Here is a 144179-nt window from a genome sequence, read left to right on the forward strand (position 1 = left end):
ACCACAGGCATTGTTTTAGACACCAGTACATCATGTCAGCCACAGTAAGTAAAAACCCAAGAAATTTTGATTTGCCTGTACAAAAAAATAGAATAATCTGTATTTAAAAATTGTATGAAGCTTAACTCTTCAGTAATAAGAATAAAATGACCCCTATTCATGATACTGCTTCATATTATGCAGGGTTCTGAGCACTCATTCACCATCTGCTGAACATTGCCTGATTAAATAAAACTGATTTTTTTTTAATTTTTATTTTTTTTGCATTCTAGCTAAATCATGTTACTCCCTCTTGTGTGCTCTTTGGCTATTTCTGTGTCTTCCTAAATTACTATCTTGTGGTTTTAACCCTTCCTAGTGGTCCCCCCCCCACCCTTTTAATGAAAGGAGAAACTGGAATCCTGAAGTCATTTGATTACTGTAGTCAAAATATTTATTCACAAAGTGCCTCTGAATCTGTTCCAGATGAGGAAAAGCTCCCTGAGTCCCCTTCTTCATTTGGATCCAAATGAAAATGCTTCACAGGTTAATCACAGGCTGTGACATCAGTAAGGCATTCCATGCTGGAATTTCTGGTCTACATGAAATTATTTCTAATCATAAATAACACAGCAAATTAAACTTGCTGATAACACAAATCCCGCTGGGTGTGTTGCATTACACAAGGCCAGCTCATCAACTGAAAGCATGAGACATATGTCAGAGGCCTGATTTATATATTATTAAGGCCGTAAGGAAAACCCTTCCCATGTAAGAATTCCATGCATACCCTGTCACACTTAAATGCATTTACCATGCATACATGACCCAAACTGGTGTACCTGGAATGGTTTTTGTCATATAATGCAAATCCCTGTCCTTAGCGGGGTTCCAGTGTTCACATGCTTTCTCTCTGGAGTAGAAATACTCTAAAAGCCACATCCATCTGTCCGTGCTCTGTGTAGATGGTTTTAAAAAGTACTAAATACCACTGTATATGGGGGTTCAGGATAAAGCTCACTGCCCTGTTCCAGCTCCTGACCTCCATGCACTGGAGAATCCATTTCCATAGGGGGCTTATGCATATATATTCCCACCAATATTAGGGTTGTGCGTTTTGTATTTTTTTTCTGTTTTGTTTTTGGCCCGAATCCAAAACACCCCCATTTTGTTCTTTATTCGAAATCAGCCAGTCCGAAACACCCCAATTTTGTTCTTTGTTCGAAATTGCAAAATCCGAATCCGAAACGTTTTGGATTTTAAAAAATGGCCTCGGGGGGGAACTAGTGGGTAGGGGTGGTAGTGCCCAATGGGTGGAAACTACCACCCAAGTTTCAGAGGAATTGGGCAAAGCACTGATTTTTGGTGAATTTTTGAAGTATACGATTTTTCCCATAGGGAAGAATGGAGGTTTCAGCAAAAGTATAGCTTTGTGTTGGGGGGAAAGGTTTCGTTTTGCATCCGAAACAGGGACATTTTGTTTTGGCTACAAAATTTTCTGTTTTGAGCATTTGGGTGTTTGGTTTTGGCCACAAAACAGCCGAAATGGCCTGTTTTGTGCACAAAATGTTTTGTATCCGAAACGAAATGCACATCCCTAACCAATATGTGCGGGCTATGGACACGTTATGGATAATTCGGGAGAATACTGGGTGGAGAGTGTGGGAAATAGACTTGGTGGGTGCAGAGGTTATGCTCACTGGGAGCACATGATCTTGCATCCTGACATCCCCGAGCCATCTTATTTGTTATTTCTCTTTGTAAACCGCCCTGAGCCATTTTTGGAAGGGCGGTATAGAAATCAAATTATTATTATTATTATTATTATTATTATTATTATTATTATTATTATTATTTCCGCCACTTCCAGAGCATCTGGCAGTCATGTGAACCCTCCCCAAATGTCCATCTGTTCTGTATCCTATCCTCATGCTTCTGGAATGCCCAGAAGCAAGACATGTAGCCTTCTCCCACAGTTGTTTCTCTGCATCTGGTATTGAATCTGCACCTGGAGGTAGTATACGAGCTTTAATGACTAGTGGCCATTGATAGACTTGTCCTCCATAAATTTTTCTAATCCCATTTTAAAGCCATCTACGCCAGTGGCAGCAGATTTCATGCATTCATTGTGGGGTTCACAGCACTTTCTTCAGCTAATGGTCTCTCACCATTCTCTTCAAGTAATGCTTAGAAGCAAATTTTTAACAAAACATATATTGTATAAGTGTGTATATGCATATATTTCTATATAGAATCCAAATCATAGTAGGGAAGATGAAATCTCAGTAGAAGCCTATTTTAGCAATAGTCCTCTCCTTTCAGTCCTGGACAATATTCTCTCCAGCAAGGGGCTCAAACCTGGGGAGGAGAGGGAAAAGATGTTTTCTTCTGTGAGCGGGGGGGGGGGGGGGGGATACAGAGGGAAGTGTTTGTAGGTTAAAAATAATTTCTCTGCAGAAATGATGGGATATTCATTCCCAAAAAAGCCCTGGCACTCAATGCTGGAAACGCTTCTGCTCGCCAGTGCTTGTCTTGGGTGCAGTGGATTTGCCCCACCCAGGCTTTGAATGGAGCATGAGGCTGGTGGGATTTTTCTATTGGTTAAAAGGCCTGGTGGGGTTTTTCTATTGGTTACAGAGCCTGGTTGGGTGAATCAAGACAATAATTTGGGAGCATGCCCATACCTTGGCATTTGAGCAGCATCCCTCCCTTCTGTCCTGGATCATTGTACAGGCTTCGTTGGTCATCCTTTTAGGGGTTGCATAGGATATTTTTGACCCACCATGAAATTGGTCTGATGAGGGCAGTGGTTGGTCTTTTTTGCTTACCTCATACTGTTCTCTGAAGTTAGTTAGGTTTTCCTGGCCACAAAGGCAGATACAGTGCAGGTATACCTAACTTAGATTGGTGAGCACCCTAAGGCACACATTTGGTGTGATAAGTAGTCATATCCTAGAGGCTATATGGCTCAGGGATTCATGGCTGGGGCTTATTTTATCGAGGTGAGGGAGCTTAGCCAACCTTGAAGTCTGCATGGCTTGGGGGTGATGCTTTCTGCTGATACCTTGACTTTATGGGTCAGCTAAGATGAGAAGTGATCAGAGTTTGGTCTTTGATGTTGCTCTGAGCTGGAGTAGAATCACCCATAAAAAGCAGGCTGGGGGCTTGTAGCAGGGTCTTCCAGTTATGTGTAGATCCTGCACTGTAGTGGGGGGTGGTGGAGAATGCCAGTACTAGGGCTGTCATATGGAAAAGAGGGGTGGTCTTCTGTACGTAGAGGAGATGGACAGAAGAGGGAATTTTTTCAGCAGGTGCAACTTGTCATGTAGGGGGCGGAATGTTGCTGAAATTCCCTTTTCTGTACATCTCTTCAAGCTACAGGAGATCTCTCCTCTTTTCCACATAGCAGCCCTATACCCTTCATCTCAACTAATTTTGAAGTAATAAAGTTGCAGTCCATGCAGGGGCATAGCTAGGGGAGAGGGGGCCCGTGTTCATCCCTCTCTCTGGTGGCCCCCCAGAGTGTGGGAGACAATGAAGAAAATAGAGAGGGATGGAGCTGGAGGGCCCTCAGGATGTGGGGGCCCGTGTTCTTTGAACCCTTTTGCTCAATTATAGCTACGCCCCTGAGTCCATCTTATCCAATGCATTGCCTCATGTCTTCATTACTGTGCATCCGGTGAGGTGGTGAAAGCAGTAACAAGGGCCCTCTGCTGACTACCCCACACTGTGAAAGGAATTTTCCCTAGGACAGCGTTTGTGGCATCTTTGGACCTCCTTCCACTGAAAAGTCCTTTTTGTGTTTGCAGGGGAGAAACAATGCCACAATTAAATGCAATCAGACACCCCAGAGCCTAGATGGGTTTCTTGTCCCTATCCCATTTTCCAGAGCATAAGGAATTAGAACTTCATTTAATGTACCAAACTCCAGTCTTCAAGCCCACAATTTCTTCCATCGCTGCCTATTTTTAAATTTCATTAGACTGTTGAGACTAATAGCTAATGACAGGTATAAAGTACAAAAAGATTAACAGATAATCATTTAGGAGTTAGTGCCCTTCACTTTGTTTTGGGATTATGAGAGACTAGATCATAAATTTCATGAGACAATGCAGTCCTGTAAACCTCAGAGATTAATACGGAGATTTACAGTGAAAGGCCTCAAAAGTATTAAAATGGCATTTATGCTGGTTAAAGAACAGATGTATTCTAGGGGAGAAAGGCATAGTGCTGTTCTTGCTATTATGCAGTATAAATGCAAAACTAAGACTGTGTTTTAGTGATTAGAACAGAGATAGTTTTTAATGCTTTTTCCTGGTTCAGAATCCAAAGTGCAGAAAAGAAATGTTGCATTCATCGAAAAGTATGGCAATCACACAGAATGCCATGTGCAGCTGCCAACATGCATGCCGGTGGAATGACCCCAACTACCATCCATATGCACACGTGAAAGCAGCTTAAATTAAAAGTAAAAGATACAGAATAAAAGTAAGTCATTAGATTACTTCATGAAAGATTTAAGTCCTGGCTGTCTAAATCAGGGCATCTTAACTTCTTTCCTTTTTTTTGCACCAACAGAGCCTTCACCCCCCCACCCCCAGCAAGATCCTCAAATATTACCCATGGATGCCCAGCCAATTGATATATTTTTAAACAGAGCCACACAAAAGATTCTTAAGTATTACCTATGGAACCCCCTGCCCATTCACAGATCTATTATATATTTTGAAGACCATGGTGTATGCATGTTCAGAGGCCAATGAGTTTTGGAGCTGCCCTGCTGTGCGGGTTGCTGGGTAGTGCACCGCTGCTTGCCACACCTTGCAGGTGCAGCAGTAACATCAGTAAGCACTATCTAGTTTAGTTTTAAAGGTACCTCCTGCTGCCCCCCACCCCCGGCACCCTCACCAGCCGTCCTGAATATAACTGTGGCCACATTTGAAGTAAATGAAAAAGTGAAACTGGAGGTTGCCAGACCCATGGTTAATTTTTCTAACCGTGAATTGCATCACAGATGTTTGTCCAACCGCGATCTGGCAACTTCTGATTTCAAGGCAGGGCAGCCCCTCCCTCTTCCTGGTCCACCAAGGCCGCATCTGAGCAAGCTACGTAGCATTCGCATTGCCAGATTGTGGGCAAGGCGTCAGCACACAAAAAAGAAAACAAAACCCTATTAGGATTCAACAAGACGTCAATGCATCAAGAGAGAATCCAAATATTGTGCACTAATATTTTAATATATTAGTCATAAAACCATGCGTCAGCACGTCACTAGAGTGGCAGCCATTGGCCACAATTTCCAAGGGGGCGTGCCAAGTGCGATTGTGCCTTTTTGGAATGGTCCACCCAACCTCGGCAGGAAAAGGACATTTAAATTCCTTTAAACTGCCCAGGGACATTTTGTATAGGGCAGAATATAACTGCACTAAATACACACACACACACACACACACACACACACACACACGGGCATAACTATAATAGGGCATGGGGAGACAGATGTCTGGGGGCCAACTGCCTTGGGGGGTGCACCAGAGGCAAGTCACATGACTGACTTCCCCAGCTGTGCACCCACCCGGGCTTCCTTCAATTGTATTCATCCTCCAAAATTGATGTGAGTGTTAAGACCTGGAGCTACCAGAACAGCATGTCTTTCTCTAGTACCATTAAATGACTTGCATCGTCCACAATTTACAAAATCGTTTTGCTACACCCTATACATACATGCATATCATGCTGTGCCAGCTCTTCTGCCAGTGATTGCACCACTGCCCTCCTAAGAGCCCCCAAACAAAACTGTCTTGCACAAGCACAATTTCTGGGGGGAGGTGTCTTGGAGGGCACCATTTCCCTTACTCAATAAAGGGAACGGAACATGATGACTTCCTAGGAGGGCTGGTCTTGTGGTAGCAAGAATGAATTGCCCCACTTGCTAAGCAGGGCCCACCCTGGTTTGCATTTGAATGAGAGGCTACATGTGAGCACTGCAAGGTATTCCCCTTAGGGGATGGGGCCACTCTGGGAAGAGCACCTGCTTGCTTACATGCAAAAGGTTCCAGGTTCCCTCCTGGCACCTCCATGATAGGGCCAAGAGAGACTCCTGCCCACAACCTTGGAGAAGCCACTGCCAGTCTTTGTAGACAATACTGATCTAGATAGACCAATAGACTGACTCAGTATAAGGCAGCTTACTATGTTCCTATGATTTGTATACAAGGGAGGGCAAAGGATCCTGGGGTCTGGCCCACAGAGACGAAGGATGCTCTTTTGAGGGCTCACCCAGGCAAAGTAGTCCATGCAGACCAAACCACATTCCTGCCCCCACGGTAGCTTGCCGCCAGTGGACTAGCACTCTCATGAAAGGGCCGCTCTACTTGAGAGGACATTAGGCTCAAAAACCTTTGGTCTCCCATCAGCCTGCACACTCATGTGTTGCGCTAACCCAACAAAGGGGGTCCAGCTTGTGTGGGACCCTCACTCTCTCTTGTTAACGATAGCACTTTTGCACAGAGCTTTTGCCACTTCTCCCTTGGAAGTCTTCCACGCACCCAAAGGAGATTTTGACACTCCATGTGTCAGAGCACAGCCATGTGTGCAGACGGGGGAAACACCAGGTGTGGGGATGGACCTTTTCTCTCATTCAAATTTCCTGGGTTCAGATCAGGGTTGCACCATATGCAGATATACTGCCACGGGGAATAGCTGAAAAGGGGAGTCTGGTTTCCAGAGACCCCAGGACAGCAGGGTCACCATTCTGGGCACAAGGTGGACATGTTCAATTGGGTGGACAGGCTGGCAGAGCGCATGCTTTGACACCTTCTTGGTGGCAGTCACCAAGACAGGAAGAGCTGTTGGGGGGTACCCGTCCCTGTGGCTTTCTTATATAGAGCAACCTGGCTGGGCGGCATCTGCCATCCAGCCCCCATGGCCTGACTCTCTCATGAGAGAACAATCCATGGGAGAAGGGGGGTTGTCATCACATATTATCAGCGGTTCTACTCCAAACCCTGTCTCCACAGATGGTTCTTCTCATGAGTTGTGAAGGGGTATCCCCATGGCCTTACGCTCTCATGAGTGAGCAGTCCACTCGGGATCAGCATCCATCCTCATCACATATGACGAATTACTTCTTTCATTGGGGCAATGCTGATCCTCCTGCCTGGCTCTTCTCATAAGTAATCCTAGGCACCACACAGGGCTCAAAAGAGAAGGAGCTGCCCCTCTTTCTCCAACATCATTGTACCAAAAAATAGACTTCAGCCATTCAAGAATCCCTGGTTGGAGATACCTTTTAAACCCCATGCTGGGTATTGCTGCCCTGTCCAGGGGTATAGCTAGGGGAGAGGGGGCCTGTGTTTGCCCCTCTCTCCGGTAGCCCCTCGGAGTGAGGGAGATAATGAAGAAAATAGGGAAGGGTGGAGCTGGGGGCCCCTCAGGAGCTGGGAGCTCTGGGTTCTTTGAACCCATTCGCTCAATTATAGCTTATCCCCAGGCACAACCATATGTTTCCATCCAGGCGCTCTAATGGGGTTGACCTGCCTGTTTTGCCTTCTTGAATAGGTGTGCTTGTGAACATACATCATTGTTGCTTCGTTTCTGGGGAGCAAAACACTTAGTGCCCATCTTGTCACTACTGCTTGCAAGGAGGGGGGAGCAAGGGTCATAGCGGGGAGAGGGAATGCCCCTTTGTGACTTTGCCATTTGACAGGTTGACAAGCTTGGGAAGGGATGTGGTTCTGTCTCTGTTGCTAGACAACTACTTTGTTGGATTGGAGAAGGGGTGGGGGCAGCAAGGAGTGCCACAGGTATGGAGCATGTGCAATCCCATGTAGGTCTTTGCCATTGTCTCTAGTATTGTAGCTCCAGAAAGTGAACAAAACCATAGTTATGGCACCATCCTCATTCAGATGTAACGCCACCACTGCCAAACCTCAGGCTGGGGTGGAAAAAACTTACTACAAACTGAAGGTTCAAACTGGAGTTTGGTGAGGCAGACCTCAGGTTGCTTTTGACACGAAACTGCAGTTGTATGTATCTAGATGTTACAGAGTTCCAACCTCTGCCCCATTTAACTGTGGTTTTGTGTTACGTGCAAATGTGGCCATTGTATATAATCCTCAATATGTGGGTATGGGTGGTGGGGTGGTGGTGGTCCTGCCCTCCATGCATTGATCTGAGCCTCTGCACAAAGGTTAGATATAGATAAGCTGCACACATGTAGGCTTTGTGCACATGATCGGTACCCTAGAAAAATGCAAGGTACAGATTGCATGGAAAGAGCCTATGTATTTACAGCTTATAGGCTTGGATCAATGTAAGATTTGGATCAATGCAAGGAGGTTGGGAGTAATAGCAGCACTGTCGATCCTGCTCCCTGCCATCCACACATTGATTCTACACAGATATGTCATCTGCAGAGGGTAGACAGCAGAGGAAAGTGAAGAAGATGGTGGGTTAATGACTACAAAACTATTTAATTTGGAATATGTATATACTGCTTTTTAGCAAACCAAGTTTTCCAAGCAGTTTACATAGCAAAAGGGGAAAAGGTGGGGGGTTCCCTGTCCGCAATGGGCTCAAAAAATTCACAAGGGAGATAACAGCAGCAGACAGCACTGGAAAAGACACTATGCTGGGATAAATAGAGATAATTGCTATATTCCTGCTAAATACAAAAAAAGATAACCTCTTTAAAAGATGCCATTTTGTCCAGTTAGCAGGGGGAACATTTGGCTGTATATGTCTGTAAAAATATGTCTGTAACTAACTTTGAATGCCTTTACCTGAGTGCGGTCCAAGGAACAGGAAGTTGAAGGAACTCAGGCTTCAAATCCCATCTCTGCTGTGATTGTGCAGGCATCATTAAGTCACAATTTCCCTGTCCTAGTAGTGAAGTGCAATGCTCCCTAAGCGTGTGGGACTTACTTTTTGAGTCAGTGTGCATGGGACTGCAGCCTTAGCGACCTGCTTCACAGGTTTGACTGGGGAGCACAAGCTCAAGAAAAGTATCGAAGCACTTTGCAAAGCAGGAACATTATAGGTGTAATTAGTGGGTCAGTTTCTTATCCTCAGACATTTTCCAGGCAGGGCTAGGCTCAGTATACGAGGGGAGGGGCCATGATAGGTGAGACTTCCAGCTGTCATCTCTAATCACAGGATCCCCCTTCCAAGAGCATCGCAGGAAGCACTACACCTTCTGACATTTACAAAATAGCGACTGAGACCCTGCAGATAAAATAGCATCTCTGCTTCCATGTGTAGTCATCAGAGTGACTACAGAGCTCGAAGGTGGGACTCTTGCTTCTTAACAGGCAATCTTCATAACTTGCTAATTAAACAATAAGTATAATGAAAAACTGTTAATTGCTTAGTTGCATTTTTAATGATCTAATGGAAGTTTTTGATTATAAAGCACTGTTGTGATACGGAGCCTGTAATGACAAGAGGGAAATGAGCCTGATTTACTGCTGCTCTGCTGCAATGTCTTTATTGCCTTCCAAATAAAACAGCCCATCTCCTTACTTTACAACATGCTGTTTACACCATCACTGCCACCACCCACTCTGCTCCAATGTACTGGTGTTGACAGTGCAGGGCAGAGTCTTGAAAGCATGAAGAAGGGGGGCTGATGTGAACTGAATAAATTAACCATCAGGTAAAATGACAGACAATGTACTCTCAATTTACCTCTGTAACTTACGGAAGTTAGTTTTCTGCTTTATTTAAAGTGATAGGAGGACTTTGTTAGTCTCAAACACTGTGTGAAAGTCTGTTTTTCTTTACACATTTCCCTCTAGTCCTTTCCCCAGGCACATTTAGCCAGCATGTGGTACAGTGGATTAAGAGTTGGACTAAAATGGGAGGAGTATAGGGAGGAATGAGTCAGACCACTGGTCCATCTAGCTAGCTTGGATTGTCTATACCAGGGGTTCTCAACGTTGGGTCCCCAGATGTTTTTGGACTTCAACTCCCATAATCCCCAGCCCCAGTGGCCTTTGGTTGGGGATTATGGGAGTTGAAGTCCAATAACATTTGGGGAACCAACGTTGAGAATCCCTGGTCTATACTGACTGTGAGTGGCTCTCCAAGGTTTCAGGCAAGAGTCTTTCCCAGCCCTGCAGCTACTTTAGAATGTTCTCCCCACCAAGATATGGGGCTTGACTTCCTTGTCTGCCTTCAGGAGAAGAGCTGCCTCCTGTTGATTCCCAGTCTCCAGTTGGGAATCAACAGGGGGAGTGTGATCCTGTTGGTCCTCTTCGATCTCCCAGCGGCTTTTGATACCATCAACCATGGTATCCTTCTGGACTGCCTGAGGGGGCAGGGGGTGGGAGGCTATTATATGGTCCCATGGGGCTCCGTTCTATCTCCAGTACCTTTTAATATCTACACAAAACTGCTGCAAGAGATCATCAGAAGATTTGGTGCAGGGTGCTATCAATATGCTGATGACACCCAGATCTATTCCAGAAGATGGCTTAACCTCTTTAAATGCTTGCTTTGAATCAGGAATCAGTAATGGGCTGGATGAGGGAGAACAAACTGAAGCTGAATCCAAACAAGATGAAGGTGCTCATGGGAGGCCAGAACTTAGGAAGTGGTTTAGATCTGTCTGTTCTGAGTGGGGTTATTGTCTGTTCTGAGTGGGATTAGCTGGGCTAAAAGATCAGGTACATAGCTTGGGAGTATTTCTGGACCCAAACCTCTCCCTGATATTGCAGGCTGAGGCAGTGGACAGGAGTCCTTTTTATCAGCTTTGGTTGGTACGCCAGTTACATCCATTTTTCAAGAAAATTTTTATCTTAAAATAGTGGTACATATGCTGCTAACATCCAGGCTTGACTACTGCAAAAAACTCTATGTTGGGCTGCCTTTGTATGTAGTTCAGAAACTGCCTGGTAGCCAGGTTGGTCTCCAGGATCACCCGTAGAGATCACAGTAGTCCTATTTTAAATGAACTGCACTGGCTGCCAATTAGTTTCTGGGCAAAATACAAAGTGCTGTTTATTACCTATAAAGACCAGAATGGCTTGGGTCCAGGGTATTTAAGAGAGCGCCTTCTTCTTCATGAAACCCGCTGCCTTTTAAGATTGTGGGAGGTCCAGTTGTGGCTGCCACCAGCTTGCTTGGTGGCGACCCAAAACTGGGCCTTCTCTAGGGTTATCCCAAGGCTCTGGGACACACTCCCAAATGAAATCAGAATCTTCCCATCTCTGGTTGTTTTTAAACAACTTTTGAAAACACACCTGTTTCCTCAGGCTTTTTGTTTATGATGTTTTAAAGTTTTAAAGTTTTATTTATAGTAAATTTAATCTGTTTTATATCATTTTTAGGTTTTAGCTACTGTTTGTTTACATTGTAAACTGCCCTGAGATTTTATGTGCGGTGGTATATACATGTGTTAAATAAATTAAAATAAAATAAAATGACCACTACTAAACCATTGAGTGGTTGAGAATGGGATGAGGGGTGAGTAGCTCTCTCTTGATTATCACTGATTAGTGACTAGACAGAAGAGGGGTGGACAGTGTCTCCTGCCTCATAAGCTTTCTCTTTCATTGCCAAAAGCTCTTGAGGAGGTAGAGCTGTGGGCTTCTGGACTCTTGTTTTTCTGCTTGGCCTAACAACTCTCCCAAATGCTGAATTAGTGGTCTTCTCCTATCCCACCTGGCAGATGACCCAAAGTAATAGTCGAAAAAGCAATAACCTCAGTTTTTGTCTTTGGTGGGCTCTACCAGAGTATACATGGTTACAGTGGCTGACATACCATGCAGAGAACCATAGATGGATGACAGAGGTGCACATGCTGCTAAAAGCACTCAAAAGCATGCCCACATTGCTGCAGAGGCAAGGCTTTATTCATGCCTACTAAATATTGCACAACAGCAGTTGCAGTTGCACCCACACGATCTGTGCTGCTACCAGCAGTGTGGAGTTCTGGAGGCTGGGAAAATGCAGCCTGGCCTCCAGATATTCCTAAAAGCACTGTGTGAGGAGTGTGGTGCATTGAGGGATTTCCTCTCAAGCCAGGTGCTCTAGGCGCTCGGTTCTGTGTCTGTTCGGGCTGCTTGTAGCCCGAGTAGACACATGACTGGTAGGGGTCCATACACACCAGGGAGGTGGGAGTCGCTTTAAGGTGCGGGGAGGGTGTCCTTATCTCCCCTGCTGTGCTTCCCCCTCTGGCACTGCTTCAAAAACCGCTGGCGCAGGGCAGCTGTATACTCTTGCTGTCCCGATCAGTGTAAAATTGAAAGTGGTGGACGCTCATGCCACTTTTGTCACTGTGGTGGACACCCTCCCCGTGCCTTAAAGCAACCCCCCCCCCATTCGAACCAGTTCGGATGTGGGGCTTCTGAACTGGTTCAGCATACTAGGAACAGAACGCCAAACCTGTTTGTGCACATCCCTAATGACTGGGGACTTGAGTAAAAGGGTGTGCTTGCACTCTTTAAGCCAGGTAAAAGTCTGGGTAAAAATCTTGGGTTATTTGGGGAAGCAGCGCTAGGAACTGCTTTGATGCCAGCGCTTCACATGAGTAGCCCTATCCAGGTAGGGCTCACTGTGTCTCGCAGCAATATGTGTGCCCCTTTCCTTGATCTATGGTTCCCTTTGTGGCATGTCTGTCAGTGCCAACAGGCTGGTGAGCCTTGCCCCCATACTGGCATGCTTCTTAACCGCACACTCCTGCTCTCCACATGCATAGCAACTGTCAGACAAATATTGTACTCTGGAAAGATCCCCCCTGTGTTTGAAAATGCTGAGCACCTAACGTTTTGTATCACAGGGGAGGTCTCTCCCTGAGTACAATATTTTTCTCTTCAAACAATGTATGGCCATGTTCAGATGTAATGCGGAACTGCGGGTCCAATGGGCCTGCGGTTCCGCTCCCTGCTCCCCCCACTCTCTCATCCACCTTTGGATGACAGGGAGAGCTGCCTCTCTGCAGTCAGTGCTATACTGCATATATATCCATACTTGTAAGAATAATTAGCAATTCAAGATAAAACAAATTTACCAGAAAAATAGCAAAGAAAAGATGAAAAAGTCAACAAACAACTAGGGATGTGCATGAAGCGATTTCTGCACATCTGGCGGGGGGGCTTTAAAAGGAGAAAGTCAGGTTTTACCTGCCCCTGCGTCACTCCTCCACCCCACCCCACCCCACCCCACTACCCCACCACAGTACTATTGGTACTAGAGAGCCGCCCTGTCTGTTCTGAGCAGCCACACTGCATGCGGCTGCTTCCTGCTTGGGTGCAGGAAGTTCCCTATTCCCAGCAGTGTACGGGTGTCATCGGCACGTAAATGGCATCTGAGCCAGCGCGGAACACACAGTGTGGTTGTTTAGTACCGATAGTATCGTGGTGGGGCGGTGGAGGAGTGATGGGGTGGTAAGTAAGACCTGCCTTCCTCCTTTGAAGGCACCTGCTCGCCCCCTGCTAAAACTATTAGGCTGGGGTAGCTTGAAGCATCTCAGCGCCTTGACTTAGAGGCACTGAAACGCTTCGTGCACATCCCTACAAACAACCACTGAGCAGCAGATCAATTAAAACAAGCTTGCTAGAAAAGTAGTAATGAAAATGATAGTGGAACACTGACAGAGATGGAGGCAAATAAACATCCCAAGGCAGGGAGTTACAAACTAGAACCTGATTTTTCTGTATGAGGATTCATGATTAAGTCATGTTAAGGTTGGAGAATATACATATCCCAAAGTAAGTCTCTTTTAATGCCATAGTCATCATTGCATGGAAAGTGTTCAGTACCATCATTAACAAAGCAAACTGATGTTCACAAAGCAGGAAATTTACTGGGTGACCCTGAAGATCGCCTTAATACTCCTGTTCTTCCTAAAATTTGCTAATTAATACACCTAAAGTTTGCAGTTCCATCCCTTTTCCCATTCATTTTCTGAGGAAGTTAGTGCTGAACAGAAAGCCCCAAATTCAATCAATTCAGCTTTAAACCATTTGATCAAAGGACATGGAACCAACAATTGAATGGCATATCTTTGAGTGTGTTGGGATCTTTCTTCCTCACACAAGATTCACGGCTGGGTCTCACAATCCTGTCTCCATTTCCATCTTTGATTAGAATTACTCTTGGTTCCATATTTTCAGACCTTGACATGCTGTGGCTAGTTGAGGTGAGATGAAGATATCTGTCAATTTGAAAACGTCTCTGGCTGTGTTTCAACAATAGCAATTTAAAATTATGCATTAAGCTCAACATCTGAATTTGTCACTCCTCTCATTATAGCCTGTTGGCTATGTAAGCCAAAATAGCCCTTGCCCCCTTTCTGCTCCTGATCGTGAGCATGGCATTCTATTAGCTGGCAAATATAGTTACCACTTGTGGTCTGCCATGAAATATTCATTGGCTGCTCTGTACAAAAAAATATTGGCTGTTAACTAGTTGAGAATATATGAGAAAACAGCCAAAGGAATTACAATTGATTTTCTAGTCTTATCGGTGAAAGCATGTACTGTATTATTAATATAACACACTTGGTGCAGTTATATCAAGTGGGGATTCAAACAGTGATAAACACTGAAGTTTCTGCATTTATTCCCAGCTTCACATTTTCTGAACATTTCCCCCCACTATGTTAAATATAAGGTAAATTAAGTTTTAGAAACTGAACGTAAGAACAGCCCTGCTATCTAGTCCAGCATACTGTTTCACACAGTGGACCACCAGATGCCTCTGAGAGGCCCACAGGTAAAAGATGAGGGCACTGGAGTTCCCTGGGGTGCAAATACTAACAATGATTTTTAGTGACAGGCAGTTCTTCCATCCCTGGTCTTCACTGAAGTGTGTGTTGCTACAAAGCCTCTTCCAGAAGCTCCATAATGTAATCTAGGCCTCAGATTTGGCCTAGTGTGGATTGGCACACCAAGCCTTCCCCAGAGCCTGCAATGTTTTAAGGCATTTTACACCTTGGGTAAGCCTTGCCCTGTGCAATCAACCAATAGTTTGTTTGTTTCATGTATATCCCACTCTTCCTCTACAAGGCCTAGAGCCATATGCATGGTTATTCTTATCCTTACAACAACCCTGTGAGGTCACTTAGCTTGAGAGATAAGTGACTGGCCCAGAGTTTCATAGCTGAATGGGGATTTGAACTTGGGTCTCCCCAATCCTAGTCCAAGACTCTAACCACTACACCATGCTGGCTCCCCTGAATCACAGAGAGTATTAGAGTTTTCCTGTTTGAGGCAGGCCTTTCCTCAGTATCAGGGTCTCCTTGTGTGGTTATTTATTGGTCTCGCTACTCAGCTTCTTTGTCCTCTGGTGTTTTCCTAGACTTCTGGCTAGTGGTTCACCCTATCTGATTTCTGACTGTCTGCTTGGCTTGACCTGTGGTATGTTCTTGACTCTGGCTATTGGCTCATCCCCTGATTCCCTGTGGGTTGCCTGGCTCTCCTTGTCCCAACTTTGAGCCTTGTGCTAACTAGCTAGCACTGCTGCCGCCCCTTAGAGACATATTTTTATTTTGCACAGAGGACTTCTGGGAGAAGAAGGAGAGATGGTAAAAACAACTGCCACCTCTGCTCTTCAGAAGTCGGGTGCTTCTTTTGTTTGCACGCACACAGCTTTAGTCAGGATATAGTCCTCTGGATTCAGACAAAAAGCTGAATCCAGAGGAATGTAATTTCAGGTTAGATAATGCACAGAGAGTACAACCCCTTCCCAGTCCCTGTGACGTTAACAGTTGGCTTTTGTCCTAAGACATTTTGCCTACGATTTGTTTTTAACATTTTCGTATTATAGCTCTCTCTCATTAGCCATGATATATCCGCAAGCTGGCTGCCAAAGGTTAACTGTGACATGCAAGAGTCTCTTAGCATTACAAACCCCTCTGCTGCACCCATTTGTATTCATTTCAGTGGCTATTGCAGGCTCCATGAGCTGGTTTAACAAGTCTCTGAAGATCTCTTTTACTTACAGAGCACAAGTAAAATGTGCAAAAGGAGCAATTACAGCTCCTTCCTCCTTCCCTCTCTCCCTGTGCATCTGATTCAGACACCAGCATGGCTGGGCCTGCAAGATCAATTGTCTGAAAAGGGCTCTTGCTATTTGTGCATTCAGCTGTGCTTTCTTAGTCGGTTGTCTCACTGCACAGCTGCCTCCTTGCATGCCAGATAACCTAATAATAGACTATAGGAGCCTGAGGATCATAACTCTTTGAGTTTATTTTTAGAGATAATCTTGCCCCAGGGTGTGCTATTTGGACATGGCCTCTACCTGAACACCGACACCTTTGAATCTGCAGCTGTTCTCCGTTCTGGCATCATGACACCCATCCCAACCCATCCCCGGCCTCTAGTTTACTTGCTTTCATGCCTATCCCCTGCTAACTGAGCAAAGAGGCACCTTTTTAAAGTGGTGATTCTCTTGTATTTAGTGGGCGTGGGGGTGGGGAGCAAGTGGCCCTATCCATCCCCAGCACAGCATCCCTCCCATGGCTGCTGCTGTTGTCTATCTTATGTTTCTTTTTAAAGATTGTGAGCCCTTTGAGGACAGGGAAACATCTTATTTATTCTTTATTTTTCTATGTAAACTGCTTTGGGAACTTTGGTTGAAAAGCTGTATATAATTATATTATATAAATATCTGTCATGTCTCTATTCATATACCCTACAGTTATTGGGGGGAAGAAAGCAACAAAGAGGGAGTGCAGGAGGGGCCAAGCGTGCAGCCATGCCACAAAGAGGCGGGGGTTGGATGGGCCCAAATGGTAAGGACAAGAATTATGTCCCGTCATCACAGTGCTGTTAAAATTACCTCTGTGTGTCTCTGGAATACAAGATGGCAGCTCTGTTCAAGGAACATGTCAGTGCTCCATCTCAGTATTGACCTATCTCCAGGAAATGAATTGCAGAGGAGCAGTGGCAAGGGTGCAGCCATCCTTTCAATCAAGTTCAGCCTGGCTGGGTGTGATATTAGAAGCAGCAGGGAATATAGCAGGACTATATAGACTAGAATATAGTAGGGATGGAGAAGACTGGAAGGTCGGCTGGAGGGAATTGGAATGCCTGCGTGTGTGGGATTTCTGACTGGGGTGTGCACGGAACCGGCTGGCCCAGTTCAATTCGATTTTGGCCACCGCCGCACGTGCGTAAATGGCCTCCGCAAGACCTGGCATAGCCCACGGCCTCTCAGAGGCCATTTGCGCATGCATGGAGGCCATTTTGCTTTTTCCAAAAATGGCTGCCACGCGCAGTTACAGAGGCCCAAACGGGCCGAAAATAGTCCCTTTACCAGGCCGTGGCAGTGATTTCAGAGGCTAGCAGGGGAAGGGGGAAACCTTCGTGGGGACACCCACCCACCCACGGCCTACAGGAAGCCCCCCGATGGGGCTACAGGTTTTTTTTTTTTTAATTACATTTTTAAAAAAAGATTACATTTTAAAAAAATAAAATAAAATTCACGGACTTGCCCAGACGGAACTGGTGGTGGTGGTGGTGGGTTCGGTTTGATCCCAAACCCTCGAACCTCTGGACCGAACCCCCTAACCTCTGGACCGGTCCGCACATCTCTATTTCTGACTATTGCCCATCCTAGCTTAGTTCATACCATGCACCAAGTTGGCTTCTTGGAGCTGCAGCCACCTGGTGATAGTGGAGATTTCTGCTCCTCTCCTCACCAACAGAAGGGGAGGAGTGGCACGTGGCTGGCAGCAAAGGAAGAGGAGTTGCTGCTGCCAGCCACCTGTTCACCTGCCCTCTCCCAGAGGAAGAGGCCAAGCAAGTATCTGTAACTGTGCATTTCTTCAAGGCTTGTGTACCTGGCGAACAGTGCCATTTGCTGCTGAAGAACTCTAAAATCAATCAATCAAGAATTTATTATGATTTTAGATCCAGTACAAATATCAATACAAAGTAAGAGGAGAACTCTAAAATAAACAAAATAAATGAACCTGCCACTAGCAATCCAGTAACCAGTGCTGGACTATGAAGAAGAGTAAAAATAAATAAATATTTATATTTATAAATGTATATACCACTTTTTACCCAAGAAAGACTTTCAAAGCAGTATCAAATAAAATGAAACTAAAAACAGCAATAAAACAATTGACTTAAGTCCAATTCAAAAACCCAAATCAACAGGAAACAGCAACGGCATATGAACTAGCAACCAAAAGCACACTGAAACAAAATTGTCTTAGCTTGCTTATAGAACAGCTGAAGGGATGGAGCCAAATGCACCCTCCATTAAAGGATATCCCATAGTTCCAGAACATCAGCTTAGAAGGTCCTGGTTTTATGGAGGAGGGCAATCTGACTTCTGAGTATGATAGAACCTCCTCAGAGGTTCAAACTACAGGGAGGCTCCTATAGGAGTTGGCACTTTCTGAGTTACCCAAAGCCTAGACTGTTTGGGGCAGAGGTGTCCAATGGTGGGTCTCCAGCTGTTTTAGGCCTACATCTCCCATCATTCCTAGCTACTGACCACTGTGACTGGGGGTGATGGGAGTTTTAGACCAAAACAACTGGAGGGTTGTCATGGGATACCGCTCCTGGTTTTGGACTTTGTAGATCAAGCTAGCACCTTGAATTGGTCCCATCCAGAAAAGCACTGGTAACAAATGTAAAGTATTTTACCACAGGTGTAAGTATGCCAGTTCACACATGACACTGATTGGGTGCTGACATTCTGTGCCAGTTGTAATTTTGGAACCAGCTTCATAAGCAGTCCATGCAGAGCATGTTAGGAACATAGGAACATAGGAAGCTGCCATATACTGAGTCAGACCATTGGTCTATCTAGCTCAATATTGCCTTCACAGACTGGCAACGGCTTCTCCAAGGTTACAGGCAGGAATCTCTCTCAGCCCTATCTTGGAGAAGCCAGGGAGGGAACTTGAAACCTTCTGCTCTTCCAAGCGTGGCTCCATCCCCTGAGGGGAATCTCTTACAGTGCTCACACATCAAGTCTCCCATTCATATGCAACCAGGGCAGACCCTGCTTAGCTATGGGGACAAGTCATGCTTGCTACCACAAGACCAGCTCTCCTCTCCTGTTTAGATTAGATTAGAAATATCTAATCTAGGATCACTAAGACATGAATGACAGTGGCCAGGTCTTTACCCTCCAGCAGAGAATATGCCAGCTGAACCTGATAAACAACATGATGGGCCATAGCTGTCACCTGAGAATCAGGAGTAAAGGCAGTCCAGAGACATGACCAAGGTCTGCACCTCATCTTTCAGGCAGACTTATCTAAAACAGGTCTTTTGTCTTCCAACCAGTATTACTACTAATTACAGGGTGCAATCATTTGCACATTTACCTAGAAGAAAGCCCCATTGAATGCATAGTGGGACTGACCCCTACTAAGTGGGCAAAGAGGTTCCTTTTAAAGTGGTGGCTCTTTTATACCGAGCAGAGGAAAAGCAACGGTCCCTATTCAGTGCAACATAACATCTTTCCCAGTTATTGTTGCTGGTGTCTCCCTTGTTTCTTTTCTTTTTAGGTTGTCAGCCTCTTCCCATTCCTTTTTGCTAAGTACTTCAACTTTTAAAATGTAAGTATAATAATAATAATAATAATAATAATAATAATAATAATAATAATAATAAAAAATGATAAATATATCTTTCAACAGGGGCGTAACTACCATTAGGCAAGGGGAGGCGGCTGCCTGGGGGCCCCCACACCTTGAGGGGCCCCCTAGAGGCAAGTCACATGTGAAGTGAGTGTGTATGTATCAGCGAGAGGCCCATTTTAAAATTTTGTCTCTGGGCCCACTCCAGCCTCGTTATGCCCCTGTCTTTCAAAATCATATTATACATGGATCAACACATGGTTTTCACTGTGCACCCTCCTTCCATGCTCCAGCTTCCTGTATACTGTCTGATATGTTGAATTATATAGAATTGAGAGAAGGATATAGTATTACAGTCACCTCACATCTGTAATTCAGGATCATAATGTGTATGAAAATTACATTTTCCAACATGAACCAGAACTGAAGCCATCAAATAATTTGGGTGTGCTGAACTGGTTACCAAATCATTATTATTTTGAACAGGAACAACATCAGTGAGAGCTAAATTATGTTGGGAAAGGAAAGATTGTGCCGTCAAGTCAGTGTCAACTCCTGGCAACCACAGAGCCATGTGGTTTTCTTGGTAGAATACAGGAGGGGTTTACCATTGCCATCTTCCGTGCAGCATGAGATGATGCCTTTCAGCACCTTCCTATATTGCTGCTGCCCAAATTAAGAGTTTCCTATATTCTGGGAAACACACCAGCGGGGATTTGAACCAACAGCCTCCTGCTCTCTAGGCAGGATGTTCCCCACTGTGCCATTAGGTGGCTCAACTTATGTTAGACCAATGCCAAATTAGACATGTCAAATTAAACACACAGAGAATAGTTTGACCCTTTTCTGCTCTCATGACTTCCATGGCCTTTATAACATTTAATTGCCTGCTCCCAGGTTAGGTGAACAAGCAGTGAACCTCGGATTCCCCAGAAACTAATTTTGTGAAACCATAGTCCTCACTTTAGTTTGTGGATTTGGTGCTGTTAAGTATGAGGAGCTATTAAGGTTGTTCATGCAAGCAGCCCTGCCAGGCTTGCACAGCACTACCCAGGTAGGGCTGCTCATGTAGGGCACCAGGATCAGTCCCGATCATGGTGCTCTTCAACCAGGTAGCCCAGGTTTTTTACTCAGATAAAACTGAGGTAGAAGGGCAGGTGCGCTTCTACCTATGGATGCTTTAGCCTGCAGCCCGGGTGTAAAGAGTACCTGACAGTGGGGGAATCCCCCAATGCATTGCGCTCATTGTGGGATGCATTGTGGGATGCTGGAGAACTTCCTCCTCCAGATCCCTGCCCTGTTGCTTGCTGCCCTGGCACTCATGTGGGTACGTGAGTGGCAGAGGGACAGGGACCAGCAAGATTGTCTGCCAGGAGGCAGGTAGGAGCCTGTCTGCCCACCAACCCTCCTCAGGAGCAAGTATAATGGTTGTGTAAAGGTAAAGTGTGCCGTCAAGTCGGTACATGAGCTTATTATGTAGGCTGTAAGGAAATGCCACCATATCAAGCAAGGGGTACTATGTCACTGAGATATGGGTTCTAGGGCCAGTTTAGCCTAGTGGCTCCTTTGCATTGCAATTTTCTATAATCAGCTTGCTAAACACAGCTTGCTCACCAGGTAGCAAGTAGTGTGAAGTGGCAGGAGTGTCTTCGCAGCAACTTCCTCCAATCTCAAGAAAATTCAAGGTTGAGACACGAAATTTATCAGTAAGAAGAAAGACTAGACAGCTTCTGTCAGAGACAAGACCTGAGGGGATTAAGAGCTTGAGTCCAGGAATCCCCAGAGCATGGAACATTCATTAGTGAGATTTGGGATAAGACTCCCTGCCTCCCTCTCTGTTACTATAACATTTAGGTGGACAATTGTAAGATCTTTCAGGGACTGGTGAATCAGTTGGTGATGCTCTCTGTATTATCAAGAGGGAAACGTGTGAGAGAGTTAGATAAGGCCCCCAAGCAGGGAGCACCTTCCCATTTTTCATTGCCTCCTCAATTACTCTGCTCGCTGCAGCGTGGCCCTCTGGGCATCTCCTGTTCCTCTGGCTACTGTACTGTAGATGTGCAAGGGGTTAATGAAGCTTTTGATCTGACCAGCAAGCAAAACATTAGTTGAAGGCTCACTGAAGCATCACTACTTTGTCTCAGCCAAAGAGCACAAGGATTATTTCTCTTCTCCGTGCAGAGCAGGAGCTTTGCTGGGCTTTCAGTGCTGCATTTTGCAGTCCTGACTTTGAGTCTTAAAGAGTTTGTTTGTAGCTGTGATGAAAAACAAGAGGGAAGGAATGATACACAGCACTCACAAACAATATTTCCTCTCTATCTTCAGTTTTTCTGAAGAATGTGCAGCATTTTGGTCAGACCTTTTATACATGTATTTGCTCCTGCCAGCCCTTCCACCACCAAAAAAATTTCAGGTTGTTTTGTTGTTCATTATGAAGAATAGTGAACTGCCAAGACCACATAATGTCCTGAGAGGAGAGATGCCTAGCAACATTCAGCACTTGATTTATGGATGCAGCTTAACTTACTTCAACTCGTGTCAGAACAGGCCAAAGAGATAAGCATCCATCTATCTATAGAAGTTAAAGGATAATTATATGAAAGTGTTACATTTTAAGAGAAACAAAGACAGACCTGCGGGAAGCACATTTTAACAGCGTGATTTAGCAAAGCCCAATCAACCCCCTTGTGGGAGGACAATTAACAGAATTAAAAGTTGGAATTTTAATTATCATACAAATTAGGGGGAAATTAATCATCTCATATTTTATGACCACTGTGCTCTCAGCCTTGCCAGTTGAGGTTTTATGGCAAATCTTTGATTAATTGAGATGCAGCATGAAAGCATAAAATCCTAACCCGGGTAGCATTTTAATGCTTAACCCTCTCTTTCATTCGCATTGCCAAGGTTAGCAGTAGAAAGAAGGAAAAAGTGGAAGCTCTTTCTTCAGGTTACATCCCCACCCAATGCTTCCTTTGTAGCCTTAAATGTTATCTAGCAATCACACTTCCTTTTAAAACCAAAACAACAACCTGGCTCCACATGCAGAGCTTTCATTTACAACAGCTTACGGAATCAGCACTGAGCTAGGCAAAGAGGGCAACTGATGGAGCTTCATCAGCAGATTGTCAGCATTGCTGAATGAAATAAATTGTGGGTACCAATATGAGTAGAATAGGTGGCTGTGTATCACTTGAAGCCTTGCCCAGGGCAGTGCACTGCCATGGAGAAGATGAAGGAAAGATGGAGTGCCGCCATTGTCTACTGTATAAGACCAAAGAAAATAATGTCTTGGATGCCAGTGTTGAGGACTGCTCAAAATGTAAACTTGCTAATTATGTAAACCTGCTAATGATTGACAGGGAAGCTCTTCTCATGATCAGTGAGAAGAGCTTCTGGCTTTGCCTGCTCTCCCTGCTAGACGAGCAACATCCAAACCCTGGGCAGCTGGATTGGCCACACACACAACTGCCGGCTCCGTCATGGCGCCGGTGGAGGCTGGGGATCAGGGGCCAGGAAGTTCCAGGATGCTCCGCACGAGTGCGTGGGGCATTCTGGAGAGACACCCGAGGTCGGAGGCTGGCTGAAGCCTCCCGGTTGGGGGTCTGCTTGTGTGTCTCTGTGCACTGTGGTGGCACACGAGCAAAAAAAAAAAATGAGGTTAACGGAGCTCTCGCTCATTTAAGGGCAAGGGGCATTAGGTGGGCTAACTGCCTTGGAGCCACCAGGCTCACCCGCGAACCCTGTGGTTTCGATGATCAGTAGAAAGTGAGCTGGGTTCTCTTAGCCAACTTTCTACTGATCATGCAAATAGCTTCAGGCAGTTACCAGCCTACTTCCAACTTCAACTTTATTTGAGGAAAGTTGTTGATTTAGCGTGCCTTTGCCTACTGATCTATAGAATCAATGGCACTCTTTTTATGCAAATTGACTTTTTGATACAACATTAATCATACCATGTTGGAAACACATCTGTGAGAGATTCATGGAACTGCTTGTGAATAGCTCTGTTCTGTCTTCTCAGGGAGGGGTGTGCATGAACCCCAAAACGTGGTTCAGTTCAAAATCAAATTTAATTCAAACCAAACCGTGTTCCCCAAACTGTTTCAATCCAACTGACAGGCCAGTCCGGTCCATTCAATTGAACTTGGTTCAGGCAACAATCTGGTGAGGATACCCCTTCACAAGTAAAGGGGTGGGGGAGTGGTGAGAAAGGTTGTTTAAGGCTCTTACCTGGCTCACTGCTGCTCTCCACTCACTGCCACTCGCTGCCCCATCCCCAGCCAAATTGCTGGCCAGATCACTGTTTAAACACAGGCCTCCTGTGTGGTGGCGACATGGTTCCAGCCTCCGCAGATGTGTGGAGTAGGGATGTGTGTTTCGTTTCGGATACAAAACGTTTTGTGCACAAAACAAAACACCCAATGCTCAAAACAGAAAATTTTGTAGCCAAAACAAAACATCCCTGTTTCGGATACAAAACGTTTTGTTGTTTCGGCTGTTTTGGAACTCCATTATGCAATCACAGAAAGTCTTTCTCCTTCAGTCTCCATTTTGAGTTTTGACATCTGTTTGAATTTCCAGCCCTTCCAGCCCGCAGATTGGCCAGCGAAAGCATGGGCTGATCTGCTAGCAATTGCCTCCTTATTCCTTTTAAGCAAATTTAAGGGTAAATTTTATCCTCATTGGCCAGTGGGGCAGTGTGCATTTCATTGTTGTTGTTTCACACTGTTGTGTGTAGATCAATTGCATTTTGGGCGGGGCGGGGGATGTGGATGTGCATGACCTTTGGAAATTTGCCTGATTTTTTCCAAAGCTCTACTGTTGTTGAAGCGTGATGTTGATGTTATTTGGGGTGGATTGGGGGCAGAAAGGGGGCTTTAGGGGCAGAAGAGTGGTTCAGGTGGTAGTGCCTGCTGCCACCCAGATTCCAAAGGAATTGGGGAAAGGGCTGATTTTTAAAGAATTTCTGAAGTTGAAATGTCTTTGGTACAGATTCAGGGCAGAAAGGGGGCCTGAGGGGCAAAACAGTGGTTGGGTGGCAGTGCCCCAAGGGGTGCCTGCCACAACCCAGATTCCAAAGGAATAGGGCAAAGGGCTGATTTCTTAGGAATTGTTGAAAGTTTACGCTTCTTTAAGGTCCCCCACCCAAGGGAATAATGGAGGTTTCAGCAGACCCATAACTCCACCTGGGGGGCACTGGGGTGGCTGGGAGTAAGTTGCGGTGTAGTGTACATAGGGTGCCAACCACCCCCATGGGTTGCTAACCCATGGGGTGCTGGGTTCTGTTGTTTCTGAGGTGTTCTGAGTGTAGATTCTCTGGTAGCATATGAGATTTTCAATGACAAACCATGAATCCACTCTCATATGCTACCAGAGAATCTGAATCTACACTCAAAACATCATTCCCTATGGGGAAGAACTTTACTGACATGCAAACTCCATTACATCTTTAAAAATCAGCCTTCTGCCCAATTCCTTTGAAATAATTCTGGCAACTTCCTTGCACCCACTGGGCACTACCACCCACCCTACTCTGCTCTGGGCCACTCCTTCCCCCCCAACATGAAGATATACTTTAGCTAAAACCTCAATTCTTCCCTACAGGAAAAATCCTATACTTCAAAAATTAACCAAAAACCAGCCCTTTGCCGAATTCCTCTGAAATTTGGGTGGTAGTTTCCACCCATTGGGCACTACCACCCCCACCCACTAGTTTTTCCCTGGGGCCATTTTTTAAAATCCAAAACGTTTCGGATTCGGATTTTGCAATTTCAAACAAAGAACAAAATAGGGGTGTTTCGGATTCGGGCCAAAAACAAAACAGGGGGGCGGGAAATGCACAACCCTAGTGTGGAGGCCATTTGCGTGGTTTCCATGCATGCATGGAATCCAGAACCACACTGCCACCATGTGGGTGGCCTGTGTTTAAACAGCAATTTGGCTGGCAATTCGTCTGGGGATGGAGGAGGCGAGGGGTGGGGAATGGAGAGAGGTGGGAAGCCAGGTAAAAGCCCTAAACAACCTTTCTCACTGCTCCCCTGCCACCAGCCTGCTCGCCATTAGATATAGAATCGGTTCACATCAAACTGGGCTTGCTCTAGTTCGATCATGGACTTAACCAGCCCCAGTTTAGTTCGCGATTGAACTGCTGAACTGTCCCGGTTTGATGTGAACCGGTTCTACTTCGAACGGTTAATGCACACCCATACTCTCAGGAAAATCCCAGGGGACAGTCATTGATAATTGCTTATTATCTCTCTAGGACCTCCCTTTTGTGATCCTGTAGAACTCCATCTTGTCCTCACACATGTTCAATGTGTATATGAAGCTGCTGGTTGAAATTGCATGGAGGTGTAACATTAGGTGTCTTCAATATGTTGATAAAAGAGATACATCTGTATTTCATTTTCAGTTTTCATTTGACCCGTATCCCGCTGTCATGGAGGTTTTCCAGTGTCTAGCCATGGCTAGAGATTGAATGAATGAGATCTGATTGAAGCTGAAGTCAGACAGAATTGAGGTAATGATGGTTGAGAGGTCTTGTGACTTGCAGGGGAGATCGTGATGTAGAGTTATTCCTATATGTTTGTATCCAGAGGGAAAGACTGAATAAAAGTTTTAGTCTCAGAGAGACTTCTGTCCAAGTATGATAAACAGCGATAAGAGAGAATATCTTGTTTATAATAAATCCTGACTGGAATGTTTGTTCAATTCTTACCTATTTAAGATGCAGAGTAGATTTTGCTGCAGGAGGCAACAGTATGTTGATATGTGATATGTTAGGAAAGCATCTAAGGAAGACAGTTAAAATTTAATCTCCTATTTGAAGCATCAACAAAGATGTTTTACATGTTGCCTTGTTGAAGATTCTTATCCTGTAGGGTTATAATTTATGAAAAGGCACATTAGAAATCATCAGAAAAAATATTACAGCTTATAGTCAATAGCTAGAGATTCATGTTCAGTTTGACTAATTCTATTTCTTTCAGAAATGCTCTGTTAGCACATGCTGTGGTCTGAATATTTTGGAAACCATCTTCTGGGATATCTTTATTTTCTAGTCCAACTCGGTTTGCATCCATGATCAGTACTGTGCATTTGGCTGGAAACAGCATGCTGTGATGACTCTGCTTGTCAGTGTTTGCTTCAGCCAATCTAGCGCTGCAAATTATCCTTCCTTCCGACTAAAGCATGACTACTCCCTGAATATCTCCATGGTCGGGGGTGGGGGTGGGGGTAGATGGTAAGAAAATAAGAATCTTGCATAATAACTCCTGCTTAGTGCAAAATGTAGTCATTAACCTGTCAAATGCCTTCAGAAGCAAGTTACTTTCCTGACATAGAGTCTGCATGGTAAAGGGATGGAAAATGTACATATATACAGCAAAAAGAACAACTGCCCAAATGTACATGGGCAGTTCATTTGGAAATACCTGGAGCCATCACCCATGCCCATCAGCACTGAGCCACATAGTTGCCACATAGAGACAACTGCATACAAATTGCCCCAGAGGGCCCCCACGTTGAACCAATTTTCTGCTAGTTAGTCATGTGTAAAAGTGGCCTTTAACAGGAAACAGTTTTTCATCTGTGTGATGCAACTTCAAAGCCTCTGATTTTGCTCGTGCCTCCAAATGGTCAGGGCATTCTACAGCCAGATGGTGTGGAATTAAGGATTACTCTGCAGGGCTGACTAGTGACATGGAAGTGATTATTTTAATTAGCCCAAGATCAGATTCTGGATGACAAATGAGCTTAGATCTACTGTCTCAGAACATACGCAATTTATGGTTCAAACAGAGTCTCCTGACCTCAGCAAGAGTTATGCTAAACATAAGGAAAAAATTAGGGCTGTGCTTTGATAAAAACAAAATCAAAGTGGAATGCAGTTTAAACTGGACTATTTAGGTTTCAAATCTGTAATCCAAAAGGTACACTACTAAATTATGAACACCGGGTATATGTTTATATAATACTTACAGTATAATGGGAAGTGGTTAACAGGTTTGTCCCCCAAAGTTTTTTCTTTCAATGTGACTCCAAGAGGGAACGACACCTTGGACATTTTATGTATTTTCAAAAACCTTGTCCATGTTTAGGGAGGAGGAATTCCCCAATTAACCTTCACGCCCTCTCACACTAAGTTACAGGCACGGGCATTGCCTCAGAGGTGGGGAGAAGGGAAGTATATTCACTCCACTCCTTCACTTATCAGTGAGGATAAAGATCTGTGCTCCTTCCTGGGAGCCCACCAGTCCAACAACCCCAGTCTCTGCTGATCGTCTCATCTTCGGCAGCCCATCTTAAATAAAGTCCTACATTTAGGACACTCCTCCCCCACTTCAAGCTTGCTCCTTCTCTCTTGGCCAGGCAAGTGGATCAGCCACCCAGTCTCTGGCCTCCCAAGGGGCCTTTTCCTCCAACTCCACCCCATCGCTAGCATTTCCACACAGGGCTGCAGCTGTGGGGCAGACGTCATCATTGTTCCATCTCCAATGCTCTGCTGCCTCTCGGGCTGCACCAGCCCATCCCCCAGCAGCTGTTGCCCGCCTCTCCGAGCCCTTCCTATCTTCTTGGAGGGAATTGCTGGGGTTGTCCTGGCAACTGGAGCCACCTGCCTCTCTCAGCACATCACCATTTGAACGGGTAAACAACCCTGTTTCACGGAAGAGGGTGGGGAAGCCTGACAAACCTACAAAGGGGCATTCGGACAGTGGTTTTTCCCGTGACATTCTATGGATGTGAAAGCTAGACTTTAAAGAAGCAAGATAGAAAGAGCATTGACACTTTTGAACTTTGGTGCTGGAGGAGACTTTTGAGGATACCATGGACAGCCAGGAAAACAAACAAATGGATCACAGAACAAATCAATCCAGAATTTTCACTCGAGGCACAAATGACCAGGCTCAAACTATCATACTTTGGACACATTGTGAGAAAACCCAGCTCTCTTGAGAAGTCCATAATGCTGGGGAAATTGAAAGAAAGAGAAGAGGATAGTCAGCAGCAAGGTGGATAGACTCGATCACGACAACAATGAATACACCACTGAGAGACTCTAAAGGCCAAGCTGAAGACAGATCATCCTGGAGAGAATCTATCTATGTGGTCGCTAAGAGTCGACACCGACTTGATGCCACTTAATCAATCAATCAATCAATCACTAAGTGATCTCACTATTAGCTCCAATTCAGTACAGAAAGTACCTCTTGCAATAATACTAGGCGGTATATAAAAGTCAACAAACAAACAAACAAACAAACAAACTGAGACCTGCCATGTCTTCATCAGTTCGGCAAAGTAAACTTAAGTTTATTTTTACTCTTCTCCAGTTTGACAAGAGATCTGACCTCATAAAACTAGTCTCAAGAAAGGAAACTAGAGCTTCCAGCAAAAGGAGTACTTGGACGGCATGCTTAGGTTAGTATTTATTTATTTATTTATTTATTTGATTTTTAGACCACTCTTACAAAATAGCTCAGGGTGGTTCACAAACATCAAAGACCCTTTAAAACAATTTAAGAGCACTGGAAGGCCAGGCCAAACAGGTAGGTCTTTAGAGTGGGACAAATGCCTTTGGCCACATCCGCATGTAATGTGAAACCGGAGGTTGCCAGACCTGTGTTTAATTTTTCTAACTGTGAATCACATCACAGACATTCATCCAACCACATTCCAGCAACCTCCATTTTCAAGACGGGGAGCCCCTCCCTCTTCCTGGTGCGCCAGGGTCACATCTCAGCAAGCTTCATATTGCCTGTGTCACCAGACTGTGGGCAAGGCATGACCCTGGTCATGCAGATGGCCAGTGCGCATGTGCAGAGGCCTCCAAAATGGCCACTGCCAGCATGAAGAGGCCCAGAATGGGCTGAAAATGGGTTGAAAACCACTCAAACTGGGCCAATTTGAGACTGGGAGGAGGCCGGCAGAGGAGGGGGAACTTCCATGGCAGTGCCCCTGGAGGCAGTGAGTTCTTTAAAACAAATCTCCCCTTCCATTAGAACCCTAAGCCAGACCAGGAGGTCTGTTCAGGGGGCAAAACCAAACATGCCCAGTTCCGTTGAAGTCCGGTTTGGACTCAAACCAAACCAGGCATACTGGTTTCATGCACAACCCTAGTTCCTACCACCATGTTTTTTCTTGTCCACCCCAGGAGAATCTGCTCTTCTCTGGAAACAATGGAGGTCCTATTTCTTAAATTACCTCCTCACCATACAGAGCCTTGATTTTGCTCCAGCAAACCAGAAGGCTATATTGCTTCACTGCCTAGGCCCAGAAGGCCAAATAATATTTATTTATTATTTAGTACATTTGTATACCACTCCATACAAAAAAGTCCCTGAGTGGTTCAAGTATAAAAACCATTAAAAATTAACATAATTAAAAGCAGCATTAATATAATATAACTGATTGATTCATCAGAATGGGTCTCTCCCATTCTTCTTGTGAGGAAATCAAACAGTACACTCCAAATGTGTGTCGATTCAAGAGATGTGAACTCCAACATGGTAGTGGATTGTCATCCATTACCCAGTATCAATGAAGTGCTGCTTACTTTGAAAGAGGCCTCAGTGTTCACAACTTTGATCTTGTCTTTGGCCTATAATAAAATTCCTGTGTTCAAATGTTCTCGCAAATACACAGCCTTCATTACCCCAGCGGTCTTTTTCAATACAAAAGACTGCCCTTTGGATTAGCCTCTACAGCATCAGTATTTCAATGAATGATGCATGCAATTTTTGGACTACGGGTGGCATCACTTACTTTCAGGACAACATTTTAGTGTATGGCAAAACCATTGAAGAGCATGATGCTAAACCGAGAGAAGTCTTAAAAAAACCTCTGACAACACGGATTTACATTCTCTGCAGAGTAATGTCAGTTTTGCATACACTCAGTGACATACTTGGGACACACAATATCTCAGAGTGGCATACATCCCAAAACAGACTTGGTGAAAGCTATTCAGGAAGTACCAGAGCCATACAATAAGGATGCACTTCACTAATTTTTAGGACTCTGTGAGTATTATTCCTATTTTTAAAGACAATTTGCCTCCAAAGTTGCTCCACTGTGTTGTTTTCTTTAAAATAATGTAGCATTTAACTGGGATGCATCCTGCAAGGCTAGTTTTCAGATAATCAAATTGGCCATTGCTGAAAGCCCTGCTCTCACTTCTTTTGACACCAACAGGCACACTCTTGTAACCACTGATGCTTCTGAATATGGTTTAGGTGCTGTCCTGACCTGGCAAAAAGGGGACAGGGAAGTTCCTGTTGCCTTTGCTTCCAGAGTGCTTATTGCATCAGAGAAAATTTATTCTGTCATTGAAAAAGAAGCTCTAGCATGTTTATGGGCAGTGAGGCACTTCAGGACTTATTTGTGGGGCAGAAAATTCACCTTAGAGTCAGACTATAAACCCTTATCTGCTTTATTTCCTACTCAGGAATCAAGTCAAACAACATTAAGAATAGCCAAATGGATAACCACTTATGAATTTTGATTTCCTGGTGGAATATCTCCTAGGTCTTTGGAAGACAACTGCAGATTGTTTATCTCAACTTCAATATCCATGCCAAGAGGAGATCCCAGAAGACAAACACGAAGGAGTCTTAATTGTGAAATAGCTTCATCCATTCATGGAATGATCATGTTTTCTGAATGGAAAGCGGCCCTCAGTGCTTATCAAGTACTTACTGAACTAAACTGTACATAACTAATGGATGGCCATGCAAAAACAAGATACCTGAACATTTTCAACTATACATGCACATAGCAAGTGAGTTGTCTTTTTTCAATGAGTTGGCTCTGAGAACTGATCGTTTGGTGGTGCCAACCTCTTTACAAGCAAAAGTGATCAAAATTGCCCACTAAGGTCACCTGGGCATGAGCTTGATTAAAAGGCAAATCAGATAACGTTCTTAGTGGCCAGATATGCACAAACACAATGAAGATATGACCGAGGACTGTATGGCTTGTGCTGTATCTGACAATCAGAAGACTTTTGCCACCCCCTTGACTCCAGAAGAGTATCCCAAGGGTCTCTGGGAAAAACATGCTCTGGATATAATGGGGCCTTTTGAGAACCAACCCACAAAACAAAGATTTTTTATAGTGTTGCTAGATTACTATTCCAGGTATCCAGATGTTTCATTTGCTGACAACATTGCTACAAACAAGGTGATTCAATTCTGGCTGCGGTTTTTGTGAGAGAAGGTCTTCCTAAAGAACTAGTGACTGACAATGGGACACAGCTTACTCATTTGAAATGAAGCAATATTTTCATCACCACGGGATAAATCACAAGACTCTTTCCTTGTACCATCCTCGAGGGAATGGCTTAGTGGAAAGAATGAACAGATTAGTGAAAGAAAATTTACAACTGGCTACTACATAATAACAAGCCTGGAAAGAGGCAATCCGTGAAACTCTGCTTATCGAACTACTTATTCTGCTGCAGGAAAATCACCTTTTAAACTGCTGAGAGGATGCAAAGCTACCACCAAATTTACCCAATGGCAACTTATAGTGCTTTCTGTGCCATCTCACTCTGAAGATGCAGAGATTCATGATCTGGAAAGGGAGAGGCAACAAAAATACAAATCGTATGTGGATCAGAAATGGGGTGTGAAACAGCGAACAGTTCAGATGGGGAACTTTGTTTGAGTATGACTGCCTTATAAAGTGAGAAAGGGACATTCCCAATATCCTGGACCAAAATAATCAAAATCCGAGGAGATTCTGTCATATTGGTTGATGGAAAGAAATGAAACAGTTTGAGACTTTCCAGCATGCATACTTTGAGAAAAGAGGGAAGGGAATCTGATCTCCAGAGAGAGCAACACACAACTATGCTTCAGAGTGCTTCTGGGGGAAGGGGAAATCATTGGAAATTGCTGTCCTGTGCTCAAGAACATGCACTTCAGAAGCAGGCATGTAGTTTTTAGTCTCTGTGTGCACAGTATTATTCCACAGGTTGGCCAGTATATATGGTTATGGGGCCAATTGACTTTGAAGGCACAAAGAAACCCTATAACCATTAGTGTCTTCCATGCACTATAGAACAAGCTATGAGAGTGACTCATACTTCATTCTTTATACATGTTCATGCTCTTGCCTATTACAAATAATAATTGCCCCGAGGCTTTGGAATGCACTCCCTTCTGAAATAAGAGCCTCCCCATCTCTTACAATTTTTAAAAAGGCAGTCAAGACACATTTGTTCTCCCAGGCTTTTAATTAGATACTGTTTTAATAGTTTGATTATTTTTAATAGTTTTAATGTTGTTTTAAATTTTAAATTGTTGTAATGTTTTAACCTTTTTACTTGTTTTTATTGTTTTGTTGTAAACAACCCAGAGACTTGTGTTTTGGGCAGTATAAAAATATGTTACACGAACAAACAAATATATGAATGAATGAATGAATAGTAAATAAGTTAATGGAGAAGGTATATCACAGTGAAGACCAAAATTCCAATCTTTAGCATTATAAACCAAACTAGCTTAACACATGCAGAGCATCTGTACGCCAGTACTTGATTGCTCCCCTCACCTCCTGCCACAGAGATCTCTCCGCCCTTACCTGAGCCGCACTTCTACTCCTAGTCCTCCATCTGGTTGCTTCCATTCCCCTCACCCCTCTTGGTCACTCCTCCATCCCTCTACTCCATCCCCTTCACACCTCTTAGTCGCGGTTGCAGCATTGCTGGCAGAGACCTCCCCACCCTCACCCGAGTCCCACTACTGCTCCTCCCCACAGGAGCAGCAGCAGCAGCAGCAGTTGACTGGGCCCTTTCTCACTGCCACCACTGCCATGGCCGCTTGTTCCCCTCAGGCTGCTGACAGGCCTGGGATCGTCCCTTTCCTGCCTTACTCCCTCTTCCAATGGCCTCAGTAGCCCCAAACAGCAGCAGTGGTTGTCTGGGCCCTTCCTTGCTGCCAATAGATGCCTCTATGGCTGCTCACTCCCCTCAGGCTGCTGACAGGCTCAGGCCCATCCCTCACCCTTCCTTCTTTCTCTCTCCCCCTCCCATCATTTTCTCTCTTTCTCTCTCCTCCACTCCCTCTTCCCCTCTGTCTCCCCCTTCATTTTTTCTTTCTTTCTCTCTTTCTTTCTCTCACCCTTCCTGAGTTAACAGATCATGTTCATCTCCTCATCTAATTCATATAATGGCAGCATCCTTCTCCTGATGGGGCTCTTTCCTCTCTCACAACCCCTCTCTTCGCAGATCCCTGCCCACATAGATAGATAGATAGATAGATAGATAGATAGATAGATAGACAGATAGATAATTCTCCTCTACAATCAAGAACATCTTGCAACCAGTAACAGTTGCATTCCAACTGACCTTAACCACAGGCTCCTCCCCCCTATCTGCATATGGAATCCCCACTGCCCAATCACCAAAGTGCTTCTGTTCATGAACTCTCGTGAGAGCTGCCATGCATGAGATCAGCCACAGGTATGCCTTAGAGAATTATATAGATACTAGTGGGCCCGGGCACAGAGCATCTGTGCCTCTAGTGCGGCCGGGCCCACCACCGCCTGCGCTGCGGCCGGGCCCGCCGCCTTACCTCCGCGGCCGGGCCCGAGAGTGCCGCCGCCGCTGCTGGACCCGAGAGTGCTGCTGCGGCCGGGCCCGGCCAGGCCCGCCGCCTCGCCTCCGCGGCCGGGCCCGCCTGGTTCCCCGGCCATGGCCGCCACTGCCGTTCTCCTGGGTGTGCTGCCAGCCAATCAGGCGCCCCCTGCAGCCCAGCCAATCAGCTGGGCTGCCGGGACGCATTTCTCCTGGGCACACCCAGGAGAATTAGATAGATAGATGCTTAGTTGTACTATTAATCATCTCACCTTGCTATAGCATTGACCCACTCTTGCTTACTAACTTATTGATGAAAGATATAGTTTTTTTAAAAAAATTTAATTACTCTAGTGCAGGCTTCCCCAAACTGCGGCCCTCCAGATGTTGCTGAACTACAACTCCCAGCATCCCTAGACACAATTTTATGTAGCTGGGTATGCTGGGAGTTGTAGTTCAGCAACATCTGGAGGGCCGCAGTTTGAGGAAGCCTGCTCTAGTGGCTGTATTGAAATATGCCAGTTACTTCAGAAGAATGGTGTTTTATCTTTCATGCCCTCAACTCCTTTCTGTAGGCTTCCAGTGGCATCTGGTAGGTCACTGTGTGAAATAGGATGCTGGACTAGATGGGCCTTGGGCCTGATCCAGCAGGGTTGTTCTTATGTTGCAGCTTTAGAAATAGAAATTATACAGGTAGAGGTGTGTGTGTGTTCTTTGCTAACAAACTATTTCTACTGTAGAAGAGCAACACCTGCATTACAAATATGAGTGTATCATATTGATAATGTTGACAATTTCAAGATATTACCATATGAGAAAAATGTCTTTCATACATGGCAGGAAAGTATCTGTTCCTTTAGTGTATACCACATGTATTTTTTTTTAAAATCAGGATTACCATATTTACTGAATAGAAGATGACTGTGAATTTAAGAAGAGCCTCTTGAAAAATAGAGATTAAATACTGGCTATACTTGTATTTACCCAAAAGGAATAAGACTTTAAATTTGATGACACCCCTGCTGCATTCCTAACGTCAGAGAACTTGGAAAAAACCCAGTCTTGGATTCAAGTAAATACAGAAAGTCAGTGTGACAACATCCTAGTTTCCTTTAACCGCCCCCCCCCACAAACACCTCACCTTTGTAACCACTGCCCGCCCCTTATGCAATCCAGACTATATAATTATGATTGGTGAGACATCATTCTTGGAGCTAAAGAGATTTTTTTAAACACACTAACAAACAATCAAGACCACTAAAAAGTTCCAGATGACAAGGTGCAAGAAAACTCTTTCCAGATGTAATGTCTGGCTTCTTGACAAGCTCTTCAAGTTGGTGCTTTCCTAGGGTCTTACATGAGATCAAACGACTAAACGACAGCTGGACTTTAGTGGCTGACTTTAGATCTGATCATCTGTACTCTCTCTCTCTCTCTCTCTCTCTCTATCTATCTATCTATCTATATATATATGAGCTTGTCAACCACCCGGAGACACAAGTTTCGGCCGGTATAAATATGTCAAATAAATAAATAAATAAATAAATAAATCTGTCAGGATCCAGCCTGATGAGAACCCTGAAGAAGCCTCCTTGAGGGAGGAAAAGCTAAAACCTGCAGGTGCCCCTGGCTTTGAGCATAATTATATTAATTAAATTATTAATTATGAACATAATTATATAGTCAGAGCTGGCCCCACAGTACAAGCCTAAGATCTTGAAGGATCCAATGCTTCTGAGTCTTCTGCTCCAGCTTGCCTTCCATTCCTGACTCAAGCCTTCCTCCAGACTAGTTCCATTCTCTTACTCAGTTTGTTTGTTGCTCCACTCTGCCTTGCCTGCCTCTTGTTCTAGCCTAGGCACTAATTCTAGTACCTCATGCAGCCTTTCTCATCCAAGTTGTAGGCATTAACAGAAAACATACATTTTAAGCCATTGGGCAGGTTCAGACACCACATGGAACTAGGGATGTGCAGAACCGGTTCTATTCGAACCTGGTTTGAATAGAACAAGCCCAGTTCTACTGTTTCACATTTGAACTGAACTGGACCCCCAAAGGGTTGCCGGTCTGAGTTCGAGTTGAACCAGCCCTGTTTTTAATGGAACCAGTTCAGAACCAGTTCGCTGGTTGGAGGAACATAGGAACATAGGAAACTGCCATATACTGAGTCAGACCATTGGTCTATCTAGCTCAGTATTGTCTTCACAGACTGGCAGTGGCTTCTCCAAGGTTGCAGGCAGGAATCTCTCTCAGCCCTATCTTGGAGAAGCCAGAGAGGGAACTTGAAACCTTCTGCTCTTCCCAGAGCGGCTCCATCTCCTGAGGGGAATATCTTGCAGTGCTCACACATCAAGTCTCCCATTCAGATGCAACCAGGGCAGACTCTGTTTAGCTATGGGGACAAGTCATGCTTGCTACCACAAGACCAGCTCTCCTCTCCTCTTACATTCTTGTAACAGGGAATCAGGTGAAGATTTCCCTTAACAAGCAAAGCGGGTAATCCTGCCTGTCTGACAAAAAAATCTGAATGGTGGTGAGAGTGCACCTCATAGTCAGAGGTGGTGGTGTAGTACAGACCGCCAGCAGCAGCATGGCTCCTCCAAACTCTCCAGACTGGGCCATGCTGGAGTGCCAGGCCAGGTCTGGAGAGCTTGGAGAAGCCGTGCTGCCACTGCCACCTCCAACTACAAAGTGCCCTCATGTCCCCCATTAGGATTTTTTTAAAGGTAGGCAGGGTCCCCCCGCTTTCCTTGTAAAGGGGAATCCTCACTGGATTCCCCTTTACAAGCATGCCTCCTTGAGCCAAACTGAAATGTTTCTGAATCGATTTGGCCCAGTTCGGCCCTCAGACCAAACTGGGGGCTGGTTCAACTTGAACCATCTCGTGGGTGGTGGGCCAGTTCGAGTTTGGTTCAAACTTGGTTCAAACTTGAACCAAACTGCCAGAATCAGTTCTATGCTCACCCCTATGTGGAATCATGGTTTATTTCAGCTAACGTTTATTTAACAAACTTGGACTGGTGCCAAGACATTCACCAAATCTTGGTTTGTTTCACCATGCTGTGGTTTGTTTGGGTACTGCCTCTTCTTCTTGCCTCCCATGATCTAGGCTTGCCTCACTCTGTGCAAGAGACCTGCGAGGGTGGAGGAAGTACTACAACAAACCAGAATTAAACTGTGTTTGTGGGTTCAAGCATCACACAAGACCATGATTAGGACCAAGAAAACAACTTCAAACCTTGGGCTCAGATTGCGGCTTGACTGCCCAAAATAAATCATGGTTATTGCCTAGCAGAGGTTCAAATATACAAACTTAGCACAATGAGATGAAATAAAACATTGTCCTATAGGTGACTCATCACTTTTTCTATTTCTATCGATTTTAGCAGCCACTAACTAATTTCTCACTAGATCTTTTTTTTCTTAGCATTTCAAATTATAATTAGCACACTAACTCTCACTAACGCAATCTCCAAGCCTAATTCCTGTTACATCATATTAAAGTACATCACATTCAGTACTTCTTTCTAGTACCTCTTTTAATTTAGCCACAGTACTAAATATGCAGAACAAAAACCAAAAACCTGTATCTTTTTCTCCATTACCAACATTTCTTTCTGGTATTATCCATGCACCCATATTACCATGCACCTCTTCTAAAGGAAAGCTGGAAACCTTTAACAAAAATGCATGACCTTGCTACCACAAAAGTAAATTGGGAGTTTGCCTCTGACCTCTGTAAAATGATTGAGTTGTGAACTTTGACTGCCTTACTAAAGCAGTCACTTTGTCCATAGATCTAAGAAGGACTTGAACATTCTACTCAGGTTATATTTTCTGTCCAAGTTTCTTTCACAGCAAGGACATACTTATTTATATGATATGATATTTCACTTGTTGTCTAGAAAAGCCCACATCTTGAATTGAAATGTCTAAGGAATCTTTCCATTTCCAATTTCCATTAGATGTCCTTGTGCAATAGGAACAAAACAGAGAAAGGCAAAAAACTTGGACATTGATGGTTTTGTAAAGAACATTTTTTTGTGGAAAAATATATAGATGCTGATAAATACAACTTGCATCCTACAAACACAATACTGGCCACTATGAGCAATTTCCTCTCCCCACTTCTGAAACTTAAAACGTCTATGAAGGTGTTCTCTTTTCAGATAAATTCCTGAATAACTGTATTTGAACTTAACTTTTATTCAGAGAGATATCAAAAGCAAGATGTTTCCACAACAGATAGAGCCAGTTCACACAATAAAAACAACCTCTGGTAACAATTAAAAATCCCAGATTAGTGCAGCATGCACACACCCAATTTCTGGTGATGTAAATGTGGAAATTTTGGGTGATGTTGAGTTAGCACTGAGCCAACTCCACATTTACCAGGGATCATGAATTTTAGATCTGAACTCCTGTTGTCAGTTCTGGGTAAATATTGGGTCAGCGTGGTGCCAAACTGACATGGCTGAAAATTTTCAGGTTCACATCACCAGACATTGGGAGTACATATGCCACTGAAATCTGGGTTTAAACTGTCACCAGAGATTGTTTTGTGTTATTTATTATTTCTTTGTTACATTTTTATACTGCCTTTCTTGCCTTGACAAAGGCACCCAAAGCAGTTTACAATATTAAAACAAGCAAATTACATAAGATTAATAAAACGACTCAGGCTATTGGTCTTTTCAGGAGCTGAAAACAAGAGTTCACTCATTTTGGGTGCCTCCTTCCTTGCCTTCCTCTGCACACAGGTCTTTAAGTACTCCTGGGAAGGCAGGGGAGGGGATGCCTCAACAGTCCTCACAGGCCAGAGTTGGTCTCTATGAGAGCGGATGTTATGCTTGTTGGAGATGGAGTTCCAGTGCATTGACCTTTTGCACCAACTATCCTAATGACCACTATGGGCATTGGGAGTAGAGGTAGCTAGTGAGGATCTCCTTGCCTGTCCCTGCTTGCCTCTACTCTATGACCCCTGCCTTGACTCCTCAGGTGCTTCCTGTAGTGAGTCAGTCCTCTTTCCTTTCCTCCTAGAGAGGATGGAAACATCTCTTTCTCCCTACCTACCTATTCATTATGTGGCTGATAGATGATAGGATAGGTCTTTCCTATCCCCAACAGATAGATAGATAGATAGATAGATAGATAGATAGATAGATAGATAGATATTTTATTTACGACCCATGGTCAGCTTAGAAAACAATTTTAAAAGGTAGAATAAAGAAATCCTACAAATGTATTTCATCAATAATCTAGATAAGTAACATAGACTCTACAGTGATCACCATGTGTGTTCTTGAAACAGCTGCAACAACTAAACTCTGCACTCTGTAACTGGAGTGGTAGCTTCCTTGGCTCTTTGCTAAATAATCACAAACCCCAATAATGACCCTGACCTGGGCACCTCCTTTTTTGCCTTGCTCTCAGAGCACACACCGACCTAGAAAACTGGCATTTAGTGCATGTATAGTCCAAGTTATCCTAGTCAATAGAAAAGTCTGAGAAATGAACATTTTATTAACCCAAATATGGGTTGCTCTTTTGGTGGTTGTTTTTAGAAACTTGGGACAGTGTTTCATAAAGTTAAAATCAAATAAAATCAAATGCTACAGGAGTACTGGTCTGGAAGCATTCATAGTTGCTACAGAGTGTCTGACGGCATATACATTGCTTAGTGCAGGGTGTTCTCAACTTTGGCTGCCCAGATGTAGTTGGACTACAACTCCCATCATTCTCAATGGCAATAGCCGGCCAATGTGATTGGAGATGGTGGGATCTGTAGCCAACAACATATGGAGACCCAAGATTAAGAAGCCCTGGCTTAGTGTGCAGTGCAAGCCATGGAAGAAACAAGGCAGCTTAAAGGTCTAACTGCTTAGGGGACCACAGAATATACTCCAAATTTTTTGACTCCCTAAATAGAAAGAACATGGTGCTCTTCTTGCATTTTAAAAAAATATTCCTGGTTATAAAATAGACTAGACCACAGTTTGTAAATTATGAGGCTTTTCTCACGATCAGCTTAACCCTGCCTGGGCTGCTCGTTGTGAGAGGCTGCAGGATCTTTGCGGATCCATCCACTCCCCTCCTGCCTAACTCCCTTAATAAACCCGTCTTTTAGCCGAGAGTAAGAGTGCTCTTGCATCCTTAACCCAGCTACCGGGAATCACAGAGACGGGTGCATAGAGCACTCGTCAGAGGGGGGAAATCCCCAATGCAATGCATGTATCGCACATTTCATTGATGGATGCCTGGAGGCCGGAACAACAAGTTCCAACTTGAGATCCCTCCACCCTGCTCTGTGCTGCACGGAGCTGCCCGGAACAGGGCTGTCACTGTGGGCACGCAGGAGGCACACCGAAGCCGACCTGCTTAGTCATCTGGGAGGAAGGTAAGTGAAAAGCAGCTTTCCCCTTGCGCCCTCCCCGCCTGCCCAAGGCGATCGTGAGAATCACCTCTATATGTTCTGAAGGAGAAAACAACAGAATTATAATTAGAATGTGCACAAGAGGCCCATTCTATGGGCAAATATAGATAACCAAATTAAAGGTAAAGTGTAATGTCGAGTTGGTGTCGATTCCTGGTGACCACAGAGTTGTCTTTGGTAGAATATAGGAGGGGTTTACCATTGCCTCCTGCCACGCAGTATGATATGATGCCTTTCAGCAACTTCCTATATTGCTGCAGCCCAATATAGTACCAGCGGGGATTCGAACTGGCAACCACTGGCTTGCTAGTCATGTCAGGTAAATGTGGGAAAGCTTGCCCCTTTCTTATGTGTGTGCTAAAGTGCAGCATTAAGTGGTTGGCTTTGTAGTATTCTATAGTTATTGTTGCTCCACCCCTACTGGCTTGTTACTGACTCATTCTGTTGCTGTGAAGTGAAGACCCGCCTATTGCTCAATGTATTAGCCCTAGAGGTTGTTCATACAATCAAAAACTATGTTCTACCTGGATTTGGGGGTTGTGTGTGCTCCCAATTTTTGGTTGTGTAGAAGCAAGGTAAGAGGAAAACCTGGGTAGAAGTGATTGTGTGGATCAAGGTAAGAGAAAAAGCTGCACAGGTTTTCCTCCTACCTTGCTTCCACACAATCACTTCTACCCAGGTTTTCCTCCTACCTTGCTTCCACCCTGGTGGAACAAAGTTTTTGATTGTGTGAATGACCTCATTATGTACCCAGGTACATGGGGAACAACAGTGTGCTGTCAAACCTCACCCCTATACCAACATGCTATGTAGCCTTGCCCCTACACTAACTAGAGGTATAGTGTTTGCCTGAAGTGATAAGTACTATCGTATTTACCTGAATCCAAGACTAGCCTTTTCCCAAGTTCTTTGATGTTCGAAACTGGGGGGTAATTTTTAATTCAGAGTCCTCTACTTTTGGCGTCAATACAGGGATAACCTGTATTTAACCTATATTTTTAAAGGGGGTGGCTTTAAATTCAGAGTCATTTCCTATTCAGGTAAATACAGTATACTTGGGGAGAGATCTTGCCTATGACTAGGTGTGGGGTGGGACTTGCTGGCACACTTCCATGGTCGCTGTTTCTGGGTATAGCACCTGTGCTTTGCCTAAAACATGAAAAGAGATATCACTGAAGGGTTTTGTCACTACTTGTTGGTTCTTTGTTTAGGGAATTAAATGGTTAATACTGTTAAAAACACTCCCATTTCCCTGAGTGGTGGGAAGTTCCAGGGACAGCACTACCTGCATTTTCCTTCGTTGGAGAAGAGATCAGACTAATGGAGGCGGTTCCCACGATCAGTGGGAGTGGCCTGGGGATGGTGAGCAGAGAGAGTGGGCTTAGCTTGCTCTCCCCGCACACGAGCAGACAGTCTGCTCTGGGTGGCCGAACCAGCCGCCCACACGACTACCGGCTCCATTATGGAGCCCGTGGTGGCTGGGAGGATCGGGGGCTACGCAGCCACCGGAAGATCCAGCATGCCCTGTGCAAGCATGCAGGGCATGCTGGTGAGACCCCCAAGCCGGGAGGCTGCTTTTTCGCCTCCTGGTCGGGGGTCTACTCATGAGTTGCTGCAGGGCCGGACTGGGGGCACTGAGAGGGTGGTGGAATATATGTGGGGAGGGGGCAGGTTTTAAGCAGAATGGTTAATTAAGGGTGGGAGTTGGGGTGCAGGGGTGGGGCGGGGCACACCAGGTGGGGTGGGGTGCAGCAGGTGGGGTGGGGCAGGTGGGGCACACCGGGAATATGCCCTGTTGCCCTAAGGGCAGTCTAAGCCTACTTCTCACAACCAATCGGAAGGAGAGGAGGTGGGGCTCTCCGGACAGGGAGAGGGGGAAAGGGGAGCCGGGCAGCTGGCATGGGGAGAGCCCAGCGAGCGCAGGAGGGTGCACCAGGAAAATGCCTTGCTGCTCGGTGAGCCAGTCCGAGCCTGAGTTGCTGTGGTGTGGAGCCACGCCACGGCAACTCATGATCAGAAAGCCCAGGTTAGTGGAGTGCTCACTCTGCTAACTTGGGCTTAGGGGAGGGTTGCTGAAGTGGGTAACCCGCTTCCATGAGACTGGGTTCGGCTGCGAGCCCGGTGGTTCTCACGGTCATGAAAAACCAGGCTAGGCTCCCTTAGTCCGATTTTTCATGACCGTGAGAATAGCCTCATGGTGTCTTTGCAACATTTGGTTTATCTTCAAATATACATGTTGTGTTATCAAGTGGTTTTGAAAATGACAGTGAGCACCTGTGAAAGCTCACGACATCTAGATGAAAGGCAAATATAATTGGGAGTAAAATATAATTGACCTTCAAAGCCTTGTGGGGCCTGGCACCTGTCTACCTACAGACCCATCTCTCCCATCCAGTTACATTCCGTCCAGTTAGATAATCTCAGATGGCCCTTCTGTCGGTCCTTGATTTACAATATGTACAGGGCTCTAGGTCCCATGAAAGGGCTTTTTCGGTTGCTGTCCCGCTCCTTTGGAACTCTCTCCCCCTACAGATAGCAATAGCAATAGCAATAGCACTTACATTTATATACCGCTCTATAGCCGGAGCTCTCTAAGCGGTTTACAATGATTTAGCATATTGCCCCCAACATTCTGGGTACTCATTTTACCGACCTTGGAAGGATGGAAGGCTGAGTCAACCTTGAGCCCCTGGTCAGGATTGAACTTGTAACCTTCTGGTTACAGGGCGGCAGTTTTACCACTGCGCCACCAGATCCAGCTAGCCCCTTCCTTACTGATCTTCAAATCGCTATTGAAGACTTTTCTTTTTCCCCAGGCTTTTGCCCTGTAGTTTATTTTTCTGTTCTTTGGTAGTTACTTTAGTTTTTAATTTAGAATGTAATTTTTAATGTTGCCTGTTTGCATGCTGTTGTGCACCACTCTGAGTCTTTGGAGTGGGCAGTATATTAAATGTAATACACAAATACACAAATAAATAAATAAATAAATAAATAAATAAATAAATAAATAAATAAATAAATAATTGCACCAGGTCGTACTGCATCTGTTAGGCAAGGTGTAACACTGAAGGGGTCCTCTTTAGGAAATACAACCAAATATTTTATGCTGCCATATTATCTGTGTGGACTTCAGAATTTGCAAACCATACAGTTCAGGGCTGCCTTAGTTCAGATATCTTACAGTTGGTAAGAAAGAGCAGAAAACATATCTGTTTTAGAAAACTGTTGTTTTTTTCTTCCAAATCCACTGTTGCTGTGTGGGGGGCGGGGAAACGGTTTGGTCACTAGTTTTGTCAAACACCTCAATAATCTCAAAGTCAGTCAGAGGAGGAGCTATTCTGTGCTATTATAATTCATCTGCGTCCCTTGTTTACAATGCAGAGTCTCCCTCCCTCCCCCCTCTCTCTTTTTCAAATCTAACATGTATTGTCTTGCATCCATGGTCTGAGACACCCTCTCCGCCTTTGTCCACCCTACTCCAAGTGATTGTTTCAGATGTTCAAAGAAGGACGAATAATTGCCTATTGGATTCCAGTTAGCAGAGGTCAAGGTGATATCTGCCTGGCCTCTCCTGGACTTGCCATACAACTTGCTGTTATTACGTGGATTATTCAAGCTTATAATCGGCTGAGTTCCACTGAGACGGAACCTTCTGCTTCAGTGAATTGTTTTATGCAGTAGAGCTGCCAGGATTTTTTTTTCCCTACACTGGACAACAGGAACTAGAGTGGTCGGTAAATTTTACTTGTGCAGACTGATTCTATTTTTAGTTATTATGAAGGAGACCAGTAATGAACAAGATCAAGAGGATGTATGAGGCACAGTTTTTCTCCAAGCTACAATAGTTCATGGCATTTAAAAACAACAACACAAACCATTGAGGCTATTCACACGAAGGGAGAAAATCGGGCTAGCGGAGGCTAGCCGGATTTTCTCCCATTGTGAGAACCACTGGGCTCGGCTGAGAGCCCGGTGGTTCTTAAGTGGGTCACCCGCTTAAGTAGCCCTGCCTTTAAATCGGGTTTGCGGAGTGAGCGCTCTGCAAACCCAGTTTTTCTAATCATGTGTTGCCGTAGTGCGGCTCCACACCACGGCAACTCACGAGTAGACCCCCGACCGGGAGGCTCAACAGCAGCCTCCTGGCTTGGGGGTGTCTCCAGCATGCCCTGTGCGCTCATGCAGGGCTTGCTGGAACTTCCGGGGGCCGCACAGCCCCCACTCCCCCGCCGGCTCTGTAATGGAGCCAGCAGTTGTGTGGGTGGCCAGTTCTGCCACCCGGAGCAGACTGACTGCTCATGTGCGGGGAAGGCGGGCTAAGCCCACTCTCCCTGCTAACCCTCCCAAGGCGGGTCTCCTTGATCGTGAGACCCACTTCATTGTTTTGCTATCTGGGACCGACTGACAGCAGAAATATCAGCAAGGTTAACAAGTGTATGAAGAGCATATGTATATGAACAACACACTACCAAAAAAAATATAAATGAATAGTATAGATTGATATTGGTTCTAATAAAGCTCTTCTCATGAATAACTCAGGTGGCCCTAAGAAAAAGCCTATACTCAGGTCTAGCCACATCAGGCTGTGGTACAGCAACTGCTTACATACCAGTAAGGGGTCTGCATGGAACTGGCTGGCCCAGTTTGGTTTGGAGGGGGAACCCCCATGGACCCCACCACCACCACCTAGAGGAAGTCCCCCCGAGGGGGTAAGTGATTACTTTTTTAAATTAAAAAAATTGCGAACCCCCAGTGGGGTTCGGTCCAAAGTTGAACCAAACAGGGGGTGGTTTGGTTTGACCCCAAACGGTCGAACCGAACCGGTTTGATGTCAAACATTTTCAATGTTGAACCTGTTTGCATACCACTAATGTCAATGCCACTACCATGTGACACCTTCACCTAGATGGACTTTTGCCATTCCACTGGGAAACCTAGCACTTGAAGCATTGCCTAAAAGCTGATCTCAGTTGGATTTAATATGTAGGAACAACATGCACATGTCTATAGGACCTCCATGGGTGGACAAAGATGGTAGCTGGCATGGGCTATGTCTTTTTCTTGTAGCCACCATGCCCTGTACTGGTCATTAACATGTGAAAATGTTCCTTATTTTATAAACACCCTGGCTGACATACTGTGCAATGTTTTGCTTGCCTTTTAATGCAACACACATGCAGTTGCACAAGAGCGTGCTTGTGCAAGTGCAGGAAATTGTGAAAATGCAGTTCCATGATGGACAGCCATTAGACATGATCACTGTCCATCATGCAACTGCAATTTGTGCAATTTCATGTGTTTGCAGCATAGCATTCTTGTGCAACTATGCGTACATTTCATCAAAAGTCAAATGGAACATTGTGCAGCATGTTAGCTTCTGTCTTCTCTCTCTCTTTCTGTGTGTGAGAGAGAGAGAGAGAGAGAGAGAGTTTTGTAATTTAGGGACTGTTTTCATATATTCATTACCAGTTCAACACAGGTGGCTCCAGGGGGGAGGGGCGGGGGGAGCCATGCCAACCGCTACCAGTTTCCTTAGCCTGTGGTGGCCAGATAGAGGGGCGTGTGTGTGTCCATTTTAACTTCATGAAACAATTTTGCAATATATAAATTTATATCAATTTTAGACTCATGCAACAACATTGTCAAAGTTGTTCCATGAATTTAATGTGGATACTAATTCTTCTCTGTGTACTGAATTCTGCTGGACTGGCTTTTTAAATGCCAAGCCTGTTTTGGGTAGATTGTGTCACTGTGCTGCACATGCTATCTCTGCATTAAAATTAAACATGAAGCTTTGTAGCCCAAGAACTGTATGGCTAGTGTAAATCAATCTGTGAAATTCAGTCTCTGACTGTTTTTTAGGCTCTCATTGCAATCTTGAGGTTGCTTGCCAGGTCACAATGATGCAGCCATTGGATTACTCCTCTTGCCCCTGGATTCAGAGGTGTGTGGTGTTGGCACTTTGATTGACACTACATCGAATGGACATCCATCAAACTGAACAATGCTGGAAAACACAGAAATCAGAATGGGCTGTGAGAGTGCCCCATGCATCTTGCTTCTCTGCTGAAATGGAATGGTGAAGGGCTGCAGCTGTGAGACTTCTCAAACCATTGCAGGTGACACTGGATGACATTCACCATATCAGTGCAACTGACGTCGATTACTTTCGCTCTTGAGCCTGAAGACCTGTGGCTTCAAATGATCTGAGGCTCACTTGCTTCACAAATGTTGCTTACATTGAGAAAGAAAAATGTACAGATGTAGGTTCCTATGCCTCAAAATTAGTACCTGTAGTGTTTAAAGAGAAGCGAATGTTACTCCTGCAACTTGACTTTCCTTTAAAATGTCACAAATGAACACAAAGCTCCTGAACTGGACTTTTTAACTCTAGCCTATGGACACAGCCTGTCGTAGCTTTTTTAATTCCCTTGCTCTTTTATCTGCCTTCCTCGTTCATTCCCTGTAGTTAAAGAAGAGGAGACTTGAATACTTTGCAGAACTTCCCAAATTTGTTAGCTGAGTCATAGTAGTCTTCATGCTGAGAAATCAAATATAAAATATACACAATGCTTATTAAAAAGCAGGTACAATTGAATTCCTGGTGTAATAATGCAGTTAGGGGTTAGAATGTGACAGTTGTATACATTTCTCTCTTGCCCCTTAGTAGTGTATATTTTCAGAAAAAAATAAAAATCACGTGTGTGTGTGTGTGTGTGTGTGTTGCATGTTTATTTATTTGCTAGATTTTTTAAATTAAAAATAAAAGCAGGAGCTATTTTAACTCATAAATACATAATTTAGTAAACATTGCAAGATTTCCACAACCCAAAAGGCATAGACCTTAATCTTGAAATATGTGTGGATGCCAGTGACTGATCAATAGACTGCTGCAAAGCTTCTGTAAGAGACTGAGATTTACTACAGATCAGAGAATCAAAGCAATAACCAACATGCAGAAGGATCTTGCCAGAGGCAACCTGCAGAGGTCTGAAGAATGACCTGCCCAGATACAATCACTTAGATGTTGCACCTGATGAGTCATATTATGAAGTCATCGACTTGTGCCATATTTACCTGAACACAAGATGTCTCTGAATTTAAGATGAGCCCGTTTTAATAACAGTGGTTAAATACAGGTTATACCTATATTTACTAAAAAGGAAGATGACCCCCTGATTTCTACGATCAAAGACCTTTCGGGGCGGGGGGAACTAGTCTTAGATACAAGTTGTTGTTGATGATAATGATGATGATGATGATGATGATGATGATACAACTTTGTTAGTAGGGATGTGCGTTTCGTTTCAGATACAAAACATTTTGTGAACAAAACAGGCCATTTCAGCTGTTTTGTAGCCAAAACAAAACACCCAGTGCTCAAAACAGAAAATTTTGTAGCCAAAATAAAATGTCCCTGTTTCAGATACAAAATGTGTTGTTATTTTGGATGTTTTGGAACTCCATTTTGCAAACACAAAAAGTCTTTCTCCTTCAGTCTCCATTTTGAGTTTTGACATCTGTTTGAATTTCCAACCCTTCCAACCCACAGATCGGCCAGCGAAAGCATGGGCTGATCTGCTGGCAATTGCCTCCTTATTCCTTTCAAGCAAATTTAAGGGTAAATTTTATCCTCATTGGCCAGTGGGGCAGTGTGCATTTCATTGTTGTTGTTTCACACTGTTGTGTGTAGATCAATTGCATTTCGGGCAGGGGGGATGTGGATGTTCATGACCTTTGAAAATCTGCCTGATTTTTTCCAAAGCTCTGCTGTTGTTGATGTGTGATATTGATGTTATTTGGGGTGGATTGGGGGCAGAAAGGGGGCTTTAGGGGCAGAAGAGTGGTTCAGGTAGTAGTGCCCCAATGGGTGCCTGCTGCCACCCAGATTCCAAAGGAATTGGGAAAAGGGCTTATTTTTAAAGAATTTCTGAAGTTGAAATGTCTTTGGTACAGATTCAGGGCAGAAAGGGGGCCTGAGGGGCAAAGCAGTGGGTTGGGTAGCAGTGCCCCAAGGGGTGCCTGTCACAACTCAGATTCCAAAGGAATAGGGCAAAGAGCTGATTTCTTAGGAATTGTTGGAAGTTTATGCTTCTTTAAGGTCCCCCCCCCAGGGAAAAATGGAGGTTTCAGCAGACCCATAACTCCAGATGGGGGGCACTGGGGTGGCTGGGAGTGAGTGGTGGTGTAGTGCACATAGGGTGCCAACCACCCCCATGGGTTGCTAACCCATGGGGTGCTGGGTTCTGTTGTTTCTGAGGTGTTCTGAGTGTAGATTCTCTGGTAGCATATGAGATTTTCAATGACAAACCATGAATCCACTCTCATATGCTACCAGAGAATCTGAATCTACACTCAAACATCTCAGAAACAACAGAACGCAGTACCCCATGGGTTAGCAACCCATGGGGGTGGTTGGCACCCTATGTGGTCTACACCACCACTCGCTCTGGGCCACACTGGTGCCCCCCAAGTGCAGTTATGGGGCAGGAATTATGGAGGTCCATCATTCCCTATGGGGAAGAACTTTACAGACACACAAACTCCATAACATCTTTAAAAATCAGCCTTCTACCCAATTCCTTTGAAATAATTCTGGCAGCTTCCTTGCCCCCACTGGGCACTACCACCCACCCTACTCTGCTCTGGGCCACCCCTTTCCCCTGAACATGAAGCTATACTTTTGCTAAAACCTCAATTCTTCCCTATGGGAAAAATCCTATACTTCAAAAATTCACCAAAACCCAGCCCTTTGCCCAATTCCTCTGAAATTTGGGTGGTAGTTTCCACCCATTGGGCACTACCACCCCCACCCACTAGTTTTTCCCTGGGGCCATTTTTAAAAATCCAAAATGTTTCAGATTCTGATTTTGCAATTTTGAACAAAGAACAAAATTGGAGTGTTTCGGATTGGCTGGTTTTGAACAAAGAACAAAATGGGGGTTTCGGATTCGGGCCAAAAACAAAACAGGAAAAAAACCAAAATGCACAACCCTATTTGTTAGCCACCCCATAATAAATTGTTCACTGGCCGGCTCGCAATAGAGGATTAAAACATACAATAAAAACATACAATAAAAACATATAACACATTAAATCATAACAGATTTAAAAAAAGGTGAACAGAAAATACAAAATACAATTCCAAGCAGCTTAAAAACCCATTTTAAATTAGTTAAAATTAGTTAAAAATCAGATCAAATCTGAAAACCAGATTTTAAAAGGCCTGGATGAACAAAAAGGTCTTTCCCTGGTGTCTAAAAGAACAAAGCGATGAAGCCAGGGGAACCTCACTGGGGAGGCTATTCCATAAACAGGGTGCAACCACAGAAAACCACACAACCTCTCCTTGGGCCCACATTTGGCAGGAGCACCTGGAGGAGGGCCTCTGAAGAAGATCTTATTTGGGTAGGGACATATGTACATATACTGTACTATACACAATACAGTACTAGAACCAATCCTCAGAACATCTGCAAAACTCCAGTCCAAATTTGTGGAAGGGGAGAATGCAAACTATAGCCTCAAAAAGAACATAAGAACATAATAATAGCTCTGCTGGATCAGGCCCAGGGCCAATCTAGTCCAGCATCCTGTTTCACATAGTGGCCTACCATATGCCTCTGGGAAGACCATAGGCAAGAAGTGAGGGCATGCCATCTCTCCTGCTGTTGCTCCTCTGCAACTGGTATTTAGAGGCATCTTGCCTCTTAGGCTGGAGGTAGCCTATAGCCTTTAGACTAGTAACCATTGATAGACCTGTCATCCATGAATTTGTCGAAACCCTTCTTAAAGCCACCTCGGCTGTTGGCTGTCACCAAATCTTGTGGCAGAGTATTCCATAGCTTAATTATGCATTGTGTGAAAAAGTACCCCCTTTTATTGGTCCTAAATTTCTTTGCAATCAATTTCATGGAATGACCTCTGGGTCTAGTGTTGAGAGGGGAAGAAAAACTTCTCTCTATCAACTTTCTCCACACCATGTCTCCTCCCAGTCGTCTTTTTTCTAAATGAAAAAGCCCTAAATGTTGTAGCCTTGCTTAATAAGGAAGGTGCTTTAGGCCCCTGATAATCTTGGTTGCCCACTTCTCCAGCTTCTCCAGTTCTACAATGTCCTTTCTGAAGTATGGTGACCAAAACTGTACGCAGTACTCCAAATGTGGCCACACCATAATTTTGTATAAGGGCATTTTAATATTAGCAGTTTTATTTTCATTTCTCTTCCTAATGATTCCAAACATGGAATTTGCCTTTTTTGTTTTTTTAATATCTGCTGCATATTGAGTTGACACTTGCAATGAACTGTCCACCGTGATCCCAAGATCCCTCTCCTGGTAAATCACTGACAGCTCAGATCCCATCAGCACGTTTTTTTTGGCCACAATATGCATCACTTCACACTTGCTAACATTGATCTGCATTTGCGATGTTGTTGCCCACTCACCCAGTTTGGAGATATACTTCTGGACCTTCGCATAATCTGTTGTAGATGTCACTACCCTAAATAGTTTAGTGTCATCTGCAAATTTGGCCATAAATTTGGCTTACTTCAACTTCTAGATTGTGAATAAATTTAAAAGCACTGATCTCAGTACAGATCCCTGTGGGACCTCACTTCTTACTTCCATCCATTTAGAGAACTGTCAATTTATACCTACCCTCTGTTTCCTGTCCTTCAACCAGTTACTAATCCACACATGAACCTTTCCTCTTATCCCATGACTGCTAAGTTTTATCCAGAGTCTTTGACGAGGAACTTTTTCAAAAGCCTTTTGAAAGTTCAAGTATGCTATATCAACCAGATCAACTTTATCCACACACCTGTTGACACCCTCAAAGATCTCAAAATAAGTTAGTGAGGCAAAATTTACCTTTGCAGATAAGTTAGATATTTTTGCAAGGAGGTCAGCAATTTCACATTTGAGTTCTTTAAGGACCCTTGGGTGGATGTCATTTTAGAGAAGTTTCCTCTTCTGAAGTTCAAAGTATCTGTGTTAGACTTCCTTGGTTATTCTCTCCTTGCATGTATGCTGAATTTGATCACACTATGGTCACTGTCTCCTAAAGTTTCCATGAAACTGACATCTTGCACTAGGTCCTGGGCACCACTCAGGATTAAGTCCAAGGCCGCCTTCTCTCTGGTTTGTTCCATGGCCAACTCTTCTAGAGCACAGTCATTAAGAAATCTGGCCTCTTTGTCATTACCTGAATGTGAATTTACTCATTCTATGAGGCTATTCTCACGGTCTGCCAAAATCAGGCTAAGAGAGCCTAGCCTGATTTTGCCAAACTGTGAGAACCACCGGGCTCGCAGACAAGCCGGTTTCTCCTAAGCAGGTCATCCGCTTAGCTACCCTCCCCTAAGCCCAGGTTAGCGGAGTGAGTGCTCCACTAACCCGGGCTTTCAGATCTTGTGTTGCTGCAGCATGGCCATTTGAACCGGTTCCATGCACATCCCTACTACTTCCAAGCTTCCCCGCACACTTCCCTACTAAAATCCTGTTTGCTAATTCCTGGTTACTATGTTCCATTCGCTAAGTTCCCTGACAGCCTCCTCTTATGTAGAGAGTAGGTTTCATCTGAGGCAAACAGACTCAACAGGAATGTGGCCCCACCCAACCAGGTGTCTCTCCCTGGCTCCTCCCACTGTCTTTCTCCAGGCAAGAGAGAAACTAAAGGTGAAAGCAACATAGCCATAATGACAAGCTCTGGAAAAAACCAAACATAGACACACACACACACACACACACACCCCGGGACTTCTCCCTAAAGAGGAGAAGGATTCAGCCCTTTGGAAAATGATGGCTATCCCCACACTTTATTGTGTGGCTATTCAGAATGGTGGAGGCTCAGTGGTTATGGCATGGGATTTGAAATTCCAGTATTGAAACTTTCTTACACTTCATGTTCCAATACATATAGAAACAGGGAGTTCAGATTTTGATTTAATGTATGATAGAGACTGTGTACGCTGAAGCAGTGGGGTGGTAGTTATTTTATATTAAAAACCCAAACCCTATCTTTGTGTATCAGAGATCCTTTACTTTTTAAATTATATTTTTATCCTGCCCTTTCTCCAAGGATCTTGGTTTAAATGGTATCTACCACTGCCCTTTTTAGCCATACACCAGCTCCATAGATATTTGGTACCATATATTCAGTGGGTGGATTTCTTCTGCTGTCCTTCATACCCAGAACACATGCATTTCTGAAATGGAAATAAATTATGCATATAAGCTTAGTATAGTCACACCACTGAACTTATCTGTGCAAACCTGAGGGCTAGGAACATTTTAAAGAATGAAAGTTGAAATGCTCATGATTTTTTCATAAGTCTCATGGCTACAGGCTTTTAAAAATAGGCTTTTACAGGCTTTTATGATTGCAGGCTTTTATCTACTTATATCCTTTCTACTCCCCCCGCCATTACAAACCCAAGGGATAGTGTTAGACTTCCTGCTCACATAAATACAGAAAATGTTACACCCTTTTCACAGTCAAATCTAAAATTCATACATGTAAATAATTTTTGTCGGCCTCTCCATTTTCTTCTAGATGCATTTCAAGCCATTATCAGAATTAGCACAGTTAGCTGGGTTTTGAACTAATATTTTTCCATGGACCTTCACGTCCAGGGTCACCAGATGGATCAGGAGATCTATTGGCAGTTGCATTTCATTGCTTTATTATCTCCCAAATCTGTAGCAGAAATCACTGATTTTTAAAGTAAGTGTGTGTGTGTATAATTTTTTAGCATATAAAAACACACAGTTACAATGATAGACAAACATACATTTATGTTATACCAACATGAGACTAGGGATGTGTGGAACCAGTTCTATTTGAACCTGGTTTCACTGGTTCAAATTTGAACCAGCCCAGCCCCACAAAACAGGGGTAGGGATGTGAGAACTGGTTCGGGGGTTTCGGGTTCAGGGTTCGGGTTAGACCCCGCCGGTCCAGCTGGACCAAACCAAACCCCACTCCCCAGTTTGCTACTTTTAAAAATTAATTGTTTTAACCTGTAGCCCCTTTGGGGGGGGCTTCCAAAAGGCCATGAGGGGAGTCTGCAAAGGTTCCCTCTCACCCACTGGCCTCTTAAGTCACCGCCGCAGCCCATCCCGGGCTAAAATCGGCACATTAGCCATTTTTGAGGCCACCACACATGCTCAAATGGCCCCTGCAAGGCCTGGCATTTTGTGTTTGGTGGCCATTTAAAAATAATAATTTTTTAAAAATGGCTGCCATGCAAGCTCAAATGGTCCCTGCGAGTCCATAGGCCTTGCCAGGCCTCCCAGAGGCCATTTGAGCATGCACAGCGGCCACCAAAATGGCCACCGCATCAATTTTTGCAGGCCCGAATGGGCCAAAAATCAGCCTGGGACGGACTGCGGCAGTGACTTAAGAGGCCGGCAGGGGGATGGGGAACCTTTGCAGGCCCCTCCTGGCCTTTAGGAAGCCCCCTGAAGGGGCTACAGGTACATTTATTTTTAATTTTTTTTAAAAAAAAAACTGTGAACCCCTGTGGACTGGACTGAACTCAGGGGGGGGAGTGTTTCAGGGGTGCCGGACGAACTGGCCCAGTCAGGTTCGGGTGTAATTTTCACCTGAACCGAACCGGGCCAGCCAATTCCGTGTACAGCCCTAAACAGGGTGCAGGTCCAAGTTCTAACTGAACCGACCCTGGTTCAAATGGAACCAGTTCAGAATTGGTTTGGTGGTTTGAGGGGGTATGCTTGTATGAGCAAAGGGGAACCGTGCCTTCAAATGCTTCTAATGCATAGAGGCCGGAACTAGGCCATGCTGCTGGGAACACTGGATCCAGTCCAGAGTTTAGAGGAGCTGCTGCCGTCGCCAGTGATAAGGTGTCCTCTTGCATCCCCCCACCCCACCATTAGAAGTATTTTAAAGGCAGGGTTCCCCTTTGCTTGTAAAGGGGAATCCTCACTGGAGCATACCCCCTGAACAAAGCATATCCCTCAAACTGAATCGAAACTGTTCCGAACAGGGGCGTAACAAGGCTGGAGTGGGCCCAGAGACAAAATTTTAAAATGGGCCCCTCGCTGATACACACACACACACACACACACACACACACACACACAGTTCACATGTGACGCCTCTGGGGGGCTCCTCAAGGCATGGGGTCCCCCAGGCAGCCACCTCCCCTTGCCTAATAGTAGTTACGCCCCTGGTTCCGAACTAGTTCGACCATTGGCCAATTAGAACCAGGGGCTAGTTAGACTCAAATCAGCTTGCAGACTTTCGCTGGTGGTCCAGTTCCAATTCAGTTCGAATTTGAACCAAACCTCCAGAATTGGTTACAAGCACATCCCTATGTGAGACTTATTGGGCTTATTGTTAAAGCTTAATTTTCACTGTCAGAAATAATATTAAGTGAAGCAGCACAAATTGAAGAGGACAAAAACAAACATAGTAGTTTACAAATTCTGCCACTATAGCTCATAGTCCTCCATAGAGCTGCACAGGTGATAGCCTGGCAGGTGATAGCCTGGCAGGCACACGTGATAGCCTTGAATCTAAGCAACTTCCAAATATCTTAATCCCATTCATTTCCCTTTTTTTGGACTATCAATTTTTATTAATTTTAACAATAGCAATATTGTCATTCATTACAAATACACACATAAAAGATGGACTTCCCGCTCACATTTCTTCGTGAATCATCAACTATAAAATTTACCCTTGCTATAATAATAATTCAAAACATAAGTTCAAGCCCTTACAAACATAATTAAACTAACCAACCTGCGATTTATACTAAATTTCAAACCCTGCTGTCAAGTCCATAGTAGGGAAGTAATTTTTTAAATACAACAAAAATGGTTTCCAATCTTCTTTAAAACATTCCAAGTTTTGATCTCTTAATAGTGCTGTAAGTTTTACAATCTCCGCATATTCCAAAATTTTTATCAGCCAGTCTTCTTTTGAAGGCAGTTCACTAGACTTCCATTTCTGTGCATATATAATTCTAGCTGCCGTAGAGGCATACATAAAAAATGTTAAATTGGTTGTAGAAATAGCTCCTTGTGTTATTCCCAGCAGGAAGGATTCTGGCTTCTTAGGAAATGACATTTTAAATATTTTCTTTAATAATAATAATAATAATAATAATAATAATAATAATAATAATAATAATAATAATAATTATTATTATTATTATTATTCGATTTCTATACCGCCCTTCCAAAAATGGCTCAGGGAGGTTTACAAAGAGAAATAACAAATAAGATGGCTCCCTGTCCCCAAAGGGCTCACATTCTAAAAAGAAACATAAGACACACACCAGCAACAGTCACTGGAAGTACTGTGCTGGGGGTGGATAGGACCAGTTACTCTCCCCCTGCTAAATAAAGAGAATCACCACGGTAAAAGGTGCCTCTTTGCCCAGGTAGCAGGGGTTAGTTCATTATATATCATATCCCAATAGGCTTTAGCCTTCCCAAAGGTCTACCACATGTGAAAAAATGTGCCTTCAGAATGTCCACACTTCCAACATTTGTTTGAAACATTTTTATACATTAAAGCCAGTTTTTTTTTGTCAGATACCATCTATACATCATTTTATAATAGTTTTCTTTGATAGCATAACATGCAGTAAATTTTAAATCCTTTTTCCATGACTTTTCCCAGGCTGCCATTTCTATATTACGCCCCGCATCTTGAGCCCATTTTATCATAGTCGTTTTAACCACTTCTTCTCTTGTCTCCTCCAAAAGCAACAGTTTATACATTTTAGAAACTAATTTTTCATCATTTTGACATAATTCCTTCTCAAAATTTGAAGTCTGGTCCTCAAATCCGACTTTAAGGTCCTTCTTATACATCTCATTTAACTGATGACACTGAAATCAATCTCTAACTATATCTTGTATTTCAATTAAACTTTTTAACTTACAATCCTTTTCGTGAAAATGTCTCAAATCCCTATAGGTACCCCAACCCGTTTGCATATTTACTTCTTTACGCGATAAAGCTTCAATCGGAGATACCCATAACGGAGTTTTAGGTTCAAACCAATTTTTATATTTTAACCACACCCTCATTAAACTCCTTCTCACATAATGGTTCAAAAAATCTTTATGTATTTTACTTTTTTCATACCATAAATATGTATGCCAACCAAACCTTCTGTCAAACCCTTCTAAATCAAGAATTCTAGGGTTTCTTAGCGTTATCCATTCTTTTATCCATGTCAAACAAACAGCATCAAAATACAACCTTAAGTCTGGCAAGGTAAGACCGCCCCTTTCCTTTGCATCTGTTAGATTCTTAAAATTAATTCTTGGTCTTTTCCCCTGCCAAACAAATTTAGTTATGTCCTTCTGCCATTGCTTGAAACAAGTTAAAGTGTTAATTATGGGAATAGTCTGAAAGAGAACAACATTTTAGGCAAGACATTCATTTTCACCACTGAAATTCTTCCCATTAAAGAGAGATTCATTTTGGACCATCTTTCTAGATCAGTTTTCAATTCCCATTCATTTCCAAATATACATGATTTAGGGTCAAACCACACACTGCTTTAAGTACGTGCTTGGTTATTAAAGGTTTAAATCAGGCCTGCTCAACTCAGCTGTTTTTGTACCAAAACTCCCATAATCCTCAGACACAGTGGCCAATAGCCAGGGATTATGGGAGTTGTAGGGCAACATCTGCAGGAGGCTGGAAGTTGAGCAGCCCTGGTTTAAATCGTTACTGGATCAGGGCCCCTGTGGTTTGGGATAATGATGGAAGGCACCAAAGAGAACATTCTTTGAAATCAGCAGGGGGACAACCTGGATCAGGATCATGGTTGAGGGGGAGTGTTTAAAGACTCCCAGTCCAAATCCAGTGGTTATTTAACCTTAAGAAAACAAGTACATTCTTAAAGCAATGTGTAGTTTTACCACTGGACCATAACTTTTGGGTCACAATCCCATATGTAGTATAGCCACTTACAGAGTTTTCTGAAGTACTACAGATCCCAGCAGTTAGGGGTGTGCACAGAACTCGTTTTGCCAGTTCGGTTCAAATCTAAACTGGATTTGTACCAACACAGCCCATTCTGCTTCCGGTCAAATCAGACCCTGTCTGGTCCAACCACGGGACTGATTCGAACCAGTTTGTGGACCAGTTCGGGGGATCTAAGGGTAAAGGGGAGTCTGGTGAAGAGTCACCTTTACCAGTAAAGTGCTCACACAAATGACCTCTGCACATGTGTGGAGGTCACTAGAATGGGCCAGAGAAGGCTCAAACTGGGCTGCTGCTGGCCTGGGCTACTCTGGAAGAAGCCAGCAGGGGTAGGGGCAGCCACCACCACCCCTGTCACTGCCCCCACTGCTTCCCCCCCACCTCCTTGCTGCTGAAAATCGAGTTAAGTACCCCTGATTCCCCTCTTGCCCCCTCTCTAGTTATAGGGGAGCCCCCCTGCCCTTTACTGGTATTTACTGCCCCTCACCATGTCCCCCTTTACCAGTAGAACCTCAAACTGGTCTATATCAGTCCGATTCAAACTGGGGCCGGGCCGGTTCAAACTCGAACCAGCTCCCCCACTTTGAGGGGCAGGTCCAGTTCAAACACAGAGTAGTCAAACTGGGCCAGTTCAATTCAAACTATGGTTCGAATTGAGCCAGCTCACACATCCCTACCAGCAGTCTGTAAAGCAGATACAGGAAGTGGCATCAGATATAGGAAGTAGCAATACAGACAGAGACTCAGGGACAGAGAGTGGTAGGAAATGAAAGGCTTAACAAATGTGTTACGTTAATGTTGCTGCTCATTATATACCTTAATATATTTTAAAACTCTGGGGCTCTTTTTAAAAGATTAAACAAGAGAGCACACAACACTATACATAGTTACTTGTACTTAAGTCCCATTGGATTTCCAGGGACTTGAAGTTGAAGTACATTGTTGAGCCACCTTCTGGTGCATAGAATCACAAAACTGATTCTATGCAGATCCAGATGGATGTACTTAGAATCAAGGTGAAAAAGGTTCTGCAGATTTGATTTTTGAGACCAGCTGAACTCATGCTGGCCCATAATATTTGCAAAAGGGGTTTCAAGCTATGTCCCTCCAGCTGCTGTTGACTACAAGTCCCATCATCCCCACTCATAGTGGCCAATAGTAAAGGGTGATGGCAATTGTAATTAAGAACTGTAGGAGGGACACAGTTTGAGACTCCTGGTTTACAAGAACTGGATTCATGTGGAGTTCCACCATGAGTGCAAATTGCAAAATGTCCTCTGATGGTAGTGCAAAGTGTCTCCTGGTGCAAAATGTCCACTGAAAAATGCAAAACAATCCAACACTGCAGATTGTGGACCTATTAGGATGGTCCATCCAAAAAAAACCTGCTGGATCCTGTAGGATTCCAAAAAGACTTGGAGGGTATTTATGTTGGTCCTGCCAGTGATTCTTTTGATGCCCTGGTGGGAACCTGGAATAGGGAACTCACCAGGGCGGTAGGCACAATTGCTCCCAAGTGTCCCTTTTGATCTGGTTCAAAAATGGCCCCTGTTATACAGAGGAGGAGTTGTGGGGGATGAAGCAGCAAGGTAGGTGACTGGAACACACGTGGAGGAGAATTCTGCTCAGATTTGACAGGATACAGCATAGGACCCATTTGAAGGTTTATGCAGCGGCGGGGTGTGTGGCAAAAAACTGATTTTGGTCTGCATGCATTACGACCGCAGTTTTGTGTTCAGCAGAGCTATCCTGGGTCACGAGGAGTTTAATTTCTGCCCCTTCTGTTTTAAATCAGTCCCTGGAAACTTTGTTCTGCTGTGATGTTTGTAATGGGTTCTTTGCAAATAAAATTTCTTGTATTCAGGCCGACTTGGACTCCACTATTTCTGCAAAGTCTATGAAGGGGGTGTCCAGCAATCCCTTTTGCAGTATTAGATTGGATCAGTTTCAATCCATGATTCCTGAGGATGTGGACAAGCTGCATGAGGCGGTGCAGCCTACCACTTGTTCTCTGGATCCTTGCCCGGCTTGGCTGCTCCTATCTAGCAGGGAGATTGTTGGAGGTGGCCTAGTTAATATCATAAATCAGTGAGGGAGGGTAAGGTGCCTCCTTGGTTGAAAGAGGCAATGGCTAGACCGCTTTTTAAGAAGCCTTCCCTGCATCCCTTAGCGATGGGTAGTTATAGGCCAGTCTCCAAACTTCCATGGTTGGGCAAGGTGATTGAGAGAGTGGTTGCCGACCAACTCCAGGCAGTTTGGGAGGAAACTAAATATCTAGACTCATTTCAAGCTGGCTTTAGACCTGGTTTTGGGGTTGAGTCAGCCTTGGTAGGCCTGATAGGTGACCTTTACTGGAGAATCAACAGAGGGAGTGTGACTCTGCTGGTTCTTTTGGATATCTCGGTGACGTTCAATACCATCAACCATGATACCCTTCTGGATTGCCTGGGGGAGTTGGGGAAATGCGGCACAGCTTTGCAGTGGTTCTTCTCCTATGTCTTAGGTAGATTCCAGGTGGCGGAGCTTGGTGATAGTTGCTCCTCAAAACAGGAGGTGTTATATGGAGTTCCTCAGGGCTCCATTCTGTCACCAATGCTTTTTAATATCTACATGAAACTGCTGGATGAGGTCATCAGGAGATTTGGTGCTGGGTGTTATCAGTGTGCTGATGACACCTAAATCTATTTCTCCTTGTCATCTTCCTTATCAGGAAATGGCATTCATTTTCTAAAAGCCTGCCTACAGGCAGTAATGGGCTGGATGAGGGATAACAAATTGAAATTGAATCCAAGCAAAACGGAGGTTCTCGTTGTAGGGGTTCAAAAATTTGAGGAATGAGTTAACTCTTCCTGTGCTGGACAGGGTTACACTCCCCTGGAAGGAACAGGTATGCAGCTTCGGAGTTCTCCTGGACCCAGGCCTCTCCCTGATACCTCAGGTGGAAGCTATAGCCAGGAGTGCTTTCTACCAGTTTTGGCTGATTTGACAGCTACATCAACCTCAAAACAGTGTTGCATCAGCTGCTAACCTCCAAGCTTGACTATTGCAATGCACTCAATGTGGGACTGCCTTCGTACGTAGTTTGGAAACTTCAGTTAGTTCAAAACGCAGCAGCCAGATTGGTCTCTGGGGCAACCCAGAGAAACCATATTATGCCTGTTTTAAAACAGTTGCACTGGCTGCCAGTATGTTTCCAGACAAAATACAAAGTGCTGGCTATGACCGTTAAAGCCCTGAATGGCTTAGGTCCGGGTTACCTTAAAGAGCGTCTTCTTCTGCATGATCCCCACCGCATGTTAAGGTTATCTGAGATGATCCATCTCTGTAGCTGCTCCTGTGCTGTGGAATGCACTCCTGGCAGAAATCCATAGCATGAGTTCATTGTTGGCCTTCAAGAGAGCCCTTAAAACCTATCTGTTTGGCCTGGCCTTCCAGGATTTTTAAACTGCTTAAAATGTTTTAATTGTTAATGGTTTTATACTGTTTTTAAATTGTTTTGTAATGATTGTTTTTAAAGGACTGATTCACTGGTTTTATTTTTGGTGCTGTGCAGCGCCCAGAGCCGTTTGGATGGGGCTGTACATAAATGTAATAAATAAGTAAATAAATAATGAATGAATGTCCCCTGATGGTAGGAAGAACAACCTATGCTATAAATCCATCTAACGGCAGATGAGCAGTGTGTTGCAGTTCTTGAATACGGGGTGAGGTGGGAGGGCGGTGTTTCAGTGCTCATGTTAGATTATTGAGTATAGAATATTGACTAGATTGTGCTATTACAAGACTGGCATGGCAACTGCCATCTTATCTAGACCCAAGACCAGGATGTTATCTATGCTATCTATGTACTGTTGGAGGCTGATCAAGCTGCCCATCAAAGAGAGGTGCACATGCATAGGTTTGTGAGGTGGCCAAGAAGTGGGGGGTGCTCCATGAACACTCCACTGTGCATAATCACTGCTCTTCCACTATTACCATTATTCCCAATGGCACTAGTGGTGGAGCAGTGATTACACACAGCTTTGTGTGTATGGACGCTCCCCCACCTCTACTGCCAGCAAGGACGGGCTCTTGCCTGACTCAAGTGGCACATGCATGTCCCTTACAGGGTGGCGCACTGTGTGATACATCACCCACTGGATTTGCCAACTCCATGAAGATGAGCAGTTAGGATACTTCTAGTTTCAAGAGATGACTGCAGTATCTGGGGGTGGGGAGAGAGAATAAAGCAATCAGTGAGATTTTACAATTTCCACTGGTTCCTTTCTATTATTATACAAAATATCAACTCTATTTCGGAAAATAAAAGTATTTTGAAATCCTGCGCTCACTTTATGTTCTTACTTTATGTGCTGGAACATAGAAACTCTTTAATTCTGTGTGTTATGTCGTTGTGAGCTCAACGCATTTATTGTATTTACCTGAATCCAAGACTATGTTTTTCCAAGTTTTTTTAATATTAGAAATCAGGAGGTTGTTTTAAATGCACAATCCTGTTCCTTTGAGTAAATGCAGGTATAACCTGTATTTTACCTCTACTTTTAAAGAGGGTCACCTTAAATTCAGAGTCATCTTCGATTTGGGTAAATATGGTAGTGTCTTCATTTTGCCTATGAAAGAGCTTTGCAAAACATGAAAGCTTATCTGCAAATTAATCACCAGGGTGCTTTCCAGATGGCAACTTAAAATTGCTTCACTACATATAGGCTTGGTGTGCATTCGTACGATCCGGCTTTTGACACTGTCTTGCATATGGGAACAGCAAGGTGCCATTCACATAGCCACAGCCTGTATTTGGATCTTATCTTGACCTTTCAGGCTTAAAGTGTTGTATGTGTGTGAGAAGATAGTAGCTGATTTTCTTAGTTTTGAGAACAGTTTGCAGCCTTGCGTCATTTTTTTTGGAGCTACCGTGTGCAGGGGCTTATCAATGGATATATCTTAATCTCTGCCTCTCAGCTTTTGAAATCAACTTCTAAAAAAGGAATTCCTACTGACCTTGTGCAAAACAACCAGCCTCTGCAATTGGCTTTAAAATAATTCTCTGGTGGTGCTCTTGCACAATGATACCAGCATTACCTCCTTCAGTTACAACCTGCCATTTTATTTTGCAAGTCCCTGGGGCTCTTGCACAGATTCACAGGGAGGGAGGGGGAAGGAGGGGAGGGGAAACAGTCCTGTCATCTACACCCCCCCCACACACCACCCTGTTTGTGGACCCAGGGGCAATGGGTTGCTTCCTCTCCTCCTCCTTTCTCTCACTCTCTCCCCTCAAAGCCACAGCATGGGAGGAAGTTGTGTAAAATCCAATGGTTCACCCTAACCAGATTCAAAACATGACACGCTTTGAAGCTGGTTAGCGTTCGCTGTCGGATTTTACACCACTTCCTCCCACACTCAAGCTCGTAGTCTGGAAAGCACCCAGGATAGTAAAATTCTCTCACTTTCTGTATTGAGTAGGCTTTAGTTTGCAGATTCAAGCTTTACTTATATTTTCCATATCAAAAGTGGGGGAAATAGACAGCTTAGTCTTGTTTATTTCAGTAGCACTGAAGATTGGCTCTGGAATGAACTCATTCTTCTGTGGATTTTGATCTGCGCTATGGATTTATTGGGAAGAGCTACCTCAGTGATTTTGATGCAACAGAAGGTTTCCTGTGGAATAAGATTATCGGTTTGGAAGAGAAAATAAATTCAGGTTTGCACTATGCAGTACTTGAATGGTAATGAGAACCGCATCTCATTAGGATTAGCAATGCAAAAAGGGTTCCAGTTAATGAACAGTGCAAACATTTTGGCAGTTGCCGAGTAGACTATTGCTGGGCTGTTCACGCTGTTGTAGCTTGAGTTTCTAATGAGGTTGTCCATTACCAAATTGGAATTTCAAGAGGTTTATTACTTGGCTAGAAAATTAATGCCTGAGTAAGACTTGGCACCCAAGGACTCCTCTCAAGAAGTATGGTCTATGACGTGTAATCTTCTTTGTGCTTTGTACAAAACTTGCACTTCAGAGGTTGTGAAGGATGGTTTACACTTTCTGTAGCCTGTCCAGAAAAGCTTCATGCCCTGGGAATGCAGACAGAAGGGGACAGCTTGCCTCAGCCAATTTGAAAAAGCAGGCTCTGTTATATGTTTTACAGAATCCACATCTACATGGTGCAGATTTGCTGGCCATGCAATTTAGTTTAGCTCACTCATTCGGCACTCTGCCTGTTTGTAAAGCCATTTGTTCATATTATCTGTGGTCATATTACTGCCAGTATGCTTTCATTCATGAGGACAATTGCAGCTTGGGGGAGGATTTAAACTGGTAAAACAGCAGAGGAGGGAAGGGTTAAGCCCCCTTTCCTCCGTGCCATGGCCCTGATTTTCTCTGATTCTCCAGTTATGTTTTTAATATTATTTTAAGGGAAATCTGAAAATAGATAGCTCAGTGTCAGATCTTGTTTGGCCTACTGAAAATGGGATCTGGAAATCCTCTCAGAAACATTCATGCTTTTTATTGAAGATGCCTGCCCCGTTCTTTGTATTATTTCACTATAAGTGCCCCCCTGAACCCCTCATCTAGGTGTGCTCTCTGGCAACTAGCCTCCCCTCGAACACCTGCCAAGTGCCCATCCTTGCTCACTGACCAGAGGCGCTCTTACCCCTGGACTTTAGGGCCAAAGTCCAGGGCCTCCTCAGCCTCTGGGACCTCTCAAATCCTCTTTCGTCTGTCCCGGGTGGTGTGGTTGCCCAGCGGAGCATGATAATACTTAATTTGTAGGGGGAGGGCCTCCAAATGCCTTTAGGTCCAGGCTCCAAAATTACCTAGGTGCACCTCTGTCAATGACAGATGCTCTTGGAACCAGGTTTGATGGCCCAGGCTGTGCCTAAGCCCCACCTGGTATCCTTGGACAAGGTGCTTGCCCTGCAGCCCTGCTTCCTACACTCCAGCCCAGTGTAGACCTTATTACTATTACATACCACTACTACAAATATTTATATACCGCTCTTCAACCAAAGATCTCAAAGCGGCTTACAAAGAAAAATAAATAATACATAAATAAGGTGGTGTCCTGTCCCCAAAGGGCTCACAATCTAAAAAGAAACATAAGGCAGATGCCCGCCACAGCCACTGGAAAGATGCTGTGCTGGGGTTCTGCTGGGCCAGTTGCTCTCCCCCTGCTAAATATAAGAGAATTACCACTTTAAAAGGTGTCTCTTTACTCAGTCAGTATATTAGTACTACGTACTACAATTACTATTACAACTACTGCTACTACAGATATTTATATAATGCTTTTCAATACAGTTCTCAAAATGGTTTACACCGAAAAGTAAACAATAAATAAATAAGATGCTTCCCTGTCCCCAAAGGGCTGACAATCTAAAAAGAAACACAAGGTAGATACCAGCAACAGCTGTGCTGAGGTTGGATAGAGACAGTTGCTCTCCCCTTGATATATGCCTGATAAAGAAGCACACTTTAAAAGGCACCTCTTTGCCAGTGCTCAGTTAGCAGGGGTTACAGCTTGGAACACGAGATTCCCCACTTGGATTCTCTCCCCTCCCCCTGCCTTTTATGTTTCTTCTCTTTTCAGAAGATCTAGGAGAGTTAACACTGCACTTTCACCCGTCTTCTCTCTCTGCTTTTGATTTCCCAGCTTTAAGTCTTGTTTTCTCCCCATTCTCTTTCTCCTAGTTTGGATAGCCTTCAGATCTTCATTTCATTCTGATAATGAAACCTCTCATTGCATTTACAGTATATCCCTTCTTCCCTTTAAAAATGAGACTCCTTTTCTGCAAAAGCCCTGGCATCTCAATTCTGTTTGTCACTATGAAGATACCTTACATTGGTTACCCCACCCAAACATCCCAATAATGCACACTACTCTTAAGAAGAGCCTTGCTGGATCAGGCTCCAGTCCTGCACTGGAAATCCCTACCAGTTTCCCACACTGGCTCACCAGATGCTCCTGGGAAGTCCACAAGCAGGAGATGGAGGCATGCCCCCTCTCTTGCTATTTGCTCCCCTGAAACTGGTATTAAGAGGCATCTTTCATCTGAACTTGGAGGAGGTAGCCTATAGCTATACACAGAATATAAGAAGTCTAAATGATTAATATTAGATGCTAACTGAGTATATTCTACCTTCCCACTGGTGCTTTAGAGTCCCATGGCTGCAGAAGGGAACAAATTCCCTTAGCATCGGAGTAATCCCCCCCAGCACTGGTTAAGAGGGGTTTTTTTTGGCGATCCTCTACCCCATTTCCCTCAGCAGCTGCCTCTTCCTGAAACTACATTCCCAACCCACAGTGACATATTTTTGGGAAGTACATTTGGCTATAGGGGGGACTGGAGATTGCTGAAAATTGCTCTCCCCCTTTATACAAGGCCCCTTAAGTGTATGGCACAGATAGAAAGTGGACTATTGTACGTTCATTGAATATAGATAAAGATAATATAAAAACAATTTAGAAACCTTTAAAAACAGTTACAACCATTTAAGAACAATGTTAAAACCTTGGAAGGCCAGACCAAACAAATACATTTTAAGGTTCTCTTGAAGGCCAGCAATGAACCTAAGCTATGGATTTCTGCCAGGAGTGCATTCCACAGCCCAGGAACAGCTACAAAGAAGACCTGGTTCCGAGTCACCATCAGACATACTGGTGGTAACTGGAGACATTATGACCTTAATGTGCAGTGGGGATCAAATAGTAGAAGGCATTCTCTAAGGTTAACCCGGACCTAAGCCATTCAGGGCTTTAAAAGTAACTAGCTGACCCTGCACTGAGCATCTGTGCAGTTGTGCACTGAGTCTGTGGCATCCCCTTGCAGCTCTCTCGCTGGCTCTCCCCCCGCCCCACAGCACGTTCACTCTCCGACCCACAGCGCGCTTGCTCTCCCCCCACAGCATGCTTGCTCTCGCCTTGCAGCGCGTCGCTCGCTTCTCCCCCATCAGCGCGCTCCCCCCCCCCCGCAGTTCTCCTCATTGGGCAGGCCAGGGCCAGGCCATCCTGCCACCGCCTCCCACCTCCTCCTCCTGTCTGGTAGGGCTTTGCTCGCCGTCTGCCCACCTCCTTGCCACCGCCATTATTTCTCCCCGCCACCGCCTCCTCTTCCTGGCTGGCGGGGCTTCGCCCACCATCCACCCACCTCTTCTGGCCGGAGGGGCTTTCCCTGCCAGCCCTCCACCTCTGCATCCTGGCCGCCGCCATTATTTCTCTCTGCTTCAATGCTGGAACTCTTGCACGCACTAGAGCAGCTGCACGTTTGTACTTGATTGCTTCCCTCACCTCAGAGATCTCCCCACCCTCACCTGAGCTGCACTCCTGCTCCTCCTCCATCCCGTTGCTTCCATCCCCTTCACCCTTCTTGGTCGTGGCTGCAGCATTGCTGCCCCTATTGGCGAAGCTGCAGCCCCCTATCCCCAGAGACCTCCCCACCCTCACCTGAACCCCACTCCTGCTCCTCCCTCCAGGAGCAGCAGCAGTGGTTGACCAGGCTGTTCCTCGCTGCTGCCACCACCATGGCCGCTCGTTCCCCTCAGGCCACTGACAGGCCCGGGCCCATCCCTGGCCTGCCTGCCTCCCTCTGACAATGGCCTTGGTAGCCCCAAACAGCAGCTGTGGTTAACTGGGCCCTTTCTTGCTGCTAGTGCTGCAATGGCCGCTCATTCCCCTCAGGCTGCTGACAGGCTCAGGCCCGTCCCTTGCCCTTCCTTCTGTCTCTCTTCCCCCTCCCTTCTTTTTTCTCTTTCTCTCTCCTCCACTCGCTCTTCCCCACTCTTTCTTACCCCTCCCTTCATGTTTTTTTCTCTCTCCCTCCTTCCCTGAGTTAACAGATTTTGTTCATATATATATATATATATATATATATATATATATATATATATATATATTCCTCTCCTCTACAATCAAGAACATCTTCCGAACAGTAACAGTTGCGTTCAAACTGACCTTAACCATCACAGGCTCCTCCTCCTTATCTGCATAGGGAATCCCCACTGCCCAATCACCACAGTACCACAGGCTCCTCCTCCCTATCTGCATATGGAATCCTCACTGCCCAATCACCATGGTGCTTCTGCTCTCACAGGCTCCTTCTCCCTATCTGTATATGGAATCCCCACTGCCCAATCAGGTGCTTCTGCTTGCAAACTCTGTCAGCCAATCGCCTCCTTTCTACCACGTCCCCATGCATGGCCCATCTTGGAGAATTAATAATATAGATAACTGGCACTTTTTATTTTGTCCAGAAACATATCGACAGCCAGTGTAACTGTTTAAGTACAGGCATAATATGATCTCTCCAGGTTGCCCCAGAGACTAATCTGGCTGACGCATTTTGGACTAGCTGAAGTTTCCAAACTACGTACAAAGGTAGCCCCACTAGAGTGCATAGCAATAGTCAAGCCTGGAGGTTACCAGCTGATGCATCACTGTATAGATATATAGATGGACCAAGGGTCTGACTCAGTATAAAGGAGCTTCTTATGTTCCTACGAACTGTACATGCATACAGATCTGTATATGCATGCACTGTACACAGATTGTACCTGTGATTAACATAGTGTCTGAATAGGGTTAGTGACTCTCAAATAGTGGAGCTGACAGATTCCTTCTGGACATAAAACTGCAACCATCCAGCTGCAATTGCACCACTGCCATAGATGTCCAATTTAAATAGCGGCATCAGACTTAATGTTTTTTGCCACCCAAAGCAAGTATTCCTAGATAAAGAATTATTGTTGAAACAAGCAATGGCATTTAGTAGATATGCTAATTAATATCTAACAGCTATTTTCTTTAGCGCAATTAAATCCAGGCACATCTTTTAAATTTTTAGTGCTTTTAATCAAATGGCACCTTCATTTCTTTAGCAAACTGTTTCGCACACAATAGTTAAAAATACAGAGCAAATGCTCGGCAGCAGAGTATTCTGAAATTTAATGAAATTGTAACAACTGTCCTACTGAATCTAATTTAGGTGCTTATTTCAGACGCTTCATTTAATGTGTTAACAAAATAAATTGCATGTAATTGGAAGCATCAATACTGCAATGAAGGTTACTGAATTAGCACTGGTATGCAGGCAATAACACATTGGTATTAAAGAGGCAAAAGCAACACCAATTCTTTTCAATTTAAATAATTAGGGATAGAAAGTAGTTTAAGGTATGAAATTAGTCTTTTATTCCTCATTGTTTGGCTTGTACATATTTTCTTTTCTTCTCTGTATAACTCTATGATTTATCCCTTTAAAATGGTTCAGTTCTGTAGGCCAAATTTTCAACTAGGCCCATGAGCTGTAGTATAGGGTTGTTCACAAACCAAGGTTTATGCACTGGTTTGGCGCTGAACCAGTTCGGATGAGGTCCAAACTGGTTTGGCACCATAGAGATGGTGCCTGCATGCACCGGCACCATTTGTGTGTTCAGCAACACCAGGCTGGTCAGCAATGCCATGTGCATCCTGGCACTGTGTGCGGGTTCTTGGGAAGAGCATTGCCACAGAGGAATCTCCATGTGGCGGCATAGAGCAGGTAAGAACATGCTCTCGCCTGTTTTTTAAAGATCGTGCTCCCTGCTCCCCTCCCTGCGGCACTGAACCAGTTCATGCAAATGAAGCTTGGTTTGTGCACATCCCTACTGTAGTACAAACTGAAATAAAAATATATGAGGTTTCTTATAAGCTGCGGCTGACATCCAGGTGAACGAAAAACTGCTGCAGCAATGCTGTGCATGCTCTATGAGAGAGGGACTACTTTTTGTCAATCTCTCCTTCCCTGTGAAGCCAACTGTGACTCCCAAAAATATGTCCCTGGGGTTGTGAAGCTTTCAAGGACATATTACTGGAAGCCAAAACATACTTTTGTAGGGAGGAGAAAGCAGTGAAAATTGCCCCCATCCTCCTCTGTGTATGTTCAGCTGTGGAGCAAGCCTTTGGCTGCACTGTGTAGCAGCCTCTCTGTGAGGGCACAGCTTTTGCTCCATCCTCCTAATACTCTGGAACATATCAGCCAATATTATTAAAAGCCTTGCTTCCATGAGTTGATAATTAATCTATGTTCTGAAAATCAGGCTTGGAAGGAATCTCAGCTGACTACCCAAAATCTCCAGTTCTGGTAAGCAAATCACATGATAGGGATGCACATAAACAATGGAAAAGAATTAGACATGAACAATGGAAAGAATGCTAATTTCATTTTCAGCAGTGACTGGTTCCTGTGAAGTGTAGGTCTCTCTTGGCTGACATTGAAGGATGTGTTCTAACTATGGACACCAACAAAATAATTTTTTAAAAAAACATTCCTATCAATAGATTCTGAACTTATTGTAGCTTATCCAAAACTGAGGAGTATTCATGGGTAGATTACTGGAATTTGAAAAGGATTGGAATCTTTCTCTCCCTTAAGTTTGGTATTAGCTCATTTTTTTAATCCCAGTTCTGAAGTTTAGGCTTGATAAATATTGTATATATACAATATAAAGGTAAGATATGCCGTCAAGTCAGTGTTGACTCCTGTCGCCCACAGAGTCCTGTGGTTTTCTTTTGGTAGAATACAGGAGGGGCTTACCATTGCCTCCTTCTGTGCAGTATGAGATGATGCCTTTCAGCATCTTCCTTTATCACTACTATATAGTTGTGTATTGCTGTGTTGTTCCAGAATAGGAGGGGGAAACTCCTCAGTTTTGAATGAAGCAACTGCCTACCTGTCATCCTTCCTGGACCAGCATGAGTTGGTTGAACTGAATGGACAATATCTGAAACCTTGATGCTGTCACCACATACTAATGCAGTGGGAAGATCTGCTTTCTTCCACCTACAAGTAATGGTTCTCCTAGCAGTCATCAAGGTTTATCACCATTTTTGCATCTTTCAGAAGTAATACAGATCTTATAAAATGAAAAATGTATGACCAGTGGCTCTAATGGTAAATTGTAGCCCATCATATCTTATTGAAATTCAACTTTTAATTTAATAAAGATAAGTTAGGAGTAGGGATGTGCTTGAGCCATTCATGAAGGCATGGATGGGATGAGGAGCGGTAACCTTAAGAAGCAGGTAAGCAGGTCCTTACCTTCTCCACTGCCGCCCCGCTGCATTTCCAGGTGCGGTGCTCACTTGAGCAAAGGCCACGCACAGCTGTGGCGCTGTTCCCTGAAGGCTGAATGCGATGTCAGCACACACATGGCGGACACTGCATGCAGCAGCGCTGCAGCTGCATGTGGCCTTTGCTCAAGCAAGTGCCACACCTAGAAAAGTGGTGGGGCAGAGCAGGTGAGGACCTGCTTACCTGTTCCTTAAGGGAACCGCTCCCCAACCTGCTGAACTGGTTCAGTTGCAGGTGTCTGATCCAGTTGGCGCTTCCCAAAGGAGGTGCCGAACCACCTCATGCACATCCCTAGTTAGGAGAGGTCCAATAAACATGAAATGGCTGGCCTACTGTAACCACATCCCTATCATACACAAATAACCATAGAAATACTTGATGTAATCTATGTGGTGTCTAGTACTATTTAAACTCTCTTTAGGTGTCATGACCCTGGATCCAGGACCTCCACCTGCACTGGGGGAGCAGGCGGACAATTCAGGGGATGAGACAGGATGGGAAGAACCCAGTTGCAGAGGGAATCTGGCATTTGGGAGGGAGATTGGCCCATGATGCATTGGGCAGTGTGGCCCGGAGTGACTCTCTCTGCCTTTAAAGCACAGGCTAATTTCAATGCAGCACAGGCTAAATTCAGTCCCAAATGGGGCTGTGCGGCCCCGTTTGAGAACGAAATAATGCCCCCCGCATCTGATGTCAGATGTGTCTGGGGCCACGAGGTGCGGCCCCTGGGGGCGGCAGCCAGGGTTCTTTGAACCTGTTGGCCCAATGGTGGCTCCGCTCCTGGAAGAACCTATGACACCTGACCCCAGCTGATCCTACATCCCTGTGACCCACTTCACCAGAACCAGGGGACTCCAAGCCAGCACCTCTGTCATGGCCCAAGGACACAGCCCTGACTCTGATTCAGAAGAGTCCCTTGAGGACCTACCAATATTAACAGAAGTCCCCAGCATTGGAGGCCAGCACTTATGCAATAGGGCAGGGTTTCTTAACCTTGGGCCCCCAGATGTTGTTGGACTACAACTCCCATCATCCCCAGACATGGCCTTTGTGGCTGAGGATGATGGGAGTTGTAGTCCAACAACATCTGGGGGCCCAAGGTTAAGAAACCCTACAATAGGGCAAGACCCCTTTTAGAAAGAGATCCTTCCTTAGGGAATGGAGAGGGCCAATTCACTCCGCCTGGGCAGGAGCCTTAAAAGTCAGCAGTCTGCTCCAGAAGCTGCTGGAGCAACATACTGTTAATGTTGCCATACCCAGCTTCTGCAGTAATGCTTAACTGAGGTTCTGACTCCTAGCCCTCAGTGGTCTCTAAGGTCAGAGGCTCCTTACCACGGTGGACACCTTGGCTGAACCCAGGGTAGGTTATTGAGATTCATGCTACATGCTGAGCCACAACCAGATCCAAGCTGCCTCAGATGCAATTCTTCCAGTGCCCCTCTCCCACAGATAGATAGATAGATAGATAGATAGATATGTCTACTTCCATCAGGAAGGAAGGGTTCCCAATCACATGGAGAGAGCAATACACATTTATAGTTGTAGTCAGATTGGCTGTATTCCAACTTTCAAATGAGCACTTGTGGGTTAGGAGTGACTCCCGCCACTCCAGTCCCGCTCCCCATTCATTTGTCATACGAGAGAGAGGCTAAGGCTGTGAGACCTGAAGTGCTACTACATCTCATTCAATCATAAAGGATCAAAGAACACCAAGCTTTTAAAAAAATGATTTGGAATTGTGCCATTGATTTAAGTGGGAGGTAGTGTTGCCCACTGCCAGTATTTTGAGAGCAGTGGAACTCATCTTTGTGTGTGGACGACAACAATTAAGGCACCTCACATCTATTTCATCCGCAAAGATCCCACAGAACCTACACAAGACTGGTTGGGATTCTCTCTCTCTCTCTCATTTTTCTATACAGCCTGATGTAAACATCTCTAGGCAGTGTACACATTAAAAACACAACACAACAAATATTAAAACAGTATAAAACAGTCATCATTCACAAAATTGTCTGTCATTTGTCTGTGCAGAATGGTAAAATCTTAAAACTTAAGTAAAATCTGTTCCAGGAAGAGGAAAAAAAGGCCAGCCTGAGAGAAGAGCTGCCAGTCAGTAAGGTGGCTTTGGCAGGAAAGAGAATCTCATTCTTGTCCAAAGCTTTAGGCAAAAATAGCCCAGATTTATCTCCGTCAGTTAACTATAGATAATCTGTACATATGTTGAGTAAGGAACTGCTAGTTTTTAGAGTCACCTTTTCTGGCTACAACTCCACTTCGTTTCAGATTTCTTCATTTGGCATCTGTCAATGCAGAACACTGGGATTTTCTAGAGCAAAGAACACTGTAAAGCAAAATCCCCTTTTTATACTATGTTGGACCTCTGCCTATAGGAAGAATCTCTGCAATAAGCAATACTATTTCCCCTTATTGTAGTACAGCTGCTATGACATATCCCACACTGGAAAGTGTGAGACAAATCAGGAGCTATATTGTGATAAGCTCAATAAAATGAACTATGGTAACCAAATGCATATGATAAACTGTTAGAACATAAGAACAGCCCTGCTGGATCAGGCCCAGGGCCCATCTAGTCCAGCATCCTGTTTCACACACTGGCCCACCAGATGCCGCTGGAAGCCACAGGCAGGGGTTTAGGGCATGCCTTCTCTCCTCCTGTTACTCCCCTGCATCTGGTACTCAGAGGCATCCTGCCTTTGAGGCTGGAGGTGGCCTGTAGCCCTCCAACTAGTAGCCGTTGATAGACCTCTCCTCCATGAAGTTATCCAAACCCCTCTTAAAGCCTTCCAGGTTGCTGGTTGTCACCACATCTTGTGGCAGAGAATTCCACAAATTGATTATGCATTGTGTGAAAAAGTACCTCCGTTTGCTGGACCTAAATTTCATGGCAAACCATTTCATGGGATGACCCCTGGTTCTAGTGTTATGTGAGAGGGAGTAGAATTTCTATCTATCCACTTTCTCCACACTATGGATGGTTTTATAAACCTCTATCATGTCTCCCCACAGTCATCTTTTTTCAAAACTAAATAGCCCCAGGTGTTATAGCCTTGCCTCATAAGAAAGGTGCTCTAAGCCCCTAATCATCTTGGTTGCCCTCTTCTGCACCTTTTCCAGTTCTACAATGTCCTTTTTTAGATGTGGTGACCAGAATTGTACACAGTACTGAAGGTGTGGCTGCACCATTGTTTTGTATAAGGGCATTATAATATTAGCAGTTTTATTTTCAATCCCCTTCCTAATGATCCCTAGCATGGAATTGGCCTTTTTCACAGCTGCCGCACATTAAGTCGACACTTTCAACAAGCTGTCCACCACGACCCCAAGATCCCTCTCCTGGTCAGTCACTGACAGCTAAGATCCCATCAATGTATGCTTATAGTTGGTTTTTTTTGTCCCAATGTGCATCACTTTACATTTGCCAACACTGAAGCACATTTGACATTTTGTCGCCCACTCACCCAGTTTGGAGAGATCCTTTTGGAGCTCCTCACAATCCGTTTTGGATTTCACTACCCGAAAGATGTTGTCATGACTATGGGTGAATACTAGGGATAAGTAATGTCCCCCAAATTTGTTATAGATTGGCTTGGAAAATAAGACGAGCTACTTTTTAAAATGGTAAAAGCTCATTTTCCAGGTTAATTTAAATTTGGAAGTTGCCTGACTACCCTCTAACTCCTGTCACCCAGCCCTAGTCCTCCAACCCACCCACCCCCGCCATTGTCGTATATCTGTTAGCTTGGCTAATGCAAAAAGATTTTCAACCCCCTTCAGCACTCCCCGGTGAGTTAACAGAAAGCGGCAGTGGAACTGCACGAATGAAAAATAAAAGGCTTACAAAGAAAAACAGTAAATGAATTAAGTCCCCTGAACTGCACTAGGTACCCCTCTCTAACAATAACTGAGTAATGTGAAAGAAAACACAGAGCAAAGGAATGAAAATAGCAAAGGACAACAGAAGCAAGGAATTAACAGAACAAAGCAGGAAGCATAAACAAGGCAAACTGGAACTCGGACAAAGTTTGGGAATTCAATGGCACACTGTCTGCAGCCAGCGAATGTTGCAAACAGCACCTGAGTAATTGAGAGACTACCAAATATATATGGCTCAAGAGAACCAGCAACCAATCAGGCTTCCCTGAGTCAGCACTTCGGCTTCCTCTCTAGTGATTTCCTGCGCCTGCGTGACTTCCACTGAGCCTCCCTCTTGAGCCATCTTCTCAAGACAGGTGAAATCCCTGGCTCCTCCCCATCAGAAATCATGTCTGGCAGCTGTTGCGAATCCTCAGCTCCAGAGTCTGAGCTCCCTGCCAAGTCCTGTTGCTGTGCCTGAGCCCTCACTAGCAGGCGAATCCTCCCGTTCCTGCTCTGACTCTTCCGAGTCAGAAGTCTGAGCCATGACAGCCATTTGTAAATTGTTCTACCACTGCATTTGCAATTGCACCACTGGTAAATGCAGTTGCATTTACCATTGGTGGAATGGGGCTATAGCTCAGTGGTAGAACATCTGCTTTGCATGCAGAAGGTCCCAGGTTTAGTCTCTGGCATCACCTAGTAGAACTGGGAAAGATTTCTATCTAAAACCCTGGAGAGCCACTGTCAGGTGGTATAGACAATAAGGAGCTAGGTGGACCATTGCTGCCACTAGATGACATCCAGACTAAAGTTACATGTGCAGTAGAAGAGAGGCATTTTTCAACAATTCCCCCATCCTTCTGCAGCCCTCTGTGCCTCCCAAAAAACATGTCCTTGAGAGCCCTTCAACCCTCAGGGACATTTTCAGGATGCACAGTGGGGCAGAACAGGGCCAGATTAAAGTCTTTGTAGATCGTAGACCCGTAGGCCCCCAAGATAGATCTATAGATAAATATTTGCATTGTGTACAATGTATAGGTCCTCTAATATGTTCCATAATATGTGTCAGAATGGGCATCCACAGGGCTGGATTATCCATTATTTCCTCATAGGAACGTGTATTGTGGGGTGGGAGAGTTTTTCTTATAAATGAGTGCTCTTAAATCATTTTTTAAAAGTTAAACAAGGGAAGAACAAACAAACAGGCTTCAGTCTTTTCCTCTCTTAGACAAACTGTTCCATACAGAACACAAACACACAAATGAAGGCTTTCAAGTCCGGGTGGATCTCTTTCTATCTCACACATGCACAAACAAAAACATGGTTCATACAGATGGGAGAGAGAAAAACACACAGTGGCTTCCAAGTGAGGGGAACAAGGGAAAAACACACAAGTTTTTCATAAGCCCCTGGGAGCTTCATAGGTCCTGGGCACTGTGCCTACTGTGCTTAATAAGTAGATAATCCAGTCCTGCTGCAGAGGGAAGGGAGTGCAAAATCTTTTTTGGCTTGTGCAGCATTAGTCTGGAGTCAGCCACTCACAGTAAGTCTGGTTTAAAGGGAATGGAAGAGATTTGGGGGTTTGGGATGTTGGGATGTTGGGTAGGTGAAAAGTCAGTTAGGAATTCTTCTTTGGCTTTGGTTTTAAGCCAAGCATTATGGATCTTTGAAGCTTGTTTCCAGGCCTGAATACAGTGCACTTAGCTGGGATATTTAGTGAATACATAGTGAATACAGATGACTGTTGGCCAAGTGGTAATTTACTACAGAGGGCAATTTACCACATAGAAGGAAACTTTTAACAAACATCTAAACCTAATCAGAAACCAAGTGAAGCAAAAGATTCTCCTCACCACATGAGTCTGCAGGCACTACAGTCAACCAGCATCCCACGGAGTCGTATGTAAGCTATCACTCGGTAAGTGGTCATCTTGTATCACTATGGAAACTGGCCATAACTGAAGAAAAAGAGGGAAGCAGAAAGAGCTAAGCATATGGCCTTAGCATTCTCTAAGTTACTTCTTCCTGGAGGGTGGATGAGCCAAAGGTAAACTTGCATATCATGCATTCAAATTGGTGATTCATTGGAGTGCCTTTACATGCTGAGGACAAATGACCTGCAGACCTTTAATTCCTGACCCAACTTAGACTTTGGATATTAGCTTTAGCTGGTGATGTCTGGAGGAAAAAAAATGTATAGTTGAGGTTTCTACTGATTTATCTAACACATTATTCATTATTTATTACATTAATGCACTACAGTCGTCCCTCGCCAATCGTGGTTTTCCCAATTGCAGATTTGAGTATTGGGAAATTGTGGGCACCCTCGCCAACTGCGACCTAAGTATCTGTGGTTTGGTGTGGTCTTTTTAAAAATTTGGCTTTTGGGGTGGGGTTTATGGGGTCAGGGGGTCATTTCCAGGGGTCAGGGGTGATTTGGGGTGATTTTGGGGGGTCTGGGGTTGATTTTCAGGGGTTTGGGGTCATTTCCATGGGTCAGGAGTCCTTTCCAGGGGTCAGGGTGTGATTTTTGGGAGTCAGGGGGCAATTCTAATTTTTACCTTATTTTTGGTCTTTCCACAACTGTGATTCACCTAGTCCCCTGTGTGCCATTGGTTTCAATGGCTTGTCTACCACGAATTCGCCAACTGCAAGGTTTTCTGAGAATTGAGCCTTCACGGTTGGTCAGGGGTGACTGTACTTTAACTTTATTGTGGCACAGTGGGGAAATGCTTGACTAACAAGCAGAAGGTTGCCGGTTCGAATCCCTGCTGGCATTATATCGGGCAGCAGCGATATAGGAAGATGCTGAAAGGCATCATCTGATACAGCACCGGAGGAGGCAATGGTAAACCCTCCTGTATTCTACCAAAAGAAAACCACAGGGCTCTGTGGGCACCAGGAATCAAAATAGATTCGACGGCACACTTTACCTTTATCTGCAACCAATATTAACAACATCCTTGGAGGAAGACATCAAAACAATATTTCAATACAATTATACATAAATATGTTTAATAAAGCATCAGAAGAAAAATGGGGAGCAATTCTTAATTCATCCAATGATGAATTCTACAAATTATAGCACAAAACTGTGCAAATTTGTAAGTTATTTCATTATTACAATCAGATAGAAACCAAGTGATATAGAACTAATCCGAACCTCCAGGAAATTTTCCTATCAAAGGCATTATTAGCCTCTCCATGAATTTAATTAACAGTATAGAAACATGTTCAATAGATTCACCTACATTAGCACTACAGGGACATTTTCATTCTTCATTGGGAATTTTAGCATATCTTCCTTCCAAAACTGCTGAGGGGAAAGTGTCAGATCTTGCTTGCACAAACTGATCTCCAACCCCAGCACAGTATCCAGTGGTTGTTGTTGGTGTCTGCCTTATGTTTCTTTTTAGATTGTGAGCCTTTTTGGACAGGGAATCAATCAATCAATCAATCAATCAATCAATCAATCAATCAATCAATCTATCTATCTATCTATCTATCTACTTACCTAGCTACCTACCTAAACCGCTTTGCACACCTTTGTTGAAAAGTGGTAGATAAATATTAAGATAGTAGTAGTCGTTCCACAGGTTCAGCCCATAGCTTTTCTGTAAAAATTTGACTCAGAAGGGAGAACGGGAAAGGGAAATTCTGGGAAAGACATTCATTCACTGAAGCAAGCTGCTTGATATATCACTTCAGCATTATCATTTGCAAGTCAAAGTGGTTATCTACTCAAGAAAGTTTAGCTTCTTTGTTATTGGCATATTGGATTTAGATTATCCAGGTAGTTTCTCTGCTTTACTTCTGTTTTCTTCTACCTACTGATCCTATCCTTTGCCAGTTTCTTTTGCTTTTGCTCCATTGCATTTTAATCTTATATTTTGGGTTATTGTAGGTTTATGGTTGCAGGAAAGAAGGAAAAAAACTAATCTAGACTAGTATGCCATGACTAAGCACCATTGAAATTATTGAGACATATTAATCATGACTAACTTACTTCCCATTAATTTCAATGGAACTTAGCTGTGACTAACTTTGTCTGGATGTTGCCCACTAGATTCACTGCAAGTCAATTCATTTCATCTTCTACAGTCAATTTTTTTTAAAAAAATTATAAATAAATCAGAGCTTAGGATAAAGTGCTTGAAAATCCCTAATATATGTGACTAGCTGATGAACATACTAAAAAACCTGATAATATAATGAAGAAAAGTCTTGGCTCCAGAGAACTGCATATATTACAGAATGATCCTTGAATGCTTTTTCTGATTACTCTCGCTGGAGTGAGCTTTACTGTGTTCTTGACCATTTGCAGAAGCAAATCCAACCTAGCATCTCACTCTGATTATCATGACAGCCCAGCACAGTTGGATAAAAGATTGTTTATGAAGGGACAGCTAAGGAATTCACTGCCATTTTTGGACACCAAAAGGGTAATCACAGATTACTAGATAGTAAATTCTGTTCAATGAAATGAGATTTGGCTAATTATATCTGCCACTGGCTGCTGACATCTAAAAATGTGGTGTTGTTTTTTAAGTGCTGGTGTTGAGACTGAAGTTTATATGAGATATTTGTGATGAAAGAGAGTAGCTTGCATATCTGTTTCAAAATGAAAGTTGCCCACATGTACTAGTTGAAAGATGATTTTACCTCCATATAAGGCTTTGCTGCAACTGAAAAAAAAATCAACAAGCAGAGGCCCATGAAATTGTACATGACACTCACACCATAGTCACCATCTTTCTCCCCAACCTGCCAGCTCCCATGTGCGCGCATACATACACACATCCTGAAATCATGTTGGCCCTCATTGATTCCCTAATTGTACAGAGACGTCATATGGAATTGTCCCAAGGTGCCACTGTGCTTCTCATTTCAACAAGTATATATAAACAGTATGAGAAGGTTTAGCAAACTTCATTTTCGTAAAAAAAAAGTTCTAATTTTAATGCAGGTAGATCTAAAAAAAAATCAGTTGTAATCTAAAGTCACAGATAAGCAAAACAGTGGCTGACATGCTGCAAAATTCTGTCTGCATTATAATGAAACATGAAATGCAAAAATTGCAAATACAGTTGCAGGATGGACGACCTTTATTTCCAATGGCTGTTCATCGTGTTCACACAATTCTATGTATTTGCATAAGAGCACTTTTGTGCAATTGCGTGCATATTTCATTACAACACAGACTGAATTTTGTGCAGTATGTCACCCAGTGAGACTACAAAGCAGGGATGTGCGCAGAATGAGATTTGTGTTCCGTTCCAAGTTTGGAACACAAATACTTGGAACGTTCCTTTGGAACAACCAGTTGTGCTGGAATGTTTTGAGTGTTCCAAGCTGTTCTGAGTGCTATTTTGGAGGTGTGTTTTCCCCTTGCTGACTGGTTTTGGCATTGACCTCCAATTGGCTTGCCATCTCCTTGCTTCTTGGTTGGCTTGCTATAATAAAAGTCAGCTTCGTATGTTGGTTTCTCTGCAATCTCCTTATCCTCCTTAATAATCCTTTTAACACTCCCATCATCTAAGTGTCCAACTACCTCCCTGTCAGGCTTTCCGTTTCTGATATATTTAAGGAAGTTTTTGTAATTCCCCTTGACCCAAAACAAATCAGAGGTGTTTTGATTTGGGTACAAATCAAAATGAAAACATTGTTTCTTGCACACCCCTAGTTTTCATTTCAGAGGAGAGCTGGTCTTGTGGAGCAAGCATGACTTGTCCCCTTATGAATGGGAGATTAGAAATGTGAGCAATGTAAGATATTCCCCTCAGGGGATGGATCTGCTCTGGGAAGAGCAGAAGGTTTCAAGTTCCCTCCCTGGCTTCTCCAAAACAGGGCTGAGAGAAATTCATGCCTGCAACCTTGGAGAAGCCGCTGCCAGTTTGTGAAGACAATACTGAATCCAATGGTCTGACTCAGTATATGGCAGCTTACTATGTTTTACACTCCTTCTTCCATGAGTTAGTTCTAAAATATAAAATTCTTATTTGTATAATCTTGAATTGTTGCCCAGTGAGTTTGGCCTAGAGTTTAATAAATTAGCATCTTTCATTAGCTCTTCTACTCAATTTATTTGATTGCTTTATATTACTGATCTCCTTAATTGTATCTTTATAACAGCTTCATTTTGAAATAATTATTAGCAAATTGTTGTGGTGGTTTTAATCAAGTTTCTTTCATTATGTTTTCAATAACCATTTTTATTCAGTCTGCAGCATATACTTCAGGGAAATGTCTTCATAATCTAGAGAAAGTGTTGCAATTGTGAGGATTGCAATCTGAGTGTCTCTTGTCAAATAACCTACTTGATCCCTTTCTGATTGTTTTCTCACAGGATATAAATATTAATCTAATTGTTTTCTGGCAGAGTATAAATATTAATCTGGATATTTTGGAAAAGTAATATAATATAATGCAGCACTTGTAAGAACTAACAGTTCCACTTTCTTCCACACTAGGCAACTCACAATCCTAAAAGCAATATAAAATTTGATAGGACAATTACTTCTCAACTGTTTTATAACAAAAAAGCCTAACTTTCCCTTTGGCATTCTAAGTATTCACTTGTATGCAAAGAGGAATTACCCTAGAGACAGAGAGGCATTGCCTGACTTTGAGGACTGCCACATGGGGACAGCAGTGATTAATTTTCCCCATACTGCTTAAAAGAGAAGTTTTTATTTTCCTCACTTGTTATTACGCTCCCAATCTGCCCAGATGATAAACCTGGCTCCTCTGCAATTGAAGAAAAGGTAGAGGCAAAGGTATGCAAAATTAATGAAACCAACACCCCCAATTTAGCTCAGAAACCAAACTGAGTCCAAACATGGAAGAGCAGGCAGAAAATGATTATGAGGAGAAAGAGAAGCTTGGCTTATTTGGAACCAAATTCCAGACCATATTGTGACCCCATCACTCCCCCAGTGGTGTCACTGGAAGTGTGCTGAGGTCTGTGGGAGACCACAGATGGTTCCTATGAACTTTCAAACCTCCTTCCTTCTCCTATCTGCCTCCTCATTCCCCTCATCCAAGCAGCAGCAGCAGTGGAATGGGGGAAGCGAAGGAGGTGTCTCCCACTCTCCCTACCCACCCACCACCCGGCATGCAACGATGGCTGTGAGCCAGGTACTAAGCATGCTGGGAAATGTGCATGCCAGATATCAGAGGGGAGGGGGGTGATTCTCTGTATATTTAGCAAGGGAGAGCAACTCTCTCTATTCAACCCCTACATAGCATTCCTACAATGGCTGTTGCTGGTGTCTACCTGGGTGGTTTCCAGATTACACGCTGCAACAGTTTTGCAACGTGTCCGCTAAGTGTGCTTCTGTACTGCCTGCGTTCTAACATCACGTCCATATTTCTGATGCCCTATTTTGGGTTTTATTGCTGCGCTACAACATTGCATCTGCATTGCAGGAAAGTAGCAGTATTTTCCCATTGTAGGAGGGTTGCAACGATGATTCTGTGGTGTGAGTGGCATGGTGTGGACGGCTCATTCAGCAGCCAGCGGGGGGGGGGGGAATCTGTCCATATTGCCCCTTCCCACTTTGATTTTATTTTCATCTTTTTATTTTATCTTTTATTTCTTAATTTTTTTCCTTGTTTTTTCTTTTTTTCATTGTAAAAAAGGGGAGCAGCGGGCTAGTGGGTGGCCACTCCTCCTCGCTGCCCTCTGGAGAGCTCCCCCCTCCTGCCTCCCCAGGGCTCAGAGAGGGGGTCAGGCAGCATTTCTTCTGCGCTCGCTGCAAGCGAAGGCAGCGGTGGCGGCTCATTGTGAGGGGGCTCCGGGAGGCTCTGCCTGGGCTTGCTCTGCTCACTGTTTTTCAGGGGCAAAGCAAGGGGGACAGCTGCCTCGACTCCCCTGCCACCTCCCTCTCCACCATTGTTTGTTTGTTGGTTGGTTTATTGGTTGGTTTTTGCTGGAGCCCTCATGCAAGGGTGCAATGCTGCAATTAATTTTTTGTTTTGGAACAGTGCTTTCCTGACAGTTTTGCACAAGGCAGCCCAGAATTATTATTATTTTTAATGGTTGTCATATCATCCCCCACCCACCAGTGTTCCCTCTAACAGGGATTTCCAGATGTTGTTGACTACAACTCCCAGAATCCCCAAGCAAAAGTCATTGCAGCTGGGGAGTCTGGGAGCTGTAGTCAACTACATCTGGGAATCTGTTAGAGGGAACACTGCCCCCCACCCCTTCCATGGCCCCATTGGCCCAAAATGGAAAAGGAGGAGGAGGCAGAGAATGTGTTCCAGGTAGAATATGGACACCCCCTGCCTGGAAAACCCATTGCAGTGGAGGGCAATATGAAGAGCTACAACCCTGTCATGATGCACTGAAAAACGCAGGAGGTGGTTTCAAGCTGTTGCCTCGTACCATCGCACCATACAACACTTTTACCGGCGCAAAGCTCGTAATCTGGAAAACACCCTGGTGTTTCTTTTTAGATTGTGAGCCCTTTGGGGTAGGGAACCACTTTCTTCTTAAAATTCTTTTTTCTGTGTAAACCACTTTGAAAACTGGCCAGATGTAGGCCTGCTTAGCTTCAGTAAGGTAGCTACATCTTGTGCCCTCAGTCCATGACCTAGGAGGAACCTCCTTTGCTTGCTGTGTTTAGTCTCCCCTCAGGTCCCTACTTTGGCTAAAGCTGAGTGGTGCCTTGCAATACCTGTCTGATGTCTGTAAGGTCATGAGCTCAAGAGCTACTGTGAGATCCAGTTCCAACATCTGCCTCCTGTGTATCAGATCATACTTCAGTTGCACCACAGATCACCACAGCCAGCATCCAAAATCAGGAGAACCAAATTGGGGTCTATGGCATTAAGACTTAAGTTACCTGGTCCTCAAAATATTAATTGGATCAGATATATGGAGCACTAGATGCCACCCCTTGGAGCATCTTTCCTGACTGTTTTCTTCTCCACATGTCTGTGTATAAAATGAGAATTTTTGAAGTACATGTTTGTTATCTGTGAGCCATGAAAAGGTACCATGAAAAGGAGACTTGATGTGTGAGCACTGCAAGATATTCCCCTCAGGGATGAAGCTGCTCTGGGAAGAGCATAAAGTTTCAAGTTCCTTCCCTGGCTTCTCCAAGATAGTGCTGAGAGAGATTCCTGCCTGCAACCTTGGAGAAGCCGCTGCCAGTCTGTGAAGACAATACTGAGCTAGATGGACCAATGTTCTGACTCAGTATATGGCAGTTTCCTATGTTCCTACCCCATAGTGCTTTGTTGCATAGAACAACATGCTGCTATTCCTACCAATGCCAAATGAGTCTGCTTCCATTTCTAGTGCATTCATATATGAGGTATCTAGAAAGGAGGCCTGAATGCTGTTTCCTGACATTCATGAACCTTGGGACCATGATATAGTGAGAAATTCTCCATGGTGAATAGCTTGCCCAGCTTCTATTGTTAAAAAATAACGGGTTCATTCATCTGACTGTAGTGCAATTATTTCCTGGTGATGTTTAACAAGTTGCTGTTCTTATAAAATGTTACAGAGTTCTATTAATATTGCCCTTCTTAACTATGTAATTTTGCTAATGATCCAGCATATTTAGTGGCGTTATTATGTCCTAAGAGAATGATGAGACTGACTAGCAAGCCTCATGAAGCTTGGGTGTACCGTTGTAACCCGTACTATGCTGAGAAATTTGTTCTGCCCTACTGCACCTAATTGCATTTTAACTTGTGTTGTGAAGTTGAGCTTTCTCCTATTGATAAATGAATAATAATTGCATTTAATGGAAGTTTGGAGAGCTAAATGATTAGATCTGTTAATTGTGCGGTATTGCCAGGCATAGTAATGGATTTAACTAACCATTTTCCGCAATGCTGCTTTTTAAATTCAGATGGTGGTTGCTGTTTCAATATTTTTTATTGACTTTATGTCAAATGCTGGTACTAATTATAGATGGCAATGTAGCTCAGAGAATAGGATGAAATAAGTCAAAGCATATGGGTGCTAGGAGAGAGATTTACCTGTGAATTAACTGGACAATGTAACCTCTAACATCAGCAGAGGAATCAGCCGCTGCTATCCTGCTCTTTCATTCTCTCAGAGGAAGGAACCTGAGGAAGAGTGCTCATTGTGCATGTGCATCCATGCATTGTGCATTATGCATCCATGCATATAAGATTCCTTTCTCTTCCTGGTGATAGTGCTTTGCTATAGGGACACAAAATCTCTGTGGATGTTATGGCCTCTGCTCCCAAGGTAGGATCCTATTTCTCTGTTTCTCACATTTCTAAAAAAAACCCTTGAAACCATGAGGCAATTCTCATGATCACCAGGGGTGGGCTGGGAGGTAACAGGGGTGGTGGTGGCTGCTCTTAACCTACCTTCCCCCCAGGCCAACCAAACCATCTGCCATTGGCGTGCCTCCAGCCCTCCCAGCAGCTTCGTGAGGCATGGGGCAGGGTGGAGGGATCCGGGGCTGGAACCTGTTCTGGCCTCCTGATATCCCACAATGCAATGCATGACACACACGTTGCATTGGGGATTCCCCATCAGACAGGCGCTCTATGCGCTCATCCCTGTGTCTCCTCAGGTTGACCTCTTTAGCCTCACAACAATCCTGTGAGGTAGATTACGCTGAAAAGGGAGTAACAGTTCCAAGATTACCCAATAAGCTTTGCGGTTCAGCAGATATTTGAACTGAGGTCCAGCACTCTAATTTGGGAAGAGATCTGACATTTTTTCAGCAACTGCATCCAGACATAATGGAGGTTGCCAGAAACCAGAGGCCCAAGCAGCGAACCTCACATCAAACTGAGGGTTCAAACTGGAGGGTTCAAACTTGGTAACTGAAACCTCAGTTTGAGTTAGGGTCCAAACTGTGTTTCATGCATTCAGACATGCCATTAAACCTAGCCCGGCAATCTGTAACTCTGGTTTTGTGCGATGTCTGAATGAGACCTCTTTCTCTCCCGGTTCTCCTGACTAGCCTCTCCTCCTCTCTCTCGCTGAAATTCTCAGGGCATCTCCCACAGTGATAAGCACTCATTCAGTAACAATAGAGCAGAGGCAAAGTATTAAAGCCCAGACCTGTGAACGTCTTAAGCGTCTGTGTGGCATGGGAAAACCTGTGTGCTCAGTCATATCGAAGCCTCCACTTTCTAATCAATAAAATACATTTTTATTTGGACATTTAAACCTATGGTTGTAGTTTTCTTGGGAAATGGCCTGTTTTATAACTGCACCTACAAGGTCCTGGATGGGGTCCAAAAGCACCCCATGTAACAGCACCTTAATGGCCTTTGTCTAAGTTTTCCTTCATAATGGTCTTCGTGTGGCTTATTTTATAGGTAGACAGAGAGAGAGAGACTTTGGCTATAGCTATAATAATCCATATACAGAGGCACTAGCAGATAAAGACCAGGCAAAATTGTATTTCTCCCTAGAAAGCCATGACAAAATGCAACTACTATAGCAAATATCTTCAGCATTGCCTTGGTAGTCATTTTGCCCTGAGATTATCGCAGCAATTTAGACAATGTACATTGTATTAAGATAAAGAAGAATTTGGCAGATGATCTTTTTTTTCTTTTTTTGCTTTGGAGCCTACAGATGACTGGAACAGGCTTTCCTTTCAGGTTTAATCAGCAAACAGCATAATCTCATTTAAGCCTAGGGTTTAAACAGCTGTGTTAAGGGGGAATTGCAGAAAATCTATTTCCAGTAATATGGTTACCAGAGCTAAAGAACGTATATTGTTTTCGTGAAATTTTTGAGCTGGTATGATTCCACGCGGAGTAAACCAGATTATTGTGAGAAAATGTTCCCAAGTTCTGTAGCAGTGTTTTACTTTATCTAATATATGATGCCTGAATAGCAATCCTGCAATATCGACAGGTTGCCTCTCCACTGACTCCCTTGTAAAAAGAAAGGCAAATGTTGCACACGGAATTTAAACAGCACAGTAAATGATGTCCCTTTGCTGGCAATGCTTGATTCAAAATTCCTCTGCTGGCCTTTATGCAGGGCAACTGTGTTAGATGGAATTTCGGTAGCAAGCAACAAAGTTTGCACTCCTGTGATATCAAAGGAACAATAAACATCTTCCCAACTGGGGGGGGGGGAGGAATGTCTTCAGTGCAGTACCAAATCAAGAATAAAATATCACTTTCAGGTAAGTTAGGTAAAGGGCAGGAGAAGCCTTGCATTTCTCAGCTTTGTCAATAGGAAGGCATTTGACTTATTTTGAGTTGCTTAAGTTCAAAGACAGCTTAGAATAAAGGCAGCAAGTCCTTTGCCCAGGCTTACCTGGTAAACTGGGGAGGAGAGTATCTAAAGCCTCACCCTGTCACCACCTGACATCTTCCACCCAACTTCAAATGTAGGTTACAGATGTTGGGTCGCAGGAAGGAACCTGGCATTGGCAACCCAACATTGGGGAGTTTGGACAACTCTACTTGCAGCTGGTCATCTGAACCCACCAATAGGATATTGGGCAGTGAATTTCCCCCATGACCAGTGCTGAGCTCTCATCAAGAACACATGTGGTCAAGGCAGTGTGAAGAAACAAATGTAAACAAGGATACAGCCCAAAGAGACTCCTATAATCACAGCAGTTTTCCCAGTTGTGGCAATCATAATCAGCACTACAGCTTTATCACTTAGTTCAGTGCTTGATCACTTAGTTCAGTACAAACCACTCCAGAGTGTGGTGGGTTGGTCTCACTGCCCTGAGTTAGTTACTGACATGAGTTAGTTACTACACATGTAGTTACTACCTTGAGTAGTTGTTACACACTTAGTTACTATCCTGTCCTGGTTTTCCATGAAGTGAGCCAGAGGCAAAGGCAGTCTGCAAGACTATGGAGAGGTCCAAGTAAAGAAGTGGACTCAACATATTTTAATACTTTAATTAAATATTGTTTTAATAGTTTTAACATTGTTTTAAAATGTTTTAAAATTTAAATTGTTGTAATGTTTTAACTTTTTCCGTATCATTTATTTTGTTTTAACTAATGTTTTAACTTTTTCTGTTTCTTTGCTTTGTTGTAAATTGCCCAGAGATGTGAGTTTTGGGTGGTATAAATTAAAATATGTTACAGAAATAAAAGAAATAAAACACCACTCGGAGGCAGACTTATGTATCTCTGAGCCCAATCTACCCCTCCTGGGCTTCACCTCCCTTCCTGGAGAGGGGAAGTCTCAAAGAGACAGCTTCCTGGAGTCTGGCACACCTTCTCTTCTCTTCCTGCTCCTGCTGAGCTTGTGCAGACTTTGGATGGACATGATGGTGTAGGAGAGGCGGGCTCTGTAGTGGGCTCGGATTCCAGGGGTACTGTCCCAGGGAGCCCAGGCCCCAAGGGAGCTTACTCAGAGGACTCCCGCCCCAGGGTACTCTCAAGCTCCAGCCTGGTCATGAGCCCAGGCTGGGACTAGTGTTGGGCCTGCCTCCTTAGTGTATAGCTCCAAGGCACCATGGTGAGCAGGGGCTGTGATAGGCTGGGCTATGACAGTTAATGCTGGAAATGGGGATTCGAAAGATACACGAAAAGTGGCTTTTGAGGAGGATTTTGGAAGAAGGGAGGAAGTGGCACCACAACCAGGCATGGCCTGTGAACGCGCCTCCGGGGGGCGGCGGGGGGCGTCTTCTTTAAGTGTAAACAGAGCCGGTGCTCCATGCCACCCAACAGCCCCCATGGCTGGGAATTGCCTCCATCACTCACCTGGTCCCAAGGAGGTGAGCCCCCACCAGCAGCCAGGTGAGTGGTGGAGGCAATTCCCCGCCATGGGGGGGGTGCTGGGTGGCATGGAGCACTGACTCCATTTACACTTAAAGATGCCGCCCGCCACCCCCCCCCCCAGAGGCGCATTCACGGGCCACCCCTGACCACAACTTATGAAGGGAGGCAGCTCCACATACAGGAACCAGCATGGAAGTATTCAAAGGTATCTGTGTGTGATGTCCATATATTAAAGTAAGTATCTGCTTGTAGTCTACCTGTTATTATGAGTTCTCTAACAGAAAGGTATTGGCAGTGATTCCCTGAAAGAGTAATTGTGGCTTTCCAGTTCTCGAAGACTATTCTTTTTCATGAACAGGACTGCACCCCCCCCCCCCCACACACACACACACTCCATGGCCCTACCTGATCTTCTATAGTAGTGGAATGTAGCCCATTAGAATTTGCACTAAGTGGTGATGGTACTTACAAAACTAAGTTAATATGAACATAAACATCAAGACAGAATTGCACCATTTTGTATATGCTAATATGCTCCTGCAACACCAACATGAAGAAAGATTTATCATGCCTTTTGAGGTGTCTGATATGACCTGAACAGGTGTTTTTGCTGCCTTAAGCAAAGCAAGCTGAAGAACCATGACATGAGAAAATGACAAGTAACATAATGAGAATGGAATGTCTTTCCTTTAGTCTACTGATAGCCTGCTGTATAATGGTGCCTCCACTCAATGGCATCATTAGAGTAGACGGGAAACACCATAATTGTCAGACATGAGGCTATTCCCATGATCACTGGGAAATGGGCTAGGGAGCTTAGCCCACTTCCCAGTGCTCACGGGCAAGCCCAGTGCTCCCAAGGTGGCTAGCCTGCCTAAAACACCCTCCCCTTAAATGAGGTTATGGAGTGGGTGGTGGGTGGCGACACAAGAGTAGACTAGGGGTGTGCAATTCGGATTTTTGGGTGATTCGGCTCGGACCTGAGCCGAATCACCCCCGTTCTGTTTTGTGCCCGAATCTGGGTCACCCGAATCACCCTTGATTCGGTTCGGATTCGGATTTAACCCGAATCCGAATCCGAATCGATTTGGGGGGTAAAAAGGGGCCCAGGGGCAAAGTTTTGGGGTGGGGTGGTAGTGCCCAATGGGTAGAGTCTACCACCCCAATTTCAGGGGGATTGGGCAAAGTCCTGATTTTTTGTGAATTTTTAAAGTTTTAGTGACTTTGGGGCAGTTCGGGGGCATAGCATGGGATTTGGGCAAAAGGAGTGGGGTGGGGTGGTAGCGCCTAATGAGTGCAGGCTACCACCCCAATTTCAGGGGGATTGGGCAAAGGGCTGATTTTTGGTAAATTTCTGAAAATTTCATGTCTTTGGGGCAGATTGGGGCATATTGGGGCAGAAAGTGGGGGCTGGGGCAGAATAGTGGGGTGGGGTGGTAGTGCCTAATGGGTGCAGGCTACCACCCCAATTTCAGGGGGTTTGGACAAAGGGGTGATTTTTTGAGAATTTTTGAAGTTTTGGTGACTTTGGGGCAGTTTGGGGGCAGAAAGTGGATCTGCCCCAAAAGAGTGGGGTGGGGTGGTAGTGCCCAATGGGTGGAGGCTACCACACCAATTTCAGGGGGATTGGGCAGAGGGCTGATTTTTTGAGAATTTTTGAAGTTTGGGTGTCTTTGGGGCGGATTGGGGGCAGAAAGTGGATCTGCCCCAAAGGAGTGGGGTGGGCTGGTAGATAGTGCCTGATGGCTGGAGGCTACCACCCATCCCCAATTTAAGAGTGATTGGGCAGAGGGGTGAATTATGGTGAATTTATTTGTATGAGGTTTGTCTTCATAAGGTGAAGTGTGCTAAAGTGATTACTTCCTCATATTATTCATAGTAAAGGAAAGTGTGAAAAAGTGAAAGTGGAGTCATGAGAGTTGTTTAATTGAAAAAAATCTCATTTGCTATGATAGAATGAGAATTCACACCTCAGAAAAAACTTCACTTTTTCACACTTTCCTTTACTATGAATAATATGAGGAAGTAATCAATTTAGCACACTTCACCTTATGAAGACAAACCTCATAAAAATAAATTCACCAAAATTCACCCCCTGCCCAATCACTCTTAAATTGGGGATGGGTGGTAGCCTCCACCCATTAGACACTATCTAGCAGCCCACCCCACTCCTTTGGGGCAGATCCACTTTCTGCCCCCAATCTGCCCCAAAGACACCCAAACTTCAAAAATTCTCAAAAAATCAGCCCTCTGCCCAATCCCCTTGAAATTCGTGTGGTAGCCTCCACCCATTAGGCACTACCACCCCACCCCACTCTTTTGGGGCAGATCCACTTTCTGCCCCCAAACTGCCCCAAAGTCACCAAAACTTCAAAAATTCTCAAAAAATCACCCCTTTGTCCAAACCCCCTGAAATTGGGGTGGTAGCCTGCACCCATTAGGCACTACCAACCCACACCACTATTCTGCCCCAGGCCCCACTTTCTGCCCCAATATGCCCCAATCTGCCCCAAAGACATGAAATTTTCAGAAATTTACCAAAAATCAGCCCTTTGCCCAATCTTCCTGAAATTGGGGTGGTAGCCTGCACCCATTAGGCGCTACCACCCCACCCCACTCCTTTTGCCCAGATCCCATGATATGCCCCCGAACTGCCCCAAAGTCACTAAAACTTGAAAAAATCACCAAAAATCAACCATGAACCGAATCACCCGAATTTTTTTTGCCCGAAATTCGGGTGATTCGGCTCATGTCTGAAAAAATTCGGGGGACATCGGGGGTGATTCGGTTCGGCCCCGAATCACCCGAAATTGTTTGTTTCGGGCACAGATCGTTCTGTGCCCGAAATTTTTTGCACATCCCTAGAGTAGACCCCCAGCCGGGGGTCTCTCCAGGATGCTCCATGTGCTCATGCGGGGCATCCTGGGACTTCTAGGGACTGTGCGGCCCTCGATCTACACAGCCCCCGCCGGCTCTGTGATGGAACCAGCAGCAGTGTGGGCCAGGGGCGTAACTATAATAGGGCAAGGGGAGACACTTGTCTGGCGGCCCACTGCCTTGGGGGGCCCCCAGAGGCAAGTCACATGACTGACTCTCCCAGCCGCACACCCATCTGGGCTTCCTTCAGTTGTATTCATCCTCCGAAATTGATGTGAGTATTAAGACCTGGAGCTACCAGAACAGCATGTCTTTCTCTAGTACCATTAAATGACTTGCATCGTCCACAATTTACAAAACCTTTAAAAAAATAATTTAGGTTGTTGTTCTATTGTGGCACACTGGAGATTTTACTATTCTACTATGCTTTTTGTTACTATTCAGCCTCATTTAAGATTTCTTTACTTCATGAGCTGAGCTTCAGTGGGGGGGGGGCATTTTAAAATCTTGCCTCTGGGCCCACTCCAACCTTGCTACACCCCTGGTGTGGGCAGCAGATCTGGTTGCCCAGGGCAGCTATTCAGTGGCCCCTCTCTCTGTCCAATTTTGAAGGCAAAACTTACAGCTCTCTTAAAAGGGTAATGATAAAAGCAATAGCATTCTTCTTCTTTGCTCATTCTTGGGCTCTGGTCAGGTGAGGTTAGTATGATGGAAGCACACCTCAGCCTTGGCATCAAGGGCTTCATTTTAAATTTGCCCTGCTACAGTCATTCAACATGTAACCTGCCCTATTGATGTAGGGATTTTCATCATGTTTGTTTGTTTATTGTATTTTATATATCACCCCATATAAAATCTCTGGGCAGTTTACAATTAAAACCCAACAATTAAACTCTCCTTATCATATCAAACAAATTAATATAACCATCAATAAAACAGCTTCTGCTTTCATTGGGGAGCATGTTCCAGTGTCCTGAGGCAATCCTAGGGAAGGCTCAGTTTAGAGTTGCCACCAAAAGAGCCAGTAGTAACTGCAAAATGTTGACAATGTTTCATGAAATAGTTCTGAGGAGCAAGTGCTCTTAGGACTAGGGTACTATGATGGGAAGCATTTCTGACATGGTTCTTCATATCTTAAAATCTTTCAGTGAGTTGATACATAGATACAATCACCATTTTATAAGGTTATGGTAAGCTGTGGAAAATGTAATTTGAATATGCAAACTGCTTTTCTATCAACACTTAATGTTATTATGATCAAAGCACAATCACCATGACATTTTTTCATTTATAATTCATGCAAATTGACTCAATTTAAAGACAAGTTCTCAAGTCCTTGATATTTTGCCCATTTTGTTAATATGAACTTAACAGTGGAAAGGGGGGGAATTTTAGTATGCAATACAAGAATATTGTCTACAAATATAATACATGCTGAATCTTTCACTAAACTGCTATTTCATCCATACGTACTTTTAAGACTTTAGCCAGAATTTAAAATAATGGGATAATAAAGAAGGGAATAATCCAGCTCCTGAGTAAATGTTGAACCATAGGCTTGATTCATTTGCCAAGGACAGAAAGTCCTCAACAGTCAAAAAGGATGTATCTCATGTTGACTTTACATGTTCCCTTTTTTCAAAAAAGATACATCTTGAAGTCAGAAAAATCTGTACACATACTTCATGGACAAATACTCAACACATAATTGTGGCAACATGTAGAATTTAAACAGGCAAGCAGTTAAAACGCACGTGAAAACTAGTGTGATGTAGTGGATTGATCACTGAACAAACAAAACAAACAAAAAATCCTTCTCATTTGAAGAAAGAATTGTCAGTGAGGAAGCTCCTACCCTTTCCCCTCTTGTTTGCAGATGTTTTTCCATGGGGGAGCATTCAACATGTGAGCCCCCACCAGCAGTGTGAAATGGTATAGTCCAGACACATGGGCTTGGCACCTCTTTTGCTATTTGTGAAAACTGGGTTGCAGTGCAGTCCATTTTTGGTCTTGTCCATACTCTACTCTACTCTTGGTTTTGGCTAACAGTTTTTGTCTGGTTATCAATAGAGGGCATTGTATTCAACCTTTCTGGGGCACAATACCACAGATCAAGATGTGATTAAATGTCTGGGCCTGCCAGTCATTTGTGGGACAAACCTTTGTCAAACAAATTTCTACTACTGTTGTTGCATTTGAACTAACTCCAACTTTGCTAGAAACAGCTATTGTGCAAAGGCGGTCAGTATTTTCTACTAGTTGTGCACAGTTGTGTCATGTCTTAATTGTTGCTTGTTCACATGCAATTTTAAAACAAAGCCAGATTTCTGATTATCCCAGAAAAAAATCCAGTTACTCCTTTGAAGACCTACATGTCAAAAATGAAACACAATAAACTGACTCTTTGAGTGAGTGAGAGAGTGTCAGAACATGTTTTTGAAGAATCACAGTCCTTCATGCCCTTCCAGTTTTTTGTGCTGCTTGATAGACTCATCTTCACCCTGATTCTAATTCATGCTTGTAAGACGAGTAAGTGAGAAGCTATCGTTGCTATGAATTCTGTCAGTAGACTCTCTGATGGTTTGGACACAGAGGAGGCATAAAGCTTTGAGTCTTTTACTCTCAACACACATCTCACATCACCATCTTTCAGTGACTTACAACAATGTCCACACCTTGCAGGAATAAATAAAATACATTCTGCGTTGTGTGGAAGCTTTAACAACACTTCTGTTTTCCTTTGAAGTTTAGTACTTAATGGATCTTCAGTTTCATATTTTCACAGCCTGTCAACAGAGGTCTGTAAGAAATTCCACTTGGAAGTTCAGACATGTATCTATTACCCATCCTCTCAGAGAAGTAAGTGGAGTCGCTCGCAACAGCTTAAACTTGATGTTGTATACAGCCTTGTGATCCCATAACTGACTATCATGTTCCCACATCAGTTATCTAAAGCAAACTTGTCAACAAGTTCCTTAAAATCTGTTACAGCCTTCTTCTTTTTCAGTCATGAGGCCATATACTTCTAGATGATTCTGCCAACATATATGTGATTGTTCAGTCTATGTATGCCCAAATAGGATAATTCTGAAAAGCAAATGGCATAGGTCTCCTGGCTACAGCAATAATAATAATAATAATAAATTAAAAATTTTAAAAAAATTGCAGATACATTGACACAATGGCACAACGTGTAGCCTATTGCCCCTATAATGGCCCACCCTGCGGTGGCTGCAGACTTCAGAGGCAGCCCTGGTGCTGTTTTGATGCAGGGATTGTGGGAGTTGTATTTCCTGAGGTCATGAATGGGGAAACCTCTGGAAACCCAGCTTCCACAATCACTGCTCCCTTTGAAGTCCACAACAGCCCTGGGGCAGATCACTATGGAGGTGGTAGGCTGAACATCAGGTCAGCCGCCATTCCTTTTTACTGCATAAATGCAAATCTAGGAAACAATGTTCATCAAGCAATATGTTTAGAGAGATTTGGTTATTTTCTAAAATGCCTTTCTAAGATGTTACAAATAAACTGTTTCATTCAGTTGACATATTTTAATACCCTTCTATATGAATTGCTTTCAAATGAAGGTCTGTAGTGAATGACATAAAAAAAACCAAAGCACCATTATTCTTGCCTCCTCCTGATTATAGAAATAAATGATCACCAACCCTTGAAATAATTAGTAGGTGAGGTTTAGCCTTATGTGGGATTACTTCACTGAACCCAGAAGTGCTCCTTGAGGATAATAAGATCTCTCTACAACCTCTGATAAGAGGCATCCCAGAAGGGTTTATCAAACCTTATAAACTTGCATGTCACAATCATAGAAATCAGCTCTGTAATCGCTCCTGAGGAGAACAGATTCAGTCTATCATTTTTCTCCCTTAAGTATCATTTTCACATCCAGAAGAGTAGCCAGATTTATTTGGAGAAAATGTTTTATTTATTTTATTTTATTTATCAAATTTATACCCCGCCCAAACCTACGTCTCTGGGCGGCATAAGTTTAATTTGTTCAGCAGTTACTTAAGATTTATTCAGCAGTTCTATTAATAATTACAGATTTATTTTAACTGTTTTACTAAAAGACAAATTTCTTCAGCAGTTACAATATTAACCTGAACAATATTAACTTCTGGAAAGAGGTGAGAATTCCCTGCCTACTTTATGTACTCATTGTACAAGGCTCCTTTGTTTTCTCGCAGAAAGATCTATTGAAAAGTACCAGAATACTATTTTAATGGCCATAAGGTTTTATTCCTATTCATTGTGTTTGGGAAACATTTTCTGCAATGTCACAAATCATCCCTCTTTTTCAACATTTTTTTTTAAGCACAGCTTTGCAAAAATGCTCATCTGCTCTTTCACAGTGTCATGTTTTGCCCTGTTACCACAGTTTCCCCTCAGGGAGTCCATAATGTCACTAAATCTGATTGGCAACGTAGCATAGTGATTAGGGCTCTGCATGGTGCTATCAGGATTATGATCAGTAATGACCTGATCCTGGTAATGATCAAATTATGCATTCAATCATCATGGTGGTCTGCATTGCATCGGGTCAATATTGACTCCATGCAGCAGAGGTGAGTGGGCTTACTTTTTAAAAAGAGCTGATGTTCCACAAATAAGTTACAGGGCTTGGCTATTTTTCCTGCAGTTGTGCACCAGGAAAAGGATGCAATGTAATGGCATTGCTTCTTGTCCTTGTGCAGGGGCGCACCTAGGTGATTTTGGAGCCTGGATCGCTGCATTAAGCATCATGATCCCACGCATACACGTACACCATGACACATGCATTATTTTTATAAACCTTTCTGAACCTAGGGAAGAAAATCTTCATTTAGAAGACAGAAATTGAACTAGATAAACTAAGCACTCCCCATCATTTAAGCTTTTCACAGCAGGAAAAGCTTCATCAATTTCTATCTTTGAAAGGCACAGGGACCCTGCAAGTAAGAAACAATACTGACCAACCAACATTGGATTCAAGCAGGTGACATACTTGACATACAAAGCTTACTAAACTACCACCACAGATGAATCTCAGCATCATGCCCTATTGGGCACTGCAACAAAGCTGGTGACAAATTGGATATAAACCTTACTAAACTACACGACCAGTCAGTGTTCCCTCTAACAGGGAATCCCAGATGTTGTTGACTACAACTCCCATAATTCCTAGCCAAGGACCATCACAGCTGGAGATGCTGGGAGTTATAGTCAACAACTGGAATTACCTGTTAGAGGGAATGCTGCCACCAATGAATCTCAGAATAATGTTTCACTGAACTTTTGTGTAACACTTGAGAGTGTCCAGCATACTGATACTTTCAAAGGGCATGAAGACAGCAGCACAATCCAACACAGAGACTACAGCATAAACCTGAGCAAGGTCTATTCTAAGTGTTCGTTTGAATTGCAGCCAGTGCATCCTCCTGCCATCCCAACCTGTGAGCATCTCCCAAACTATTGCGTGGGGGGGGGGGCAGGGAAGGGAAGAGGGAAAATGAAAATGGAGAAAAAGAAAGAAAGAAAGAAAGAAAGAAAGAAAGAAAGAAAGAAAGAAAGAAAGAAAGAAAGAAAGAAACCTGCAAAAAATGGATCAGATTATTTTCTTTCCAAACCATTGTTGAGGACTGAGACATTTGATGGAGAAGGGGGTTGGCTTGATCAGAAGCAGGGAATGAGTACAGGCTGCTGCCACCCCCCACACAAACACACATGGAAAACAGTTGAAGCAAGCAACAGATCCCTCTTTGAGACCCGTCAACCTCTCTCACAGCCGACTCTCCCAACCATTCCAAGACCCCAACCCCCAGTATAACAGGAGAACTCAGTACTGCACAGCACCACCCATACCCTAGTCCTTCCCTCTAGTCCCTTGATGTGCAGGGAGTGTTGTCTGCACATGCTCAAGCACTTCTATGGATTCTTGCTTCATAAATTTCAAGGCTGGGCTCTAGTGCTGAAACCACATGCTCAGGGACACTTCATGGATGCCGTGGCCGAACCAGTTCTGCTATCCAAACTGGTGATCTAGTGTTGCACTTGCACAGAGGGTACAATTGGATGTAACCCAAGTGCCAGATAGCATTAGCGTCCGCCACACAGCGAAGCACAATTTGCAGGCTGTTGAAGCTGATGCAATGTTAGGGAAGCCATGGAATATGAAGCAACAAAATAAAATACAGCACAGTTGGGTGCAAGGGAGGAGAGGGGGCAAGACTAAAGCTCTCAGAAAGTTTTCTTAAGCTGGGCAGGTGTGCACTCAATCAGTCTCTTGGATGGGAGACCAGTGGGTGGGGAGAAGGCCCCCCTCCCCAAAATAAAGAAGCCATAGTAAAAAGGGTAACCCGACAATAATAGACCACAGGAGGAATAGGAGCAAGTGTGTGTATGTGTGTGTATACACACACACACACACACACACACACACACACACACACACACACACACACGAACAATAGCACTGGCATTGCAAACAGATAATAATGAAATCCAGCCCTCAAATAGCATCATACAAAGGCTCCTAAGACTGTTGTCCTCTTCATGTACCTTGTGTTGGACTAGGACCGGGAAGGGAAAACCCAAGTTCAAATCCTCTTTAGCCATGAAACTCAATGGGTGACTCTGGGCCAATAGCTTACCTCTCAGCTCAACTTACTTCACAGGGTTGTTGTTGTTGTTGCTGCTGCTGCTGCTGTTATTATTTCTTGTTTACACAGTCAAACAGGTGTTATTGACTGGTTTGTTTTGTCCAGACATCGAGTCCTTCCCAAGGACCTGGGATGGCTGAATTTTATCAATGTTGTTGCTGTTATTATAGATAACATCGCAGAATATAGGCTGTTCCCAGTAAAGTTGCTTTTTGTAATTGGCTGATGGTGATTTTTGTGGTCCCTATGGTGCTGAGGTGCTCTTCAAGTTGTTTTGGAATTGCACCTAGGGTGCCAATTACCACTGGGATTACTTTGGTCTTTTTCTGCCACAGCCTTCCAATTTCAATTTGTAGATCTTTGTATTTTGTGATTTTTTTCCTATTTCTTTTTCTTCTGTTCTGCTATCCGCTGGTATGGTATTGCTATGTCGATTATTTTAACTTGTTTTTCTTTCTTCTCAACTACAGTTATATCTGGTGTATTGTGTGGCAGATGTTTATCTGTTTGTAGTTGGAAGTCCCATAATATTTTTGCATCTTCATTTTCTTCAACTTTTTCAATTTGATGGTCCCACCAATTTTTGGCTACAGGTAGCTTGTATTTTTTGCAGATGTTCCAGTGTATCATCCCTGCTACCTTGTCATGCCTTTGTTTGTAGTCAGTCTGTGCAATCTTTTTACAACAGCTGATTAGGTGGTCCACAGTTTCATCTACTTCTTTACAAAGGTGGCACTTGCTGTTTGTTGTTGATTTTTCAACTTTGGCTCTTATTGCATTTGTTCTTAGTGTCTGTTCTTGTGCAGCCAGTATTAAACCCTATGTTTCTTTCTTCAAGTTGCCATTCTTAAGCCATTGCCAGGTCTTGGTGATGTCTGATTTTCCACTTATATTGTACAAATATTGACCATACCATGGCTTATTTTTCCATTTTTCTGCTCGGTTCTTGACTTGTTCTTTCTTGTAGGCCTGCTTTGTTTCATTGGCGTTGAATAGTTTCTCATTATTGACTATTTGAAGTGCATCTTCTTCACTGTCCTTGATATATTCTTCAAGGCCTCTTTTCTCCTCCTCTACTGTTTGATGGACTTGCAGCATTCCTCTTTCACCTGAGCTGCGAGGGAGATATAGCCTATCTACATCACTGTGGGGGTGCAGAGCATGACTGATGGTCATTATTTTCCTGGTCTTACGATCTAGTGTCTCTAGCTCTGCCTGGGTCCAGTCTATTAGAGTCTATTGTCCAGTCTATTGAAAACCAGTGTGGTGTAGTGGTTAGAGTGCTGGTCTAGGACTGGGGAGACCCGAGTTCAAATCCCCATTCAGCCATGATACTTCCTGGGTGACTCTGGGCCAGTCACTTCTCTCTCAGCCTAACCTACTTCACAAGGTTGTTGTGAAAGAGAAACTCAAGTATGTAGTACACCACTCTGGGCTCCTTGGAGGAAGAGTGGGATATAAATGTAATAATAATAATAATAATAATAATAATAATAATAATCCTGCAGTGTATCTGACAACAGGTATAGCCCAGGTGTTTATGGCTTGTATGGTGTTCCCTCCATTGAGTTTGGACTTTAGGATTTTTCTAACTCTCCTGATGTATTCACTTCCAATTTTTCTTTTAACTTCATTGTGTGCAATGTTATCAGCCTGGAGAATGCCCAAGTATTTGTAAGGTTCTTTCTCTTCCAGGTTCTTGATCTTGCTTCCATTGGGCAGTTCTATTCCTTCTGTTTTTGTTATTTTTCCTCTGTTCATTATTAATGAAGCACACTTGTCTAGTCAGGAATTGAATCACTGCTAAACACTGTCCGTATATTCAGTAGCGAAATTATTATTTATTATTATTATTATTATTATTATTATTAACTAGTATTTTTAAGCCCGTTAAAATAATGGGTGCTAGTACCTTTCCCCCCCCTTCTTCCTTCTCCCTCTCTCTCGCCCTCCTTTCCTTCCTTTTTTTTCTTTTTCTCTCTCTCTCTTTCATTCCTTCCTTTTCTCTCCTTCTCCCTCTCTTTCCTTTCCTTCCTTTCTTCCCCCTCTTCTCCTTCCCTTCTTTCTTTTTTCTTTCTCTTTCCCTCTTTCCTTCCTTTCTTCTCTCTCTCTCTCTCTCTCTCTCCATTCCTTCCTTCTCCCTCCCTCTCGCCCTCCTTTCCTTCCTTTTTTTCCTTTCTCTCTCTCCCTCTTTCCTCCCTTCCTTCTCTCTCCCTCTCCCTCTCTCTCCTTTCCTTCCTTCCCCCTCTTCTCCCTCCCTTCTTTCTTTTTTCTTTCTCTTTCCCTCTTTCCTTCCTTTAACGGGCTCGCTCTTCGGGGCTGGCTGCTCCTCCCTCCCTTCCATCTTTCTTTTGTCCTTCTCCCTCACTCCTTTCTCCTTTTTCTTTCTCCTTCCTTCCTTCCTTACTTCTCTCTTTCCTTCTTTCCCTCCCTCCCTCCCTCCTCCTTTTTTTGTCCTTTTTTCTCCCTTCTCTCTTTTCTCTCCTTCCTTCTTTCCTTCTTTCTATTGTCCTGTCTCCCTCCCTCACTCCTTCCTTTCTCTCTCTCTCTCTCTCTGTCTTTGCCTTCCTCCTTGATGAAGAAAACATGCTAATTGGAAGCTTGATAATATAAACTATGTTTGTTGGCATACATTATGGGGTTGCTATCTTTTAGCAGCATTAAATCATTGCATGAGAGCACTGCCAAAAACCCTCAGTTTTAAAGTTTAAAAAAAAGTGCAGTCAGAAAAAGTGCAGTGCAGTCAAAAAAAGTGGGAGAAGGCATACATGTATACCAATATAAACATGTATACCAATATATTCTAATCTGGCAAGCAGCAAATGACTTAAAGCAGTATACTTGGACTTATTACTTTAGCCCCACTGAAGATTCAGGGACTAAACCAAATTAAGCTAACATTGAATATTAAAGCACACCCTACAGTTCAGTGGGACTAAACTGGTTTAAGACCTGGTATGCTCACCCACCTGCCTCCGAGGGGGGGGAGGGAGGGATGGGGGGGAAGGAGGGGAGTCGCTGGGGCGCCTTCGCGGCTGCTCTCTCGGGCCCGCCTCCGCGGCGGCTAGTGCCGCCCCCCACTTCGCGCACGGCCCGCAGCAGCAGCGCCGCCACCGCTTCCTTTTGTGACGGGTCTGGGGCGCGTTTACTTTCCCCCGCTGGCAGAGCGCAGATAGAAGTCATGAGGAAATCTACTATTTGACTGCAGTCGCAGTCGGGCGGTGGCGTCTTCTCCGAGAAACCAAAGGCGGCAGTGGCGGCAGCGGCGGCAGCAAAGACAGCAGTCTTTGCTCTTTGTAATTCTCCCCCGCCTGCTGGCTTTTATTTTGCGTGATTTTCTTCCAGAGTGTTTATGCACGTGGCTTGGTGTTATATTTTTTAATTCCCCCATGGAAAAAGACGCAAGGATTCTGAACGCAAGTCAGTAGCGCAACAGGCTTCTGTCGTGCAGCTGAGCGCCTCCTGCTGCTGACCTCCCAGTTCCCCCGCTGCTGCCTCTGTCCTCCCGGTCCCCCTGCTGCTGCTTTTGCCCGTAGGCAACATGTTCTCAACATGGCCGCCCGCCTCTGACCTCCCAGTTCCCCCGCTGCCGCCTCAGCCCTCCCGGTTCCCCCGCTGCTGCCTCTGTCCTCCTGGTCCCCCTGCTGCCGCTTTTGCCTGTAGGCAACACGTTCTCAACATGGCCGCCCGTGTCTGGGTGGCCGTATCTTTCTCGGACGTTGTGGGTATGCGCAGAGCGCATGCCCAGAATGGCCGAGAAAGACACGGGCCGAAAAGACACGGGATCACGCTTTAGCTCTTTATTATAGAGGATTCAATTTCTATACCGCCCTTCCAAAAATGGCTCAGTTGTGAGGATAAAAATAACTCTGTAGTCTGGGCTTCCCAGGAGAAATGCAAGATATCAATATTTTTTTAAAAAAGTTATGCAGCATCACATTGGAAGAGAATCATGGACAAGAGCCCCTGGTGGCGCAGTGGTAAAACTGCCGCCCTGTAACCAGAAGGTTACAAGTTCAATCCTGACCAGGGGCTCAAGGTTGACTCAGCCTTCCATCCTTCCGAGGTCGGTAAAATGAGTACCCAGAATGTTGGGGGCAATATGCTAAATCATTGTAAACCGCTTAGAGAGCTCCGGCTATAGAGCGGTATATAAATGTAAGTGCTATTGCTATTGCTATTGCTAAAAGGACCGGGGGGGGGGAATGGAAAGCAAATTGCTCTCCCCCCTGCCAAACCAGCCCTCTCCCCCGCCAAGACCCCAACCCACAGGCAGCCACACAGGCAGCCAAACCAGCCCACCCCCCGTCACCAAGATTCCAATCCAGCCCTCTCCCCCCTGCCGTCCAAGACTTCAACCCATAGGCAGCCTCGCATAATACTACGTACTGAGATAGAACTAGAGACAGTTTCTGGTTTAATGATGATGATGACTCTGGTTAGGGGCTGTTGTTGTTGCTCAAATGGCGGTGGCAGCTGCCCAGTGCCTGGCAGGCAGCCATGTTGGTGGTGCAGAGCAGAGACAAGAGTGCCTGTGCTGTGCCCCTGTCGATGACCCCTTCTTCCCCCACCCAGCACCAGCTCTCTAGCCACTCGTGGTTGGTCGGGTTGCCTCGCCTAGCGTCACTGCTGCTGCTCCCTCCCGTCCCTCCTCGTAGCGTGTGCAGGGCAGGGCAGCAGCGTTCTTCTGAGTCACATGGTTGGCTAGACAGGCAGAGAGAGGGGCTAGGGCGTGCACACAGCTCAGCACACACATACGGCCAATAGCAGCTGTGCACGCAGCCACTCCAAACTGAGGCCCTCGCCCCGTCCCCCTCCAGTGCATGTCCACTGTCCACACAGTGGCGGGCTGCGCAGATGGCCACCACCGGCACTACCAGGCAGGCACTCCACGTGCCACACAACTTGCTGGGGACCCAAGCAACTGCCACCAATCCATGGAGGGAGGGAGCATTCAGAGCCCCCCCCCCAGGCAGCGGAGGACCAGGCCAGATCCCTGTGGCCCGTTCCTAAGAGCGCCTCTGTCCTTGTGCATTCTAGTGTGAGAAGCTGGAGGGGAGAGGTAGGAATTTGAATTACTGGCACTGCAGCTGACTTCTGGGCAGTGCCTGTCTTTGTGGGATACTAGATCTTCTTTAAAGGTAATCCCCACCTGCCCCACCTCTGATAGGTTCAGTTCAGTGCTGATATGATGTGGCATTGCACTGATTCTGTTGCTGATATCAGGGACATTTCTCATTGGAAATGTATCCAATGCAAAATGCCATGGCTTACATTGCATCAAAACCGATTACTGATTATTGATGCACAGCCTTAATAGTAATGCTATCTTGAGCATTGCTCTCTATTGATTTCATTTGCCCTCTTGTTGACACAGTCACATAGGCAAATCTGATTGGCCCATACACTAAGTGATCCCTGAATGGCTAGAACCACCTTTGTGACTAAGAAAGGAGAAACACAGAGTTACTATTAGGGACGGGTGGAAATGGTGTTACAGCAGCTAGTAGAAACTATTATGAATATCTTGAATTAAAAGGAGAATATTTCCACAGAAAGGCTTTTAAAAAATGATACAATTCTTTTGAGGGCCAAAATTCAAAGCTATAATCATGCCATGTGTTCAGTCAAAAATAAATATACTACCAGTTCTGGTTGCCACTTCATGATTTTGTGGTCTTATGTTTGTGGTGAAATAGAACATAACTAAAACAGGGATCACTTAGTGATTTGATCATGGATGAAGGGGCCAACCTAGTATGTATTACCAAGACTTGGTTGGGAGAGGCTAGTGGTCCAGTTTGGTCCCAGCTTCTCCCTCCAGGATATTCTGTAGAGGAGCAGGTGAGGGGACATGGGCGGGGAGGTGGGGTGGCTGTGGTCTATAGGGATAACATCTCCCTTACCAGGGTCCCTGTCAGGTTATCAGACCATATTGAATGTGTGTACTTGAGTTTGGGGACCAGGGATAGATTGGGACTTCTGTTGGTGTACCAATCACCCCACTGCCCAGCGGAATCCCTTACTGAGCTCACGGACTTGGTCATGGAACTCACGTTGGAGTATCCCAGACTTCTGGTGCTGGGGGACTTCAGTGTTCATTTTGGGACCAATCTGTCCGGGGCAGCTCAGGAGTTCATAGTGGCCATGACAACTATGGGCCTATCCCAAGTGGTCTCTGGACCAACACATATTGCAGGTCACATGCTTGATTTGGTATTTTACTCTGATCAGGGTGGTGTTCCGTGGGTGGGGACTCCTGTGATTTCCCCATTGTCATGGACAGACTACCATCTGGTTAAGGTTGGACTTACAACCACTTCCCACCTCCGCAGGGGTGAGGGGCCCATTAGAATGGTCCGCCTGAAGAGGTTATTGGATCCATTAAGACTCCAAGAAGCCTTGGAGGGATTTAATGTTGGCTTTGCTGGTGATCCTGTTGATGCCCTGGTTGAGAATTGGAACAACTTGCTCACCAGGGCAGTAGACATGATTGCTCTCAAGCGTCCCCTCCAACCCGCTTCAAAATTGGCCCCTTGGTATACAGAAGATCTACGGGGGCTGAAATGGCAAGGTAGGCAACTGGAGCGCAAGTGGAAGAAGACTGGACTCGAATCTGACAGATTGCGACATAGAGCACATCAATGATCTATGCTCAGGTGATACGTGCGGCAAATCTTTTCTGCCCGTATTGCCTCTGCTGATTCACGTCCAGTGGAGTTGTTCAGGGTTGTGAGGGGATTAGTATCTGCCCCCCCTCCCTTGAACCAGAATTTGGAGTCATCAGTTACCCGCTGTGATGTGTTTAAAGAGTATTTCGCAGATAATATCTCTCGGATTTGGGCCGACCTAGATGGAGACTCCACAATTAATTTGATGTCTCAGCTGGAGGTGCCCAATGACTCCTCTTATATGATTCGACTGGATCGGTTTCAGTTTGTGACTCCTGATGATGTGGACAAGCTGCTTGGATCGGTGAGGGCTGCCACTTGTTTTCTTGACCCTTGTCCAACATGGCTTGTTCGATCTAGCAGGGAGGCTGTTGCAGACAGTCTGGTAGAAATCATAAATGCTTCTCTGAGGGGAGGGCAGGATGCTTCCTTGTCTTAAGGAGGCAATCATTAGACCTCTTCTAAAAAAGCCTGGATTAGATCTCTCAGAGTTGAGCAATTATAGGCCTGTTTCCAACCTCCCATGGCTGGGCAAGGTAATTGAGAGAGTGGTGACCTCTCAGCTACAGGCACTCTTGGAGGAAACTGATTACCTAGACCCATTTCTAACTGGTTTTCGGGCGAGCTATGGGGTGGAGACTGCCTTGGTTGGCTTGATGGATGATCTCCAATTGGCAATTCACAGAGGAAGTGTGACTCTGTTGGTCCTTTTGGATCTCTCGGCGGCTTTCGATACTATCGACCATAGTAGCCTTCTGGAACGTCTGAGGGCGATGAGGGTGGGAGGCACTGTTTTACAGTGGTTCTGCTCCTACCTCTCGGATAGGTTCCAGATGGTGTCGATTGGAGACTGTAGCTCTTCAAAATCTGAACAAGTATGGTGTTCCTCAAGGCTCCGTACTTTCTCCAATGCTTTTTAACATCGATATGAAACCGCTGGGAGAAATCATCAGGGGATTTGGAGCTGGGTGTTACCAGTATGCTGATGACACCCAGATCTACTTCTCCATGTCAACTTCTTCAGGAGCTGGCAAATCCTCCCTAAATGCCTGCCTAGAAGCAGTAATGGGCTGGATGAGGGAGAATAAACTGAAGCTGAATCCAGATAAGACAGAGGTACTTATTGTGCACGGTCAGAACTCTAGAGACGATTTTGATCTGCCTGTTCCAGACGGGGTCACACTTCCCAAAAAGGAACAGGGTCGCAGTCTCGGAGTACTTCTGGATTCACACCTCTCCCTGGTTTCGCAGGTTGAGGCGGTGGCCAGGGGTGCTTTCTATCAGCTCCGGCTGATACGCCAGCTGCACTCGTTTCTCAAGATCAATGACCTCAAAACTGTGGTACATCTGCTGGTAACCTCCAGACTCAACTTTTGTAATGCGCTTTACGTGGGGCTGCCTTTGTACGCAGTCTGGAAGCTTCCGTTGGTTCAGAACGCGGCAGCCAGGTTAGTCTCTGGGTCATCTCGGAGAGACCATGTTACTCCTTTACTGATGGAGTTACACTGGCTGCCAATAGGTTTCTGGACAAAATACAAAGTGCTAGTTATAACTTACAAAGCCCTAAATGGCTTAGGCCCTGGGTATCTAAGAGAACACCTTATTCATTATGAGCCCCACCGCCCATTGAGGTCATCTGAGGAGGTCCATCTCCAGTTACCGCCAACTCGTTTGGTGGTGACACAGAGACGGGCCTTCTCAGTTGCTGCCCCGAGATTGTGGAATGCGCTCCCTGCTGGGATGCGATCCTCCCCATCTCTGGCAATTTTCAAAAAACACCTGAAAACCCTTCTTTTCACCCAAGCTTTCTCAGCTTCCTAAACTGTAGGGGTTTTAATTTCTGGTTTATTTTAAAATTCAAAACCCGATTTCGGGGTTTTTAATCACTGTAATTGTTTAATTGTTGTTTTAAAATGTTTTTAAATTGCTAATTGTTATATTGTTTTCTAATTTTTTCTAGCTCTTTACTGTTTTAGTGTTGTGTTTTAATTGTAAACCGCCCTGAGCCATTTTGGAAGGGCAGTATACAAATCAAATCAAATCAATCAGTCAATCAATCAATAGAATAAATAGTTGCAATAACGAAACTCTGCACTCTGTAACTGGAGTGGTAGCTTCCTTGGTGCTCTGCTAGATAATCACAAACCCCAACAATTCCTGATGTGTTTAATTAATTAATTAATTAATTTTCTTTTCTTTACACTTTATATCCCGCTCTTCCTCCAAGGAGACCAGAGCGGTGTACTACACACCTGAGTTTTTCTTTTCACAACAACCCTGTGAAGTAGGTTAGGCTGAGAGAGAAGTGACTGGCCCAGAGTCACCCAGCAAGTCTCATGGCTGAATGGGGATTTGAACTCGGGTCTCCCCGGTCCTAGTCCAGCACTCTAACCACTACACCACACTGGCTCTTATCCTACTAAGTGGTGAGTGGTGTTTTAACCTCACAAGTACCACGTGAGACAGGCTAGGCTAAGAGAAAATGGCTTTACCCAAGGCTACTCAGTGGCCGAATTCACACTTAACATGGAACTGCTGCCCCATCCCCGCTCTCTTATCTGAATTTGAACATTCCAGAGAGATGTCTCTTTGCAGTCAGCGAGACTGCAGAGAGGTGGGGTTGCTGGTTCTGCAGTCTTCCTTCTTGACAGAAGGACAGCCTGCACAGCCAAACTCCAGTTCCATGGGGCTGAAACTGCAGTGCCCATGCTGAGATGTAAATGCTGGTGCCACAGAGCCCAAGTTAAAGGTGATGAAACTCCACTCTGGTTCAGAGTGGAGTTTGGGGAGAAAAAACTCTAGTTTCATGAATTCAGAGATGTGCGGCTTCAAAAACCAAAGGTGAAGGGACCTCTGGTTTTCGATGACGTCCAAATTTGGCCCATATGTTTAATGGCTGAGCCTGGGTTTCGCTAACCAAGCCCAGTACTCCAGCCACTTTGTCGCATGGGATCATACTGATTTGTTCTAGCTAACCGATGGAATGCAGAGAGGGAGGGAGGGAGGGAGGGAGGGAGGGAGGGAGGAATATCTTCACCTATTTTTACATGCATTTCTATCATATTAATTTATGGAACAGTTCAGATATTTTCCCCTGAATTCAATAGAAGCAGTTTTATACAAAATGAATTGAACCAAAAAAAGAAAGACTATAAAGTAGCTGTATTTCATCGCCTAACGATTGGTTAAGGAGCAATTTTAAGATGCAAATTGAACATTCCAGTACTGGGGGGGAATGGTTATAACAGGAACACTTGTAGACTAGTACTTGAATTTGAAGATGAGATATAGTGTAATGCTCCTTTTATTAAGAACCCATGTCTTCCCTTGCTGTGCTGCGCTTCTGTCAGATTTATTGCATGGGAAATGAACTAAGCAATAAAGTAGTTAAAGACATTCTATTAGAACCTGGAAACCAGTGTGGAATGGGCAATTAATAGCCCTTTTCCTAGTAGTTACAGTAGCTCCAGTGGTTCTTTCTGTGATATATGCAATGAGACACATGTCAAATCATAGTTCTTGGCCTCCATAGATTTTTAAATCATGCTGTGATGCCCCTTCAGTACTCTGCAGAGTTATTGGTGCCCCTGCTGTTTCCTATCTGGATATGAGACCCTTCTTCCCAGCAGTTACACATCACACGTCTTATTAACAGCCCTGCTTTTCTTTTACATGGTGTGCAAAACACACACCACACATACAATATTTTCTACTAAATAAACGTTTTTGAGGGAAGGGGTAGGGGACTCAAGCAGGTATAAAAGGCTCTTTCTTTTTACATTCTGCTGTTTTGTTCACAGAGAGAAATGTTTTCCTATCTATCCTCACCAAATCACTCATACCTAGAGCTGGTCTAGCAGCCAACCAAAGTTAGCTCTGCCTAGCAATGGAAAATACCATGAAAAGTGTGTGTTTCCAGGCTGGGTTTGAAGGTCACATATTGTCAAGCCCTGTAATCGTCAGGCATGGTATTCCAAAGTGAAATGAGTGTGACCTATGAGGAATGGAATGAATGCAAAACATAGCTGCAATTCACAGGGCTTTGACCTTCCACAATGGATCAGACTTCAAAAGCAAGGGCCACAGACACACGCACAGAGAGAGGGAGGGAGAGAGAGGTTTAAATTCTTCTAAGCGTGGCATTTTAAAATCTGCCTCAGGCCTGTTCTGAATCTCTTCTGATGTTTTTCAGGGGTTCAGAGATGTGTAAAGTACACTTTGTGATTCCCTGATTTCCAGGTGAAGGTAAATAATTATGGTTTGGAAGATTTCTCTCCTTCCTGCTTAATAGAAAAAAGATTTATGAACAAATAAGCTGCCAAAGAAATAGTTCTTTTCTGCCTCACTCACTATTTGGCTCAGAACACATTCTAAACATTTTGTTTAAAAAGAAACACAGGTAACCTTTAAATCTGTAAAGCAAAAATCAAACCTGAAGCAAAAAGTTAATTGTTGTGATCACCTAGTTTGGCTGGTGAATTGCAGGCCTTGATAGAGAGCAAGCTGTGAATCTGCTATCAAACTCAGCATTTCTTTTTAAATAAGACTAAATGGTGGACAAATTTCTCAAAGTAGTCCTATTGGATTTAAAAGGCCATGTTAGACATTACTTGGGTGTGTGTCCTTTTAATTTCCATGAGATTACTTTGAGTAATTTGTCTCACTTTAGCCAGTTGCATCTTTCAAGTTCAAACTGGCCATTTGATTTGTGTGTTCATCAGCTTATGAAAATAGTTTAAACCCTACTATATCCTATAGCACTCTATTGGTCTTTTCATTATTTAGTGAATTTAGTATACATGGGAATCTATTAAGGCAGATTTCCCCAGAGACTATTAATAAAATCTCATTGACTTACCCCTGCTAAATTAGCAAAGAGGCACTTTCTAAGGTGGTGATTCTCTTTATTTAGCAGTGGGAGGGTAACTGGCCCTATCCACCCCCAGCACAGTACCTCCAGTGACTGTTGCTGGTGTCTGTCTTATGTTTCTTTTCAGACTGTGAGCCCTTTGGGGACAGGGATCCATCTTATTTATTTGTTGTTTGTGTAAACCGACCTGAGCCTTTTTGGAAGGGCGGTATAGAAATCAAACAAACAAACAAACAAACAAACAAACAAATGTTTTGCAGAATAAATGAACATTCCAGAACCCTCGTGTTTAGCTTTGTCTATTCCCTGGAAATTTTTCACATGAGATGTCATCTCTAAAGCATATCTGTTTGATAATTCTCTTTTTAAACCCATAAAGAAAAATACAAATGACATAAGAATCAGGGGGAAATCAAATATGCAATTAAAAATGGCTTCCAGTTACAGAATTATTGCTGGTTTGGTTTGTGAAGGAAGGTTATGGCCAGAATCCAGCATTCATACACCTCTTGAACTCAGTAGGTTTAAGTGCATCTCTCTGTTGGATTGTGGTTGGTGTTAATATATGGTGACCTCCTTTTGCTGAGTGTGCTAACTTTCAAATGTCACACAAGACTACTTGTTCTGGGCCTGGTTATGAGCTGCTGCCAATAGAGGGATACTACATATTTTCCACACTGTATAACCTTCCACAAGTGACAAGCATTCTTGAGATGTTCATTATTACTGACTTACATCCTGCTCAGCTACCCACCAATGGAAGGGGGTGGCATGCATGCTGCCGCAGTCCATCCTGAAATTGCATTGGCATGTCTGCCAATGGTGTGGGAGGCTCCGTCCAAGTGGCGCACTGTGACAGAGCAGCTCCACTTAACTCCCACTGCGAATGCTGTGAGTAGTGTTGCCAACAGTCCCGGATTATGCGGGAAGTCCCGTATATGAGACAAAATTCTCTTGTCCCATACGGGAAGCTGTTTTCCCCATATTATCTCCACCCACCCACCCCTATTATTGGCAGAGCCTGGGCCTATCTCTCATTTCTCAGTGCATTTGCATTGAGCGCTTTGAAGCAGGGGCGTAGCAAGGTTGGAGTGGGCCCAGAGACAAGATTTTAAAATGGGTCCCCCCCCACTCAAAGTCCAGGGCCTCCGCACACCCCAGGCCCCCAAGGATTTAAGTCTGATATTCCAAAATAAGTATGCTGCCTGCAAATACATTTCACTGAATACACACATGTCACAATATATAATGATATACATTGAGTACTATACATTTGTATTACTTTTAATGCCTAGAACACACTAGAAAGATGAATTATTAAAATGGGCCCCTCGCTGCAGATTAGCAAAGGAGACTTTCAACCATGCAGGGTGAACCTATGTTTGTTTTCCCAGAATTCTGAACAAATTCAGTCAAGTTTGATTGCAGGAGGTTTTTCACAGGAGGCTTTTAAAGCCCTTTAAGACACATCTCCTCTGGAATGGAGGTGCTGCATTCACATGTTGGCCAGATTGACCCTGAAGTCCCTGCAAGTTATTGGGGAGCAGTTTACACACAAGAAAAATAAAATAAAAGCACCACACATGCTTCACAGTTCTCACTCAGACTTTCTGGGTTACAAAACAACTTGAACATAAGTGCATTTATAAATGAATGAATGAATAAATAAAATTAATAAAATACTGTTCCAGAAGTTTTTGCAATTTTCTGCCATGAAACAAGCCACTTATAGGACTTTTTAGATAGCTTTTTTTAAGTCAGCAAATTTTCCAAGCTGTTTCAAAATAAATATTCAGAGACTTCTCGGTCCCTCCCCCCCCCATATCCAAGCCCTATGGCAAGCAGATCCCTATATATGGGGGGGGGCGGGAAAGGTAACCACAAAAAGGAGTTCACACTCTACCTGGCAAATGCTGGTCTGGGTTAAGCAGGGCCGCAAGGGGTCTTCTGCTGCAGAGAACACTCTGGCTGCCTCCTCCTTCCTGGCTGGCTTGGGCCCTACTCGAGTTCAGGCTTCACTGCGGCCTACACGGAGGCCTCCGTGGAAGCCCCGCCCACCCGCCGATCAGCTGAGAGGCGGGAGAAAAGGAGCTCTTTGCAGCTTGCCTGCTGCTTTGATTGCGGGCCAGCAGAACAAGCAGGAGAGACGGCGAACAGGGCAAGTGGCTGAGGAGCCTTGGGGCTGGGCAGGGGGCAATGGGGAGTCACATGAGGTGCCTCTGGGGTGCCCCTCCAGGCAGTGGGGCCCCCAGACAACTGTCTCCCCTTGCCCTATCATTGTTACGCACCTGCTTTGAAGTCTGGGTGAAGTCCATATTATAATGCGAAAAAAACAACAATGTTCACAAAAGAAGCCCCAACTGCTCTGCAAACTTGCAGGAGCAATTGCCTGGGTTTATTTACATCTTGCAAGTGGCTAATCAGTTACTTATCAAATGTAAATAGACCCACAGACTCCTTACTAACTGATTTACCACTTCTGGCTGTGTGTGTGTGTGTGTGTGTAAACCTGGGGGATTCTCTCAGTTTCTCACCTGAAGCTTGCTCTAAGTCGGATGGTCTGTGTGAACAAAAAACTTTGTGAAATCATGGGCCTTTAGCTGTTTTGTTGTTGTTGTTACAAATGTATTGCTACTGAGTTCAGCCAGAACATGAAGATCTCCTGCTGCTAACTCACTTGGAGCTTCCTGTGGGTGTAATAATTACTCCTGGAGGCTAAAAGAGCTCCTGCAAGTCATTGCACCCCCAGGCCCCAATGAAGAGAGGACACACTTAGCTGGAGTAAACAAGGGCCACTTTATTATTGTACAGCGGATAACAAACTTGCAACGAGGTCCCTAATTAATCAGAGTGCAGGTACTCCTCCTGTTTGGTGGCCCCTCCTAGTGAGGGCCATCCCGCACCAGGGCGAAGGGCCGGGTCCTGATTTGGTCAGGCTCCATGTCCTGACCTCCTCTCACTGCGAGGCTTCCCCCACAGAATGCAAACCCAAGCCGCCAAAGCTATGAGCCGGTGAGTCATGCCACCTTCCCAGGGCCATTCCCAGCCCTCCGGGCCACCAAAGCCCTGAAGGGCTGTTCCTTGACCCCCCCTCACCCCAACTGGCCCTCCAGCTAAACACCGATACTGAAGCTACCTACCCAACACCTGCATTCTCCTGCCAAGTGACCAGTTGTTTTACGATGCTTGCCTACAACCTAACTCCTAAGCCTCAGTGAGAAGTAGGCGAAAAAAGGTCGCACCCAAAGCCAATCTGGCGTGACACAAAAAATTCCTACTTGGCCCCCACAGGTGACCAGCTTTCCCTCACTGAGTACTGGGAGGGTGGGTGCCCGGCTGCTGAGGGACTGAGTAAGATGGTGGCTGCCAGGCAAGTTCCTCCCCACACCTCTCCTGATTGGCCAGCCCTGGCCATGTGGAGGGGGCCAAGATGGTGGCTGCCGTGCCTGCTTCAGCGGCTGGAGGCACAACCCCACCCCCTGCCTCACCACGCGGGGGCGGGGGCGGGGAGCAGCATTTACTACAGTGTAGCCAACTTGGGGCTCTTTTGCCATTGCTGGACTATTGCTCCTATCATTCCCAGCTGTTGTGGCTCAGAATGATGGCAATGATAGTTCAGCGGCAGCTGGAGAGTCCCAGGTTGGCTATCCTTGCTCTGGAGAATAGTTAGGCCTGGGTAAGCAAAAGGTAGATAGGAATCTGCTTGCAGGTTTCTGGCTGATGCATGGTTTTGATTCTCATCTTTCTTCTTAACATTATTTATTTTGTTTTAAGAACTTGATGACCCTCTCCTCCAGTCTTCCCCACCCCCATGGGCTTCTGCAACAGTGACCAGAATAGCTTACAGAACACCCATCATGAAGGGTCAAATACTTGCAGGGGGGCATTTTATTCTTTTTGCTGTGTAAACTATTTTGAGAAGTTTGGGGTTGAAAAGTGGTATAACTTGAATATGTTCTAAATAATAATGCTGGCATTATTCAATAGCATATAATTCAATAACATATAGGTCATTGATAGGCTCTTGATTACCACTGCATAGACCTTCTGCCCCCCCCCACCAGCCCCCCCCCCGAAACTTGTGTCCCTCATTCTGGCAATGAAATGTTAGCAACCCTAGCTGGGAGTCTCAGGTGGAGCCGCTCTGTTGCGGCACACTATTTGGATGGAATCTCCCACACAGTTGCTAGGTGTGCAAATGCAGGTTCAGGGCAGACAGAGGCAGCACTTATGCCACCTGCTTCCACTGTCTTTGAAACCAAGAACAAAACTCTATAGTGGTCCAAAGGCTCGATTTTGATATAAGGAGACTATGGAATGAAATTCTGAACATTAGCTTGGAAAGAGAAATAAAAAATGAAAAAAAAATATAAAAAATTTATAAAAAATGAAAAGAATGTCTAATATTTATACTGCTCAAGATTTCACTGGAAATGTACTATTTTATCTAGCTTATCTCATCATACATTGGGCTTGTGGAGCCTTTTAAGGCTCAATCTAAGCATAAAACACCGAGAGGGAGAAAAGATATAGAAAGAAGAAGACAAGGGGCTATTCTCACGATCATGTGCGGGGAGGGGAGGCGAAAAGCCACCTCCTGGCTCTGGGGGTCTCGCCAGCATGCCCTGCGTGCTTGCGCAGGGCATGCTGGAGCTTGCGGGGGCCAATTGGCCCTTGCTCCTCCAAGCCCCAGCCCCTCCACTTGGTCTGGACTCAGTTCCTTCAGCTTTCCAACATTTACTTTTTCAACTCTGATTCTCCAACTGTGTCTTCAGAGAGACTCTCCTCTCTCTTTTCCAAAACTGCACACTGACTTTCTCCAGGGTTCAAACTTCCTTGATTCTTCTTGAGTCTCATAAGAAAATACGAACAGCCCTGCTGGGTCAGGCCCAAGGCCTATCTAGTCCAACAGCCTGTTTCACACAGTGGTCCACCAGATGCTTCTGGGAAGTGCACAGCAAGAGGTATGTGCATGCCTGTTGCTTCCCTGCAACTGGCATTGAGAGGCATTGTGCCTCTGAGGCTGGAGATGTCCCACAGCCACCAGACTAGTAGCCACTGATAGACCTGTCCTCCATGAATTTGTCTAAGCCTCTTTTAAAGCTACCCAAGCTGGTGGCCATCACCATGTTCCACGGCAAAGAATTCCATAGATTAATAATGTGCTGTGTCAAAAGTACTTCCTCTTGTCGGTCCTAAATTCCCCAACCTTCAGTTTCATGGGATGACCCCTGGTTCTAGTGTTGTGTGTGAGAGAGATAAATGTATCTCTGTCCACTCGCCCCACACCATGCATAATTTTATAGACCTCTATCATGTCTCCTGTTAGTCACCTCCTTTCCAAAGTAAAGAGCCCCAAATGCTGCAGCTTAGCCTCATAAGGAAGGTGCTCTAGGCCCCTGATCAGCTTGGTTGCGCTCTTCTGTATCTTTTCCGATTCTAAAGGTAAAGTGTGCTGTCAAGTCGATTTCGACTCCTGGCACCCACAGAGCCCTGTGGTTTTCTTTGGTAGAATACAGGAGGGATTTACCACTGCCTCCTCCCATGCAGTATAAGATGATGCCTTTCAGGAGCTTCCTATATCGCTGCTGCCTGATATACAGGTGAAACTCGGAAAATTAGAATATCGTGCAAAAGTCCATTAATTTCAGTAATGCAAATTAAAAGGTGAAACTGATATATGAGACAGACGCATTACATGCAAAGCGAGATAAGTCAAGCCTTAATTTGTTATAATTGTGATGATCATGGCGTACAGCTCATGAAAACCCCAAATCCACAATCCCAGAAAATTAGAATATTACATGGAACCAAGAAGACAAGGATTGTAGAATAGAACAATATCGGACCTCTGAAAAGTATACAGTGTACTGTGCTTGATTGGCCAGCAAACTCGCCTGACCTGACCCCATAGAGAATCTATGGGGCATTGCCAAGAGAAGGATGAGAGACATGAGACCAAACAATGCAGAAGAGCTGAAGGCCGCTAATGAAGCATCCTGGTCTTCCATAATACCTCATCAGTGCCACAGGCTGATAGCATCCATGCCACGCCGCATTGAGGCAGTAATTGCTGCAAAAGGGGCCCAAACCAAGTACTGAATACATATGCATGCTTATACTTTTCAGAGGTTTTCCTCTTTGTTGTGCATTTCCTTTTGCACTATGTTTCTACAGCAATGTAATTCATAATGATCAATCTATTGGCTGAAAGAACATAACAGTCTTTGAAATGTTCATTCCATACCTCAAACCAGTGTGTTACTTTGTGCTGGTATAGTTGAATAGCAGAATATGAATTTCCCTATGCCACTTGGTGCTCTTCCTAATTTTAATTGTGTTGACACCTATAGAGCTAAACCTAAATGTGATAAGAGGAGCACATTCATTCTGCTTCTCACTCTGTCTTATTCTAATGCATATGAGGACAATTATCCTTTGACAACTCTGATGAATAACGGTGCTCTTTTACCTGGCTTGTCACATTGATCACCAGCTACTGATACAATTAATAAAGCATTGCTGTCCACATTGCATATTAATAATTAGGCTGAATTGAAGGCGACAAGACCAATGCAAGCAGTGCATTGTAATCTTTTACACCTGCCAGCTCCCAAGTTAAAAGAAAAATCTCCAATGTAACCCACCCACTCCTCAACTGACAAAAGTTTCCTTGGCATCTCAGCTAGGGCATCTGTCAGTTGAACGTTTCCAGCTTCATTTGGTGTGCGGGAGTGGGGGGGAGTGCACTTGTCAGTGACTAGAACTTTCAATCTAAGGCCAGGCTCCAAAGAGCATCTTTATGTACATCCAAGGGCTTGGGCATGCCCTGTAGAATTTATATATATATATAAAAAAATACCTGGCCTTCATATCATATCACAAACTGTCATCTCTGTTTCAAAAATGATTTTCTGACACAGAGAGTTGGTATTAGAGAGATAGAATCCTGAAGAATATTCTCCAGTGCATTTGATGGAATGGACAGAATAATTCTCTGAAATATTCTCTTCAGTTCTAATCAATGAATTGGCGAATATTCTTTCCCAAGTCTAAAGACCTCTTTGGGCACATGAAACTAGTTGTATGCAGTTCTTTGGATCTCAGCCTACATTTCCCCCTCCCTTACTTTTTCTGTAGGAACTTCTGCAGGACAAAATTAATCAATCTGATCAACTGAATCAGGATTTGTTAGGAAGAAATGTATTTGTTGGCAATGGCTGACATACCATGCAGCAAGTCACCCATGAAGAGGGACACGTGACACTCTTTTGTCACAGCCATGTCTCAGCTTTATGTTTCTGAGGAAAGAGGGGTTTGAAAAGGAGCTAGAACTGAGCACAGGTCCCTCCACCCCACAAAAACACCCAGAAAACAGAAAAAAGAAAAGTTGCATAAGAAGTAAGATCCAGGTTAGAGCAGGCACTCCTGTCTTTGTTCCTTTTGTTTTTTCACCATGTTCAGCCACAAGTTCTGGTAACACTTGAACACCAGAGATATACTACCACATTTCATGGTGGGTTCATTCTTCAGCAGCTTAATTCCATTGTCATGTGCATGTGGTTGATAGGCAAGCTTACATGATCACTGCCAAGTCCAAAAGATGGGAAACAGACTTCCTGGTGTGTGTGTGGCGGGGGGGAGCTGTGCTAACCCATCAACCAGTGGTTCCTGACCCATCTGCCTGAGATTCTACAAACATTCTCTGCCCAGCTTCAAACCTTGGTTTCAAGCGAGTGGAGAAAGTCAGTAGAATCTTGGGTGGGTAGGTGGGGAATTGCTTATTGGCAGGTTTGCATGACATGCTCACTGGGAGCACATGCCTGCTAGGAACCCGCCCATACAGCCTGCTTCTGGATTTTGCAGGAATTGTCTGGATCCGCCCATACAGGCTCTCATTGCCTTGCCACATCAGCGTAGAGCAAGTAGAATGAACATGAGTTACGGAGAAGAGGGTTGGATTATTTGCATCTGTTTGCATTGCCGAAGCTATTAGGAAGATACCCACACTCTTGAACCACGGCTGGAGCATCTCCTTGTGAAGAAAGCTTAAGATGTTAGGACCCCAGTGGTTCAGATTTATACCATCACAGTTTGAGCTTGTAGAGAGTGAACAGAGAAACTATTAACAGTGGCCTAAAGAAGCAAATAGATAGATAGATAGATAGATAGATAGATAGATAGATAGAGATAAATTTTTAGAAGGAAGAAAAGGTGGGGGGAAGACTGAGGGACAACATGGTCTATAAAACCATGCATGGTACGGAAAAAATTCTCTCTCGTGCATAACACTAGAACCAGAGGTCATCCCATGAAACTGTTTGCCAAGAAATTTATGACCTACAAAAGGAAGTACTTTTTCACACAACGTGAAATTAATCTATGGAGTTCTCTGCCACAAGATGTGGTAACAGCCAAGAGCCTGGATGGATTAGAGTAGGGCTTAGATAAATTCATGGAGGACAGGTCTATCAATGACTACTAGTCTGAGGGCTATAAGCCATCTCCAGCCTCAGAGGTAAGATGCCTCTAAATACCAGCAGGAGAGAGGGCATACCCTTACCCTCAACTCTTGCCTGTGTGGGCTTTCCAGTTGGCCACTGTGTGAAACAGGATGCTGGACTAGATGGGCCTTGGGCCTGACCCAGAAGGGCTGACCTTATGTTCTTATGTACCCTCAGCGATGTGCTTCTGATCTTGAAGAGCCTTTCCAGAATATGGGGAGTGTTGGGGAACTCTAATGGCTTTTGAGCAACACTGCACATAAAGGGGGAATGGGGAAGTTTCACAAGGGCTTCTTTTGCACCTCTGCAGTCCCTTGATGTGCACTCAGTACCTTCATTACTGCTTACAGCTGTTGTCATTTAGTCAGGATGCCAGCTACTGTGGGGAAGCTGAATAGTAAAGTACCAGACTTTGTCAAAAGTTTAGACCTTGGAGCTGATTAGCAGTATGCTCAAATCAAGCAAAATGAAGGTGGGGGATTTTTGTGTGTGTGTTGTATTATTTATTTTATTTTATTTTATTTTATTTTTATTTTTATTTTTATTATTACATTTTATATCCCGCTCTTCCTCCAAGAAGCCCAGAGCGGTGTACTACATACTTAAGTTTCTTCTCACAACAACCCTGTGAAGTAGGTTAGGCTGAGAGAGAAGTGACTGGCCCAGAGTAACCCAGGAAGTCTCATGGCTGAATGGGGATTTGAACTCGGGTCTCCCTGGTCCTAGTCCAGCACTCTAACCACTACACCACACCTTGTCTTACAGAAACTTGTATTGCAAAGCTAAATATAGGGTTCATTGCCACAAGAATGTGATAATGACCGCATCCATAAAATTTGGATAGCTTTCTGAATGAACTGATACAGCCACAGAGGACAGGCCTATTAATGCTAACTATAAGAGCAAGAAAAGAATGGAACATTCATGGTCAGAGGCAGTATACCAGATGCTAAAGACAAACAAAAAGGAATGGCTGTTTTCCTTATGCCCTGCTTGGGAGCTACCCAGGGCCATCTGTATAGTCACCTTTGAAACAGATTGCTGGACTGTATGGTCTATTGGACTGATCTTGCCAAGCAATATAAGTGCAACTTTGCATTACTTTTCCTAAGAGCAGTAAATGATTTCTGTGTGAGCTTTATCATTTGTATGAATTTGTACAAACGCCAAAATATTGCATTGGCTTGTCATTTCCCTTAATGAGTGTTTCAGAAACTACTTAAGATGTCTTTAAATCCTTTTGTACTTGGAGCTTTCTATAGCAGTCCATTAGCTAACATGTTGCACAGCAGGCAGTAAATGGAAAATGTTGAGGGCTGTTGACAGGTATGCATCTTTGAAACGGTTTACCACATTGCAGTACCGCAAGACAGAATGCAATTCTCTAACCATTTGATGATAAGGAGTGGAGAGCTTTCCAAATGGACAGCTTTGAAAAATGTCTTCAGCTTTCTGCATCCCACTATGTAGGTCACAGCAGCAGTGTGGCAGGGCTAAGAACTTGAAGCGCATGTAGCAAATCAGCAATGCCCTTGAAGAAACTGCCCACACTATTTACCTTCAGGTCATTGGATTTAGGGGCTCTGAAATCCACAGGTTCCATCGCGCAGATGCCATTCACTAACATGGCTAATGAAGAGATTGCAAATGCTCTCCTCGGGGGGATAGCAAGGTTGGAGTGGGCCCTGGGACAAAAGGTGAAGATGGGCCCTTGCCTTCCTCTTCAGAGAGGCATGAGATGGAGAGCAGAGAGCAAGCTGCCACCCAGCTGGTGCCCCCCCTTCCTCAGTGGCCCACATTATTCAGAGTGGGTACAGTGTCCCCAAGCACAGGGTGACTAGGTATTCAGCTAGATTCCTCCCTGCCCCCCAACAGCCTGCTCCTTAGCCATGCCCACCTGACAGTCCCCAGCACAACATTTGTCTGCAGAAGCAAACTCTGTGCCCAGGAAGAGTTTCTCCTCTTGATTTGGATTGCTGGCCTCTTAGGAGCAGTGTTTGCCTCTGCATGGCTGGGGGAATGGCTAGCTGGCACCCTCCTATTCCTCTGCAGCTGGGGACACTGTACAAAGAGATATGTAGAACCCCTCTGATGAATTTCACTTGTCTTACAGAAACTCAATTTGAAAATTCTCTGGGAAGGAATGCTGAAATTCCCTTCAATATCACTTTTCCGAAGTGCCAGCACTGTCCTTGGAGTGCATAGAAATCCTATTAGAAATTTCACATGCCTTTCCTTGAAAATTTTCAGATGTTTCACCTTGTAAGGAATCTCAAAATTGCCCTTGGATTTCACTTTTTTGAAATGCTGGCACCAATTCTAATTGCACCCAGTTTGAACAGAACAAGGTCCGTGTGTCTGTATTTTTCTATTGTCTTTCCTTAACATTCTTTTCCTTTTCCTTGTACTGTACATGTCTTGTCCATTTAGGCTGTAATCTTATAGACAAGGTGCTATTGTTAATTTTATGTTTATACAACATCTTGTGTTTTAGACACTTAATACATTAGTAGCAGTATGAGGAGTTGTGTTAATATTTAATAATAATAATAATAATAATAATAATAATATAGCTAGATTATAAGACCAGGAAAAAAATGACCATCAATCATGCTCTGCACCCCCGAAGTGATGTAGATAGGCTATACCTCCCTCGTAGCTCAGGTGGAAGAGGAATGCTGCAAATCCATCAAACAGTAGAGGAAGAAAAAAGAGGCCTTGAAGAATATATCATGGACAGTGAAGAAGATGCACTTCAAATGGACAATAACAAGAAACTATTCAACACCAATGAAACAAAGCAGGCCTACAAGAAAGAACAAGTCAAGAACTGAGCAGAAAAATGGAAAAATAAGCCACGGCATGGTCAATATTTGCACAATATAAGTGGAAAATCAGACATCACCAAGTCCTGGAAATGGCTTAAGAATGGCAACTTGATGAAAGAAACAGAGGGTTTAATACTGGGTGCGCAAGAACAGGCACTAAGAACAAATGCAATAAGAGCAAAAGTCAAAAAATCCACAACAAACAGCAAGTGCCGCCTTTGTAAAGAAGCAGATGAAACCGTGGACCACCTAATCAGCTGTTGTAAAAAGACCACACAGACTGACTACAAACAAAGGCATGACAAGGTAGCAGGGATGATACACTGGAACATCTGCAAAAAATACAAGCTACCTGTAGCCAAAAATTGGTGGGACCATCAAACTGAAAAAGTTGTAGAAAATGAAGATGCAAAAATATTATGGGACTTCCGACTACAAACAGACAAACATCTGCCACACAATACACCAGATATAACTGTAGTTGAGAAGAAAGAAAAACAAGTTAAAATAATCGACATAGCAATACCAAGGGATAGCAGAATAGAAGAAAAAGAAAAAGAAAAAAATCACAAAATACAAAGATTTACAAATTGAAATTGAAAGGCTGTGGAAGAAAAAGACGAAAATAATCCCAGTGGTAATTGGTGCCCTAGGTGCAATTCCAAAACATCTTGAAGAGCACCTCAACACCATAGGGGCCACAGAAATCACCATCAGCCTATTACAAAAAGCAACTTTACTGGGAACAGCCTATATTCTGCGACGATATCTATAATAACAGCAACAACATTGATAATAAAATTCAGCCATCCCAGGTCCTTGGAAAGGACTCGATGTCTGTATAAAACAAACCAGTCAATAACACCTGTCTGACTGTAACAACAACAACAACAACAACAACAATAATAATAATAGGATGCACTGGATCGGAAAACCAAGAAAATAATTGCCATCAATCATGCCCTGCACCCAAGAAGTGATGTTGATAGGCTGTACCTGCTAAGAAATGAAGGTGGATGTGGAATGTTGCATGTCAGATAGTCTGTTGAAGAAGAAAAACAAGCATTGGCTGAATACATCAATGAAAGCCAAAAAGAAATGCTACAGGAAGTGAGTAAGACAGGACTGTTGAAAATAAAGGAATCAAAGGATGAATACAAAAAACAGCAGATGAGGAATCAACATGAAAAATGGCACAACAAACCATTGTACAGTCAGTTCTTTAATGACATACAATAGAAAGTCAACAATAGCACAACATGGCAGTGTTGGGGACACTGAGAAAGAAACGGAAGGTCTCATATTTGCAGCCCAAGAGCAATCAATACGAACAAATGTTATAAAACAAAAATTGATAAGACCCAGAAAGACAGTAAGTGCTGGTTATGCAAGGAAGTGGATGAGACAGTTGAGCATCTTGTATGTTGTTGTAAGAAAATCACGCAGACTGATTATAAGAAAAAACACAATAAAGTTGCTGCGATGATCCACTGGAACTTTTGCAAGAATTACAAATTGCCAGCCAGCAAGAATTGGTGGCATAATCCAATTGGGAAGGTCACAGAAAATGAGGAGACAAAAAACCTTTGCGATTTTCGAATACAAACTGATAGGCATTTAGCGCACAATACGCTGGATCTGACAGTCATCGAGAAGAATCAGGTTCTGATAATTGATATTGCAATCTCAGAGGATAGATGAGTCGACGATAAACAATTGGAGAAAATAACTAAATACAAGGAACTTCAGATTGAAACTGAGCGGCTCTGGAAAAAGAAAACAATAGTGGTGCCAATAGTTGTTGGTGCCCTTGGTGCAGTACCAAAAGAACTTGAACACCATCTTGACACCTTGGGGATCGATAAAATGAAAACACATCAACTACAGAAGGACACACTACTCGGGACAGCACGAATACTACGACTCTATCTTTAATATATATTTAGTTATCCTAGACCATTGGAAAGGGCCCGATAATTAAAGTACCAAATCCAATAACATCTGGTAGACTGCGTGTAAAGAGCATAACAACAACAACAACCAACATGATGCACAATTCTAATGCCTCCATTATAAATTGCAGCATTGCTGCTGCAAAAGCAGAAGAAGTAGCACCACTGTAGAGAAGCAGCAGTAGCACTACCAGCATTTTCCCCATTTGCAACAATGAGAATAAATACAGCAACCCTGCTAGCACTATTGCCAGTTCTCTAAAACGGCACCACTGCTTCCAGGTCTTCAGCAGCGGTGCCACAAATTCTAACGAGGTGCTAGTACTGTGCATCATGTTGGCCAATAATACTAATACTAATGTCAATGCGTATGTGAATAGTGTGATTTGAAAGACATTAAGGTCATACACAAGACCATTCAGAGCCAGGGAGGAGGCAGGACATTACCTATCTTCCCCCACATGTTCCTTATGGCTCTCTGCCTCCACTGCACTGCACGCTCAAGGAGCAATGCACGGGCAATTCTGGAGCAGTGAGGGGAAGGGGGGAGCAGGCTTCATCCTCCCCATGTCCCAAAATGCATTGCATGAAGAGCGCCGTGAATTGGGGGATTCCCCACTGCCAGGCTGCTCTTTCTGCCTGGCTCTATTGAAGCATGGGCTGCTAGCAGCCCGAGCTGCCACACAACCAGGAGGTGAGATTGGAGGATGCACACATGCCCTCTTACCTCACTTTTAGCCCGGGTACAAAACCTGGGCTACCCAGCACAGGAGCACCAGGACTGGGACCGATCCCAGCAGTTCTCATAACCAGCCCTACTCAGGTAGGGCAGTGCTAGTCTGAGGAAGGGAGCTGGTAGTGAGGACTTCTTATTCCCTTCTTCAAGAGCAAAACTGATTACTACACAAGAAGGATTCAAGTTTGCCTTGTCACTCAGAAAATTCCCCTTTCCCCCTTTCCTTTAGACAAGAATACCACTTTTGAGGTCAAAAAGTCTACTCTGTTCAGAAGAAACACTTGACAAAAAAGATGCAAGGAACCTATGGACAGGTGAAGAATATTGCTCAGGTGCAAAAGCATAGGTTAGCTTTGCCTCTCTGAGGGGTCTCTTGCATATGGCCAGCTGCACAACATTGGCTGCAACTTGTCAAAAGGCAGCCCCTGAGAGAGCACCTGTATTTTCAAGAGCTGCATAAAGGTCAATTTCACCAGCAGTGGCTTTTCCCATCATTGTCCCATCATGATGGGAAGAGTTACACCTGTTGCAACTCTGCCAATGGTATATTCTTAAAGTTATGAGCCCCTCAGTGTCTGCACAACTTATCTTAAATAAAAGACGGAAGGGCTGATGAAGGTCTGGCCCAGCATTTTTGCTCTGCATGCCCATTCCAAAGACAGAGAACAATATTCATGTGATGTCACAGTGAAACCTATTTTTAAATGACAAAAGTCTAATTTGGAGGCAGAAACCAGTGAGATTTGGTGATCTCATCTAGATCCTTCCTGAGTAGCTGGGAGCTGCAGCGGTTTTCTTTCATTCTGTACCAGCCCATTTCATGTCACCCCCATCTATCAGATCAGGATTTTCATTGCTACCTAGAGGCGATTTTCAAAGATGCTCCAGGCCTCCTAATGGGAAAGCAGCATCAGGTTTTAATTTGAATACTTCCCTTTGTGTTGCAAGGATCCATAGTTCTGCCATAAGGGTGATTTTGCTGTGAGAGTTTTAATTACGCTTTCATCTGTCTTTGGTTCCAAGGGCATGCTTAACTTACCTACAGGCAAACACAACGGGATATCTTATTAGTCTGTTTACATTACATTGATGTAAAACTGACATAGTGGTAGTAATGTGGATTTTGGAAGCTTTCAGTCATAAATCACATTCCAGTTCCATCAAAAGGTTCATTAAAGGAATCTTGACCTTCAGGCATGAAGTGGAAGTTTATGAACGTGGCCAGATTTGTCTGCAGAATGAGCTTGTACTTCATTCCCAAGGCTGCCTTCAGAACACTACCCTAGTGACACCCAATTTGTTCAGAAAATGACCCATCCAAGAAGTGGAAAGCTTAAATATCTCTTTTTACGTATCATTCTTCCTATTTCTGTCCCTCTTGTTCTTTAGGATATACATAGCATGTCAGCAACAGTTCAAACCAGCTAATGAGTACAGAAACGTGTTGGCACCAGTGCAGTTCCCACAATCGCTGAGAGCAGTGGCAGGGAGGCTCCAAAACGCCTTCCCCTTACCTTCCCTGAAGATGATCAAGGGATTGGTGATGGGAGCACACTCCTTGCTCTCACAAAAGCAGCCCTGCTCTGTAAAGCACGGAGCAGGGTGGAGGGATTGGTGGCCAGAACTTGTTGTTCCGGCCTCTGTGAATCCCACAGTGCAATCTGCAATACGTGCGTTGCATTGGGGGATTCACCCAAGAGATGGGTGCTCTAGGTGCTCGTCTGTGTGTGCGGCCGGGCTGGAAGCAGTCCATGCTCACACACAATGAAGTAGCCAGGATAAGGGAGCACCTCAGCTAACTGCTGGGGTAAATAGCAGGGCTAGGCGGCACTGCCCCACCAGGATCAGCCCCAATCCCAGCGGTTCTCACATGCTGCCTAACTCGGGCTGGGCATCCCTAGGCCGGGTTAGGCTGCACGTGAGAACAGCCTCACCATAATAAAATCCCATTGTTTGAGAACCCACTTGAAACGTTGCGTCTCTCTTTTTATTTTTTAAATTCATACATCCAGCTCCACTTCTCTAATCAAAATTGGAGCCCCCTGCAGTTTCTTTAAATTTGGGGGGTAGGGGAACTGGGAAATACAAAAACAGATTTCCAAAGAAATGCCTGTACTTGGTCTTGACTGAGGGAAAAAGCCGTGACAAAAGGAAAGAATGGAGGGTCAAAGTCAGTGAGGAAGACAAGATGGAACCGAAATTTGCCCACCACCATTCTAGCCAATCTTTATGGCTACATTTCCTTAGACATTCTTAATTTATTTATATTGATTCAATGTATTTAATACTGCCTTCTAAGCATAAAACACTTCACAAGGTGGTGAATATTCTCTTATGCACACTCCTCACTTCCCCAAGTGGTGGGAAGTTCCAGGGATACAGCACTACCTGGATTCTGGCTTCCTTCAGAGGAGAGCCACCAGCCAAAACTGGTAGGTACTAGGGATGTGCAAACAGGTTCAATGTCAAACATGTTCGACGTCAAACTGGTTCAACATTGACCATTGGGGGTTGAATCAAACCATCCCGTTTGGTCCGACCCTGGACTGAACACTCCCCGACTGTTTGGGGAGGGTTCACGGACATTTTTAAAATATATATATATTATTTTTAACTTACCCCCTTCGAGGGAGTTGTTGGAGGTTGTCGGGGGGGGGTCTGTGGAGGTTCCCCCTCCCCCCTGGCCTCCCTTCATGCCCATACCGGCCATTTGGCCAGCTCTTCAGCCCATTCGGGACTCCCCCCTCTGGCATGGCAGCCATTTTTGGAGGCTGCTGGACCTTCTCAATTGGCCTCTGCGTGGCCTGGGTCATGCAGAAACCAATTGCACAGGTGTGGCAGCCTCCAAAATGTGCACCGCGCCAGAGGGGGAAGGCCCGAGCAGGCCAAAGAGCTGGTCGAATGGCTGGTATGGGCATAAAGGGAGGCCTGCGGTGGAGGGGGAACCTCCGTGGACACCCCCCACACACACACCTTCAACAACTCCCCCAAAGGGGGCAAGTTAATTTTTTAAAAAAAAATTAAAATGTCCGTGAACCCCGCCAGACCAAACCAAACCGGGGGAGGGGGTTTCAAGGGTGTGCTGGACCGAACTAGCCCAGTCCAGTTCGGGTCCGGACTCAAACCGAACTGGACCAGCTGGTTCCGTGCACACCCCTAGTAGGTACTAGGCAGTGCATCAGACTGCATGGCCTGAGATGCAGAATTCACTGCATGGGTATATTCATAGGGATGCAGAGCCTTAAGAGACCTTAGTCCTAAACTACAAAGAACTTTAAAGGCTATAAACATTTTCCCCCTATAGTGGTGGTGCACATGAGTGGAGCTGCCTTGAGATGTTTTCTACAACTGTCCCTAGACATGAAGAGATTGCTGAAGATCTGGGAGGAAATGCTCTTTGAAGGATTTGTTGATTCTCTGTTTGGTGTTAGAAAAATAAACAAGTTGTTCTAGTAAGACCTAATCTATTAATCTAATTGTTCTAATCTATTGTTCTAGTAAGACCTATTTTCCTTTCACGATCCCTAAAACTGGATTAAATTTGGTCCAAATCAATTAGGCAGTTCATAAGTTAGCCCACTTACACCTGAAACATTCATGCATCTGCCATCTTGAATTGGGGTGGATGATATAATCACAAACTATGCATTTGAGGTGTCCCTATGTATCCCCAAATTTGGTCCAAACCATTCCCATTTACACCTCATATGTCATGTGTTCATCATCTTGAATCAGGGTGGATGACATAATCACAAACTACACCCTTGAGCCATCCATATGTGACCCTACACCTATAGCAAATTTGGTTCAAATAAGTTAGGTGATCTACAAGTTAGCTCTCTTGAGCCTCAAACATTCATGTATCCACCATCTTGGATCAGGGTGGATGACATCATTACAAACGACACCATTGAAGTGTCCCTACATGTGTCACTCACTACAGCTGTAGCAAATTTGGTTCAAAGAGGTTAGGCAGTTCACAAGTCAACCCACTTGCACCCAAACCTTTACACATCTGCCATCTTGAATTAGGGTGGATGACATCATCACAAACTGCACCACTGAGGTGTCCCTAAGTGTTCCTGCAACTGTACCCGTTTTGGTTCATATTGGTCCAGGCATTGTAAAACTGATGGAGGAGACACACAAATGGACAGACACACACACAGAATGTTGGGTAATCTCATGAGCCTACTGGAAAGTCGGCTAAAAACACTTTCACCTTTAATAAGAGCCAGGGACATTCTGTGAGCTTTACACATAATATTTTCGCAAGACTCCGAACCAAGAAAGAGTCATAGGGTAATGGAGATGTATGGTGGGGAATACTTTATCTTCATATTAGAAATGAAAATATATAGGAGCACCCTGAGCTCCACTGGTCAAATGGATCTGTGAAGCACTAGTATCTCCTCAGGCAAACTCTGCTAGAGTGCCAAAGTGCAGTGGGGGAAAGGAACTAGCCAACAAGGAATGTTTGAACAAATATTTTAGTGCATGTCCAGTTATTATTATTATTTATTTGTAGCCTTTGGGAGTCTATTTGCAGGTACATGTGCCCAGTTAATCTTCTTAGACCCCATTAATATTTTTCTTCCCAAAGGCTGGAAGTAGATGATTAAGTGATATATTGTTTTCCTTGTAGTATTGATGCTCAAAGAGGACAGCAGAAAACTTCTCATCTCTGCTTGTGAAGTATATATATTTGCTGGCAGAATCCAGGATACAGCCCAAAATACAGTAAATAAATTTGTTTTTTTCATAGCTGTTTTAAAGGCAGAGGTACCAGTGTTCCCTTGTATGAGCAGATGACTTGGGTCCAGCATGAGCAATTTCCAAATTCAGGTCAGGGCTCTTATGCAAAATGTAATGACATAATTGGGGGACTTCCCACTGATTATAAGTCAGCTGTCAGGGAGGCTTTATAAATTTTTATGAGGTGGTTCCCACACTTCACATTTCTACAATTTCCTGAGGATACAAAATCAGAATCAGACTAGTAGAAAAGCATTTCATTGTACTGAAAACTGTGATTTCCCATGTTTTCTTCTTTACCTTATTGTTTATTGTTAAACATTGCCATGTATTGCTTGTGTTCTTCTTGAACATGGGCACCTAAATAAACATAAAAGGTTTAGGGGAACATTTCTTGGAAATCTTTTATTCTTGGAAAGATAGAAGAGACCATGAATTACATATTCTTAGTTGGTTCTTGAAGCATCAATTTAGAAAATGTTTCGAGCCTACAGGCAAGACGGGGTCTTTTCTCCAAGTTCCACCATCTTCAAAGTACAAAGTGCTAGTTATTACCTTTAAAGCCCTGAATGGCTTAGGTCTGAGGTACCTGAGAGAGCACCTTTCTCTACAAGATCTCCACCACTCATTGAGATCATCAGTAGGGGTCTGTCTTCGGGTGCCACCAGTTCATCTTGTGGCAACCTGAGACCGGGCCTTCTCAACTGTTGCCCCTGGGTTGTGAAACGTGCTCCCCATGAATGTAAGAGGACTATCTTCCTCGGGGCCTTCAGGAGAGCCTTGAAGGCCTATATTTTTAGCCTGGCTTTTAATATTGTAATCAAATATCTAGTTTGAATTTTAATTTTAATTAGTTTTAATCTGGATTAAATGTTTTCTGATTTTACTTGTTTTATTATGTGTCTTTAATTTTAATGTAAACAGCCCTGAGCCACTTTAAGAAAAGCGGTATATAAATAGCAATAGCAATAGCACTTACATTTATATACCGCTTTATAGCCGGAGCTCTCTAAGCGGTTTACAATGATTTAGCATATTGCCCCCAACATTCTGGGTACTCATTTTACCGACCTCGGAAGGATGGAAGGCTGAGTCAACCTTGAGCCCCTGGTCAGGATTGAACTTGTAACCTTCTGGTTACAGGGCGGCAGTTTTACCACTGCGCCACCAGGGGCTCATTCTTATTCACTTATAAAGTGAAATAATGGATGGATGGATGGATGGATGGGTGGGTGGGTGGGTGGATGGATGAATCAATGAATCAATCAATTAATCAAATAGTCAATAGCATAAGAAATAAAATGGTGTGGGATATATCACCCAAGGGCAAGGAAACTCAATCTTCAGCATGAACAAGACATGTGGACTTGAGAATAAGAACCACAGACATTGCACAAGCATGAGTTAACTGGTAATGAGTCCTTTCCAAGGAGAGGGTAGGTTAAGAATGTAAGAATAGCCCTGCTGGATCAGGCCCACAGTGGCCCACTAGATGCCTCTGAACAGCCCAAAGACAAGAGACGAGGGAATGCCCTCTCTCCTGCTGTTCCTCCCCTGCAACTGGTATTTAGAGGCATCTTGCCTCTAGAGTTTTCCCACCATTTGTTGTTGTTGTTTTCTGGTAAGTGATTTGTAACTCAATGGTAGAGCATCTGCTTTGCATGCAGAAGGTCCCAGGTTCACTCCTTGGCATCTCCAGCTAGGGCTGTGAGACTCCTGCTTGAAACCTTAGAAAGCCACTGCCAGTCAGTGTAGACAATACTGGACCAATGGTCTGACTTGGGTATAAGTCAGCATTCTATGCTCTTATGTATCTTCCTAAATTAGAACGTTTGTTTGGAATTAGGACAAACCACAAGCAATTACAAAACCTGGCATAAAATCAACGTTACTACTACTACTACTACTACTACTACTACTACTACTACATAAACTTTGATAAGTTTAGCCTTAGTGAACTTCCTGAAATAAAGATAGGCCAGTGGGAAGAGGACAAGCAGGAAGGTGTAGGAAAGAAAACAGAGTTGACAAGCAGGAATCTTTAGTATGGAAAATTTGAGGGACTAAAGGAAGTAGAGGTGTGTACAACTGGTTTGACCAGTTTGATTCAAGTCCAAACCGGACTCGAATTGAACCGGGCATGTTCCATTTTATGCCTCCCGAATAGACCCCCAGCTTGGCTCAAATTCAAGCCAGTTCGGGGGCGTTGAAAGTTATTAAAAAACACACTCTCAACAACCACCACCACTCACCACTGCTCTGGGGGGGTGCTGCCGCAGCCATGGATGTGTGTGTCTCTGCCATCATCCCTTCCCCCTGCTGGCCTCCCCCTGCTCTTCCAAGGGCCATTTCGGGCCATTCTTTGGCCTTCACCCTTTTGTCCAGTGGTGGTGGCCTGGGTCATGACCTGGTGGTGAGAGGTTTTTTAATTAAATTAATTTTAAAAAAACAAAAAACGTTAGAAGCCCTGAACTGGCTCTGAGCTGAACTGGTTCGATGGCAAACCGGCTCAAATGGTTTGAACCTTGAGCTGGTTCACACATCCCTAGAAGGAAGGTGAGGCCAAGGAGTCAGGAGGGACTGCAGTTGAAGTTTCAAGGGCAGGTGGGATTGTAAGACAAGAAGACTACACAGGCTAGAGGTCCAGGGCACAGCTACAATTGAACAGTAGGGAACAAATGTTCCTGAGACTTTGAGGGAATGTGGCCTGCTTACTGGGTGACCGTAAGTTTGCTCTTGCTCCCCACCACTCACCTCTCTGAAGAAGATGGCGTGACAGAGGTCCATCTTCACTGTTTGTCCCAGGGCCCACTCCAACCTTGCTACACCGGTGCCAGAGGTCCCAAAGGCTGGGCAGTGTTGTCAACTCTCTTGCAGCATAACACAGAACAGTGAAAGAAGCTTTTCCTGGCACAGAGTCAAAGTGATAACTTTCCTCTGTCTGCTGGAGTTTTGTGTGTCAGGCTGTTGTTAAAAGCACAAGAACAGAGTCAGTAAAAAAAGCTGGCAACTCTAAGCTCTGAGCTAAGAATAGAGAGAAACAAAGAAGGCAGTTTCACATACTGATTCAAAATCTTCAGCCAAAACTTTGATTGTGGGGCTGTAGCCTGTATGCATTAGATTTAAAGAATAGCAGTCCCATGCCATTTTTTTTTTAAAGTGTTAAAGCTTTCATGAAATGGTCAGTGTTTGCAAGGCCTGGAAAATATTCATCAATGCACACAAAAAGTATTTATTCTTAAGCTTTGTGGAAGTGCATTTGTGCTTTCAGAGCACCCTGCTTCAGCCAGCAATGGAAGATTGTGTTCTGTTTTTAGGAACAATGACTTGGTCTAATAAACTTCTTAATACTTCTGTAGTCTTTTCTCGAGACGCTCACTAAAAAAATAGCCTTTTAAGATTTCCCCTAGAGGATGGACCACTTAATAAAAGGGATATGACCCCACCACCACCGAGGACCTGGCTATAAGAAGATGGTGAGATGGTAGTGATGCAAACATGTTGAAAACTGGGTTGTTAGGGATGGGTTATAGCATGTGAAGCAGGGGTGCTCTTTATTCTTACAGTCTTGCTTGAATGACTGTAAATAGATCCAAGGCAGGCAAAGCTCACCTCAAAAATAATCTTGGTTCTGCCCACAGTAGACTTACCGTACCCTCTCCCCAAGGGGAAAAAAAGAAAAATTCACCTGAAAGGAAAAGGAAGTGGCAAAGCAGATGGTGGCAGCAGATGTTTGCACAGTTGTGTGGAGTACATTATCCTGCTGGAGTCCTGGAAGTCAAGTCCCAGGATCTTCAGTGTGGGAAGGCACTGGGCCCATTCTCACAACCAAACGCTGGGTAGGAGGAGTGTCCACCCAGGACCCCAGACCCATGTACGCTTCTGAGAACCAGTCATGTGTTGGCAAAAATCAAGGTAGGAGGACAGGAAAGTGATGGCATGGTAGCCACGAATTGGGTAGGGATGGCACAGCCAACTAACCTCAATTACCCAACATTTTATATAGGGTAAAAGCACAACCCACACCATCCCATCCAGATTGTGGCTAGCACACAATGAGGCGCTTCACACGACACGTGTGAAGCGCCTAATGGGGTTCTGCGGGGAGAGCGGGCTTAGCCCACTCTCCCCGAAGATGAGCAGCCACTCATAGCTGGGCAGCCAGATCGGCCACCCACGTGGCTGCCGGCTCCATCATGGAGCTGGCAGGGGCTGCAGGGATCAGGGGCCGCAGGAGTCCCAGGATACCCCGTGCGAGCGCATGAGACATCTTGGAGAGACCCCTGAGTCCGGGAGGCTATTTGCAGCCTCCCAGTGAGGGTCTCCTCATGTGTTGCCGTGGCAGCACAGGTGCAACCAAACGGGGTTTGCGGAGCGCTAGCTCTGCTAAGCTCCTTTAAGGGGAGGGGTACTTTAGATGGTTTGCTGCTGGGAGCCGAGTGGCTCCCGTGGCAGCAGATGGCCAGGAGAAATCGAGCTAGGCTCCCTTAGCCCAATTTCTCCTGGTCGTGTGAATAGTTTCAATCACTTTCCCATCCTCCTACCTCGATTTTTGCCAACACATGTACATCTCACATGCCCAGGTCTGGGATCCTGGCTGGATACTCCTCCTATCTAGATTTTGGTCATGAGAATGGATTTATTGTCTATGATTGTTGCCATCACTGTATCTTCCTCTTCTCCTTTCCCCTTACCCTAAGGTGAGTATTTTGCCTTGGGGATGAGGAGTGGCAGCCAAACGGGGGCTTGTCGAGTTCTCGATTGGAACACTTCTTAAGCCCCGAGCAGGGGCGTAGCAAGGTTGGCGTGCATCCTGGGCCCACCAAGTGAAGATGGGCCCCTGCCGCTCCCACCTCCCTGCCTTCATCTTCAGAGAGGCAAGAAAGGGAAGCAAAGAGCAAGCTGTAGCTCAGTTGGTGGGCCCTTTTCCCCTCAGGGGCACAGAGACATCCCATCCCACCTTGATCAACCATAGCAGCGCCCTTGGCCTCAAGTACTTTCAGGGCAAACAGTAACCTGCTGGCCCTTTACTAGTTACCACACCACATCTTTGAATCCTGCCCCTCTATCAACTGAGGCTTCTACTTGGCTGATGTGCCTGATGAGTGTAAAATGCTCAAAGAGTTGATAACCCTCCCACAGTTTGTCAAAAACCTGCCCCTTCTCACCCCACATAATGATGGGGCTGGGTGAATCTTGTGGCTAAAGGAATGAAATGAGCAAAGCAATGAACTCTACTACTTTGATAAATGAGATCTAAAAATAAACCCCAATTCCCCCCTCCTTGGCACCATTGCTTTAAGAGTTCAGCTACTGCAGCCACGCTGTACATTATGAACAGCTGGTCCCTAGCAAGCATGCATAATACTTCCACTTCACTCCTCTGCCAGGATCCTGAGAGACAGAAAAGAGGGAGGGAAAAATCAATAAGTGCAGACCAATTGCAAGCTTTAAAATCACTTTGGATGGCCTCAGGGTAGCTTTCCAGAACAATATACTATAAAATAGACTGGTCAATACATGTCTTGAGAAATGGAAATTTATAGGTGACTCATGTGCTCTGAGGACACTTAAAGTTGTATGCTAGTGGAATTGCTCCCTCTCAGTGCTCTGTAATTAGCAAAGCAATAATGAGGGTCATTGCTGGCAAGGTAACATGCACACACTTCTGCCATACGGCATAGAAGAACATGCGTGCAGAGTTAACTCCATTCAGCCATCACGTTGCACATGTGTGCAAGTGTCTGTACACATGTACATGTTTTGTGTGAATGACTGTATATGTGTTCATTTTAAAAGTGATCCTGGGTACAGGACCTTTCAAATGTGGGGTATGAATAGCAAGTATACAACTGAACATGTGTTGAGCATAATGTTTGATTAACTGTATAGGCATACTGTTCTGTATGTGCATTCGTTCGCTGTACACAGATCTTATGAGCATTGAATCTAAGGTGCAACTATGGCTATCATATGCTTATTATGTTGGGGTAGGGTAGGTATTTTGAGAGCAAGTGTCATGTGCATCCTCATGAGGGTAGAATCCACATGCCACTTACAACACTCCTTTCCCCACTTATGGCAACTTATCCTCACAAAAATGCTTAACCTTAAAGATAAAGGTTCTTAAAGATGACCACAGTAGCACAGGTGCAACACAATGCTAAGTGTGTTTAGTCAGAAGTCAATCCCAGTGAGTTCAAGGGGCTTACTCCCAAGGAGGTGTGCGTAGGATGTCAACAGGGATGGCACTACAATGAAGCAGGATGAAGTGGGCCACTTCAGAGGGCAGTTTGTGGATCAGTTCCCTGGGGCACCATGGCAGCCCACCCAGAACCCCCATGGCTGGCCAGAAGAAGAAAGAAGGCAACATGACACCACATTACTTTTCCTGTTCCCTTCCTAATAGAAAATGACATTGGAAAAGGGGGCATCGTTGGGTGATCTGCTTCAGGCAGCAAAATTCAATGGACTGGCACTGGATTTCAGCCTAGGTCATGCAAAACCTCCCCATTTCAGTGGGACTCAAATGGAAATAACTGGGCCTGTCTGCTTACAATAATGGTGCAGAAGCAGAATAAAAGCTCATATTTATCCTCCCATTAAAAACCACATATTTGTAAACTGACAGCTTTTAGTGAAAGGTTTGCAGCAAACCTTTCTTGACAGCTTTTAGTGAAAGGTTTGCAGTAAACTCTCATTTCCCTCTTTTTAGCAGAACAGCTGTGTTGAATGGTCAGTCAATTCCACAGACTTGATGAGATTCCAAATATAAAAGCACATTATGGATATAATTAAATCTGTCCAACCATAATATCACTGCTTTGCTCTTTTTTTTCATGCAGTAAGGCTAAAATCCTGAGCATACTTACTTCCAAATAACCATCCTAGGATTAAGATGGATATTACACTCATTAAAATGGGATGTCCCCCATTCCCCCACTGTAGAAACAGAATGATACCTGAAGTGCAATACAGTCCTATTTAGGTTTACTCGGAAGCTCGAGTAACTTTTTTAAAATAGCAAGGCACATGAGTTAGTTAGCCTTATACTAATGCACCATCACCCAGGAACAAAACCTTTAATGAGAATGAAAGCTCCCCTATGTAAACACCTCACATGCACTGCAAAAAAGGGCGGACACACTTTCTTAAGCAATGCCTACATACTGTATACACCTGAATCCAAGACCAGGTTTCACCCCACCCCACAAGTTTTTAAATATTAGAAATCAGGAGGCCATCTTAAATTCAGAGTCCTTTTCCTTTTGAGTGAATGCAGGTATAACCTGTATTTATTTACTTTTAAAGGGGAGTCTTCTTCAATTAAGGTAAGTATGGGTAGATACATACAAGCATGTGCCCCAATTCATGTGTATGCCTGAGCCTGCCAATCATGGAAATGCTCGCCATCTTAGTTAGGGTGTTTGCCTCTTCAGATGAACACCACTCTAACTGTGAAGAGCACAAGCAAGGGAGTGAATGATGCACCAGGGTGGGACTTCCAGTGTGCTCTGGGATGGCTATACTCACATACAGCTGTTTTGAAATAACATCTGAACAGGGCTGTTCTCTCTCCCTTTTGACGCATCCTCACCCCCTGCCTTTTCAAAAGATAGGGAGAGAGGGACAAGCAAGCAGAGCCACATAAGGAGCAGCGGCGACAGTGTTGCCTCTCTACCAGTTCAGGTAGAGACAGGACAGCCTGGTGAGGTAGCCAATGGAGGCAGGCACAGGATACCCATCACCCCTGCCATTCCACCAACTGAGGTAGCTACCTCACCACAGGCCAGCCCTGTGAACCATGCTGCAGCTTCACCCTATGGATCCACTTTAGCTATGGTAGTGTCTATGCATGATAATTCAATGATGCAACCTTTAATTCAGGGAGACCAGTGGTGCAGCAGAGTTGATTAATATAGCAGAGCCAGGGAGTGGGGCAGCTACCAAATATGGAACAAGGATCCTTGTACTGAGGGTGGGATCCTTACGGGAGGAGAGCTAGTCTTGTGGTAGCAGGCATGCATTGTCCCCTTTGCTATGCATTTGAATGGGAGCACAGTTAAGATATTCTGCTTAGCGGGTGGGGCTGCTCTGGGAAGAGTATTTGCATGCTTGCATGCAAAAGGTTCCAAGTTCCCTCCCCGGCATCTCCAAGATAGGGCTGAGAGAGACCCCTGTTGCAATCTTGGAGAAGCTGCTGCCAGTCTGTGTAGACAATACTGATTTTGCTGGACCAATGGTCTGACTTGATATAAGGGCAACTTCCTATGTTCCTATGGGATGCTTAAAGTCTGATTTTATGCACACTGGAAACAGAGCTGTTAATTGCACCTAAGCATGTTATGTAGGAGGATATGCAAATTACCATGAACAAGGCTACTGGAGTGTGCAAATGAGCATAGAGGAGTGGAGATACTGATGACTACACCCTTTAGAGTCTTTCATCTTCCAAACTCATTTACATTCAAAATTAGAGCAGCAGGGTTTTTTTTAATGGATTTGTTGATTTTGCAAATTAATTTGATGTGTTCTTATTATAATATTCAGCTGGAAGAATCTGAAAGTCCTTCTTATTTAAATCATCATATTATGCCCCCAAATCAGCCAGTAGCAGTAGCAACAAGAGTATAATTTGGAAGGCTGGTCATGTAAGCAATACTTCCTAGTGCAATGTCTGGTTAATTTGCCGGCTTTTGTACAGTGGCTTGTTATGGAAAGCAAAGTTGCCTTATTTCTTTTGGGATTTATTTTTCTACAGGACCTTAAATGTTAAAACAAAATGCTTTGTTTTTAGAATAGCATGGTTATTAGCTATGATTACACTGATTTTTAACATAATGTTTTCATCAGCTGTGCTAGCTAGCAGCTATGGCTTGGACACTAAGGTCCTAATCCCCAAAACAGGAAACAAAGATGAAAAAGGAGAATTATGTCTTTAATGCCATGTCTAGTTTAGTTTATGTCCAGATAAATAGTCTCAGGAAGAACATGAGAAGTAGTTTGAAGGAGGTGACTTGTTTGAAAAGGTGGCTTCATTTGACCACCAGTGAATCTGTAAGTGAATGTAATCTGTAAGTGTACAGTGAATCTGTAATTTTTACATGTCAGTAAAATGTTGGCAAATGAGAGTGATGTCTGAACCCGCCCAAGTCTGATTCCCGACATTCTCTGCCCATCATTCCCACAACCTCTGCCCAACTTCTGTAACCTAGATTTGAAGCTGGGTGGAGAATGTCAGGTAGAGAGAGCAAGAACTGGACTTTAGCAGGTTCAGAAGTCATGCACACCAGGAGCTCATTCTCTCAGTTGCTGACATTTGACTGATGTGTTCCTCACTTATATACTTACTAGTGGTCACATAATTTCCATGAGGTTGTGGGAGATCTGTGCTCTTGGAAGGCCACATTTGCTAAATATTCCAACACACTACCAATCTGTCCTTTCAATATCAATTTCCATTTAACCTTGATTCATCTTCTCCTTCCAAGGATGTTTCTCATAAGATATTGTCCATTGTTCTCATACTAAGTGTAGACTTCAAGAAGCTAGAAAATATTTACATGGGTCAGGCTACTCTATTAGTTCTGCTACATATTTTCTAAAAATAGTGTCTAATCATCCACTGCCACTCTCACGTTGAAGCTATTCCTGGAGATTTCCCCACCCCCCAAATTTTCCCCTCACAACATCAAGCCATGTAAATCCTCAGGATTGCTTTCCATAGCCACCTGGAGACTGATGTAGATTCCTGGAGACACTAGGTCAGGCCTGGAGATTTGGCAACCATTCTGTGTTGGATTGTTGTCTCTTTCTCAATCTACTTCTTCTGAAGCACAAGCTTTTCACAGGGCCTTTACCACACAGCAGGCTTTACCATGGGATTAAGAGAGGTTAAATACTGTGAGTTACGGGACATATAAGATATTTTGAATTTGCTGAAAACTCGATGCAAAAGTGGAATATTTTACCCTGGACATAAATTGGTCTAAGCTCCAATGCTCAATGAAAAACCCGAATTGTTTATGGAGTGCTCCCTGATAGCTTGCAGGGACTTCAATGTAAACCTGGACAATATGTGAACGCACACCTGCCTGTCCAAAGTAAAATCACGATCTGGCAGGGCTCCTGATGGATCAAGATTAAAAACCTGGGTTACAGCCCAACCTAAAATGAGTCAATGCAGGTGCACTTGCTTTCCTTTTTGTTATTAAGGTTTTATTTCAGAGAAGGAGAAAATGGGAGTAAATGGAATTTACTGAATTGTACCACCACCTAGGTGAGGGCTTTTATTCCTGCATCTAGACAACTGTTATGTTAGGAAGAATCATTCTTACCCAATTTTCTCCCTGGCATGCTCATTTGCTATGTATGAGACTGTTAGTTTTGTTTTGTTCTAAATGGGGGAGAACATTCCATCATATAAGCCTCCACCACCTATAGGCTGAAGTGGTATAGTTCACACATGCACCAATGAGAACTCAGCCAGAGGGAGAAGCAAAGGTGTGCCTGTGCATGCACGCACACACATACATACATGCACAGGGTGTGTGCCTAGTGGAGGTAGGAGAGAAAAGTCTTTTTCAGATGTTCATGTGAGGAAAAACAAACCTGGGTGAGCAGAGTGCCACTGAGGTGACAGGCTCTGGCCATGACCTACATGCACTCATTAGAAAGTGTTTACAGCTAGATGCTCTCATGAATGTACATGGACTGGAGACAGAGGCTGCTGCCAGAATGCCACTCGGTGCCCCATGTTTTTGTTTTGTTCCTCATGGATGTCTAAAGGGGCTAGAGAGAAAGACAGAAGAAGCAAGGTGGGTATATACAACAAACAGCGAAAAGTGAATCCCATCCTGAAGGTTGGGATAGGTCCTGGGGCTGTAAAGATAGGTCCTGGGGCTGGAGAGGCTGAAGGCTACTGTTCTCAAACGTGCACTGCCAGTTGTACTGGGCTGGATCACTCACTGAGGTGACCCAAATAGACTGTTTTTATGTTCTCAGAATTCTTGTTCAGTTTAATTGCTTCAAATCTGGTAAAATTGCCTAGATAACCTATCTAAGAAAACAGCTGTGGATTCAATTAGTTTTTTTCCTATTTCATGCTGACTTTGCATTCACTCAGCAATGGATCTCTGTGGAAACAGATTGTCAGAAGGGAACCAAAATGTGATGGTCACCATGGGCACAATCTAGCAGGAAGTTCTCCTGCACAACAAATGGGAACACCACAACAGCAGATAGGCTTATTCCATTCACTTGAATTGGGCTTGTGTGGCATAACTTCCCAGAGGAGTCAGAGGTGATGACTGATTGATTAAGTGCCGTCAAGTCAGTGTTGACTCTTAGCGACCACACAGATAGATTATCTCCAAGATGATCTGTCTTCAACTTGGCCTTTAAGGTGTCTCAGTGGTACATTCATTGCTGTTGTAATCTAGTCCATTCACCTTGCTACTAGTCATCCTCTTCTTCTCCTTCCTTCAACTTTTCCCAGCATTATGGACTTCTCAATGGAGCTGGATCTTTGCATAATGTGTCCAAAGTATGATAGTTTGAGTCAGAGGTGCACCTAGGTAATTTTGGAGCCTGGACATAAAGGCCTTTGGAGGCCCCCGCTCCCCTGCAAATTAAGCATCATCATGCTCCACTAGGTGACCACACCACCCGGGACAGACTAAAGAGGATTTGGGGGGCCCCAGGGGCTGTGGAGGCCCTGGACTTTGGCCCCGAAGTCCAGGGGTAAGAGCGCCTCTGACTGGAGTGTATTTTAGGCTCTTAATGAAGGCAACCTTTCTATGCATGGTAACCACAACGTTCATCACACATTCAGCCCTTTCTGACAGTCTAGTTCAATTGTGATCCAACTGCACAAATCAAGTCCCATGCATCAGGCTTAAAAACTGTACTAAATTCAAGCACAGAAGTCTGGTTTTCATTTTCTTTTTAAGAATTTGTATTGTCTGAAAATTAGGTGGAGAGGGAGGGAAGGAAGGAGGACCAAATCAATCTGCTCTCATTCACGTAATCCCAGCTTTCTGGTATCTGTTTTTTTCTTTGTTTTTTAAACTTGTGAAAGCTACATTTCTCTAGACCTGCTGTTTCCCTCCTGCAGCTTTGGAAAATTGTGCAAAAGCTTTGCTAAAAGGCAAAGTTCATAAATTAAGTTAGCAAAGCCGGATTCTCAGTACAATAATTCAGCTTATCAGGCCACAACTTTGATTGACCTGAGGAATTCATAGGACTTAGTGGATCAATATTATAAATGGGTTGGATGACACTGCAGGGATATCCTAGTGTTAATTTCAGGTCATTCTCTTTAGGTTTCATTAGCGGGAGGAGGAATAAGGAGAGAATAGAGAAAGAGGAACAAAGCACTTAACTACCATCAAGGCTGGAGCATAGTAACGAGCATAAGTGATGCTCATTCCCATTAATTTTTCACAATCCATTGGCATCTTCTTGCAGGTCAAAGACAGGAAATATAATATGAGCAGCAAGCAGCATGAACAATACCACTCTGATTTTGAAGTTAGATCAAATTTTAGCAAGGACAACATAAAGATCAGTGCAGTATTCACTATAGGTCTTATCTACATTACAAATTTGGTTTCATATTAGTCTAACTGCAATGGCTGCCATCCCAAGGCTCAGAACCACAGCTCCTAGAGGTCCCTGGGAATTGAGAGCAACTATCAGATTAGTTCAGGTCTTTAGTGTAAATATGTCCAGATAGTCTTCTTCTATGAGCCACAGCTGAAAACAAATTTTGTGCAAATTGAAAATTTGGTAACATTTCAAAATTTGAATTTTGTTAAACTGCAATCCTGAGTACAAAAGTTGACATGTAACATTGACCCCAATCATACATAATGGGAAACCGGAGTTGAAGGGGCCAGAGGTTGCCAAACCTGTACATCCAAATGCATGACACTCCAGTGAAACTCTGGTCCCACAAGGAGAGTGACCCGAGGTTTTGCTCTCCAAACTCCAATTTGAGTTTGTCATGGGTTTTGGGTAGTCGTGAGTTGCAGTGAGGGTTGTAGTGAGTTTCATTGCTCCTACCCAAGGTTAACAGTCATCTGCAGTATGTCTGAATGCGAAACTGCAGGTTGGGCTGTCTGAAAGCAGAGCTGAGGGAGGAAGCTCCTCCTTCTTTCTGGCTGTGTTTGGCTGTGCGGGCTGTCCTTCATGCAAGAAGGAAGCCCACACAGCCAGTTCCCCCTTCTCTCTGCAGTCTCCCTCACTGCAGAGAGTCTCCTCTCCGTTATGTCCGGATGTGGTCAGGAGAGTGAGGGTGGGAGGTAGGGAGCAGACCTGCACGTCCATTGGACCCGCAGTTCTGTGTTACGTACAAATACGGCCATTGAGGGATATCGTGTGTGTTTTTTAAAAACCCTAAAATATTCTTACCGGTTATTTTTAAGGCAATAGTGTTAAATATAAACTTTCCAAGTTCAGTGGTTGACATCCAGATCAGTACTGCACTGATGCAACAGTGCTGACATCCACATTAATGTTGCACAGTTTGCAACGAGGAAGGGGTGATTTTTGCCAATCTCTACTCCCCTTTGAAATCCACCAAGCCACCTGAAAATGTTTCTTAGGGTCATGAAGCCCTCAAGGACCTATTTTTGGAAGACACAGTGGGCTTCAGAGGGAAGGGGAGAACGGCAATAACCGTCCCTTCTTCCCTCACATGATAGTGCAGAATTAGGGTGGATGTCAGCTCTGTTGCATCAGTTCAGTACTAGTTTAGATGGCAGCCAATATGTTTACATGTTTCCCCTAAAATCCATAATTCAGAATACTGAGGGGGAGGGATTCTAATAAATTCTAATTTTTGCAAGCAAACTAGAGTCTGGAATTTTTGAGCCCATCGCCCTCTCCCCCCAGCCCCAATTAATTTGAGCAGTAAATCTCTGGCTTACATGCTGCGCAGCACGCCACCGATGGAAGAGCAGGGCAAACATGTTGATTCCGTGAGGCTGAAAAGTCAGTCAACTCTGGTAGCAAACACAGGGAACCTCCATGGTTCTTAAGGATTGTGTCATCACTGTAGGATGCTTCTCTGGTCATTCTCAATGGGAGAAACATCCTACAATGCAGATGCAATCCTTAGGAGCCATGGTGGCTCTCCACATTTGCTAGCAGCATTGATGGGCTGCTACTCATGGAACCAGTATGATTCGTGCCCCACTCTTCCATTGCTGTGGTGCTGCACAGTCACTATGTTGTAAAACAGTGTTTGTAACTACCAGAGATTTGAGTAGCCAGTAGCCAGTGTCGATGCACCAAAACCATTGTAGAAACAGAAACTCCCTTTTGAATATAGTATGTGGAACCTTCTAGTAAAACATTGGATGTCAACAGTGCTCAGAACTAAATGTGATTGAAGAAAACAGGGGTGTTCAGCAAGTCCATATCATGTTATGTATTTCCTTGGTTCATTGACCAGCAACAGCCAATAATGTGGAGTGTGAAAATGCACTAAATAATGATGTCCCCACCATTACTACACATCATGGTAGGAAGGTCAAGAAACTTGACACAAGATTGCTGTTCTCAGCAGCAGCTCTGTATGTTCTCTGTGTTTAAATAAGAATGAGCAAAAAGAAGGCATATATGCCATACTGACTCTAATAAAGCTATGCACATAAAGCAGGTGAAAGAATAGGTTTTAAATTGTGGTTTGAGAAATGTTGTTTCCAGTGGTGTACACATATTTCATTTGTTCCACTGTCACTTCTGATCAAACAGATATTGCAATTTTGGGAAATAATGCAACCCCCCCTCCCCTCAAACACCCCCCCCCAACCCCATGTATTAGCCAAAATGAATGCGGCATTAATTACACTCCACAAGTGATTGGAAACCACGTGTTTTTCTTTCTAACCACTTTCAGCTATCTGATAAATCTATTCTCTCTCTCAAGAATAAGTTCTTTCTTGTTTTCCAAGTCTTCCTTACACGCTGCCTGCCTAGTATCAGCGGCTTGCATATTACACAGTTCACCATCGGTCTAAGGAAGATGCCCCCCTTGTGGCAGTGTTCTACTCAAAAACATGTTGCTGCTGCTTGCAAACACAGAGCAGTCTCCATGGCTCTGAAGCATAGTGTCATTGTGGGAGTGATGGAGCTCCCATGATTCCTAATGGGAGCTCCGTTGCTCCCATAATTCCCAATGGGAGCTCCGTCACTCCCATGATGATGCTGTGCTTCGGAGCCACAGAGGCCGCTGTGTGTTTGCAAGCAGCAGCAACATGTTTTTGAGTGGTGGCATGTTTTTGAGTACAACACCAGTGCAAGGTTCACAGTGGTGAGGGCTGCAAATCTGCTTTTAAAAATGCCTACAGATTTTCTGGAAGATAAATTATGTGAGGGCAGCAATATGATTTAAACATCCGAGTTACTTTGAAGTGCTTCCACATTTTCTTTCAAGCAGGCTTAAAGACCAGGTAGTCGTGAGCAATCGCACCAAGTCCTGAGGAAGACAGACCTGGCTTGGTTCCTCAGTTACACTGCTAGCAGCATTGACCTGATACACAGTCCTGTTATTTGTGAAATATAACCTAGGAAAGCAATCACTACCTGATTGCTGGTTACTTGCTGAGTTGCTAAATGGAAAATTTCTTGTGTGAATGATCCCTTAATGTAATGCCACCTATACTAGAGATGGTTTCAGCTTCTTTCTGCTTCACTTGCAAGCACAACTCCTGTGAATAAAGAGGGTGAATGAGACTGGTAATGAGTAAGGCTAAATGGTCTAAAGCATCACTTGACAACAAGCTAGCTTGTTCAAAATAAAAGGGATGGTACATTTACGATCTTAACATTTGTATATACTTTTTCATAAAATGTAATTTCTATCTGTAATTCAAAACTTGATGAATTAAAGATAATTCAGATAATTGCCCAATTTCCATTTTAACAGAAAGCTCGTGTTCCCATTTATGCTGTTGTATCCCCATACGTCCCATCTTCCTATCAATATGGAAATCAATATGGAAATTGGGCAATTATCTGAATTCTTTTCAAGTCATCAAACGTCTGAATTGCAGATAGGAATGACATTTTATGAACAGAATTCCATGTTCCTAAATGTGCTTGCCCCTATATTG

The 144179-nt window shown here is 44.2% G+C and overlaps 2 long non-coding RNA genes across 4 annotated transcripts in view; both read right to left on the reverse strand.

The window, feature by feature from the left end:
- Positions 1–54726: 54726 nt before the first annotated feature.
- Positions 54727–111585, reverse strand: LOC128349931 (uncharacterized). 2 transcript variants are annotated; one of them, XR_008319072.1, is made up of 4 exons: positions 111187–111585; positions 76347–76451; positions 72870–72958; positions 68088–69772 (listed from the first exon to the last, which is right to left on the reverse strand). It is a non-coding gene; the product is annotated as an uncharacterized LOC128349931 (long non-coding RNA). The 2 variants fall into 2 exon arrangements; XR_008319074.1 differs by lacking the exons at positions 68088–69772; positions 72870–72958 and adding an exon at positions 54727–61717.
- A 15925-nt stretch (positions 111586–127510) lies between these two features.
- LOC128349929 (uncharacterized) overlaps positions 127511–144179 on the reverse strand; it is an 18555-nt gene continuing 1886 nt past the window's right edge. The window contains exons 2-5 of one of the 2 annotated variants that reach the window (XR_008319069.1): positions 137790–137929; positions 130813–131022; positions 128359–128418; positions 127511–128274 (exon numbers count right to left, since the gene is read on the reverse strand). This is a non-coding gene — a long non-coding RNA (uncharacterized LOC128349929). Of the gene's footprint in view, positions 128275–128358; positions 128419–130812; positions 137930–144179 lie in introns of both variants that reach the window. The other variant, XR_008319068.1, reaches the window with a different exon arrangement.

This window comes from Hemicordylus capensis, chromosome 3 (assembly GCF_027244095.1).
Source record: "Hemicordylus capensis ecotype Gifberg chromosome 3, rHemCap1.1.pri, whole genome shotgun sequence".
Classification (NCBI taxonomy): Eukaryota; Metazoa; Chordata; class Lepidosauria; order Squamata; family Cordylidae; genus Hemicordylus; species Hemicordylus capensis.